The 122,281-nt window shown below is 45.0% G+C and overlaps 1 protein-coding gene across 1 annotated transcript; it reads right to left on the reverse strand.

Moving 5' to 3' along the window:
* Window positions 1-2,224: 2,224 nt before the first annotated feature.
* On the reverse strand, window positions 2,225-96,607 carry IGDCC3 (immunoglobulin superfamily DCC subclass member 3). Its single transcript, XM_063314238.1, is given in 14 exon segments — window positions 2,225-2,280; window positions 2,283-2,409; window positions 4,139-4,349; window positions 5,488-5,626; window positions 8,602-8,706; window positions 11,203-11,391; window positions 12,559-12,723; window positions 14,578-14,825; window positions 29,316-29,481; window positions 38,614-38,772; window positions 42,082-42,219; window positions 45,374-45,504; window positions 49,167-49,311; window positions 96,319-96,607. Coding segments are annotated over 13 exon segments (1,977 nt in total). The 5' UTR covers window positions 49,310-49,311; window positions 96,319-96,607.
* Window positions 96,608-122,281: the final 25,674 nt, after the last annotated feature.

Below are 122,281 nucleotides of genomic sequence, written 5' to 3' on the forward strand. Positions count from 1 at the left end.
CTGGGACTTCAACTCCCAGAATTCCCAATCATCATCATAGGTAGGAATTCTGGGAGTTGAAATCCTGGCACATCTGGAGGTCACCAGGTTGGGAAAGGCTGTGCTAAGGCTTCAAATATGTGGTCTATTACCAGCTGTGCTGCCACCAGTGACCTAGAGAGCAACTAACAGAGGGAACATGTCAACAGGAGGAACCCAACTGTGGAACATCACACCAGCAGCTTCAAGTGCTCTGAGGATCAGCAGGAGGCATCTTTTTCTCATAAACAGGCCTGACTTGTGTCTGGTTTGCATACATGCATGCTACAGAGACAGAGCATGGACCCAAAAAAGAAAAAAGGAAAATGGCAAAAGACCAAGGTTAGTATGACCTTTGTACCCAAACATGATATGCAAATTTCACAGCTTTCTATATTTTGTGTGGGAAATGTGAATGGCAGCATTGAATGCATGCCTAATGTTCCAAGATTGTTCCCTTTCACCTCCAGGGAAAAGAAGTTCAGGCTGGAGATTGAGGGAAGGTCTGGAGAGATTTCCTGCCACATAACACAAGCCAAACCGTGGTCTGATAAATGGAGAGGCCACCACTAACCTTAAACACACAGATCTGGAAGGAAGGATTTCTGAAAGGAGACCACTTGCTTCCCAACGAGCCATATCTCAACAATGGTTTCCTGAACAAGCTACTATTGGAGGGGTTCGCCCAATATGCCAAAGCCATTCACTATGGTTTGCCAACCATAACAAGCCAAAGCCAAGCCAAGCCAAGCATTTTGTTTGAACCCAGTCTCCCAGTTTAAGAGGACCATAGCAAGCTTTGTTGCAGAAAAGCCAGGGATTTCTGTGTGCAAAGCAAGAATGAAAGAAGCTCTCTTGGTGCAGCCCCTCCATTATAAAAACTGTCCCTCGATTCTGCAAGCGTCCCATGAACCTGCATGTTGCAAACCAGCTTTGAACAATAAACTGAATATTGAACAGTTCTTCAGTAGTAACCCGTTACAGGTGTAAGTTATCTTTAGGTGATCGGCAGCCTGCCTTTTGCTACAATCCTAACAATCATTAAAGTTTCTTTTTTTGGGGGGTGGGGGAGAAAGACATGATAGAAAACAACTCTTGACACAGTAAAACTCTACACAAGTTAACTAGCAACTTGCCTAAAAGTAAAGCTTATCACACTAAGGGGAACGGTCCTCAGTGATCACATCAGACATGAGTTCATGATGCTTTTCTGTCTCTTGGAATACTGGAAGTGAACAGAAACAGGAAGGGAGAGAGGAGGAGGGTGGCTGGAAGGACACCCAGCCCTTCTATTTAAAAAACGTCTTGAGGTAGAACATTGCTTTCAAGGTTTTGGAAGTGCTTTATGTTGGAAGAAGGATGACAATCAAGGGTTACTTTAAAGGGGGGAATATTAACCAATGACCAACATGGTGGACATGGAGTGTGACTTCTGAGGTAGTACCAAAACACGTACTGACCAAGTGCTACACTACTTGTGTTGAAGACAAAAGGAAGACACAAGATATATTTGCCTCTTCCCAAAAGACATTCAATTCCGGTTGAGGTAGGTTCTGAATTTACTTGGGGTGTTCATCCAAGTCTTTTCTTTCTTTCAATAGCCATCTTCCAGGCCTGTTTTCTTTTTCATTTTTTTTTGCCACGCTCACTTTGCCTTTGAAGCAGTTCATCAATAAAAAAAAACATCCTGAGAATTATGAATGGACACGACAAAAAACATCCGTGGCCATGGAGAGGCTCAGCCAATCAGAAGCCTCCATGTGGTGGATCCAAGTTGGGAGGTCCTTCATCGTGGGTTACTTCAACAAGATCACCAAAGTGGATCCAGAAATGAGCATTCTAAAGCTGCCAATAAAGGGACACATTGGTTAACTCCAAGACAGGCAAATGGTACTGGCCCTACGTGGTGTCATGGGTAATGGAGCGGTGTTCAAGGTTGTCTTGACAGAAGTCACCAGCCTGGCAGCTGTAGAATGAAGATCGAGATCCAGATGGGAAGGAATGCATTACAAGCCTGAGGCAGGTCAGAAAGATCAACTTCATAACAGATTCCACAAAGCTGCATACAGATTATATACAGACTGCAGAAATCAGAACTTTTAAATTGACCTGAGATTTATGTGTCATCTTAGAGACATCGCCAGGCACAAAAAATAGTGGCTGGTGTGTCCTGTAAGAAGTCCGAGTTATCTTGGCAATTTATCCTTCATTGGTCGGAGCTTGGTTCAAAGCTGGTTCTTCGTGGCGGATGGTGAGCAGAGGCTGGCCGTGGGGGGCAGAGGATAAGTTTTGAAACAAGGTGTTGGTCTGCTCCTCAAGGATGCTAAATTCCTCTGGCGGAAGTGTAGATATCTGGATTTCGTTAGGTGAAGTATTTGGAATGTGATCCGGCTGAGAAAGCAAGGGAAAAATTGCTATTGGAACCCACAGAGCACTGATACTTCCTCAATGGTATTTGTTACAAAATATAATTACATCAGAATGAAAACGCAAGCAGCATGATGAATTTGTTCAAATGACACAAATTACATCCTGGTGTTACTTTTCACTGATTGCATCATACCACTTGTGTTGTCACTTCCCACCCATGTGGGCACCTACAAATCTGCCATTTTACCAAAGCAAATGCTGTCTGTCCTTGAAGCAACCCTAACCCCAGCCTCAGCCCCAGCCCCAACTCTGGCAGCTGTGGCCAGGAAGACCTTTGCGCAGGTTCATCTGGTGTGCCAGTTGTGCCCTTTCCTAGATTGGGGGCCCTTCAGAGTCGTTCATGCCCTGGTCACCTAACAGCTTGACTACTGCAGTGCATTCTACACAGGGCTGCCCTAGAAGACCACTCAGAAGCTTCAACTGGTCCAGAATGCAGTGATGCAGGCAGTGATGGGCTTGCCTCAGTATGCCCATATGACGTCTGTTCTTTGCAAGCTGCACTGGTTATAAGTTTGCTTCTGGGTGTGATTCAAGGTGCTGGTCATTACCTATAAAGCCCTACATGGCACAGGACCTGGTTACTTGAGGGACCACCTGTCTCCCGTAACATCTGCCTGGCCAATTTGATCTGGCAGGGTTGGTGTGCTCTGGGTTCCTTCAGTTAAATAATGTCATCTATCAGGATCTCAGAAGCACACCTCCTCTGTAGCAGCACCTGCCCTCTGGAATGAGGTTCCCCCAAAGATTCGAACAGCCTTTGCCCTACTGGTATTTCGAAGGCCCTGAAGACGTGGCTTTCCACCCAGGCCTTCGGCTAGGAAGAGTGAAGCCCATTTGCTTCATTCCTGTCCAGTTTGTCATTCTTTCCATCTTTTATTTTTCACTTGTTATTAATTGTATTTCTCATTTCAGCGGTTGGGAGCTGCTCAGAGTTGTTGGGAGTCGGGCAACATACTCACTTGATAGATAAATAGATAAATAAAATTTTTAAAAAGAATTAAATCCTCACCCCAATAAACCCCATGGTTGATGTTCCCTTTGTTTCCTCCTCTCCCTCAAGGACTTGGACTAAAGCCTAACCTTCAGTGTGAACAAATGCACCCACACATTTCCCCTGCCTGTTTTCCATGGCCACCTCTTTCCTGCTTATATTTCTGGACTGTTACCGTTTAGATCATTCATTCTTTGGTCTTCTTAAGAATGCCTCCCTTTGGCTTTGCTGGCTCTGAAGGGCACTCCAGTGTGCTGCTATCACCTGATTCATATGTCCTAACAGCCCCTATTTGACCCATTCAGAGGTGAGGGGATAGGGAAGACCAGGACCAAGCAAAGCAGCTTTGGACTCTGCAAAGGAAGTAACTTAAGACCAGTCATCATGGACAACTACTGCTACGTTGAATAAACTGCTTATCACACTAGCCACATATATGGTGCTTGAGGGCAGGGGTTTTCAAACTTTTGCAGGCTATGGAACCTATTATTAAAAAAGAAAACCCTGATCAAGTGGCAAAGCTATAGTGATGGAAAACTGGCTGTGTTCACATGTGTCTTTAACAACAGGAGGAGGAATAGGGTCAAGGTGGCCAGAAAAGACCCTCTCTCTGGGACATACACCAACGTTTACACTGTACAACAACAACAACAACAAAAAAGCAGAGCAACATTGCAGTTCCACAATGCCTTTCCTTACCGCTATTCCCTTAGTGTGTGGACTCGGTGGGGTAAGCAAGGCTGGGAACAACCTTTCCAGTTCATTCATATCCAGTTGTTTCCCATTGACATCGGGATCTTCCCTGTCCCTCTTAGTAGATCCATTTAGAGCCTGGCCAGTGACAATTCTCGGTCCTCTTGAGATCTGTGGGGTTGACAGCTGCTCCTGCATGTTTTTACACATCAGCAGCCTGTGGAAATGAAGGGGAGAAAATCACGGCGGTGCCCTTTCACAAACAAGAAAGAAGTCACATTGTTGGAAGGGAAGGGGATCAGACAGGATTTACTTGCGAGAGGTCCTGGGTTCATTGAGAAAGAAACTCATCTGAAACTACGGAAAGCCATCACTAGTCAGTGTAAATCAGGGGAATAGGCTATCTCTTGGTGGCTAGAGGTGCTCTTAACCTTTCTGTAGGAGACCCAAGACTGCAAAGAGGCAAGTCATTTTCATGAGCAAAGTTGGGGTTTTGTCATTTCCCCCCCCCCACATTCTTGGAGGAAATGGTGGCTTTTTTCTTATCCCCCAGAACTTCTATCACAGAAAGCCAGGATGGTGTAATGGCTAATATGTAAGGCTAAGACCAGGCAGATCCGAATTTATGTCTGTCTTCAGCTCACTAAGTGGGGCACTCAGTTTTGTGGGAGAACAAAACTGGGGGAAAGGAGTGCTCTATATGCCATCTTAGTTTAGATATAAATCTAACCAATGATAAATATGTATTTTTTATCTTAATAAGATGCAGATCTTACTGCTGATTTTCTACTCTTATGCTGCAGAAATTTAGCATTAAGGATTCTAAGGTGTAAACAAACAAATAAATAAAGGTTGGGTCCAGATCTCCTGAAGCTCTCTGACCACACACTGGCCACCTCAATGTAGACAACACTGAGCTAGCTCAGTGTTTTTCAAACTTGGCAACTTTAAGATGTGTGGACTTCAACTCCTAGAATTCCCCAGCCAGCCATGGGGAATTCTGGAAGCTGAAGTCTGCACATCTTAAAGTTGCCAAGTTTGAAAAGCACTGAGCTAGATGGATCAAGAATCTGGCTTGGAAAAAGACAAGGCTCCCATGTTTGCTCGGACCAATCATGGCTCCATGGTACACTATGTGGAAGAATCCCTCAGTTCAGTCTTGGAGATTGTATGGTCAGGCTGAAAAGGAAGCTCTGTAGAAGCGCTATGGCCAAGGCAGACAACATGAAGTTAAGGAGATCTTATAGCCTGACTCAATACACCCAGCTGATGAATCTCTCATGTCTGTCTAAACTGCCCAGTGATGTTAGCATGGGATAGCTAAGAACAAATGTTGGGCAGAAAGGGAACTGTACCGTCCTCTGTAGCCAAACATGAGGAAAAGGACACAGAAGATGATGCAGGTGACTCCAATGTGGATTCCAATGATGATCCCAGTAGCTGATGTCTTGTTAGTTGACTCATCCTTCATGCAGTTACATGGTGGGTTCAGGCCTAAGGTGGGTGGGAAAGATAAAGGAAAGCCCCCTTACACTTTTGACAACTTCTGACACAAATTGTAAGGCAGGAAGACAGGTACCCTGTATTCTCTCCGATATCCACTCCTATAGGGTCAACACCTTCCAGCAGAAGACTCACGCAGCCATCATTACAATCCTAGAATTGGGAGGGCCAGGGAGTCCAACTCCTACTCCATGCAGGAACTGAAGCATTCCTGGTAGACACTGTCTGGCCCCTGCTTGAGGGCATCCAACATAGGGAAGCCCACCAGCTCCCTCACTATCAAACTGGCTTTTACTACTATTAAAGAGTAGCTTTTAATCAGATGCCCACTGGATGAAGTTTGGACCAGTTGCATTCTTGATAAGGAATCCTAGTTCCATAGACCATACACCTGGAATGGGCCATTGAGGCGATGGATGCCAACCTTTGGTTCCATGCAAGAGTCCAAGTCAAAGTATCCCTGATAGTTAGCTGTCCATCCTTGAACACATCCTTGAACACATTCAGTGAAGGAGAGCTCCCCACCTCCCTTGGTCACTGGTTCCACTATTAAACTTCTCTTACCATGTATACAACAGATTCTGCTTAACTCTAAAGTAAGACCTTGTTTCCATATCCTCCCTTCCCTTCCCTTCCCTTCCCTTCCCTTCCCTTCCCTTCCCTTCCCTTCCCTTCCCTTCCCTTCCCTTCCCTTCCCTTCCCCTCCCCTTCTGTAGGACACCCTTTCAGGTATCTGAACTATGCTATCATGTCTCCCCTTAATCTTCTTTTCTGAAGACTGAACATATCCAGTTCCTCAGAAGAAGAGAAGGAGGAAACCTTAACCTTGGCAGGACTAAGTTTTCAGCAGTGAACTGGATAGGTCAATACATTTATTCAATTGGCAGGACAAAAGCCTGGGTCAGAAACACAAGGTGGCAGTCTGGGCAACAGATGCAAAGAGATAAGTACAGTACATGGTGGGTCTAGCAGAATAAAGAGGTGGAACACAAGAAACAGGTTGAAGACAGGAATCTGTGAATATTGTACGAGGAGGCCCAGGACTGTCAAATGGGCTGGGATCCAGAGGAAAGGTCTGGTTGTCTGACATGGAGACACAAGGCAGAGAGCTTGGAACACTACCAGGGGGCTCTGGAAACTAATTGTTCTTCTACAGGAAGGGCAAAAGATAGAGTGGGCTTGCCCAAATTCTGTTCACCTCAACCTCTTAGCTCTGTGTGATTAACTAAGGAATGGGGCAGTTCTGCCCTCTGCTGGATCACTACTAACAGAAGGTTAGCCAAACCCACATCAATCTCACCCAAAGCACTTCACAAAACACTTATAGAGATAAGGAAAGCTGAAGAACTAGGGACAACACAAGAAGGTTTTTTCCTCTGAAAGCAGAAAGAGAAAAACACCCTTCCAGGCTCTGCAAAGGGATGTGCTGTTTGCAGGAAGCCACCAATATCTCTGTAGAAGCAACAGGGGTGCCTTCAGAAGCCGTGTTTTTCCTGATGTGAATGGACCCTGCCCCATCAAATCCTTGTCTGAATGCTAAACAGAAGAATCAAAGCCCACATTTTTGGTTTCTTCTGGCCCTGGCAAGAAATATGGTACATCTGTAGGTGCCAGGCTGAGGGAAGATGACCAAAGGAGAGCCTTGCATGGTCTGATAGAAACCACAATGATGTCATGCTTGTTACTATATCATCCGACAAATGCTGCAAATTATGGAATTTGCATCAGTCACGAGTGACATGAATTACAGTATTCATGACACATCCCTTGCCCATGCCTTGCCATTCCTGCAGATGCCCATGGCCATGCACCTTTTTGTGTGTGTGTGGGGGGGCTATATTTGGCTTTTGACTGACATGCCAGAGGCTGCAATCCCCAAAGGAGGAGTCAGGATCAAAAATCAATTTCTCTGGATTTACATTCACTTATTATTTGTCCCATAAATAGGATTACTTCTCAGGCATACCTATTAATAACTTTTTCCTTCTTTCACATTAACAGTTATGATCTGTAATTAATTCTTGAGGGAACATCCAAGCCTTTTGGGTGGATGGTGCCCTTACAAGTTAAAGCAATAAAGGGAAGATTAATATGAGAAAAAAAGCTAAGCTTTTCAGGAGACGCTTCGAACTGTGGAGTCCTTCGTGCTCTCTGAGCTTGGTTGTCTGCAGATGTTCCATTACTCAACTAGGTAATATCATCAGTGTCAGTAAGTGTGAGGTTTGTTGCCTGTTTATAAACCCCACACTCATTCACACTGATGATGTTACCTAGTTGGGTTATAAAACGTCTGCAAGCAAACAACCAAGCTCAGAGAGCACCAAGGACTCCACAGTTCAGCTCTGAGCTACAGATGTTCTCTTCTATTGGATGCCTTGAATATACAAGATACACACAGGAATAACAATGACTTGTAAAAAAAACTGGAAACCCTTTTTGGACTTTTTGCTGAAAATGGACAGAAATGAATTAATTGGTGATCTTGGTATTTGCTGATTAGAAAGGGCTGTTTATGGGAAGAACAGAACCAAGATACGCAATTTGGGAAGGTGGAAATGGTAATAATCATTCTTTGATTATTATAGTAACAATCAAAGCATGATTATTATGCTAATTATGATTATTATTCAAAGACTTTTATTCAGCCCTTGAATAAAAACCGTTGCAAAGAAGATCAGAAGTCGGTTCTTTGGGTATCTTTCCCCCCCTTTTTTTCTTTGTCTCTGTTTTTCTCTTTTTCTTTTCTCTTTTAATATATTTTTCTTTTCTTTTCTCTACTTTCTTCTTTAAGTTTCTGTAGTTTTTTCATTCTGCATAAAATCCTTTTTCAATAAAGAATTGATACACACACACACACACACACACCAGTCAATTTTCTCAGCTGCCTTTTGCACCCAGCTTTTCCCACCTCTCTTTCTTCAACCCAGCCATCTCCCAGGATCTTCAGGGCAAGTTGAGCCTCTCACCTGTTTTTTCAACGGTTTCTCGAAGGGACACAAAACGGATGGTGGCGTTCCCATCTCCATGCTGGTTGTAAGCAAGCAGCTTGACTTCATACACTACTGATGGATCTGGAAGGAAATGGGGATGGGAGGGAGATACAGTTAGGTCAATCACCTGCAGGGATGTGTTCAGCGCGCAAGGCAAACCTTTTGCTGCTTGCTCTCCACAACACTGCTCTCTTGCAACTACAACAGGGGTGGGCAGCTGTCAGCCTGAGTACCCCCTTTTAGGGGGTCTGTGGAACCCCCTCCCCAAGATTATGCTGTCTAAATTTGACCACAAGAACTGTAAACGGTTCAGGACAACTTTCCATGGTTCTTGGAGCAAAAAACAAACAGAATAAGTGCGTAAAATCACCATATGAATTAAAGAGTTTTTTTTTTAAAAAAAATGCACATCCTCCCAAACCACAATAGGAGAAAGGAGATTGGAAACTTCCCGCACCATCCAACTCCCATTCCCTCTCCTCACCAGCCTTGGAGGATCAAAACCATCAAGAATTGTGGCCTTCCTAGCTGGAAAAAGGCTACTATTGAAGGAACTATTAGCAAGCAAATCAATTAGGATTATGGGGAAGGTGCTGGACTGGAGGTGGGCAGACAGACTCTAGTACTCCCTTATGCCCAGAAGACGGCTGAGTGGCTTTGGGCCAGACCCTTGCTCTCAGCCCAAAAGCCAGGGTGGTTCGGTGAGGAAGGTCCTGACCCTCAGCCATGAACCTCACTGGAGGATTTCAGGCCAGATTTTCTCTGTTATTAATCAAAAATATCTGCCACCTTCTTCACGTAGATCAGACCAGGAAATCAACTCCACAGGAAGATTAAAGCTAGTTTTATTGAGAGTGGCTCTAATAACAGAACCTTGCAAGTCTGACTGCTGTAGTGCCTCCCCCTTCTTATACTTCTGTGACTTAGGGAGGTGTCCGTCTGAGCCTCTTCTGAATACAGGTAGTCCTTGACTTATGACCACATTTGGGACTGGAACTTCCATCGCTAAGCAATGTGGTTCTTAAGTGAGTCGCACACAATTTTACAACCTTTTTTTGCTGCAGTTGTTAAGCAAATCTGGCTTCCCCCATTGAGTTTGCTTGTCAGAAGCCCCCTGGGAAGGTTGCGAATGGTGATCATGTGACCCTGGGACACTGCAACCATCATAGATACATGCTGGTTGCCAAGCACCTGAATTTTGGTCACATTACCGCAGGGACATTGCGACGGTTACAAGTGCAAGGTCTGGTTTAAGTCACTTTTTTTTAGCGTCGTCGTAACTTTGAACTTTGGATTGTTGTAAGTTGAGAACTACTTGTCTATCTGTTGTGGACTTAAGGCATGTTTTAGCCCCTTTTGCCAATGTAATAGTTCCTGCATATTTCTATCAAGGTCACCTTCCTAATTCTTTACACCAGTGTTTCTCAACTTCAAGAATTTTAAGATGTGTGGACTTCACCTCCCAGAATTCCCCAGCATGCAGAGTTGAAGTCCACACATCTTAAAATTGTGGAGGTTGGGAAACACTTCTATATACTACCTGGTAGAGTTGTTGTGAGGATAAAATGAAGGGAAATCCAGGGGAAGATTCCCATGGAAATTATCATGTGGAAGATGAGATATAAATCTAACAAAGAAGCTGCCATGGCTGCATGGATGGAAGGAGTAGAGAAAGAACAGTGCTGGCAAGAGAGAGAGTGGTTTTGCTAGTCTAGAAGAGCCATTGATCCTTCCATCTTGACACTAGGCTCTGTGCTAAATGGAGGAACTGGTTCTCAGACTGATGAGTATTCAAGAGAGGGTTTTCTAAGCAGATCTCTGCAAGTTCATCCTTTTTTCAGTAGAAAGAGCCACTTCCTTGCCAGCCCAGAGAAACCATTTGGAGTAAAAGATTACAGGCTCCTCCTAACATCTTGGAGGCACATTACTTCTAAATAGCCCAGTTGCTGTCTCTTTCATTCAGTGTGATTTGTGGATGACTGTTGGCTTATAGGAATTCTCCAAGCCTGGTTTGTCATTTGCAGATGTTTCACTATCCACTTGTAGCTCTGCAGATGTGAACTACACAGGAAACCTCTGCCAATGAAAAGCCAAGAACTCCTTCAACCCAAAACTCCAACCCTGAGCTACATACATTCTCCATCATTGTAAAAGGATTACATTTGGTTTGAGGCATCTGCCCAAAGAAACAAATGAATCATCAAACCAATCAACCCAGAGTTCTCACTTGAGGCACAAATGACCAGGCTCAAATTATCCTACTTTGGACACATTATGCAAAGGCCCAGCTCTCTGGATAAGACTCTAATGATGGGAAAGGTGGAAGGAAAGAGAAGAAGAGGATGACCAGCAGCAAGGTGGAGGGACTCAGTTACTGAGGCAATGGGGGCACCACTGGAAGATCTGAAGGACCAGTTTGGGGACAGATAATTATGGAGGAAATCTATCTATGTGGTCACTAAGAGTTGACAATGACTTGGCACATAATCAACCATCAATCTGCCCAAGAGCATGACACTTGGGGGGTAGACCCTACTCCTCTCTTTTTCTCCACACATATTCCTCTTCTCTACTCACCAAGATGAGTAATGTTGCAAGACGTGATGTTGCTGGGCAGAAGCATAGGGCCTGTGAAGTGGGAAAGGTGGACCTTGCGATAGTAGAGTTTGAATCCCTCGTGCTGGCCCAGTTTGATGGAAGGTTCCCACATGGCTTGAATGGTGGTGCTGTTGAGAACTTTAATGAAAAGGGAAGGCATTGCTGGTACTGAAAGGAAGCAGAAAGGAAAGAAGGATTGGGTGTGGTCTTCTTTCTCCCTCCAAGCTTAAAGCCTATGTCAGTACATCTCAAAAATACTTTGGGCCAAAACACATGAAAATAATTCAATTTGTTTCACTGTGAGCCCTTGCCTTAAGCCAGTGGTTGCTTATGTGGAACTGGCAACCCTCAAACATCAGGAGCAGGCCCCAGATGCCACTTTGGATGCACCCTTGATCAGAAGGAAGCACAATGGAAGAATCACAAATCATAAATCAAGCTAGGATGGAGGTGCTGAGCTAATGATTAACTGTGCCTGCTCATCCATTACAGAATATAATGCCTAAACTCTGTTCCACCAGTGCAAAGTTGTTTTTTAAAAATGCCAGAGCTTGTGGCAGGGAGGAGAGGAAGGGATGGCTTGGAGCATCAGAGGCCGCCATAATTTATTAACCTGTTACCAGATCCACAGCAGTAGCATTTAATGAGTTGGAAAAATGTGGTACCAAGCTTCTGTATTTTTTTTTTTAAAAAGGACAAAAGGAGAAACCCCAGACTTTATGAGGCCGCAAGCTACTGTCCTGAACTCCAAGGCTTTGGGTCAATGGTTTGAAGGATTTTAAGCCTTGTCAAACCCTGCTGCATTTTTACTGGGGAACCAGAAACCTTGGGGGAAGGAAAGATTGGTCATCTGAAAGTGGTCCTTTATTTGCAGATGTTGCGGGAAGGGTCTGCCAAGTGTGCAATTGTGAGCTTGGGACCGGCAGATATTGTCACAATCCTCCTCTTCATTTTTAAACTGCAGTATGTAAGGAGGTAATGTCAATTGGAGAAAGTTGGCACTATCTAGCCAATAAAGGTTCTGCAATTTGTTTTTCCTCAGAGCAGAATTCTTACAAAAGTGAAGATAGACAGATAGATGATCTGAGATGGTTGGGCCAATAATGGGTGAGGGATGACCTTGGCTTATCCATTCAGTTGCTTCATAGCAAAGGTGACCATTGGCTCATCTTGTCAAGTTCTGCCTACTCTGACGAGATCCCCTTACACTTTGATCAAACAGTCCCCCACCCTACCCAGAACTGAAATTGTGACCTTCACAACACCAGATTGAGCTCTACCACTGCACAGTATTCCCTCTGCAGAACATCTAGACCTGAAGCTGATTCTTCTTACCTTCTCCCAGGGTGCTCACCACCACAACTTCGGAGGCCTTACTGGCACCGCGAGAGGTATAGGCTTTTATATAAAAACTGTAGCTTGTGGAAGGCTCTAAGTCTGTCACAAGCTGCTGGAAGGTGTTTTTACTGACGGCCTCTTGATATTCCATTTCCACTGGATCTGAAATACAAGAGGAATGGGTCAGGAAGGAAGGAAGGAAGGAAGGAAGGAAGGAAGGGAGGGAGGGAGGGAGGGAGGGAGGGAGGGAGGGAAGGAAGGAAGGAAGGAAGGAAGGAAGGAAGGAAGGAAGGAAGGAAGGAAGGAAGGAAGGAAGAATTCTAGGGAGCCACCAGTTGGGAGAAATGTGCTGCAAGTGCTCAGTTTGCACCAAGGAGCCCTATAAGTCTGTCTCGGATTCCTTACCTCCTCTGCCACCAGGAAAGGCATTTTGAGAGTTCAGACCACTGCTTTCCTTAGAATCAAGTGCCAACTGTTAATTTCTAAGGGCTGAACAATTTGTTGGGGATGGAATCTCTCCATTTGATCCCCAGACTGCCTGCCAGCTTCCTTCTTAATCGAGCCATGGCATCAAAATCCACGGGGTGTTGGATTTTGCCACTAGATGTCAGGCATGCCAAAAATTCTACACATTTCCTTCCTTCCTTCCTTGTTCTTGTTCTTTTCTTGTTCTCTCTCCCTCTTTCTCTCTTGTTCTTTCTTCCCTTTTTTCTTGTAACTCTTGTTCTTCCTTGTCTCTCCTCCCTCCCTCCCTCCCTATCACATGCACATCTCATTCATTTAGATTCTCAAAGCAGCTTACATGGTGGAGAAAGTGCTAAATTTAAGACTGAGGAGAGATGGTTCAAATTCCTAATCCTGTTCCTGAAGCAAAAGGGGATGTCTCTGAGACCACTTGTCATCATTATCCTCCATAAGGGAGGATAAAATCTGGGAGAAAGCATGCTCTTAAAGAAAGAATATAAGGATGCGAATAAACTGACTAGTTCTCTAGCTGTATATCTGTCTATGCATTTTACCAAAGTTTTTTTTAACCCATCATTACAAAACTAACAAGAAGCTAATATTGCACACAGCTAGCCAATTATTCTTTACCTGGAGGGAAGGCTGGTATGAGAGATCTAGACCCACTGAACTATTTGACACACCAGAGAGAGGCTACTGGGGGGCAAATGACGAAAACAATGTCGCACAAACATGTCATAAGCTCCACCCCTTTTATATGTGCATCATGACATTGCACACCCATGAAAAAAGGATGCGGTCTGTGGCCTGGTGGCATGATCCTTCTTTTATCATTTGGACAAAAGTGTGTCCAAACGATGAAAATCTTGTGGATGCCAAAATGTTGTGGACACCTCTGCCTTTAAGACTGTAAAAAGAGGAGCTGGGAGTAAGAATGGCATTTCAAACCAAGGGATTCCTGGACAACTTAGACCTAAATTACAGTTCCCAGGGTGGCTTGCAATCAATCAATCAATCTCCTGTTTTACCCAATAGGAGATCAACTGGCACACTGCTGAAATCTGCCCCTACAATTTCTTAAAATATGTTTCCGATTCTTTCTACCTTATTCTCAGGATACTGAGAATTGCTCTCTGCCTGAAAGTTCTCCAGGTAGGGTTTTTCTGCCAATTTTCTTGCTAAAAGTGATGGAAGCTGCTCTACTCCTTTCTATCTTTCTGCACCCCTCCTGGCTGTCCTCTCTTCCTGATCTGTAAAAGTTCCCTGAAGGCATTCTCCCCAATCTCTTGCCATTAAATGGAAATGCAGTGGGATGCTGACTGCTACAGATACAAGGGTCCAATGAAAAATCGGACATTTGCACCCCCCTTGACCACCTCATCATTCCATCAGTGACTCTCCACCCTTGAGCAGCATCTCCAGCATCTTCTCCTTGGAAAGAAAGAGTAACTGCTAACTCTCTGCTTGACAGCTGGTAGTCAGAGGTGCAAGAAAAGCATTTCTCTGCACAGCACTGATATTAGCAGTCTCGGATCTTCCCCACCATCCTACCTGCTGCTTTTCTAATGTGCAGGACGTAGCCGATGATCTCCTTCGTGTTTTGCAACGGCTCGCTCCACAGCAGTTGGACGGTGGTAGCCGAGACGGACGCTGCTTTCACTTCCTGAGGAGGGCCGGGAAGCCGGTCGGCCCACAGCACTGTCAAGCGGGCACTGGCTTGGGTGGACCCGGCACTGTTCTCAGCAATACACTGGTAGATGGCCTCATCCGCCTGGCCGATGTTGGAGATGGTCAGCGTGCTGGGTGGAAAACCATCAGACCGGGCAAGATTAGTACTTCCTAGCAAGCCCCCTAGGACTCAGCCTTCCCCGGTCCTCTGACCCCACTCACACAGCACCATTCAGATCTAGGTTAATCCTTCGGTGCCTGAAAAGGATGGAATGGAGGTCTAGATGGCTTAGGTGGGCCTTCCCTGCACCTTTGTCTTGCGCAGGGTGGGACAAAGCCCAGCGGACTCTTGCAGAGCATGAAAACTTGCATCCCAAAGAGCAAGTAGATTATGTTGATGGAAAGAGAAGAAATAAGCAGGAGAAGAAGGAGGTGGTGATGGAACTCACTGGCTCTTGTAACTGGAGGGCTCCCCTCTGTTTTAAATTTAAAAGGCTGAAGTGGCCAGCCATTAAAGGCAAAGGGGAAAAGAAATTCCTAGAGAGGGAGTTGGACAATAAAACATGGGCAATTTTGTTGTAAACTGCCCAGAGTCCTTCCTTGTGGGGTGAGATGGCGGTGATAAAAATTTTGATAAAATAAACAAACAAATAAATAAATAACAACTGGCTGCACCACTGTGACACCCTGGGGTGCTCTGCCCACTGCAGATGGACAGGAAAGAAAGGGGACCGAGGAGGATTTGTCCCCCCCACTGCCCCAAATAAAATTCTTCCCATTTCTTACAATAATAAGACCATTTTGTTTCATGTCCTTGTGGACATGGCATCTTAGGGGCTAAAGAATTGTGTCCTAAGTACCTGCTGGCATGGTTGGAAATGCAACATTATGTAGGTGAGTTGACATATGCCAGGGTGGCACAGTAGTGGAAGTGGGGAGAGCCATGATTTACTCTACTCTCAGCCACAGAAGGTCCCTGGGGGACTTTGGGACAGTCCCTTCCTCTCAGTCCAGGAGCTGATGGGGTAGTGGAGAAGGTCTTGGACTGAGAGTGGGGAGACCCAGGTTCTAATTCCCCTTCAGCCACCAAAGCCCTCTGGGTGACTTTGGGCCAGTCAATCCCTCCCAGCCCCAGAGCCAGCCTGGCGTAGTGGTGAAGGTGCTGGACTAGGAGTGAAGAGACCTAGGTTCAAGCCCCTCCTCAGCCACAGAAGCTCCCTGGTGGACTTTGGGCCAGTCACTGCCTACCTCACCAGGTTGTTGCTGCTGTTGGGAAAAGGAGGAGGGAGTGCTACTTACATTGCCTTAAACTCCTGGAGAAAAAGCAGGATGTAAATCTAAATAAATCAATAAATATCCTCCAAAGCACTTGTAGAGTAACAGGACATGAACCTAGGCCCACATTTATGGTGCAGCTACTTCAGAGGTGACACTGGTCAGATAGATGGAGGAGGCCCACATCGCAGCTGAGGCAAAAAAATGCCCCTTGCAAACTTGCAAATGCCACTGAGAAGAGGGGTTTCTCCATTTTCAGTGGAGAGAAAAATGCCACTCACGCTTTGCTCAATCTGACACCCGTGATAACTGATGGAACCCAGTGAAGGGAGTGTTATCTTTTGCCAGCCAACTTTTTTCTTTTTTCTTTAGCCAACTTTCAAGAACAGGAAAAGCAGAGCAAGGGAAATCTCTCTACTACAACAGCTTTTAAGCCATGCAGGGGTGTCTGCACAGGGTGCTCAAAAAAGTCAAGACGATGGCCACGATGGTGCAGCTGAAGCTCTGCCCGTTTTTTTATGGGTGTTGCACACAAAAATGGGCAGAGTTTTGACTGCTCTCTTGTGGCCGCCATCTTGACTTTTTTGACTGTACCCTGGAGACACCCCTGAAGCTCTGCAGCTTTAGTGTATCACGAAATGATCTCAGTGGCTACGAGCAAACATTTTGCCACAGATTGCCAGCAATTGTCCGATACATTATTTTACTCAAACCCTGTTTTTCCCCAGCTTCCAGACTGCAAGAGTTGGGAAATTGAGAAGTTAGAATTAAAATGTGCTGGGCTCACTCCAACTCCTATGCAGCTGTTCAGTGAAAAATGCATGATTTAATTTGCAAGCCTTACACCCTGCTACAGATAATCGTTACTGAGTGCTGGGAGGTGGTAGGGAGTGGCATAAATCTAAATATATAAAGACATAAAATAAAACAGGCTATAGCAGGCTATTAAAAATGATTGGAAAGAGGTATTTCAGTACAGTATCTCTTTAAAGCAGCCACATCTTTGGACTCCTATGAGAACTGGGGAGAAAAAAAGACACAGCTGCTTTAATAGTCAATTTATTAAAGTAGCTGTGCATTTACAGTGATATATTTTTACATGCTTAATAATGGCTGAACGCAATCCCTTTGTTAAGGGATGGCTGCGTGGAAGTTTGTGTGGAAGACTGAAAAAGAACAGGGGGGGGGGCAACTTTGCAGAAAGTTATAAAGTGCTGAATGGTATAGAGGAAATATGTAAAAACTTCCCCCCTTTCTTCTCTTCTTATAACACTCCCATTTACTCTCCCAATTATAAATGACTGGCCTTGGGTTCAGGACAAATGAAAAGAAATGCTTTTTCATGGAATACCTAATTAATATATTAAATATTATATGTAACATAATATGTACTGCCTCGTGTGGCGCAGAGTGGTAGGCGGCAGTATCACAACTGAAACTCTCCGCATGACCCAAATTCAATCCCAGCAGAAGCTGGATTCTCTCTTGGGTAGCTGGCTCAGGTCGACTCAGCCTTCCATCCTTCCAAGGTTGGTAAAATGCGCACCCAGCTTGCTTGCTGGGGAAGTTGACGTCTGGGGAAGGCAATGGCAAACCACCCTGCTCTATAGTCTGCCAAGAAAACATCGCGAAAGTGGCACCTCCGCGAAGGGTCAGACATGACTCAGTGCTTGCACAGGGGAGCTTTCACACAACATAATATGTATGGAACCATGAGTGATAATGACACCCATCACCATTAATGCTTTTGTTAAATAAGCAGAACAATACACAGAAGTCCCAACCAATGAGTTAACTTATTAGGTAAGGCAAGAGTCTCACGCTGTGGGTCACGAGTCCTTGAAGGGCTGTCAATTTGGGGCATCTTGCATTGGAAAAGCAGGGTTGCGGTTAGAACGAATTCTTGCTCTGCTTGGACAAGCTAGTAGCTGGCTCATCCAAGGAAAGCGGAGGGGAGAGCCTGGAGGACCGTCTGACAAGGCTCCAGCTTTGCACGCATAATGCTGGTGGTGGACAAATGCTAAGTTGGCTTGCTGTCACTTCTTGATCCTGCTCTCCCTGGACAAGCAGGGTTGCCCACGCAAAGCCTGAATTCCAACGGGCCCTAGTTTGGGTTACGTGAACCTCATAGCAGGTGCACCCGAAGCACAATCAGCATCTGAGCTTGCTCCCGCTCTGCCTGGACAAGCCCACAGCTAGCTTGAACAAGCAAAGACTGGAGCAAGTTCTGATGGGACTCCTGCTTTGAGGAGCAAGCGATGTGGCATGTGCATGCCAAGCTTGGAGCCTTGTCAACACTGGCTTCTGGTCTGTCTACACAAGTCGACAGCAGAGTCAGGGTTTTTCTACAGTTGCTGTAATGAGCCAAAACAAGTAAGAATTGAGAGCCGCTAACCCCAAAACACAACCCAGATTTCAGGAACAATGAAGGATCATCCTGCCCCTTAAGAAACATTGTTTAAAATTGGTTGTTTCATAGTTTATTTCCAATAAAAGGTTTTATTCTGGAATAATGCAAGATACTTTCATTGCTAGACTTGATATATAAATTAACCTTTGATTATTACAAGCGGTATAGTCAATTTTTTTTGTATGTTTGAATGCACAGGTGTGTGTATGCATAAGAATATTTTAAAAGGTCAGGGGATTTTTGCATAATTGATCCCAAACAATCTGGTACCATTAGGTCTTGGTTTGTGAAACATCAATGAACACCTCTTTGCCACTGCAGTGGGCAGAGCCGCTGCCAAGAAAATGGTCAGATAAAAGAAACCTGAGTCGGGGCCAGAACTGTAACCTAAGAAAGCGTCTCAGACAAGACCCTCCCTAGTTCTCATGAAGATAAAGGGAGGGAAGGGGGAAGCGCATTCAGACTTGCAAGATTCTGTTACAATAGCTCTATAAGAAAGTAGTATTAGCCTGCTTGACTTTGGTTTCCTACTCTTGTCCACCTTGAAGGGCTGATAACCACTTTGGTTGGATTCACACAACAAACAAGACTTGGCCAAATGGAGCCGAACAATTTGTAGTTCAGTGTGTTGTGTGAACCAGGCTTTTCTGGTTACTTGGTTTATTTGTTTGGATAGAGCATGCTAAGTGAACAAAGCATCCCTGTTTGGCTCACATAGGTTTAGGGTCAAGCAAGTTGTCTGAACTCGGCTTTTCCTCACTAGCAATTGCAGAACAAAAACCATCTAGTTAATATTTATTGTTTGATGGTCCGGTTGAAAGGCTAATCAATAAAGTAAATATAGTGAGGAATTCCCATTGCACACGTGAGGAGAATACAAATCACTGAGTAATATAGGCTATAAACAAACTGCCGGATCATCACAAATTCTTCCTAGAATCCCAGTTCCAGATATTCACATCTGCCTTGCTCAACATCATCCTCTCCCCATCTGCAAATGTCCAGAACCATAAAGGGTACTGAATGCATCCAGATGAAGTTTGGCTGATTTTAGTGAACCGGCCGAAAGTTCCTCCACGGTGTCCAAGATTCAGCTCCCTCCCTTCCAGAAGTCGGAAGCTGAGAGATGTTAGGGATGGGGGGCAGTTTCTTAATCCTGGCCAGTGCAACCCTGGAGACCACCAAGACAGATGGAGCCAAGGTGGCTTAGGCTATTCTCAGAAGCTGTTCTTCTTGTTCTGCGTGACCTACTGGGAACATGAAGGAAACTGGCAGGTCTGGAAGAGGAACACCCACTGGAGGGGGCAAGAACCAAGTCACAGCTGGGTCAGGATGCATCAGGTTTTCTGAGCATGACTAAAGCACGCCAGGAAGCGAAGGAGACAGCAGTCTTGACTTACTGCTGCTCAGGGGTTTGGAGAGTTGGAAGTCAAACATATCAGGAAGGCAATAGGTTTGGGGAAGGCGGTTATGCCCAGTGACCTGGAAGTAGGTTCCACTGAACACAATAAGCCTTTGTGTTCACCGCTGAAAGTCCTGCCTGATTCACTAATACAGGGAATAAATCCTGACTCTGGAGGCTGGGCATCCCAACACTGCATTTTCATCCCTGTAGTTTATACAAACTTTTGTAAAAGAGGGAGCAATGCAGAGAATCTCCCAGAAGGCTTCCCAATGCCATGGGGAAGCTCGGCAAGGCTCATGAAAGACACACAGGACAGAGGTGCACAGCGTGTGGCTTGCAAGCCGCCTGCCTCCCCCAAAGCGTGGAGTGCAGTGCTGAGATTTCCAAAAGTCCTTCTCCAACCCTTTTAGTGAGATGGAAAAAGGAAAAGTGTCAAGTATAGGATGGGAGAGGCCTTGCACTGTTTAGAGTTAATGCTAATTGTTTTAGTGTAAATGAAATAAAACCAGATTTACTTTTAGTCCTGGCCTCATCCATGTCTTTTTCAAAGAGCAAATGTAGCCTTTAGCATGGAAAAAACATACACATCCTAATGGGGGAGGGGGGAGTGTCAACTGTGTGCCCTCCCCCTCCCCAGCAGCAAACATTAATTTTCTCTCGTGGGTAGCAGCAAAACACCCCAGGGAAGAAAGAAAATTGCAGACCTGATGCCAAGCTTTTTGCAATCAGTCAGGATCTAATTTATGTGCAGGCTCCATCTGGCACATGTGTGAAACGGCTTCCATGGAAAGAGGCTCAGCCTTGGAGAGAAGGGTGGAGGTGGGGTGAAGGAAGGGTGGGGTAGGGGTGATAAAACATGACAGAGCCATGAAGCGACCCATGTGGCTGTGAAGGGAAGGGGGATGTCAGCTGTCACCTTCCCCAAAGGAAATCTGGCTGGTACTGAAAGGTATATGGCAAGAAAGCATCAGCAGAGAAGGGGAAATGTCACACGTTTCCCTACCCCATCCCAGTACGAACTCCAAGGGTCTGGTGAAGGTCCTTGAAAATGCTTCAAGCAGTTTTGGATAGGTACAGCAAGAAACACTGCAGGACATGCTTATGGATGGCTTCCTATGCAGAACCAAATGATGGAGCAGGAAATGGTAGATGGAGACAGGTACTGGCCAGCTCCAAGAAGCACATTGTGAATAGCCCCACTGCAGGTCGCGGGAGGCACATTATTCCACAACTAATGCTCTTAAATTAAAAATGCTTACAATACAGGGAGGGACAAATCATGCAAGTAAAATTATTTGGAGTAAACTAGAATACACACAGGTCTGAATATATTTCTCATAAGAATTCTGCCCCTAGTCAATTTCAGAACCAATAGGTATCCCATTGAGTTAATTCCATAATCTATTCTGCTCAGTTTCACCAAGTGAGTAGAAAACTCAGTGCTTAGTACTTCATTATTTGAATAACAAACATACTCCCAATGATTATTTTTTCTAGTCAGGTACAGTATGTGCCGTTGACCATTCAGGATGACCACTCATCATTCAGGATGACCATTCAAGATTAAATCTTCCATTTTCAGCTCCTGTTTCTGGAATCCCCCCTTCACTGAAGTGGAAGAAACCTTCCATTGGTGCTAATGGAATTTCTAAATGGGAAAAAATGCAGTGGAAAAGAATCTTGCTAGCTTAATGCCTGTTTTGAAATAGGTGCAGGACCTGACTGCCTGAGGGATGGTCTCTCCTTCTTGCTATGAATTTGCTTGAACATCTGGATCAGCAGGAGAGGCTGTTTTGAAGCTGTAGAAGGACTTCTTCTATGTGGCTTCCAAGCTATGAAATACACTTCCTGTAGAAGTATTGGTTCACACTGCCAGGATTTAGGAAACTGGCAAAAGCTCATCTCTTTCACTAAACTCTACTTTCTTAAATGATTTTTAATTTAACTGATGCTAATGAGAGTCTAGTGGTCAAGGTGCTGGACTAGGAGCAGGGAAACCTGAATTCTAGTCCTGCCTTGGGCACAAAACAGCTGGGAGACCTTGGGCAGGTCAATCCCCTTCAGTTCTAGGAAGAAGGAAAGATCAAACCACTTCCTAGAAAACTGCATAGCCTTGTCTGTGTAGTCACCAGGAGTCAAGGCAGATTCAAAGGTGTGCGTGCACACACACACACACACACACTTTTACAGAACATGTGCTAAGGAAGAAAAGAACAGAGGAGCTAAATCATGGTTTTCGATGAGAAGGGTAGTGGCTATCCATCTGGAAGATTCCCTGTGTCAGGAAACACTGCTTCCTTTTCACTTCCTAGATGCCTTGCAGATGCTTCTGGGCAAGACATCCTTAATGCTTCTACCAAAAGATGGAAAGGAAAAAAACAGAGGAGAAGAAGGAAAGCCAGATGTTACAGGATGTACAAAACTTGATTCACAAGAGGAAGATCGACGCTCTTTCTGCAGCAGCTGTCCAAGATGAATGAGAGGCTGGGACATCTGCTCTCTCACAACTTGGCTATCAAGGCCAGACTGGTTAAGGCCCTCACAGCAAGCAAATACAACACACGCTGGACTGTTTAATGTTTCTGCCCCTGTTGCTAAAGGCACAATCAGCAAGCTGGAGAAATCTTGCACTAGCTTGTGTGCAATAATGCTGGCAAACAGAACGAACAGGGGAAGGAGGTCCTTTTGAGGGTCACAGCGAGCTCTGCAAAGGGTGCAAACCAGGGTGGGGGAACAGGGCAGAGAGAGAAGCAGGGAAAGAAGATAGCCCCTTTCATGGAAAAGAAGCCGATTCACACACTGATGCTTCCTTCAACCAGGGACGAGCAAGCTTTGGATGAGCAAATGCTGCCTGTAATGTTTGGAAGGAACCAAAAGCCGTATCACAAGTGGGGACAGGGGTGAGTTTGGGAGGGGGTTGTTCTTTACCCAGACAGATGGCCAGCCTAGTCCCCATCCTGGCAGATTTTGAAAATCTAAGCAGCGCTTGAGTAATACTTGGATGGGAGACCACTAGGACATCCCAGGGCAGGCGGCTAGACTGGGAAGCTGAAAAAGGCTGTAAGAAAGCAATGGCTAATGACACCATTGTATAGTTGCCAAGAAAATTACGCCGCCATATCTTGAAGTCATTAGGAGATGGGCACAGTTCACAGGAGACTTTATTATAGCAATATTAAGGCTTGCATTGCAACCTTCCTTGTTCTCACCTGGAATAGTGAGAAATTCTGCTGTCAGTTTTCAGCAATGATGGTTCTTCCTGCAAGGGCCGCAAGAGTAAAACTAGGGGGGCAAGATTACACCCTCAGCGTGCAGGTAATGGAGGCAATGGAGGTACTCAGAGGCTTGGCCCAAAAGCCCCAAGTCAGCAGAGGAAGAGGAAAAGGCAGCCTATAAGAGCCCAGAATACCTCCCCCAAAGGCTGGTCTTTATCAGGACAGAGAAATGAAAAGTCTTCTTTGACAGTAAAACAAGAGAATGGCATTTGTATCAGAGGATGCTTCTGCACAGCGCATCAGTCCAGCTGCCTTGGGCAGGTGAGCCAAGTTAGACGTCGGAGGGTTGGATAAAGGGGGTCACACAAGTCTGGATGGATGCAGAGAGTAAGTGGGCTGTTTTCAAACCCTATGCTGCACTTGGTCAATTAAAAGATTTAGTGGCTGGTGGCTGCATTCAAACAACATGCTGGCCTTAGTGTTATTTTGAGGCTTAGCTCCAAAAGCTTAGCAAACAGAGCCAGTTTGATTAGTTTATGGTTTCAGTGTATTGTGCAAACCGAGAAAATGGGTTATTCCAACCACCAGGTTACATATGTTGTGTGAACCCACCCAAGAGTGGCTCATAGCTAAAACTCTTTTCCCCACCCTCTAGATCAGTGTTTCTCAACCTTGGCATGTTTATGGCTGACTGGGGAATTCTGGGAGTTGAAATCCACACATCTTAAACTTGCCAAGGTTGAGAAACACCGATCTAGATGTACTGGAACTGCAACACCCCAAATTTCCAAGCAACAGGACAAAGTCGTATCTGGGAAGCTGTGATTGTTCTTGTATGAATCTGCATTCCAGTGTCAATTGTCTAGCAGAGTTGCTGCTGTTTCTGCCTGTATGAATTCTCAGTAAGACATTAGTTTGCACAACTGCATCTAGTGTGCCAGCTATGCCTGTTCCTGAGCCAGTTGAAACGGGCAACATGTCTTAGTTACATTATGGCTAGACCATTGCAAAGCATTCCAAATGGAGCCATCCCTGAAGGGTTTCTGGAAGCTTTACCTGGTGCAAAATGAGGACGTGGGGTTATTACTAAATGCATGACATCAGGAGCATATTATACCCATGCTCAAAGGTGCACATTGGTTATCAGTTGGTTTCTGGGCATGATTTAGACCGATAAGGAACAAAACGATCTCAGAAGTACATTGGAAGCTGGAACATTGTTTCTGGTGCAACATATTCTTAACCCAGTTCATTCAAGGAGAAATCACTTCCCCCCAATTAAAAAAAAAAAAAAAGGATTTAGGATTTGTGAGTCTCCAAGGAGCGAAGGGGGAGGGGCTCATAAGATGCAAATTTATGGAGCAAAGCAAATGACACCTGAGCCCTCCACCAAGGCTCAGAATTGCTTTTTGGCAGGATTAATGAATGAAACCCACTTAATTACCATTTTGTAAGTACAATCTCCCAGCAAGGAATGAAAAATCGATATTAAGAGCCTGCCTTTGCGCTTACATGCTTGGCTTTTGCTACCTGCTGTTGCGATAAATGCATTCCAGTAACACGGACCCTTTAACGCAATTTATTCTGAGCTTGCACATTGCGTCCCCCAAAATACGCACATTCATGTGCACACACACACGCACACTCAAGAGCTCCGGATGCACACAACAGAGCCCAGAGGCAGAGGAACAAGGAGCCTTCATTGGGACTGTTTCCTTGCTACGTTTTCTTGACCCTCCTGCTCTGAGTGTGTTACATTAGCAGCCAACCCCCCTGGGCAGGACATTGCAAGATCACAAGCAGCCTTCCCACCCTCAGACCTCCCTGCCTCCCCCCAACAACCAAAATGTGCTGTTCAATTGTGATTTTTTAATGTGACAGAAGGGAAAAAGGTTCAAATATTTGGGAGCAATCACACTAACTCTATTTCATTAAACAGCTTCCATCCTGATTATGCAATTAATTGTAAATGTAATTGAAATCAAAATTAGCTTTCTCCTGGCTCTGTCTCCTCTTTTGTTCTGTTAACTCCCCCCACCCCCACACACCCCCACACACCCCATCCTCCATTTGTTGGCGTGCTGCTCCTGGCAGGCCACTCAAAAGCTAAACTGAGAACAGGCTGGCAGGAGAGAAAAAGCTGAGAGGGTGAAAAGGCTGGGGGTGTTAATCTTCCAGCATCTGTAAGTCTGGGTAGCTGAGATGATTGCAATGTTTCGTTTGGGACCTATCGTTGCGAGGAAGGGATTGCACAAACAATTTACAACCAGCTTTGGGTGTGATCCCTGAGCCCCTCCAGAAGCTGATGCCAGATTTGCACACTTTTAATGTAACCAAAGTGAGAAATTTATGTTTATATTTCAGTAATAGATTTTTGTCCCACCTTCACCTACTTTTTGTCCTGGCCACACCCACTCTGGCCTCAGCCCCACCCACTTTTGACAGGGTGTTCCTACCACACCTCTTGAAAGCTAAATTTCAAGGACCCCATGCTTCATAATGTGGTGTATCCCTGCCATAAATTATACTAAGATTACTAGTCTCATGTTGAAAGTGGTGGGGTGGGAGTCAAGGGAGATGGAGAGGAGACACTCTCCCACCAGATGTTTTCCAGACAGGACTGCAGCTCCCAACATCCCCAGCCAGCATGGCACCTGGCTAAGAATCAAGATGGTGGGGAAATGTTGGCATTGTGGCGCCAACCCATCTGGGGGGCATCAGGTTGGGGAAGACTTTAGTGGTAAGATTCAAACCAGGAATTTCTCATGTTCAGCCCCTGAACTGCAAAATTTGAAGAAATGCAGATTTCAAGCGATAACTATTCTAACAATAACCCAAAATGGGAAAACAGATCCAAAGTACACCCATTTCTCCCCATTCCTCTTCTCTTGCCACCATACCCTGCAAAGTTCCTGCAGCTGCAGAGCTGTGAAAACCAATGGATTAGCAGAGTCCACAGATCTTCTGCATGACATGTGGCAGAGGCATGTCCTGGGGAAGTGTCAAAAAAGTCAAAATGGCTGCAATGGAAGACCGGCCCTGCTTTTTACACCACTCATAAAAAATGGGGCAGGGCTTTGATTGCACAGATTCAACTGCTATTGTGACTTTTTTGATACACATACACACACACCCTGCAGACATCCCTGTAATTACAGATAAAGTAAAAAAGGCAGCATACGAATCAGTCTGGGACTGCATTGGAAGCGAGGAGAGTGCAAGACGGAGAAATATGGAGAGGCACAGTGAACAGGGTTGATGTAAAACAGATTTAGTCAATTTCCCTTTCTTTATAATTTTCTCCTGCCTCCCCTTTCTTTTGCTGACAGCTTCTACCCTTTGCATAACATTGCTGACCCTGAAAAGGAATGCCCCGCTAGGTTTGTCTGTAATAATTATGAGGAAATCTCCGGCGGGGACTTTGGCAAACCCCGTGGCCAGCTGGGGGAACCCGTTAGCCCTGATCTTGTCCTTTTCTGGAAGGGATCTGTTTCCAGAAAAATGGTCCCTGAGATAATACTGCAATCCATTAGCAGACAGTTAAGCCTGGGGCGGTGGGGGCTAATAGTATTTTTTGTCCCCATTAACAAAAATAAAACCCTTTAAGGACATAGGGAATACTTGGTGGGTTTCTTATCACGGAAACCACTTCGGTTGTATCCATAAGAGAGAAGACCTGCAGCACAGGCATCCAACAGAAGCCACAGTGATGTCACATGCATCATGATGTCCTTATGCAAATGACACAAATTGTGTCATTTGCATCATTTCTGGAGTGACATCAGGTCAAGCATGGCATCACTTGCCCTGGTGCGCATGAGCATGGACAGGGGAGCAAGAGGGAAGAATGACATCATGTGCACCATGATATCATCATGTGTAATGGTATGTGGGAAAGACCTTGGGAGACAGGGTGAAGAGATACTGCCAAGGGAACGGTCAGATAAGAGACAACAGAGCCCATAGCTGGATAGGGGGCAGGGCAAGAGGCTCAGAAGGGACCCTCCCTAGTTTCTCCGGCGGTAAAGGAGATGGGGGGGGGGGAGAATTGTGAGCAGCGGTTGCAAGTCGTTTTTTTCAACACTATCATAAGTCTGAACCATCACTAAATGAATGGTGATTAAGTGAGAACTACCTGTACTTGGAAAATCAGTCTGTTATTAGTATCAGTCTGTTATTATAACTTCCTGCATCATTAATTATGCTATAGGTTGATTAATGTTTTTGGAAGAAAGGGAGTTTTGCAGCTTTAAGTTAATGGTATCCATTATTTCTGGACTAAAAGTCCAGATTCCTCCAAAGGTTGCAGGACTGTAAAGGTCCTGGCTCTGGACCCCTGAATCCCATAACCCCTGGTGGATGAAGGAAAGGCACTAGCAAATGCTCAGAGGCACTGTAATTAAGGGGCATGTGGCCACATACCCCGCAGAGGGCAAATTTTTCAGTGGCATCTTCTCTAGTCATCTGTCTCCAGGGGGTCGTCCAGAAAGTCAAGATGGTGGTTGCAGTTGACACTCTACACCTTAAAACAACAACAACAACAACAACAGTGTGGCTTCAGTCACATCTTTGCAGCCACCATCTTGACTTTTTGGACCATACTTTGCAGACATCCCAGTCTGCCTCCGAGAAATTTCCATAGGCAGGGAATTCTGAATCATTCTCACTCATTTTTACTTTTTGCTCATGCTCACAGACCTCTGTTCATATACTTAAGCCTGTTACCTTTCATGAGGGGATTCCATAACCTAGAGATTTATAGCTTGGCCTCTGCTATTTCCCCTGCATTGTTCTGTATTATTTCCATAGAAACCAAGCCCCCTGAGTGGTAATTTTCGCACTAGGCTCAATCTACCCTGCTATTTCCATGATACAAACACTGCATTCTTCTAGCACAGGAAAACTAGGCCTGTTTAGGCTCTGCTGAAAAACAAGGGTGCCCCTCCCTGGTGAGGTAAGAGGGCTGTGTTCAGAGACAACCAGCCACAAGACCACAATGATCTCCATCAGCACGGAGTGCAGATCCATCTGGACAACATTGGTAGGAAAGACAAGTGCAAGTTAAAGCATGAGCTTATCCTGGAAGAGCACAGTCCCCCCGTTCTGTCTCTGGAGGACTTAATAAAGGGCTGCTGAAGAACCGGGCACAGGGAATTCTGGAGTGGTATTGCCCCATTTCCAGAGAGGGTCAGTTTGGAGAAGTCTGCTTCAAGCTTTGGCCACGGTTAACTGGAGCAGCAGTTCTCAGATACCTGGGCATCCTGATGTTCAAACTTTCCACCTTTGGGAAGTCTTTACCCTCAACCTCTGAAATGAGGAAGTCTTGGACATATTCCAGAGAACTCTTGAATATCATTAGGGAGTCTTTCTAGTACTCAGTATGATACATTTGTTAGAGAGTCAGACCAGAAGACTTGGGTTCATATCCACTTAGAACCTTGAAAACAATGGAGGGATTTCAGGCCAACCATTCTCCCTCAATCTAACCTACCTCACAGGGTGAAGGAGGTTTTTTGGGGCGGGGAGGGGTTGTGGTTTTTTTTTTTTTTTTGGGTCTACTGCCTTTAGCTCCTGTGGGCAAGCAGGATCTAACTTAAGGTGGAGAAGGAGGCCCTGCTCACATACCCAGTCACATTTGCAACCCAGACTTATCAATACATGAGCAACGTAAGCCAAGATTCCTCTTATTTCATCCTTCTGCCAACTAGCACAAGACCCAGTGTGGTGCAGTGATGAAGTTGTTGGACTAGGAGAGGGGAGACCCAGGCACTAGTCCTCCATCAGGCCCAAAAGCTCCAGCATTCTCTTTGGACCAGTCATTTTCAGCCCAATCTACCTCACAAGGTTGTTCCTGGGGGGAAACTGGGAGGAGGGAACACTAGAGCCCCTGAACAAAGAGGTGGGTTTTAACTCTAACAAATAAATTGTAATAATATGTACTTTCTTCTTCTTTATGATCATCACTGTTGACTAGTAGGAACCAAAGAAGAGCCCTGAGTTTGAATGAAGTCAAGCCACGTGGTATGTCCAGAAACATGGACATGAGGACAAGTCCAGAAGCACAAAAGGTATGACTTGGAGGGGCCCTTTCCCATTACCTGGGGGCCAGACTGGGTAGTCAAAAGTCCATTCTGGAAAAAGGCAATGGCAAGCCACTTCCATGTTGCTGCCAAGGAAACTGCCTAGATGTGTCCCAGAAGTTTGCAGGAACTGACCCTGACTTTACCTTGACTTCTGGTAGATCCAGGTCTGACCACCTAAGCCCACTTCTCCCAGTCCCTCGGTTGGACTTCCTGCTCCCTGAAGAGAGTTTTACCTGTTGTTGTTCTTCAGCTTAATGTGCTCAGTCGGCTCCAAAATCTGCCCATTCTTCAACCACGTGATCTGCGGAGAAGGCTCTCCTTGGGCTAAGCAGGTAAAGATGGCGCTGGTCCCCACCGGCCTGGCAATCGATTGCGGATGCTGCACAAATTCTGCAGGAGCTGAAAAAGGAAACAAAATGCAAGGGGAAACAATGTTACATGCACCTTCCTTGACTTCGGCAGAGCAACTGAAACAAATGTAATCCAGGAGAATGGTTTTCCTTCACAGTGAAATGAACAGGAGCTTCCAGCCCAGGAACACTAAAATAAATACTGTATTCAAAGAGATGCTTTCCTCTGGTCCCAACTGGGGTGGAGGAACAATTAACAGAGACAAGACAAGAGTCTTCTCCAGACCCTCCCTAAATGTAGAACCCTCTGCCACAAGAAGAACAGCATTGGTACCTTCTCTGGAGATACTTTGCTAACTGCTTAAGCTTCCTAAGTTATACGTATGTTCCACAGTTATATGTCCCACAGCCTGAGTAAATTTTACATGATGTAATAGGTTATCTACAGTATCTTCCTGCCTTTATTATTTAACATCTCTCTCTGTTGCATATTTTCTGTCTTTTGCACTTGTTTTTGTTGTTGCTGAAATGATTTGAATTCTGTATTGGTTTTAACCCCTCCAAATCCTGCAGCAAGATTGACTATGGAATACATCACAAACAGCTCTTGTGCAAGCTGAAATTCAAGCTAAAGCAAAGAAACAAAGCCAACTATTCTCCACAATAAGATCAGTTTCAAGGAGAACATCAGGAATCACTTTGAAGTCCTGGACCTCATTGATAGGGTACCAAAGGAACCGTACAATATTGTTACTGGTGAATGTGGAAAGAATGATACCTGTCTATCAAAAGGGCAAGTTATCCATCCGTCCACCCATCCACCCACCCATCCATCCATCCAATGTATACCTTACACAAATGCCAGACTGTCTGGTTATAAATGTGTAACAAAATAAATACATGAATTTAAAAGGGCATTGACTGCAATTCCCATCAACTTCAAACAGCCTGACATAGATGGAAGATGAAGACCAATGCTCTTAGAATATGGTAGTTGTCAACCCAAGCAGGATTTTGAAAAAGCAGGGCCCATCAGGATAAAGAAAGAAGGAAAAGGAAAAGAAGTGCACAGATTTTTCTCCTCTCCAGTTGGTGATGATGCATTGCAGCTTCATGTTGCTTCTAGAGGAAAGATTGCCTCCAGCATCAGAGATCAGAAAGGAGGGAACCAGAAGGTGTTTCTGAGCACCCAGAGTTGTGCTGCTTTAGGGGAAACCCTTAGTAGCACATTCCGTCACAAGAAGAAACATAACCCTTGCTCTGCATTGTTACAAAGGCAAATGGATGAGAGGAATCAGGCCCTACTTGTAGTTACAACGTAAAGTCACATCCACAAGCCACAGGGCAAAGTTTTGCCTCATCAGAGAAGTCAATCTGGGGAAAATGTTTATTGCTCCTGGAGCCAAGTAATTTCTTCCCTGAAAGGATGCTTGGCTTCAATTCAGTCACTCAGTTGATATCACGGCATGGCCATGAATTCAAGACTTGTGCTCTAGAGCTGAATGCAAAAAATTTCAAGCTTTGCAGTGCCTGCACAAAACTAATGATTTCACGGGGTTAGGGTTGGCCAAGAAATAAATCTTTTCACTTAGTTTTAATATATTACACATCTCAGAACTTCTCAAATGTTGCAGTATCACAGCTGGCCGTAGTGGGCTTGTGCAGGCAAAATGGGGAAGAAAGAAGCCCTCTATCAGAAGTTCAGAACTTTGGTGGCTGTTCGTTCCCTCTGGAACTGCAGGCTGCCCACCTGAAGGGCCAGCTGTTGGGGAGTGGAGTGGAAGAGGTCCATCATCACCCACTGTCCTCGCTTAGCAGTTTCTTGAATACAAGCACTCGTCATTCTATAACCTGAAATGCTTTGTCCAGTTTTGGTCACCACAATACAAAAAAGGATGTTGAGGAACTGGAAAGAATGCAGGGAAGAGCAGTGAAGATGGTGAGGGAGGCTAAATTTTATGGAGAACTGTTGAAGGACCTGGGGATGTTCAGTCTCAAGAAGAGAGGACTAAGGGGAGACATGATAGCAATCTTCCTGGACCTAAAGGGCTGACACAGGGGAAAGAGTATGGATTTCTTCTCTGTAATATCTGAGGCCAGGACAGGAACCAACAGATGGAAGTCTTACAGAGGGAGATACAAACTTGAAATAAGGAGGAATTTCCTGATGTGAGAGCTCTTCAGCAGTGGAACGACCTATCTCCTGGTTTTCAAGCAAAGATTTCAAGCAAAGGTTGGACTAGGAGACCTCCACAGTCTCTTCCAACCCTATGATTCTATTCTGTGTGATACAGAATGCTCTTGGCCTAATTCAACAAGGTGCCTTCACATGTTCTTAAAGAAACAGCTTATACCTTGGTTAGGTTCACCTAACATGCTTAGCCTGGTTAGTGAATTTTTGCACAATACATTGAGCCCTAAACAAACCAAGTAGCCTGGATTCACACAACATGCTAAGCCACAAAACCAACCAAGATGAACCCTAACCAGGCTTAGCACATGTGCATGCAGCCACTGGATCCATTACAAATTGATGGTGTGAATACAGTGACTGAGTTCTTTCCTGCCCTGCCAATCATATTCCATCTTCAAGAAAGCATCTTTTTCTAAACGAATTCTTACATTGCAGTTAACCATTATAGTATGCTTACCGTGGTCACTGAATCAGCTTGCTTCCTAGATTCACTGTTTGCAATGTATGTATGTATGTATGTATGTATGTATGTATGTATGTATGTATATTCTATTCAATTGTGTCTGATCCTTGGAGACTACCTGGACAAGCCCCTGTGGTTTTCTTGGCAAGATTTTTCAGAAGTGATTTGCCATTGCCTTCTTCCTAGGGCTGAGAGAAAGTGACTGGCCCAAGGTCACCCAGTTGGCTTTGTGCCTAAGGCAGGACTAGAACTCATGGTCTCCTGGTTTCCAGCCTGATATTGCATAATATACTGAACCATAAACTAGCCAAAGAGACTCAGTTTGCATAACTGCCAAACCCACAAAAATCTAACCATGGTTAACACTTACCAAGCTTAGCAAATTGTGCACTTTCAGTGGTTTGTGTTTTCACTGCTCCCATTACTTTTGTTGTGTGAATGAGGCCACCCTGATGCATTCCATAGACATCTCCCACCACAGTGCAAGAAAACCATGGCAGGGCACTCCATATGGATAAGCAAAGAGGGGTGAATGATGGAAGGAAGGTAAATAGAAGGCCTTTCAGAATTGAGCAGCTCCTTGGCAACTCTGGGACAGCTGAGGAGCTCCTGATGCTTGCTGGGGCACTGAAGTCTTTTATTCTGAAGGGGACGGTGGAGACATGGAATGCAAACAGCAGCTATTGAACACTGAAAGGCATGAGTACCTCTTCAGGGACATTTGAAATCAATGCATCAATCATGTTTCTGAAACACCAAACAGTACTCTGTCAGCCGGTGGGGGGAAGAGGAGGAGGCCAATGGATGCCTTGCATTGGACTCCTGGATCTGGTTTGCAAAACTCCAGATGACCACTAAAGGGCACCCAATTCTGAAACTAGTGTTTCAAAAACAAGAAAAACTCAAATCTCACCCACTCTCCAAATCCAGAGAAGCTCATGCAACTTGATGGTGCCTGATGACTGTAACTAAGATCTTGATTTGACACGATGTGGTCTCAAGTCACTTTGTATGTCCCCAGTTCACTGTCCATTGCTCCCCGGGCCCCAAACACCCCCACCACAAAAAAGTTATCCATAGTCTAGCTGTTTTCTGGAAGACAGTGAAGATGCAACTCTTCCAGATAGTGCACCATCCTGTACCAGATGTCATATTGACAATTGTGTATTGTAACTGCCATTTTGGGCTCTTTTAAAGAAATTGCATTGTCCTATATTAATCTTGTGGTGAGGGACATTTTTATCAAACTGTGGATATTTTTTTGTTTTTCTATATTGTTCGAGCTGCTGCCCGCCTAGAAGATCCCGCAACATACAAACTTAAATCAGGTGGAGGAGGCATGTTTGACTGTATTTAAAAGAGGAAAAGGAAGAACATGGTGAGTCAGAGAATGGATGGCACCACTAGGTTTTTCCCCCTTGCTTATTTTCCAACAAGCCCATTCCAATCACTTCCTGCTAGATCCCTTCCAGCCGCCTCTTTCCGACATGACACAGTAAGCAATGCTTCACCCAACACCTTTCCAAGATGCCATCTGCAGCCACCTGACAGCATGCAAGCTGAGAAAAGCCATCTTTTAACGCTGTGCTGATGGCTCCACATCAGCACACAGCTACAGGGATAACTTACTATGAATGTTTGGGGAAGAAGAATGGAGGAGGACATCTGAATGTAGGGACCACACGCTGGATTATGATAAGAATGTAGGAAGAGCTGTGCTGGATGAGGCTCATCTGGGCCTCAGGGGCTGATCAGCAGGGCATAACAGCAATAGCAGTCTTCCTTATTCAGTTCCCCAGTATACTGCCTCCAATACTGGAGCAATATATAGCTATCATGAGCACTGGACATCTTCTCCACCTCCTTCTTAAAGTCATTTAAGTTGGGTCTCACTCTGTTCACACCACCTCAGGTTAGGGAAAGGCCCAGTTGCTCATTCCCATCCCATGCTGCTTAGGGCTAATGTTACTTTGCTTGTTTGTAGCACAGCATTTTGCATCAACCCAGTTTATGTGTTTAACCTATGGCTCAAGGGATTGTGCTGATTCACCCAGAAAAGAGGCAAATTCAGTATGAAGCCGTAGTGCATCACCAATGTTTACAAACCATTTAAAAAGCACACCACACATTTAAAGAACTGTAATACACTTTTCTAGTGCTACAATCCTTTTTTGGGTACAGCATCTGGAAAGTTTGCCATATTCCAGATTTTGTTGCAGCACAGATGGGGGTGGGGGGGGAGGATTAGGATGCTGATGATTTTTTTTATTCCTCTCCCAATGATCAACCATATTACATTTGTCTCTGTTCTAGGAGAAGCAGCCCTTTCAAGTCATAGCGCAAGGAGATGAGAATGGAAACAGGGCTGTCCGTGGGGAGTAGGGGGAGGCGGTGTCAAAAAAAGTCAAGATGGCTGCTATTTTTACACGCATCGCAGGGGGCGGTGCTTTGATTGCACAGTTGAAGCCGTCATTTTACTTTTTTTGACTCCTCCTGCAGATGATTCTGGTAGCGCTGAACTGGATTGGCCATTCTAAAGAGATCCCCCTAGTTTCAAAAGGTATTTTCAGATCCTCTTTTCGGTTCCTTTTTTACATCCACACTACATGATTTCAGGGTGTCTGTAAAATTGTTCCCTTATTCCTCTTCAAGTTTTTAGTCCAGACAGTTTTTGTGCACATTAAAAAAATCAGTCCCAATGCAGATCCTTTGAGAAAAAGACTGTTTAGATGGCGTTCTTCCCTTTTGTTACAAGTACAAAGTTGAATTTGGTGAGGGTTTTTTTTTTGGTACAAAGAAATCAATGCAGATAAATGTACTTAAAGAACGTAATTCATTGTCCTGCTCTTCTAGCAAAAAACTGTAGGTTCAAAGGAATGTATATTTTGGAACACAGACCTTCACTTGTGCTCACGTTGTACTTAATGCATTAGAACACTTTCTCACAGCCATTCCCTATGTATTTTGTAACAGCACCCAAAATACTTTATTTAAACATACTTTCAGGCTCAGAAAGATGGGGGCCCCTAGTTTGTTCTGACTGAGACCTGCCATCCATGTTTCAGAAAAGCATCCAAAAGCATCTCTAAAAAAATCTTCTGAGTGCCTTCCCTAAGACAAAGAATTCAGTGCATACCATCACTTTTGAGTCAATCTCAACTCTTGATGACATCATGGACACATCCATGTAGGGTTTTTTTACAACATTAATGCTACGCTTCCCTCCCTCCCTCCCTCCCTCCCTCCCTCCCTCCCTCCCTCCTTCCTTCCTTCCTTCCTTCCTTCCTTCCTTCCTTCCTTCCTTCCTTCCTTCCTTCCTTCCTTCCCCCCCTCCTCTCAATTTAGTCTACCACTGTGGGATTTCCTGGTGTCCTCACATCTAAGTCTTAACCAGGCTTGGAAAACCCTGCTTAACTTCCGAGTCCAGACAAGGTTGTCAAGCAGAGCATGAGAAAGCTTCAGACCTGTTTCTTTGTGACACACTTTGGGAGAGTGTGAGGAAGTGGAGGAACTCCAGACATAAACTGATGGGAGAGAAGTTTGTCAGTATCTAATCTCATAAATGGCAACTCAGTCCAGGTTGCAGAAAGATCTAGCAAAAGGAGCTTCAAAACTTTCCGAAATACTCCACCTTAATGAACTCACTAATAAAGGAGGGTTGGCGGTTCTATCACGGTTTCCAAGATTTCTGAACATCGTAGGAGGAGCGGCGTGTTAGTCTAGGGTGGCAAAAAAAATCAGGCACCTGGTAGCACCTGTTCAGACCAACCCATGTTATTCCAAAGCAGAAGCTTTCTTCAGCTGCATCTCACTTCACCAGATTCTTTAATTCTTGCATTAACGCTCCCAACTGAAGCCCATGTGATCTGTTGTGCTTGGCCATCAGCTGGAAACAAACGGACAGCCACTTTGGGGAACACATCTGTGAATCTTCAGCAGACACAGAAACACATCTTGGCATCCGAGGAAAAGTCTTGCAGCTTCTGAGAAGGGGAACCATTTTGAGTCCACACGTCAGCAAGATACAACTTCCAGGCCCAGGGCAACGGCAGGGGAGTGTGCCGACACAAGTGAACGCTTCGCATTTTTCCACTCCTGTGAAAATGTCCAATTAGGGAGCTTGGGTGGGAAAAAATATAATTTTAGATTCTGAAGCTCATCAAGCCAAACGGTTAACAAGCAAAGCTGATGAGAAAAGGGAAGGCTCGAAGCCGGCTACTTCAAAGACAAAATGAGAGCTCGTAATCAGGAAAGGATTAACGCACCATTCAACACCGGGCTACCAGCTGGGTTGCTTTATCTACCCCCCCCCTTTTTTTTATGTAGAAAGGCGATCTGTGCAAAAACTTCACCATGGAGACTGAAGACTCAGCAAACATTCAAGAAACCCCTTTCTGGCCACGGTCATTAAAAGTGGCTTTTCTGAATCGTCTTTAGGAGTTGGCAGTGTGGGGGGCACGTTTCACACATTTTCTCTTGTGCACAAAAACACACACATACTTTCAAAGAACTTCCACCGACTCCCAGATCAGGGATAGAATCCCAGTCCTGCAGTGAAAGCAGGGGGTGGGCAGTGCAGGAATTCATCTGGCCAGCTCCCTTCTTAGGTTCTCCATTTTCTTTCTTTTTTTCAAAACAGAACCAGAAAATAAACAATCAAACAAACACACTTTTCTTTAGTCCTTTTACTAGCGGTGAAGAATTAAGCATGCATAAGCAGTATTCCGCCCAATCGCTCAGCAAAATTCAAAAAATTCTGGGGACAAATTTTATTTCAAAGGCATCAGCTTTGGTGGGCTGTGGCTCACTTCATCCAGATGCATCGAGTCTATGTTGCATGCTCAAGAAAACTGATGCATTGAATCAAACGTGTCAGCCGAGAAAGTGTTACCAGCCTCCCTCGATTCTTGCTACCGTAGATTAACGTGGCTCTTCTCCTTCAATGTCTTATTCCATGGAATGAAACTTGGGTCTATTTAAACCAAGAAGTAACTATATAAATAGCAAGGAAAGAACTTACATTTGTCTGGGTTTACCTTTTATTATGATATAGGAAGATCAGAGCTCATAGAGAGTAACCATTGTGCTGGTAGGAATGCCCGAGGACTGGAAAAAATTCTCCTTGCCTGGAACTTGGGGTGATACAACCAGTTAGTGCCTACATTTCTGGGCTATGTGATCCATTTTGGGAATATGAAGGCATGGCTCTACTTGGGGAGATTGGGGGCAAGCGATGTGAAGTGTGCTGTGACATGATCTCACAAATGACATGATGACATACGTGCATCATTGTGACTTGTAATAGATGTCTGGAATAAGGAATGGCGGGAGGCTGAGTCAGAGCATTGGTTCACCCTGTCACTGTTGGTATATTGTTTTCTGCTACAGAAATTAAGGTTACTATGGTAACAAATCATTCTGGCCGGGTGAAGAGGTCAAATTTAATTGTCCTCAGTTTAGGTGTTAATAGTTGCATTGCCTGAGGGGAAGGCAGCTTGCAGGACAGTTTTCTTTTAGCCTTGCAACCAGTAAGCAGCTCTCTGAGAGAGCTCTCTCCTCTCAACTCTGACCGTGTGTGAATGCACAAGCCTGTAAATATGTTTTTGTGCTTTCTGTAAATAAATTTATTTTTATAGAAATTCCTGGTGTGTGATTTTTCTGACCTCTCTGGGCCAAATGCTTTCCAGCACTCTGCAAGAGTCACTACTGACCAGCGACAGCTCTCCAAGGTTTTCCAGCAAAACAAAAACTTTCCCACCCTGGTCTGGAAACACAGGGGCTGCTCACATAGGTGCCTACTGCAAGCCACAATATCACACCCAACATGAACTACAACATGTGTCGTTTGTGTAATGGTATCACAATGCACATGTGATATGCCTCTTTGACAACATTTTCAGTGTCCTCGTAGGCATCCTGGGGCCCCTGGATCTCTTTTTTAGTGGTCCTCCTGGGATCCCTGAATATTAGTAGGGCAATTCCTTCCTTAAACTTTTGGAGAGGGCTAGCGCAGCTAAAATAACACAAAGAAAGAATAGAAGGCAAAAAAGAAACAAGAATGTTGTAGTAAAATGAGAAGGAGAAGGAGGGGGAAGGAGGAAGGAGGAAGAGGAAGAAGAAAAGAAGGAGAAAGAGGAGGAGGAGGGAAAGGGGGAGTGGGGAAGAAGGAAAAGGAGAAGGTGGAATGGGGGAGGAGGAGGAGGAGCAGAAAGGGAAGGGGAAGGGGGGAGGAGGAGGAGGAGGAAGAGGAGGAACAGTAGCAACAACCAACAGGAAATATTTTGTCCTGCCCACTTGCAAATCAGTTAACTCCAACTGAAGCACAGCCATTTTCTCATGTACTACCAGGAACACTTGCGACTGACCCTTGAAGCTTGTTAACGTTTTAAATTGATGGGACAATGCTGCTCTTTGGTTCAACTGATGGATGGAGGAAATGCAAGGAAACCCATTTTAAGGTGCCTGTGTGCCAACAAGCATTTCGTCATTTAGGAAGCCAGGGTCCTGATCCAGAGAGCTCTTACCTTGCACCACCAGTCTCCCTTGGGCTGTCCTCCTCACCCTTGTGCCAGGCTTATTGGCCGCACACACATAGATGCCCGAATGCTGCACCGTGAGGTCTGAAATCATCAGATTACCCGTCCCAAGAACCTGAATTCCTTCCACACCAATTGGGCGCCCGTCTGCAATGGAAAGGATGAAATAAGATTATTCCCTCTGTCCTGCTTATGTGGTGACCAAGCCAGTTGGGACTTACTGTCCTTTAAAGTAGGACTGTGCAATCTGAAGCACACATCTCACATGCAACCCTGCTGCCAGGGGTTTCTGCAGCGTATGGCCAGAAAGTTCAAGATGGTGGCCGCAATGGTGCAATTCAAGTTTTGATTGCACTGTATTGCCAACCATCCTTATTTTTTTGACCACATGCTGGGGACCCACCCTCTTTTGCTCCAGCAAATAGGAGTTCCTGCTCAGTATGGTTAGGAAACAAATGGAAGTAGGTGCATAAGGAACATTATAAAAGGAAAGCCTTCTTCCAATTTCTCACAATGGGAGGGGTAATAACCTGAAATGACACCCCTGTCCCTCTAAAGTTGGGGCAAACTTAAAACCATTTTGTTAGTTCATAGTGTCCTGGGCAATTTCAGAAAACACATTAATTCAGGAATTAAACATCTGTCTCTCAGTTTAACAGTGGGGCAGTCCCCAACCTATCTCCCTCCCCAAACCATTTCCATTTCAAAGCTACTTTTTGGGTTGGATGTTCAGCCAAATCAGGGAAGGCCCCTTAAGTTTTCCAGCTGGTGGGGGGGGAATGCATTGTCCAAGTGTTTCTGCCATTAAACAGCTGGCTGACTGCACCCAGTTGTAAAAGGAAAACGTAAAGCAAAATCTGCCCTGGCGTTTAACAAGCTGAATTAGTTTGCTGGAGCGCCTGACACAAAGGTCTGCCTTAAAATTCAGATTCAGCTCAATTACACCTTTCAACGGAAAACCCTGAACAAATTATTTACACTCAGCACCCAACTCTCATCTCTCTCTGTCCTGAGGAGGGAAAGAGCTGATTGAAAGGGTTGAAATGCTAGGGGAAAGGGAAGCTGAAACGGATGCTATTGTTTCTAAAATATTCAAGGCAACTGAGAGGGCTGTCAGCCAGAAGGGGAAAAAAATGGCAGAGTCCTGTGCCAATATATTATCCAATTAATTGGGTTCTACTGCTGTCATATGGGGGGGGGAGGAAGGGGGGGTTGTGGCTCAAAACCACTTGCATAGTTATTTACTTCTCACTATATCCCCTACCCTGACAGTATTCCAATAATCTTGGTCCCTTTTCTTTTCGCTCGCATTTCCAATTCTCTAAACGACAGACTTGTTAAGACTGTGATCCTTTTATGGATGTCAAACCGCAAGCCTGTGAGAGGAACCTTTATCTGCAAGATTTTCAAGGAAACAAATACAAATAATTGCCGTGAATTCTGAAATAGGCACCTTGGTGTGTGTATCTGTTGAAGGGAGGTGGGTGTTAGGAGATGAATATGCAATTTCAACATGAGCAAAGCAGAGTTTTCTCTTTTTCGGGGGAAAACTGAACTCACAATTGTGTACAGTTCCTCTCTGAAAAAATCTTCCCCTTGTATTTGTAAGGTTACTTTCTTTTCCTAGGTAAATCGTAAACAGAGACTTTGCTCAGTTCAAAGGTATAAATCAGAAGAATCTGGTAGCGCCTCTTTTGACTAACCAATTTTATGAAAAGACATAAGCTTTCATGAGCAGCTCATATCTTTTAGTAAGATTTGTTAGTTGGAAAAGGTTTATCTGATCCTTCTGATTTTTTTACCTTGATAGATTAACTTGGCTCTCTTCCTACAATATCTCTGAAAGTATTAACTAAACATAGCAACCAAACCCTCAAGTGGATTCCTATTCTGCTGAATCTCTTATATAAACTGAATCCATTTTCCTTTGAAATTCATCTAGGACTGGATACTTCAACCTTTGGGAACCGGGGATCACATTTAGCATTTTGAGAACATTGTACGGGCACTTTCACAAAATGGCTGCCATGGTAGGTGTGGCTAGCTGCAAGATGTTTGCATACCAATAGGAAAAACAAACTCTCAGCTGTAGGCCTTCTTCCATTTCACTTTCTAAGGATGCTTCTATGGGGTCTCTATGGACCTTGAGGGCTTTGCACAATGCTAGGCTCTTCTTCACATTTCAAATTAATTCTAAACTAGTATTTGGCGTCTTCTAGGTATGTGTATGGACTTCAACTCCCAGAATTCTCATCAACAGCCATGCTGGCTGCGGAATTCTGGGATTTGAAGTCCACACATCTGGAAATTATCATGGTCGGGAAATTAATCTAAACAATAACATGAGCTACAGCCAGGATCTTAGTGGGGTGATCATTGATCTTCTAGGACAGTTTCCCCCACCCTAACCCAGATCTGATGTACCATATTCCCACCACTCCCATTCAGTATGGCCAGACATCTGGAGGGCACAAGTTGGAGAAGTCAGTTCTGGGTACCACATACATCATCCCTACAAGGTACACTCTATGCTGATCATTCCCATATGACATACTGTAGAAGGGAATGGAGACCACTTTGGAAAAACATGATGCTGGAGAAGTAGTCTAGAAGCTGATGCAAGAGCTTCATTATTTGCAGACCAGCCCCTTAAAACACTTTCAGGCAAGTTCAGTACAAAGAAAATAAAGCAAATCTAACATAAATACGGAGAATAAGTTTGGTGTAGCAGTTAAGGCGCGGGACTTAAATCCAGGAGACTGAGAGTTCTGGTCCTCCTTCAGGTATGAAAGCTGGCTTGGTGACTTTGGACCAGTCCCTCTCTCTCAGCCCACCTCACAGTGTTGTTGTGGTGGGAAAAATAGGAGGAGGAAGCATTATAAAAGTGGGATATAATCCCAATAATAAATAAATAAATAAATACATACATAGTAAAGGTAAAGGTTTCCCTTGACGTAAATTCCAGTCGAATCCGACTCTAGGGGGCGGTGCTCATCTCCGTTTCTAAGCCTTAGAGCCGGCGTTGTCCGGAGACACTTCCGGGTCATGTGGCCAGCATGACGACTCGGAACGCCGTTACCTTCCCGCCGAAGCAGTACCTATTGATCTACTCACATTTGCATGTTTTCGAACTGCTAGGTGAGCAGGAGCTGGGACTAGCAACGGGAGCTCACCCCGCCGCGCGGTTTCGAACCGCCGACCTTCCGATCGACAGCTCAGCGGTTTAACCCGCAGCGCCACCGCGTCCCTTTTAAATACATACATACATATATACATAAATCCTCTATGCATCCTAAATCCAGATGTTTACATGCAGCTGCTTCCAACATTGCAAGGATGAACAGGCAAACTCTTTGCCTAACCAAAGAATAAGATGCCAGATGATGCTCTACCCAAACCGAAGTAATATCCAAGCTCTTCTGTGAAGAGGACAGGCTACAAGTTTCAGATACCTACCAAGTCGACTCCAGGAGACGATAGGCCTGGGATTCCCAGTTGCAATGCATTCCAGGATGGCTGTCTGGTGCACTGTCAGAGTCAAGTTCTCAGGTCCCACAAGGATCATAGGGTCTTTGTAAACAGAAGAATGGGAGCCTGTGCAGAAAAGACCAAACACAAGTTGTAGAGCAACTGAGAAGGCCTGAGAGGTATTCTTCATTCCACCTGGGAAGTAGGTGCTCTCAACATTGTACTGCCAGATTGTGATCTCCATGTCTGGAACTAGGTCAAGGGGAAGGACTCTTAATCCAGGTCCCTGAAATACTAATATTACTCGTATTAATATTACACTATGGCATGAGCCATCCTGCACAAAACACATCTAAAGATTGCAAGGCAAGAATATATTTTGAAATGTGTAAGTAGGCAACAATCATTCTCAAAACCTTTTATATTTCCTGTTTGCAAATATTTTATATTAGAAATGTGCAGGGGCCAAAGTTCTATGGAAAGGAATTTCAAAGCGTAGGGGGACTTCTGGTTGGAAACATGGCAGACTAGCACGTCCCCACACACTGGGGATAACGCCGAGGTGAAGACTGGCAGCTGGCAGTGCTCCTGAGCTAACAGCTTCTTCGGACAAGGAGAAAGCCACAAGATTGCCCACTTGAGTTCCGGAGGGCTGCTCCTTGCAAGGAAGCCGGCATTATTGTATTTTATATCGATTTTACTGAATATTATGTAGCTCATATCTTTTGCCTTTAATTACTATCTGAAGCCATGTACTGAAGCTTTGACCTGATCTGTGATTGTAACAAAGCTGACTGAATGACTGACTGATTGAATGATTGATTGGGAACATTCTGCTATGTTGACCATAGAAGAACAGAATGGCCAAGATCTAGGTTTTTGTACCAAGACCACCCAATCACACAGCTTTACCCTGTCAGCCAGAGAGACTTTCAGTAGAGTGTTTCTGCTGAAGATTGGGCATTCTCCCATGAAGGAGACCAAACTCTAAATTATAAGCCACCTGGGAAGCTGGTGACACCAGTCAGCAGCTATAAACTGTCATCGGTTAAGCAGGTACCAAAGGAAAACAGTAGCACCTGACAGACGAAGCACCTTTCAAGGGATACAAGAACAGTGATGCTCAGACCATCTTCCCCAACCTGGTGTCCTCCAGCTATTTTGAATCTTGGACCTTCTACAGATAAAACATCTGTCCTATCACAGAGCTACAATCGCTTCCCAGGTGAAGGCTGCAGAATTCCATAAACCAAGCCAAGAGCTTATGGAATTTTGCCCATAAACCCTAGCCCCTGGCAAAACAGCCTGATACACCTGCGCTCAAAAAACCCCCATGCTGCTGTCACAATAGTTGTCAGTCTTTGATCAATTGATGAAAGCAGTAAGCACACAGAAGGGAGGGAGGTTTAAAGGGACCTAACAGAAAGAAGCTGTAACCAATTCACTTTAAAACTCTGGAAAAGTTGCAGCATTTAAATCTTCTGGAGTTCTGTGATGGGAGCTGTATATTTTTCCATATTGCCTTCCAATACTCAGTCAGTGTCTGAATGAGAGCAAGCTGCTTGGTCTTTATTATATGATATATTTTATATTTTATTTTATTAATATTGGTCTTCTTCTTGAAAGAGCCCCGAACAGCCTTCCCTTGGAAATGCACAGGAACATTCCAATTTAGGACCTATCTCCTACAAACTCAGACCAGATGCATAAATATTGTGCAAAAAAGATACACAAAATTAATTGAAACAGGCTCAGTCTTAAATCTGGGTTCGGAGAACATGCTGCCTCCAAACACAGCCATCTCTGGGTTAAACATAATGGCCCAATTCACACAACATGGTAAAGACAATGGCTGGGTTTCTGCAACATGCTGACCCAAGCTAGCCCACCTCATTTTAGTCAAGTCAAGCATATTGTAGGAACCCAACCACAATTGTTTTTTCCTGCAGCTAAGCCAAAAACGTCCTACCCCACCCAAGACATTCTGATAGGAAGTTGGCCTCACTGAAAACCGTTGGGAAGATGGAGAAAACTGGCTGTTTGAAGGGGAAAACACTTTCTCTCTCCCACACACATAAACATATCCATTCCAGGTATATAAGTTGGCCATGCTAGTAGCTGAAACTTTCCTCCGTACTGTCTGCTTCCACTGAATTTGATACAATAGGTGGCCTTCTCCAACCTTCCAGAGATGTGGTCTTCAACCCTTGAATTCTCAGCCCTGTATTGTGCACCCTCCCTATTGTTTGCATCCTTTTCTTATTTTTCTTTTTTCTTTAGAATTTTTCTTTTCTTTAGAATTTCTATTTCCTTCTATTTATCTGGGGTAATGTGAGTCAGTGGAATGTGGAGAAGATACAGATAATCCTTGACTTGCAACCACAATTGGGACCGGAACTTCCATCCCTAAGCGATGTGTTTGTTAAGTGAGTTGTGCCTGATTTTATGACCTCCTTTGCCATGGTTGTTAAGTGAATCATGTGGCTCTCCACTGATTTTGCTTGGCAGGAGCCAGCTGGGAAGGTCGCAAATGGTGATCATGTGGCCCCGGGACACTGCAACTGTTGTAAAAACATCCTGGTTGCCAAGTGCCAAAATTTGATCACGTGACCGCGGGGACGGCCGTAAGTGCAAGGACTGATCGTAAGTCACTTGTTCCAGCGCCGTTGTAACTTTGAACAGTTGTTCAATGAATGGTTGTAAGTTGAGGACTACCTGTATAGAATAGCATGGTCACTTCATTGAGGTTTAAACAAGGAACTGAATTAACTGTGGTTAAATAATTTAAAATGGTTCCTTGAATACCACAGTACACATGCAGGTTGTCAATCCTTATCTTCCCTGGCATCAAATATATACCCTTTTCCAAGGCTAGGGCTCCTGAGTTTCCATCAGACCCTTCTTCCCCTCACCCTTTGCAAATCCCTCCATCTTCAATTCTCTTTGGCAAATAAACTGGAAAGAAGTGCCCTGCATTATCTTGCTTTGAGCGACAGTTCTAATAGCCAACTATCACACCTCACTGGATAAGACATTCTAGGATTTGAAAGCTGTGTATCTGTGGGGAGAGTATCCAAGTTGGGGAAAGCTGCAAAAGGCCATCTAAACATGTTCAGGGCAGGTACCTGGTACAGGTTCAGCAAGGGCCTCTAACATGACATGGCTATTCCTTGTTTCTGAACATCTGCTGCCCAAGACACCTATTTCCTGATCACTAACAGTAGAGCCGATCCTGATGAAAAGCAGTCATCCCCCCCCACCCCCCCACATCCCAACCAACCTGATACAGTGAGCCTGGCTCCTCTGCTAAATTTCACATTTGCAATGTTGCTGGCAACACAGTGGAAGATCCCAGCATCTTCGGCTTGGAGTCCTGTGATCTGCAAGACCCCCTTGGGAAGCAGGGTATACCTGAAGGATCCAGAAAATGCACTTAATTTTGGATAGACACTTGGGACTACAGCATCTGAAGAAATACCTTTTCACATATATTTCAATCCAGCATCATTTGTGTGACTCCTATGGTAAGTTGCAACAAGCAGACTACCTTCCCTCTAAGCATGTTTGACACCTACTTTATTATCCCTGCAATACCAAAAATTATTACAATTTCCCCAGATTGTTTAATATCTTAATACTGAAATTTGCAGGTTGCAGTGGAGCTTTTCAAAACAATTAATATCTTTATAGTTAATCTATTGTGTATTTTAGATTATCTTTTCACTTTAAATTATAATTTGGGTTTCCATACAGACCTTGGGAAAGCTGTTTTGAAAGGGAGGTCAGATTTTGAAAACAATTAATTAGGAAAATAATAAATATAGTGATATGCTTGACATCACCTGCAGAACAAGAAAAAAATAGTTCTAGAAGAAATTGGCAGAATGTATTGCACCATCCAACAGTTCTATTAGCTAGCCCATATTTTACCATTTTATCTATGAGGATATCATGAGAGACCTTGTTGAATGCTTTGATGAGGTCAAGATAGACTACATCCATGGCATTCCCCTGATCTATTACACTAGCAAACTCTGTCTCCCATGACTCTTTTGTGACAAACCCATGCTGGCTCTTGTTAAGCATTGCATTCCAATCCAAGTGCTCACAGACATGCTGTTTGATAATATCTTGCCCAGTATAGATCAAGTTGGATTTGAGAGTTCTCCTTTGTCTCTCTTTTGATGACAGGGACAACATTTGTTCTCTTCCAGTCTTTTGGGACCTCAGCAGTTCTCTAGGAGTTCTCAAATTAGAGTTTACAAATTTGCAATCAGTGATCTTTCCTCTCCTTATCTATCCTGAGCTGCAATTCCTGATGGTACAACAATGCTCTGCTAGGGCTTTGTTTTTTCCTCTGAAAGAAGACAGACCTAAAAAAAACAAGTTAAGATATTCTACCTCCTTGCCATCATCTATTACTAATTCACACTTATCTTCCCACAACAGACCAACCAACCCCTTTGTCTTTCCTTTTGTTCCTGATGTACACCTCCCTCTGCCCCCCCCCCAAAACACACCTCTGAGTGCATTCTGTGCTTTAGCTTTTGTGACACAGTTCCTACCATTTCTTGTGACTTCCTTGCATCCTTCTTTGGTTATACACCCCTCCTTCCATTTCCTATACAAGTCACTTTTTCTTTTCAGCATTTTAGAAAGCTCTGATTATACCCACACCGTGGTCTTTAGATGTCTCCTGTATGTCCATCTAGTAGAAATTGTCTGCATCTTCAGTTTCCCATTTTGCCCAGAAGCTTTTTCTCTCTCAGGATTCCACATCATTGGATCTAACATACCTTCTGTCTGCATTCATCAAAACCCACTCTTCTGAAATCCTGTGTACTCATCCCTCTTCCTTCTCTCCTTGATACCATGAACTCAGGGAGAACTTTCTCCCAACATTCTAGTCATCCTCACTTCTTCAGTCAGTTCCTCTCTATTGGTAAGGTTGAGGTTTGGAATAGCATATTCCTTTGTTCCTTCTTTCACCATCTAACAAATGAAGTTGTTAACAAGAGAGGACAAGAGTTTGACTCTTGGCAGAGTGTAATTTGCAGCAGATGTCAGAATAGTCGAAATCTCCCATTGTCACTCTTGCCTTCCACTCTGGAAGTCTTATCATCTGATCATAGAAACATCTTCCCTTTATCTTTCACTTATCTAGGTTGCCTATAATAATCTCCTACAACTATATCACTTTGTTTCTCTCTCTTTTTAATCTTACTTATACAATCTCAGAGGGAATGATATTAAAGGCAAAACTGAAATACTTTGGCCACATCATGAGAAGACAGGACACCCTGGAGAAGATGCTGATGCTAGGGAGAGTGGAAGGCAAAAGGAAGAGGGGCCGACCAAGGGCAAGATGGATGGATGATATTCTAGAGGTGACGGACTCGTCCCTGGGGGAGCTGGGGGTGTTGACGACCGACAGGGAGCTCTGGCGTGGGCTGGTCCATGAAGTCACGGGGAGTCGGAAGCGACTGAACAAATAAACAACAACAACATACAATCTCAACAGAATGTTCGTGCTCTGATTTGAAGAGTTCTGGATTAACATCTTTTTCAGGGATGCCTATGACATTGTAGTCAACCTCCTGCAGTAGGTTTTCAAGTTCTTCCCATTTGTTTCCCATAGTCTGTGCATTGGTGTGGTTGAGTAGAACCCCTACTGGCTTTGCTGTTGTAGTTTCCTGTCGATTTTCTAAACTCCTCCCCCTCCCCTATTCTACACACTTGGTCTCCTGCACTGTTCACACCAGTCAGTTTTGATCTTTTGCTAACCTTCCTCTCTTGATCTAGCTTAATACACCCCTGATGAGGTACCTACCAAACATGTCCTTCTCTGTCTCTTGCCAAGGGTCCTTCATACTTATAGTGCAGTCCATGTTCAAGGAAGCAAAACCCTTCTGTTGGCACCTTCTTGAAAGCAAATTGTTCACTTTAGGGTCCTGTTCTGCCTTCTTACACTGTGACCCTCAAATGGAAGGACTGATGAAAACATAACTTCAGCTCAGAGTCAGAGCTTGAAGACATATTCAATGTCTCTTCTAAGAATGTTATTTATTCCCACGTGACTCCTTCAGAAGGGATAGTTATCAGTGGGTTTGAAGAATTTCAGCAGTCTGTCAATATAATCCTAGATCCTGGCACTTGAAACACCTCCTGTGATGTCGTATCAGGTCAGAATGTAGCATAGAATCTTTTCAGCATAGAATCACCCACCACCATGATGTGCGCCTGCTTCCCCAAAGTGACACTTGGTTTCCTTTGACACATGGGGGTCCAAGTCTTCTGCTTTGTTCTGTGAAACCAGGTTTGGAAAGGCTTGCTCAAAGGACTGTGGTTTGTCTTCTAGAGCAAGAGCTTGATACCAGCTGCTGAGCTCCACTGGCACTGAGGGCCTCCTGATCTTCTTGCTTCTCTGAGTCATGTACTTCCACTTATCTTCCTCTTTAGGCTCTCTAACATTCACTTTTCTTCTCTGATCTCCTGAGGAGCTTCCCTTGTCCTGCTCAGGAACTTCTCATCTTTCTTGGTGTGTTCCTCAAGCCCTTTTATCTTCTCTAATAACAATACAAGCTTGCACTTCCAGCAGATATAGGTGGGCTTCTCTTTAGGCAGGAAGATAAACTCTGCATGTGCCACACATCAAAAACAGGAGGGGTTTTGATCATGTGGTCATGGCCATCATCTTCACTTGCTTGACCTCTACCCCTCTGCAGATACCTTGCACCTAAAGAGAATCCTGCTGGAAGTGGTACCTGAGGAAAGGTTCTAGCCAACAGCCAGGTTTGGGGAATAAACAGATGCTGAGCAGGAAGGATGTTGGCTTACCCACTTCAGTCAGGCTGGAATGTGGCCACTGAGCAGCCTTGCACAACTTGACTGTCCCTCTGTGACATCAGGTTGCAAGACCAATTCTATGCAGGGGATGACATTTCTGAGATTTTAAAGGATAAAATGAGTGGCATGTGTTTAGTCCACTCTAAAACGTAAACTTGGATCAGCAGATTTCTGAGAAGGGAACTCATCCTACTCTCCCACCCAGGTTTTATTTCAGGCATGATTACCTGTCATTATCTGTGCTGATAGGGAGATGGTTCTTCTGCCACATTATCATGGGCTCTGGCAAGCCATGGATCTGGCACTGAAAGCGGGCAACGCCTCCTTCTTCTACCACTGCACTCTGGGGGTGTACGTGGAAGTCAGACATAGCTAAAAGAGAAGACACAAGACATGTTGTTTGAAAAGTGATCACCTGATATGGAGGAACCCTTGTTTTTATTCACTGTTAGTGGCTCAGAGTCATGTATTTGAGATGGGCAGCCATATAAATTGTATAAATAAATAATAAACAAACCCTGCTTCCTGGAAATACTAGGTAGGTTCACGCAACATACTAGAGTATGATGAAATGGGGGTTGATTGCTTGTGCTCCAGTGCCTTGTCAGAACCCAGTCATTGTCTTAGGGAGCAGTGAAGCAGATTATTGCTTTTTTTGAAAGTAAACTAACATACATAGGATGCTGGAATTAAAAACATAAAAAGCATAGAAAAATTCTGATAATACATTTTTGAAACCAGCCAAATATTTTTACTTGTTAGAGATTGTGCTGTGAGAGAGAGAAAGAAAAGAAAAGAAAAGAAAAGAAAAGAAAAGGGAAGGGACGGGAAGGGAAGGGAAGGGAGAAGAGAAAAGAAAAGAAAAGAAAAGAAAAGGGAAGGAAAGGGAAGGAAGAAAAGAAAAGAAGAGAAGAGAAGAGAGAAGAGAAGAGAAGAGAAGAGAAGAGAAGAGAAGAGAAGAGAAGAGAAGAGAAGGGAAGGGAAGGGAAAGGAGAAGAGAAGAGAAGAGGGAAGGGAAGAGAAGGGAGAAGAGAAAAGAAAATAAAACAAAAGGGAAGGGAAGGGAAGGGAAGGGAGAAAAGAAAAGAAAAGAAAAAGGGGAAGGGAAGGGAGAAAAGAAAAGAAAACAAAAGAAAAGGGAAGGGAAGGGAAGGGAAGGGAAGGGAAGGGAGAAGAGAAAAGAAAACAAAAGAAAAGGGAAGGGAAGGGAAGGGAAGGGAGAAAAGAAAAGAAAAGAAAAGAAAAGAAAGGGGAAGGGAAGGGAAGGGAGAAGAGAAAAGAAAACAAAACAAAAGGGAAGGGAAGGGAAGGGAAGGGAAGGGAGAAAAGAAAAGAAAAAGGGGAAGGGAAGGGAAGGGAAAGGAGAAGAGAAGAGAAAAGGGAAGGGAAGGGAAGGGAAGGGAAGGGAGAAAAGAAAAGAAAAAGGGGAAGGGAAGGGAGAAAAGAAAAGAAAACAAAAGAAAAGGGAAGGGAAGGGAAGGGAAGGGAGAAAAGAAAAGAAAAGAAAAGAAAGGGGAAGGGAAGGGAAGGGAGAAGAGAAAAGAAAACAAAACAAAAGGGAAGGGAAGGGAAGGGAAGGGAAGGGAGAAAAGAAAAGAAAAAGGGGAAGGGAAGGGAGAAAAGAAAAGAAAACAAAAGAAAAGGGAAGGGAAGGGAAGGGAAGGGAGAAGAGAAAAGAAAACAAAAGAAAAGGGAAGGGAAGGGAAGGGAGAAAAGAAAAGAAAAAGGGGAAGGGAAGGGAAGGGAAAGGAGAAGAGAAGAGAAAAGGGAAGGGAAGGGAAGGGAGAAAAGAAAAGAAAAAGGGGAAGGGAAGGGAGAAAAGAAAAGAAAACAAAAGAAAAGGGAAGGGAAGGGAAGGGAAGGGAGAAGAGAAAAGAAAACAAAAGAAAAGGGAAGGGAAGGGAAGGGAGAAAAGAAAAGAAAAAGGGGAAGGGAAGGGAAGGGAAAGGAGAAGAGAAGAGAAAAGGGAAGGGAAGGGAAGGGAGAAAAGAAAAGAAAAGAAAAGAAAAGAAAAGAAAAGAAATGGGAAGGGAAGGGAAGGGAAGGGAGAAGAGAAAAGAAAAGAAAAGAAAAGAAACGGGAAGGAAGGGAAGGGAAGGGAAGGGAGAAAAAAGAAAAGAAAAACGGGAAGGGAAGGGAAGGGAAGGGAAGGGAAAGGAGAAGAGAAGAGAAGAGAAAAGAAAAGAAAGAAAAGAAAAGAAGAGTTTCTCTACACACAATCAATCAGCAGATGGGAAAGTCTATTATGGGCTTATCAAATAAATGGGCTCTTAGTCTATCATGCAAATATTCTGGGAAAAAGATTCAAAACCTTCAAAGAGATCCCACCTTAATAACTCAGTAATAAAGGAGGGCTGGAGGGTTCCTATCTCAGTTCTCAAAATTCTGACCCGAAGCCCTATTTCTTTGCATTAAAGTTCATTTAAGAAAAAGTACTTATGTACTGTATCATGCTTCCTTCATCATGCTCTGATATTAGAGAGTTTGGCATTATCTATCTAAGATAAATTAAATAGTAAGGGGGGGAGGTGTCTGTGCGAGACTATATACAATTCCATGGAGAATGAAAGGGAACACGAGGACAAGCATACTAGCCATGGAAATGAAATTTGAATAAATAGGAATATATGAAATAGGAATGAATACATGGCAAAAAGTCAGATTTGGCATAAAATAGCAAAAATGGGCTTAGTACTGTCTCTCATTGAATATAAAAAGTTGAGGCTTCTCTCTCCTCTGCCCAACACACCAAATTTCCCTAAAATGGAGTTGGCTAGTTTGTGGCCCAGTGTGTTCTGGGAATCCTTGTCTTGGCTTATTATTATATTCTTCCCATTGGTTTCCCGTAGGAAAGAGTTGCCTTTTCGGGAGAGATGGGCAGTGATAGAAATTTGAGAAGTAAATAAATAAATTGGTGTTGTTGAGTAGAAAACCTACTGGCTTTGCTGTTTTAGTTTCCTGTCAATTTTCTAAGCTCTTCCCCCTTCCCTCTTGTACTCACTTGATAAGCCAAGCCATCACCTTAAGCCACACAATGGTTTATTTCTTGGGCATTCCATGTCGTGTAAAACCAGCCCTGCAAACCTGCAGCAGCTGCTGCTTCTACCCAGCACTGAATTCCCCACTCAACAGCCTTGAGATGCTTCATTTTTAGCCTCCAGGTCAGTCCTTCTTTCCAGAGGAGCTCAGAAGAAGCTGCTGATGCATTGAAACAGTCACCAAACCTCAGCAGCTGGGACAGCCTGAAGCCTGCACCTGAGAAGGTTCTTTTGTCTGATTTCAAAAGGGAAGAGGACCACAGTCCTCTAGCAGGTGACACGGCTGGCTTTGGCAACTGAGCTCCGGAAGGCACATGGCTGTGGGGAAGTACCATTTGCATCTTGATACAATTTCCCGCAGCTCTACAACACTAACTCAAGGTCACAAGAGTGCACTGAATCCTGCTCCTCCAATTAGGTAAAAGAATGCAAAGCTGGCCTTGGGAAAGCAATGAGAGAGCTGTTAAGGGAAGAAGGAATGAGTGGCCGTTAAGGGGGTTTTGGAGAAGAGATTCTGCAGTCTTGAGATGGAGGCGTGAGAGAGAAATTCAAAATAACCCCACCTTGATTATGTTTAGGATAAGATGGGTGAGAGGCAAACTTGGGTAGACTTTCAAGGTTCTGTTATTCTACCTTACTACAAAACAAGGCATTTCTGGTAGCCCTGCCATGTCTGTTTCTTGACCTGGCCTACCTCAAAGGGCTGACACCATCTAGGACTGTGGAATCTCTCCTCCAAGTCCCCTCTTAACATCTTCCTTCCTTCCTCCCTCCCTCCCTCGGCTTTTTCATACTTTTCTCAAGGTCACCTCTAAATTCCTTTACAAATTAAACGCAGTGGATGGCCTTGAAGGAAGGTGGGCTTCTTCTCACCCAACTCTTCCCCAAGTTCCTGGCTAATTCCCAACCAACCCAACATTGGAAAGTTCACTCAGGCTGCCGGCACACCCACAACAAAAGGACGTCTTTTGGTCCTGCTCTCCCTCTGCTGTCCCCCCCACCCTGCGAGATGCCTTCTGGCAACAGAGTGACACATGTGCACAAGCACGCCTCCATCTTCTTCCTGCAACGTACATCAAAGGGAACACAAGTGCCTCTCTTTAAGGGAAAGAACCAAGATGTCAGACAAGATTCATCACTCATCTTCAGAGTCCCATTGGGCTCCAACAGATGGGAGGCTTCTCCTGCCCGTTCATACATTAAAGATGGGCTGCCTTGCCCCCACCTCCTCTGCTCTAAGTGCCAGATTGCTGGGGGGCGGTGGGAGAAGCCCCTGCATGCTGATTCAGCTTTAGAAACCCACCGCTTCTCTCTTGCCTCCTTCTCATCCCAAAGGGAAACCTAACCTAAACTGGACTTTAATGCAATTTGGGAACATTCTATTACATTAGAGAAGCCCTTTGAACACTAATGGCATTTTATTGTGTTAAGGAAAGGGCTCTCTGAGCATCAGCCAACTGGTGTGGAAGCACAATAGAATTACTGTTGTGAGGTTCAACATACACATTCTGAGATTGTAGTAATGCTTGACTGTAACAGTTAACATGTTGGACTGGGGGGAGCCAGATCCCACTTGACCATGAAGCTGACCTGGGTGACTTTGGGCAAGTTGCTGTGTGAAGGTAAAATGAGGGGAGATCCCCATTCACACCAATCTGAATTATCTGGAAAAGGAGGGAAACAACAACCGCAGCTATTCATGTTGTTATTAAGTCTGTGATTCTGTTAAGTCTGTAAATCTGGTTCTGTAATGGTTTGTACGTCGATTGCTAACTGCTTATCTTCATTTTCTTCTGCTTTTATTATTATGGAAGCTTCTTGGGGTTACTTTCTATTGCGATTTTTATTTGTATTTATTAGACCGTAGACATTTCATTGTATTGTTTATATGTACTAAGACCTGCTGCTTCAGCAAAGGATTGTTACCTTGTCGTGGTGCTGGAGCTTGAGCACCTCAATGATGCCATGAGCTAAACCGTGAAGGGCCACCCAAGACGGGAAGGTCATGACAGAGAGGTCAGACTAAATGCGATCCCTGGGGAAGGTAATGGCAACCCACCTCAGTATTCTTGCCGTGAAAACTAAATGGATCAGTACAACCAGAGATATGTCGGTATACCATCGGAAGATGAGACCCCCAGGTCGGAAGATGGTCAAAATGCTACTGGGGAGGAACAGAGGATGAGCTCAACTAGCCCCAGACGTGATGACGCAGCTAGCTCAAAGCCGAAAGGACGGCTAGCGGCCGACGGTGCTGGTGGTGAACGGCGAATCCAATGTTCTAAGGATCAACACACCATCGGAACCTGGAATGTAAGATCTATGAGCCAGGGCAAATTGGATGTGGTTATTGGTGAGATGTCAAGATTAAAGATAGACATTCTGGGCGTCAGTGAACTGAAATGGACTGGAATGGGCCACTTCACATCAAATGACCACCAGATCTACTACTGCGGACAAGAGGACCACAGAAGAAATGGAGTAGCCTTCATAATTAATAGTAAAGTGGCTAAAGCAGTGCTTGGATACAACCCAAAAAACGACAGAATGATCTCAATTCGAATTCAGGGCAAGCCATCTAACATCACAGTGATCCAAATATACGCCCCAACCACAAATGCTGAAGAAGCTGAAGTAGAGCAGTTCTATGAGGATCTGCAGCACCTACTGGACAACACGCCTAAAAGAGATGTTATTTTCATCACAGGAGACTGGAATGCTAAGGTGGGCAGTCAAATGACACCTCGAATTACAGGTAAGTATGGCCTGGGAGAACAAAACGAAGCAGGACACAGGCTGATAGAATTTTGCCAAGACAATTCACTCTGCATAACAAACACTCTCTTCCAACAACCTAAGAGACGGCTTTATACATGGACTTCACCAGATGGACAACACCGAAATCAGATTGATTACATCCTTTGCAGCCAAAGGTGGCGGACATCTGTACAGTCGGTAAAAACAAGGCCTGGAGCTGACTGTAGTTCAGATCACGAACTTCTTCTTGCACAATTTAGGATCAGACTAAAGAGATTAGGGAAGACCCATAGATCAACTAGATATGAGCTCACTAATATTCCTAAGGAATATGCAGTGGAGGTGAAGAATAGATTTAAGGGACTGGACTTAGTAGATAGGGTCCCGGAAGAACTCTGGACAGAAGTTGGCAGCATTGTTCAGGAGGCGGCAACAAAATACATCCCAAAGAAAGAGAAAACCAAGAAGGCAAAATGGCTGTCTGCTGAGACACTAGAAGTAGCCCAAGAAAGAAGGAAAGCAAAAGGCAACAGTGATAGGGGGAGATATGCCCAATTAAATGCAAAATTCCAGAGGTTAGCCAGAAGAGATAAGGAATTATTTTTAAACAAGCAATGCGCGGAAGTGGAAGAAGACAATAGAATAGGAAGGACAAGAGACCTCTTCCAGAAAATTAGAAACATTGGAGGTAAATTCCAGGCAAAAATGGGTATGATCAAAAACAAAGATGGCAAGGACCTAACAGAAGAAGAAGAGATCAAGAAAAGGTGGCAGGAATATACAGAAAACCTGTATAGGAAGGATAACAATATCGGGGATAGCTTTGACGGTGTGGTCGGTGAGCTAGAGCCAGACATCCTGAAGAGTGAGGTTGAGTGGGCCTTAAGAAGCATTGCTAATAACAAGGCAACAGGAGACGACGGCATCCCAGCTGAACTGTTCAAAATCTTGCAAGATGATGCTGTCAAGGTAATGCATGCTATATGCCAGCAAATTTGGAAAACACAAGAATGGCCATCAGACTGGAAAAAATCAACTTATATCCCCATACCAAAAAAGGGAAACACTAAAGAATGTTCAAACTATCGAACAGTGGCACTCATTTCACATGCCAGTAAGGTAATGCTCAAGATCCTGCAAGGTAGACTTCAGCAATTCATGGAGCGAGAATTGCCAGATGTACAAGCTGGGTTTAGAAAAGGCAGAGGAACTAGAGACCAAATTGCCAATATCCGCTGGATAATGGAAAAAGCCAGGGAGTTTCAGAAAAACATCTATTTCTGTTTTATTGACTATTCTAAAGCCTTTGACTGTGTGGACCATAACAAATTGTGGCAAGTTCTTAGTGGTATGGGGATACCAAGTCATCTTGTATGCCTCCTGAGGAATCTGTATAACGACCAAGTAGCAACAGTAAGAACAGACCACGGAACAACAGACTGGTTTAAGATTGGGAAAGGAGTACGGCAGGGCTGTATACTCTCACCCTACCTATTCAACTTGTATGCAGAACACATCATGCGACAAGCTGGCCTTGAGGAATCCAAGGCTGGAGTTAAAATCTCTGGAAGAAACATTAACAATCTCAGATATGCAGATGATACCACTTTGATGGCTGAAAATGAAGAGGAACTGAGGAGCCTTATGATGAAGGTGAAAGAAGAAAGTGCAAAAGCTGGTTTGCAGCTAAACCTCAAAAAAACCAAGATTATGGCAACCAGCTTGATTGATAACTGGCAAATAGAGGGAGAAAATGTAGAAGCAGTGAAAGACTTTGTATTCCTAGGTGCAAAGATTACTGCAGATGCTGACTGCAGTCAGGAAATCAGAAGACGCTTAATCCTTGGAAGAAGAGCAATGACAAATCTCGATAAAATAGTTAAGAGCAGAGACATCACACTGACAACAAAGGCCCGCATAGTTAAAGCAATGGTGTTCCCTGTAGTAACATATGGCTGCGAGAGCTGGACCATAAGGAAGGCTGAGCGAAGGAAGATCGATGCTTTTGAACTGTGGTGTTGGAGGAAAATTCTGAGAGTGCCTTGGACTGCAAGAAGATCCAACCAGTCCATCCTCCAGGAAATAAAGCCACACTGCTCACTTGAGGGAATGATATTAAAGGCAAAACTGAAATACTTTGGCCACATAATGAGAAGACAGGACAGCCTGGAGAAGATGCTGATGCTAGGGAGAGTGGAAGGCAAAAGGAAGAGGGGCCGACCAAGGGCAAGGTGGATGGATGATATTCTAGAGGTGACGGACTCGTCCCTGGGGGAGCTGGGGGTGTTGACGACCGACAGGAAGCTCTGGCGTGGGCTGGTCCATGAAGTCACGAAGAGTCGGAAGCGACTAAACGAATAAACAACAAAACAAGACCTGCTGAGAGTTCCCTTCACTACAGACGGCATAAATCAAAGTATATAGAGATGGAAGCTTTCTTCCAGAATCTAATGTTATTTCATAGTTTAATTGCCTTGTGCCACCTTGGAGCATATGTTCAGCTTTGCCCTTTAAATGATTCTGTGGGTGACCCTTCCAATCCCTGTCCCTCTTCAATATGCAACATTAGGATTAGATGTAGAACAATGCCACCTCCCAAATCCAAGATCTCATCTGGAGGGCTTCCTCTGGGGGTCTCTCATGTTGAAATGGGGCAAGTAGCTCCCCTTATGAAGGGCAGATCCTCAACACTGGCACACCCTTCCCAGCAAAGTCTGCCCAGTGCCATCTTTCTTGCCTTTCTAGAAGCAGGAAAACACATCTTTTTATGCTCCCAAGACTTTTAGTAATGCTTTTGGTCCTGTTGTGGTATGCTTAGCCCCCTCCCTGCTGCTTTTACTTTGTTATTGTCTTGCTGTTTCTTATTACAGTATTTTATTTTGTATATTTTATACAGTGCTTTCATTTACCTTGTTCTCAGTTGTGTCACCATACTGTTTTACTGGTTTAAACTCTATAGCAAACTGCTTTGAGATATTTGAAATGGGAAACAGAATCCAAATATTGTAAATAAATAAGTACATAACCAAGGCTTGTGCTCTATCTCCGTCTTCAACAAAGTAAGGTCACAATGAAGCTCCAAGCGATCCATTAAATATGCATCCTAGAAAAGGCTGGACAATTCTTTGCAACTCACAAGGGTTCCATGATCATTAAGGGCCAATATGTAGGAAGTCTGTCTGGACTTGAGCATAAGAAGTAAAAAAAGGAAAACAGGGAGAGATTTTTCTTTGAATGAATGAATGGATGGATGAATGAATGAATATTTATCATCTATCTATCTATCTATCTATCTATCTACAGGTAGTCCTCGACCACAGTTGGGACTGGAACTTCCATTGCTAAGCGAGGTGATTGTTAAGTCAGTTACACCTGATCTGACAACCTTTTTTGCTGTGGTTGTTAAGCAAATCACCATGGTCATTAAGTGAATCCCACCTTCCCCATTGAATTTGCTTGTCAGAGGCTGGCTGGGAAGGTTGCAAATGGTGATCACGTGACCCCTGGAATGCTGCAACCATCATACATGCGAGCCAGTTGCCAAGCACCTGCATTTTGATCATGTGACTGCAGGGACGCTGTGATGGTTGTAAGTGTGAGGACTGGTCATAAGTCACTTTTCCCAGCTCCATTGTAACTTTGAACAGTCACTAAACGAATGGTCATAAGTCAAGGACTACTTCTATCTATCTATCTATCTATCTATCTATCTATCTATCTATCTATCTATCTATCTCTCTATCATCTATCTTGCAGATAGAAGGCACTAGGGTAGAAATGCCTCCCAGATGTGTTGGAGATCAGCTTCCTCAGTTTCCTATCCTGTAACATGGTCAGAAAATATTTAGTACACACTGAAAACTGCATCTTCTGCTCTCTTTTGTCTTGAGTGTTTTAGATTCATTTTAGTTGAAGTTCACAATGCCAGTTGAGAATTTAAGCGCTGCCAAATCCCCAGACAATATTTGTGCAGGCTTCTGAATTCATTGAATAGGAAGCTAACCAATAAAGCAGAAATGAAGAGAAATGGTCCAAAATCTGTTAGATTCTAGCAAATTTGCTAGAAAAGATTGCAGAAAGCACATAACTGCATTCCCTGGGGACCCCTGGGGCGGAGCCTCCCTTGGGCAAAGACCAGCTTGCCAGCAACAACAGCCCCAAGTAACAAGCAACGTGCCTGTCGCCTCATTTCAATAATCTCATTCTTCCAGGTAAAAATGCTGCAAGAACCGCACCTCTTAAAGACACTGGTATTAATATTTATCGTGAATAAAACAAGGCAAAGCATAAATAATTCAGTGATGAGAATGTTAAGTAAAATATGCCTCTCTGCACTCCTCTGATGTGGCTTTCATGAACAGTGCCTGGGCAACACCACCACCTTCAGCAAAGCAGCTTGCATTAAACATTCATGTCCTGTGTTATAAAATACTGCTTTTTTAAAAAAAAAATTTTAAAGACGCACGGGCTGCATAAATTTTATTTACAGTTGCAGTGCCAGCAGTTCCAAGTGATTCTGGTGTAAACAAGCCCGGTGGTCAAGCGGCAAATGTTTACCTGGGGAGAGAGTCTCTCAAAGTTGTACAATGGTTTGACAGCCACAACCCTGAGGAGACGAGCAGTTCGCAGGGCCAAAGGTCAACTGAAAAAAGCAAGAAGATCAGCCTGACCAATATTCAGGGTAGTCCTACCACACAGCATGGGGAAAGGACAGGTGAACCTGCTCTGTCACCATTGGGCGCGGCTCTTTCAGGGAAGTTTGCAGATTACGGTGTTGTATGGACCCCAAACAGCTGCCCTCTTGAATGTCCAGTACCTTAACTTTCTTGACATCCAAGACAGTGCCCAGCTGCAGAACATGGTCAAGTGCAAAACTGAAGAATTGCACACAATACAGAAGGTGTTAACATGGCCATGCACCCATGCTCCTTAGCTGCACTTTACAGGCAGTCCTCTCTTAACGGCCTCAGTTGGGACCAGAATTTTGGTTGCTAAGTAAAGCAGTCATTAAGTGAATCCAACCCAATTTATGACCTTTTTTGCAGGGGTAGTTAAGTGAATCAACACAGGCATTAAGTGAGCCACGTGGTCGTTAAGCAAATCACGTGGTTCCCCATTGATTTTGCTTGCCAGAAGCCATCCGGGAAGGTCCAACATGGCAATCACATGACTACGGGACGCTGTGATGGTCATAAATGCAAACCAGTTGCCAAGTGCCCAAATTGTGATCATGCGACTGTGGGGGTGCTGCAATGGTTTTAACTGTGAGGACTGGCCGTAAGTTGTTTTTTTTCCAGCACTGTCGTAAGTCCGAACCATCACTAATGAATGGTTGCTAAGCAAGGACTACCTGTACAGTTTGTGCAAAGCCAAGTTACGCCAATTTACTTCCAGTTTCTTCCCACCAGCACCAGCGTCAGACACAGCCTCCTCAAAATTACTATTCTGACAGTGTTACCTGCTTTAGCACTAGGAACATTCACATGACCGTTACATCTTGCATCTGCACTGAAATCCATCCTGGGCCACTGCTTGGCTCTGGTGTCCATTAGTACCGAAGCATTATTATGATCGGGGCAGACAAATAAAGCAATAAACCTCTTTACTCCCATTAAAGAGGCAAAGCACAACCTCATCCATAGTCATGAGGAGCTTATTCCGGCAAACAGCTTGGCCAGCCCCCGCTTAATCGAGCAGCAAGCTGGCTCACTCATCGGACAGTGACAGTAGCAAATCTGATATCATAAAAATGAAAGCTGGTATTCTTTTTTTTAAAACCCTATCTACCCCATGGAAAACTAAATGGAAACTATTCGCTGGCAATCTGTTTTTATTCAGTAGGCTATTAGCAATCAGGAAACACTGCCCTGGATTTTGCAAGGGGAGGAGAGGAACATTAAGTCAATATCTCACAGCAAATCCAAGGCCAGTTAGGATCATTAGAGGATCAGAATTAGGACCAAGTGGGACAATGGCAGGCAGGGAGGGAAGGAGAGGGATGGAGATGCAAAGGATGTGACAGATGAAGCAGGTATCTGAGTATGGGAAGTACTACTGAAGACTCCAGGGCTTCACGTGTGTCCTGTAGCCGTATGTAAGTCCCCAGTAAATCTGGGGTGCAGATCACCTCCCCTCCCCACCAGCAAGGGAGTCTCCAAACATCTCCTCTCTGGCACACCATTCATAATTTAGAGAAGGTTCACCAGGAGAAGGTTGTTTTCTGTTATTGCTCTTAGTATGGACAGCAGCTCAGAAAAAGCCTTCCTTCCCAATGTCTCCCCTTGGGACTGAATGCAAATGAGGGAAGCCAGGGAGGCTGAAGATGGATGGAAAGAGGATGGTTTATTACCCATCACTCTATCAATCTGCAGCCTCCCTGGTGCCTCCATTTCTCTATCTGGGGGAAAAAAAACACCTGGGAGGCATTTCTTCAAAGGTCTTCCCTTGGGACTGAATGGAAGTGGGGGAAGCCAGGGAAGTTGCAGATAGCTGGAGACAAAACAGCCTGTTATCCACCTCTCTATCCCTCTGTAGCCTCCCTGGCTGCCCCTAACTGAAAAAGCCCCAGGGAGAAGTTCCTCCTGAGGTTTTCTATGGAATTGAATGAAAGCAGAAGCAGCCAGAGAGGTTGCAAGTTGCTGGAGACAGAACGGCCTGTTATCCACCTCTCTATCCCTCTGCAGCCTCCCTGGCTGCCTACACAGCTTAACTGAAAAAGCTCCCTGGGAGGCATTCCTGCCAGGGCCTTCCCTTGGGACTGAATGGAAGTGGGGGGATCCAGAGAAACTGCAGATAGCTGGAGACAGAACAGCCTGTTATCCACCTCTCTATCCCTCTGCAGCCTCCCTGGCTGCCCCCACTTCCCCAACTGAAGAAGTTCCTCCTGATCTCTTCCCATGGATTGAATGGATGCAGGAGAAGCCAGAGAGGCTGCAGACAGGTGGAGAGAGGATGGTACAAGGCAAGGCAGACCACACATACTTTTTGGTCCCCTCATCACTAACTAAGGAGTGGAACACCCTACCACACCCAATGTAATTTCTCTTCTCCTTTGAAAGAAACTCCCTAGACATTCCTTTTGCTCTGAAACTAAACCAGAGCTGGTAGGGGAAATATGCGGAATGTATCCATCTTCTACCAGTAGCACAAGGTGTTTCAATGTCTGTGTGAAGCTGGCCAGTGAGGATGAGTTTACTCATTTCAAAAGACGGCGAGTGAGCCCAGCTGCATTGGAGAGACCCCCCTGCCCCCTTTCCAAATCGCTCCACTCTGTCAGTCTTTACATCACTGCTACCAACCAACTCATCTGCTTTATCTGCTAAAGAAGATTTCTCACTGGAGGAAGGAGGGCAGGGACTCTGCACTCTTTGGGGCTCAAGGGTAGGAAAAGAGGTGAGATTAAATGGCAGAAAGGAAGTTCAAGAGACCGACGCGAGGGTCTGCAAATCCCCCTAGGCGTTCTCCTTTCCTTTCTCGTCCCTTGCTGCTTTGACTATCCTAAGGGTTTTGCAAGGCTTTTGAGACATTCAGAAAAAAGACACTGTATCTTCCTTTTAATGAGGCCTTTCTTCCCTCCCCCAGAAAAAGGGTCCCTCTCAGAAGAAGGGACCACTGGCTATTCAGGCCACCTCACCATAAACTGGAGCTTCGGCCTCCGTGTCTAATGATACTATTGTCCAAAGCTGCCACTGACAGGCCCTGGAGGCCCGCTTGGAATGCAGGCTTCTTTGTGAGTAGCCAAGTGTGAACAACAGCCCTGCCCTCTGATTCTCCAGGAGCATTGGGAATAGGATGGGGGAGGAAGGGAAGACACAGCCCTCATGGATCATGCTGGGGTGAGGAAGAAAAAGTGGACTGAAAATAATAAAAGTGTAGGAAAAGATGAAAGAGTCTGAAGGTCCTCTTTCTCCCTTTTGCCTGCCATGCAGGGAACAACTGTCATGTCCAAGTGATGGGTTGGGAAGCCAACTTTTCTGTCCTTCTTCCTCAAAGCCCAGATCGGAACAAAAGATGGTCCAAGTCTCTCAGAGGAACATCTGTCTCCATCCATGCCACTGTTTCTTGGCTTTGGCTGTTTAAAGAAAAAAATGATGTCTGACATCTCATCATCCAGCCCTGTGAAGGCTTGGGGACAGTGGCCAAACTAGACTGAAAGATCTAGACTGCTTTCAAAACTGAGCAGGAACTTTTGAGATAATACAAGAACCATCTGACCTTCATCTTTACTGTCTGCTACCATCAGCAAAGCTTCATGGAGAGGAAGGAGGAGAAAAGAAAAGGTCTTGATCATTCCTTTGGGCCAAGGGATGGAGAAGTAAAGAGGAAGGAAAGCTAAATTCTTCTCACTCATTTCAGAGATGTATCGAGGCCCTGCTATGGCTATCAAATGTGGCAATCCAGGGGCGTCCATGTGATGGGATCAAAATTTGCACATAATGGCAGGCATGGTGTCACGTTCAAAGGCCCAATGCTTTTGTACATGCATGCGCATGCACTTACTCCAAGGGCAGGGCTTTGAGCACAATGCCATGCTCACCATCTTGTGCACATTTTGACTGCTCCCTGTAAATGACCCGGTTTCAATGGCTTTACAGAAATATTCTGTAAGGAAAGAAGATCAAAGAACTGAAGTTTCACCCGACATAAGGTCCACTGGAAATGTACAAGTGTGAGACAGCAAGGATGACAAGGCATGAGAACGATTTATTACACAGCGTTTATATAGCAAGTATCATTTATTTGTTTGTCTATTAGCAGGGCTTATAGGTTGCTCCAATTACAGCTACCTCTGACTAGATTACGGCTGCCCCTGCATCACTCAGGTTAAAACGAAAGCAAAATACAACCAATAAAACAGAACCGCAAAATCACAATGTAAGACCCCAGGAAGAGTCACAATCCACACAAACACACAGAATACAACCATTTATTGCAGCCACTGAACAGTGTTGAAAATTGAAATAAAGTGAAATAGAGAATTAAATAACAAATACAGCAATTATTACACATCACTATATAAGTGGGGGTAGTAAGATAATCTGTCAACCATGTCACCCTGTGCAGGCTTCAGTTCCAAAGGCTTCAACATGAGACAGATTGCCAGTTTTGTACCATCAGAAGAACAATCTTAATTTCACCAATGCTGGCTTGTTAAAACCAGCAGCTCCTCCCTGATTCTCAATCAATTTAAAATGAAAACCATGTTTGTTTGTTTTTTAAAAAAGATCTGTTTACAGCCATCTATACCTCTCATAAAACCTTATTTCCAAAAGACGCAGCCAAAGCTTTGGAATGTGCGTTCGTCGGCATTCTCCCAATTAAAGCTGCTGAATGTCTTGTGAGTCAGCTTTGTTGTTTTTCCAGTGTTACTTCACACACGGAGACGTGCACCACTCTCAGAGAACAGCCTGCTCTGGGCTACAAGAAAGTCACCCTTTGTCTGAGCAGGTGGTGGGATTATCCACCTAAGCAGAAGATGACACGGAGATGAATGACGGGGCAGTCTATCAGTGCACACTCTGCATTTAATGTCTTTATAGCGGTTCATTAATTACTGCGGAAAGCTCCTTTCCAATGGAAAGCTGTGATTTATAGAATGCCTGGCCAAGGTGTCGTTTTCATTAGAGCAGCAGCCAATGGCGCCACTAGAGATAATTACCTCCTTCTTTTGTGACAATCAAAAACACCATCTTTGCTCTGTTCAGCCTCCGGTAAGGCCCAGGCTTAGTTTGGCTATATATCCCAGGAGATGCACGCTCTCCTTTATTGGAAGGCCATGTGACTGACCCCGCTCCAGGGTCAGAGACTCTGAACAAGAGAGGAAAGATCTGGAATTCTCCAGGGCTGGGCCTTTTGCACAGAACTGATCAGACCAAGTGGGGAGTGGGGGATCATTCCAGGTAAGTCTATGCCCCCAATAATGCTCTTGCATTTTTCTTGTACCCTTCCCGTTAATTCTAGGAAACAGAAGTTGGTTTCAAAACTTCTTTCGAAGGAGAGAGGACTGTACTCTAAAGCAGCAGGGTATTTACACAACTGCAAGCACACGCTTTCACACGCCAACCCCCCGGGCCATCTTGTCACTAAATCAGTGCAAGGACACCCCAAATCCTCCGATTACCCCAGAGCATTTTTTTCCCAAAATCTTCTCTTTTGAAAGAATTTGGAAAGCAAATTCTCTTCCATCAAACGGAATGACCCCTTTTTCTGCCTCAAATGACTCTACAGATTCCACAGGGGGAGGTCCAAGAGACCCTGCTGACAAATTTCAGCGGCCAGCCTTTGAGGAATGGGGTGACATTTCTTCCCCTTTCTCTGCAGAAAAAAGAAAGGCGAAACGCCCTTCAATCCTTGTCTTAGGCTCATATGCACACATGCACTAAAAGAACAAATCTCCAATCGCTCTGAAAAACTGACTCCATCCCAACTCCACCCAATTTGGCAAGGCCAGTGTCAGTCTCCTGTCCTGTTGTCTTCAGCTGCTGCTGCCGTAAAATAAGTTTCTAAAGAAGGTACACGCATGGTCACCTCCTGCCCTTCCCCAGTTTAATTTTAAAAGGTGCCCAAGGGTTGCCCTGCTGTCCTGTGACTCCATTTAGCCTAAACCTCCCAGCAGTCATTTACTGAGATTTAGATAAGCTTGTTTGCAGAGCATCAATCTACTATGCAAAGTCAGAGAATGGCTTAATTCCACAATGAGCAAGCTGTGCTGGATCCCTCGAAGTGGATCCTCAGAATGATGCCTTTGGCAGCCCCCAGGGCCACCTCAGCATGTGTGAAGACCTACTCATAATAATGCCTAATAACGTGCTTCTCCTGCCGGATCGGATGACGTGTGATCAGGAAGAGGAGTCCTCCAAACAATCTGGCAAATAAATCATACAAGAATTATGATTTATTCATTAGGTTTATGTCCTGCCTTTCATTCAGGAGCTCAAGGCAGTGTGCATCACACTCCCGTCTCCTATTTTCCCTGCAGCAACAACCCTGTGAAGTAGGTTGGGCAGAGGAAGAGTCATAGAGTCATGAGCTTGGAAGGGACATTCCAAGAGATCTTATAGCCCAACCCCCTGCCCAGGGTGGGAATCCCAGTGAGCAACCGAGTCATCCAGGGTAGGTCAGCCAACTTGTCAGAAGATGACCGCACCACTGCTGTCAAAGAATAGGAGGGCATGGAGGAAGCCCCCTTAGGTGGCAGATCTTCTTGGCTGGACCCCACAGGGACCCTCCTCCCACAATGATACCCCCAGCCCACTCTGTTAAATAACTTCAAGGGGATGGAAGCAAAACGTGCCTAGCATACTATCTATAGTTCGGGATGCAGCCTCCCCTGTTCTTGCTAATCCGACAGCAAGGTTCAAGGCTCCCTCTTTCCCATACACAGAACAGCAATGTCTTCCCAACAGCTCAGCTGCCCCTTTGGCACCCGAAACAGTTTCTGTGTTTTGCTGGCAAAGCTTTGGAGAGGGGGAGCATGTTGAGTCAGCTCGCTCTTGGAATATATGGCAAATCTCTGGCAATGCGTCACGTGATCACACACATGGGAGTCCCCCACGTTCTATTTATGCGCTGGGAAAGCCCTGTTGGCTGAAAATAGCTTCTGCCTCCTTCACCACAGCCTTATGCTTCTGTTGGCAGCCGGCCAAGCCCGGGGCTGCCAGGATGAGCGAGTTCATAGCTCAGTCATGCTCGGCTGTTTCAGCCTCCCATTTGGAGGTTTCTGCTACTCTCATGGCCCCTGCTCCTGTAAAATATGCCTTTTGAACTCAACCATTATGATCTTCTGCTGGAGCTGCAAAGCTTTCAGTGAAAAAATACAGTATGTATAAGATTAGAAGCACCAGCCTACAATGACAGCTGTTAGGATGCACCTTTTGCAATGTACTTTTTGTCAAAAGACTAGCAAAAGGCAAGTTAAACCATGCAGGGTAACGGAAGGGCTGGGACTCAGGAGACGCAGGTCTACTTTTAGCCACGGATGACCTTATTGGCTGAATTTGGGCCACTTATTCTTTTTCAGCTCAGTCTGCCCTACAGAGTTGATGCTGCGGGGATAAAAATGAGAGATCTTCCTGTAGCAAATCCTGCACTGAAGAAGGTGGTTGGATTACATGTCCCTGAGGCCCCTTCCAACTCTGGGATTCTAAGTGAGTGCCTTGAACTCCTGAAGAAAATGCTAGATATAGATCTAGCAAATAAATATGAAGCCATGCTGCACATATTTTATGCCCACAATCCAACCCCAGCACTCTCCGGAAACAGCCAAAGGGAAACTGTCCTTGCGCATTTCGGATTCCAAAGCAAGGCAGGTTTCAGAAATGAGGCAGGAGATTCATCTTCATTTGAACTTTACTCAAATCCCAAAGCCTCTGAGACTTCCCCCCAGCTTTCTTTTCGTATTCTGCAGAAAACTGCCAAACCTTTATCCTTGCCTCAAAAAACACCATGCTTCAGGAAATGGCTACTTCATCCAAGCCTTACACGTTTGTAACACAGGAGTCTTCGATCTCTGTTATCTTGGACTTCACCTCCCGTAATCACCCACCCAGCACTGGGAGGTGCCAGGTTGGAGAAAGTGTAGAAGGTTGTTTATGCAACAAAACAGACTGCAGACAGATGGAGGTTACTTAAAAGAAGTCTGCAGGTAGCTGCGAGCAAAGCATATCAGCTTCCATTCTAGAAGTACATGGAGAACAACATAGATAGCATAGTTGACATCCCATAATGACGAGAGTACTCTGAGAAAGAAAAGGAAGCTAAGAGGAAGGGCTGGGGATGGGGTGGGGGACAAAGGGACCCTTCCCTTTTGGAGCCCTCCCAAATGTTTGCAATCCACCATCTGACTGGCACCACTAATGCATTCTCCAGCTATCCAGCTGAGTAAGGAAGCCACGGGGGAAATCAAGTCCAGCCAAGACCTACGTAAGTCTGGGCAATCTATCAATTAATACTAGAGTATTACATGCAGATGGGATTTGGGCTGGTGGGGGGGCAGTTTTGGTGCCCTGCTTGACCAGGGGTGTCTGAGCAAGAGAGCGCTTTAAGATGCTCATAGATGGCTACGAAGAAATGGCGTTGGCACAACATGCTTATTCTGGGCTTAGGGAACCTGACCGCATTGGCCCGTCCTCCAAATTTGGTTAGGGTTAATGTTGATTAGTTTCTCTGTGGCTGAGCCTGTGGTGCAAACCCACCCCTCTTGGCTAGTTTATGATTATGTACAGTTCAACCCACCCATCAACCCCACAATATGTTAATTCAGGTTTAAGCAGTTATCTGAATGCAGCAAGGGGGGGGGGGAGGAGGAGGAGGAGATGCTCAGTCCCACAAACTTTGCATTTTATTTTCTATTCCTTCCAGCTCAGTGGAATAGTGGAACAAAATTAGGAAAGGGGATTGGAATTCTGTCAGAGAGACTCTCAAAACAGAACAGAATGGGACCAAATCTGGCACGTGGTGGAGATGCTGGCCAAAGACAGGTCAAGCTCAAAATAGGCTAGATCCTACTGGGGGTTGTGGAGAAGAATAAAAATCCAGGGGAAACCCCCCCCCCCCCAGTGTATTCCTAAGGGAGAGGCAGGTGGGCAGGGCCGCAAAATGCTGGTGAGTCCTTCCTCCTAAGCACCACTCCCCCCTCCCACCTGGTCACCTGACCCTAAGTGGCACATATGTAAGAAGTGTTTTTATGCCCCTCGCCCAAGCTTTCAAAATTGGCAAGATCTTACTGAAACTCAGAGTAAACCCATAGCAACTTTGACAATCTGAGTGATAATCTGGGACTGCAACTCCCAGAATTCCCTGTCAGCTGGCTGATGGCTATGCTGAATAGGAATTCTGGGAATTGTAATCCCAACAGATCTGGGGAGGAGCAGATTTAGGGAGGCTGACTCCCCAGTTTGTCTTCTTATATGATCTGTGCAGGTGTCTGTGGGAACCAAATAAAACCATTCCCCTATGCTAAAAAAAAATTGCAATTAAGAATCCCATCTTCAAACTTCTGGTGAAAATTTCTGAGAAAGATTCCATAACCATGCCTTTATTTAATCTTGGTTTAGTTGCTCTGAATGCCTATGCTTGAAAGAAAGCTTCTTTTTGAATCAGAAACCCCCATCTGTATTTTAAACAATGGTGAATCCAAGAACCAGTTTGGGTCCTGGGGCCATGCTTGTTATAAATCGTTTGCTGTTCATTTTCCATACATCCTAATAGCAGAAACTGCAGAGTTGCATCCTTCTAAGTTTCAGTGAACCTTTTCTATACTCACAACCACACATAATGTTTCCATCTCTCCCACCCCCAATTCATATTCCTTAAAGCTGACACTACTCTTCCTTGTTAACTGCAATCAGTCTGCAAGTAAAGGAAGAAAGCGATCTGGACACAGGAAGCTATGTCTGCTCAAAGCATGCCAAAAGCAAAAACAACAACAACAAAAATTAAATTAAATTAAAAATTAAAAATTAAATTAAATTAAATTACAGGAGAGACCTGCAAGTCAAACTCAAGAGGCAGGGGTTAGGTGGGGGTGGATTTGATGCCTGAGGAAAGTGAGCCTTGAATTTAAGATATGTCCTTTTTCTTTCTATGCAAGAAAAGGAAGAAGTTGGGGGTTTTTTTGCATCTCCCCCCCCAACTCCATTTTTTTTTCACCAGGATGCTTTTAAATGTTAGGCATGGCTTTAATTAGCAGAGCTGGAAGGGAAATGGTGGCCATTTTCACAGGCTGGTGGGATACCAAAGCAAGTCCTGAGCTTGGTGCAATTGAAGATGCTGGTTGTTACCTTTAATGCCCTATATGGCTCAGGACCTGGGTATCTGCAGGTAAGAAGATTAGGCAAAGTGGGCTGCCCATCCAAGAATATTAGGTGAAGTGGGCTGCCCATCCAAGAAGATTAGGAAAAGTGGGCTCCTTTGGTATCCCTTCTTTCAGAGACCACAGAGGCATCCTTCTCAATCACTGTCTCCCTTCTGTGGAACAACATCCCCCCAGAGATCCAGATAGCTCCAACCCCATTGAGATTCAGAAAAGCCATCTAAACCTGGCCATTCCGTCAGGTCCAAGAGTTGCTAAGCAGTCCTTCTCGCAATGGGGTATTTGTGTAAAGCAGTCTGATGTATAAGTGGTAGTTGTACCTTGTTTGCCATGATTTAGGGGTACTGGATATGTAAGCCACTCAGAGTTGGTGTGAAGGTGGCATGTGGCAGCTGTGGGCTGTATTGGCCAACAGAGGTGCAGGCTGGTGGCCAGTGCTGTTACAGCTGACTCTCTAAGCCAACAGGCCACTGCAAGTCCAATCAAGTTCTTGCAGTCAAGCCAATCTATCCAACCAGGCAGAGATTTCCTGCTCTTTTGCACCTTGTCCGTCAGTGGCCTCAAATGATGATCCCTCTTTTTTTACTGCCTCGGAATTCAAGCTTCTGTTTGTGTCTGGTGCTCTGATCCCATCTGCTGACTTCCAGCCTGCCCATGACCACAGCTATTGCCCTTTTGACACTTGTCTACCTACCCCTCAGTTGGCCTCCTGCAGCATCCTGCAGTGAAGCCAGGCTAAAGTCAACAGAGCTGAAATGCAACTTCCAGGCTTTGAGAGGCACTGAAATAGTTGGGTTATTCCTCACATGTTAGGACTCTAAATCCTCACAGTTCTCTAGCTGTAAGGGGGGGTGGGGTTAGAAAACACCTATTTTCTCCCTCTTCCTCAATTAGAAAACAAAATGCAGACATTCAAAGCACCCAAGGCTTCTCAGTTAACCTGTGTTCTGCATTCAGACAATATAGTGATCCGTAAGGTAACACAAGCAGCTGGGTTCACACAACACGCTGGTAACAGTTGGTTCTCAAACTGGTAAGTTTCAGGAGGTGAAAGGTGAAAGGTCCCCTGTGCAAGCACCGAGTCATGTCTGACCCTTTGGGGGGACGCCGCTTTCACTATGCTTTCTTGGCAGACAGTTGTCACCTTCCCCAGCAAGCTGGGTCCTCATTTGACCGACCTCGGAAGGATGGAAGGCTGAGTTGACCTGAGCCGGCTACCCAAGAATCCAGCTTCTGCTGGGATCGAACTCGGGTCGTGGGGAGAATTTTGGTTGCAATACTGCCGCCTCCCACTCTGCGCCACACAAGGCGTTAAATTTCAGACCATTATATAAACAACCAGCCTGAAGCTGGATCATAGAGAAATTCTTAGAAAGAGAATCAGAAAGTGTATGCTGTAATGGACATGGGGATAAATTGGTTCAAAATGGAAGAGACCAGTTGCTGGAATTCTTGTAAGCCTATTCTGTTTGTTTATCCTCAAAACATTTATTTGTTTATTTACTTTTCCTGTTTATTTACAGTATCTTCAATAAAACTTGCTAAAAAGAATGTTGCAAGATCATGCTTGGAAAAGAATAACAAAGAACAATAGCAGAGCAAAGCAAAGCTTAATATAGTGTTTAATATATGATATATTATATTACTATATTAATATTAATAAACATTAATATAATGACCAGTTTCTAGATAAAGATCTAAGTATTAAGTATATTGTGTAAGCCAACTAGAGAGATGTTTTACTCAGTTTTCAGAGGGTGCGTGGGTATAAATATGTGGTGCAGTGTAACAGGAAATATGCCAGCCTGTTGGTTTCTTTTGCAGATTTTTTTAAAAGATTCATTAAAAATCCACACTTATAATTGTGAGTTTTCCTTCTGCATCCAACTTTCAGTAATGCATACAGCTGTCAACATAATTTCCTTCATTATACTTTTTTAATGCTGATTTTCTCGATGCTACTCTTCGTTAAGTATGTATTTTAATGCAAGTTTTTAAACAACTTTTTTTCTGACAGATGCTCTATTTTTTTTTAAAAAAAACAAACAAACTGCTTTTTGCATGCAACATTTAAAAACACATGTTCTTTTTCAGGCACATCTGTCAACCAAATTTCTTTTGATTCAGATGTTTGAACAGAGAAAGCGACACCGTCAAATTCAATGAAAGTAAGTCAACTGTACCATTTGGTGAATCTTGTAAATCCGCACTCCCAAAATACCACTCAAACACTTGTGTCCAAAGCAATTCTTGACCTCAATCACATCTAGAACAATTAACATCCTAATTAGCCCACAAATTACTGTTTCACCAACACAGACATTCTGTTGTTTGGGAAACGATTCGCTGTTCCAGGGCAATTTCATGCTTTGCTGATGATGGCTAAAAAAAGGCTAAATGGGGCCCGTTCACATCTCAACTGCTGGCATCTTCAGCAAATAGAACCAAAGCTGAGATCTGAAGTTATTCCAAGAAGCTGGAAAATCTGAGCCAGGGATAATCCATATAAGATGTCCATCATACTGCCAAGCTATGTCACCTGCAGCTCCCTGACATGCAGCATCCTAATTTGGAAGGTGCCATTAAGATCATAAAATCTAATCACTTTCTCTATGGAGGATCCCAATTAAAGCATCCCAGGCATTGCACACTTCCAGTGAAAGGAAGCCTGTCAACCTTCTGGATCGCTGGTTCCCATGTCCTGAACCCTGGAATGATGAGGGTACAGTAAGTCTTACTTGGGGAATGCCTTTATGCCTGCCACTCTTAATCTTCTCAAGGCCAAACGAACTGAGTTCTCCATCTTTCCTCCAAGAGAAGAGAATGAGATATATAGCACTCCCTCCTCAATTTTTTATCCCCCCCCAAAAAAAATCCTCTGCAAAGTAGATTAAACTGAGAGAGAGTGGCTGACCCAAGATCTCCAGTGACCTTCTATGCCAAGGATGAATCTGAACTGGAATCAAGGATGAATCTGAACTGGACTACTGCAATGCGCTCTACATGGGGCTACCCTTGAAGAGTATCCGGAAGCTTTAGCTGGTCCAGAATGCAGCCGCGCGGGCCATTTTTGGTGCTCCTGGGTCGGCACATATAACACCATTGCTGTGCAAGCTGCACTGGGTGCCAGTTTGCTTCCGGGTCCAATTCAAGATGTTGGTTGTCACCTTTAAAGCCCTACATGACATGGGGCCAGGTTACCTGAGGGACCGTCTCATCCCCATTACATTGGCCTGCCCCACCTGATCATCCAGAGAGGGCATGTTGCAGACCCCGTCCGTAAGAGAATTTCATCTGGTGAGGTCCAGGAAATGGGGCTTCTCTGCAGTGGCTCCCGCCCTTTGGAACATCTTGCCCCCAGAGGTGAGGCAAGATGTTCACCCTTCACTCCTGACTTTCCGGAAGGCCCTGAAGACATGGTTCTGCCATCTCGCCTGGGGCGGGAAAGTGGGTAACCATTCTTGGGGGTGGCTCGCACCCTAGAGTCCCTCCCACCAGCCTGGATTTTACATCTTTCTTGGTTTTTATATTTATTATTGTATTTTATAATAAGTGTAATGTGTCTGGATTTATGAGATTTTAATGTTTATGCTCGGAGTTTGATTTTATTGTAAACCGCCCAGAGTCCCTCTCTTGGGGGAGATGGGCGGTAATTAAATTTGAATAATAAATAAATAAATAATAAATCTCCCTAGAACTGATTCAGCATCCTAGCCAAACCACTGTACTGATTTTAATTACTTGGTCCCAGATCACAAGGTTATGGCAGAACTATGACATAGGAACAACCTAATCCAATCAAATCTGTGTTAGGACCTCCCCTGTTCCCTCTTAAACCTATCCCAAGCTACATCTGAGGCTTTTCATGTTGGGCAACGATAGTTCATTCTGCATCTTTTGATCCTTTTCCACTCTTAGTGTCCAATTGTAATAACTGTTCGGATAAATATTCTCTTATCAGGACTGTTGATTTAGCCAAGGGGTAGGCCACCTGTCACACTCCAGGCGCCAAAGGAACTACAGTATCCAGCATCCCTGTCTATTGCCCAGGATTCCTAGGGATCTGAAGAGTTGAAGTTCAGCAGAATCTAGGGTGTGCAAAACCAGTCAGATCAGGGAAGGAACATTTTGGGGAACTCCAGAATGTTCCAGATCAAAAAACAATTGTGAGAAGCAATTGAATTTTTCTCGAGTGTCAGCTATCTGGTTCTTTAAGCTATGAAAAGTGTATTGGAGTATTGGGACGGGAGCAGCCCCAACTATCTTACTTGGGGGAGGTCACTATGAAGCTAAAATGAGGGTGTGCCATCTTGTACGGCTTAACTAAATAATCAGTAAAAGGTGGGCCTCGCTGCACTACAGTGCAACACAAGAGGAGACCGCTGGTGTGAGAGGAGGAGGACGGTTTCAAATGCATAGGGACTCATCATATTCATCTAAACAAAAATGTAAATTCAATGTAATCTGATGTTCCTCTTTCTGCCCCCTTCCTTGTCCTGCCCCTTGATATGTCACTCCAAAGGCCAATGCGCTGGGGGAAAAAAAGGATGCCCCCAGCTTATGATGTGAATTTCAGACACCTTCCTGGTTCTCCTTTGAACTGTACCGACTCCAGCCCTTTAAAGCGAGAACAGTCATCAACCATCCCCTTGATCCCCAGGCCTAACAACTGCATGTTGCGATCCTGCGCCTTTTAACAGCAGGACCGCCCTCTCTCTGCCAAGCCAACCCCTTCAAAACCCTCAGATACATGTGCTCCTCACGTGAAGAAATCGAACCACGCTGCTGTCAAGCACCCTTTGTCCCATAAAAATCTCTGAAAAGCTTGTAAAGTCCTTGTGAATTAGCCCAGATTTATTATATGTATTTGAAGCAACGCTCAGAGGTATTGTTAAGCTCTTACTGGCAAAGGTGGGGTTCTCCCCCCACCCCTTTGCCTTTTAAAATGCATTTTATTTTCACCCATCCCAAAAGGGGTGGCAGCAGAGATGGCTAAGCAGAGCGGGAACTATAAATGGCTCACAGCTCTCCAGCCAAGAGGGAAAGCTGTTGGTCAGTGATTTTATTTATTTATTTATTTATTATTTAAATTTATATCACTCGCCTGCTGTCCTCCAAATGTGTTGGGACCACCATGCCCCTAATTCCTCACTGAGAATTGCAGGACCAATATATCTAGATCAGTGTTTCTCAACCTTGGTAACTTTAGGATGTGTGGACTTCAACTCCCAGAATTTCCCAGCCAGCAAGGGAATTCTGGGAGTTGAAGTCCCACACTCCTGGAAATGGCTAAGACTGGGAAATGCTGTGTTAGAGCATCCTAATGAAGCCATATAAACAAATGATTAAGCGTTGTTATTTTCTCAACAGGAATGCTGATTTTGAAGGTCTTGGGGAATACGCTGAGGGGGTCCTATGTGGCAAAGCAAGGAGGAAAGTCAATAGAGGTATCAAAGCAGAAAGGGTGTGTTCAGGATGTTGCTTTTAAAAAATTGTCCCCAAGTTGATTTCTTCTCCTTCTTCTCTCCCCTCCACTACTGACTATATGACTGTAAACCACCAGCAGTTGTATGAATTGGGTGGGATATAAATGTAAGAAATAAATACATTTAACTCACCACAATTAGAGGCAGCTGAGAGGAAGCCTGGGGGCTGAATTAAAAAGCCTTGGGGGATACAGGTTGGCCACCCGTGGATTATTATCTCACCCCACTTTCTTGCCAGATGTGTGAGATTCCCCCCGTTTTCATTCCTCCACCATTTCTCCCCAACCAACTACCATGCAAAAGCCTTTCCCCACCATCTCTAGCCAACATCTTCAGCAGCACATGAAACAACTGCTTTCTGGTGGCCAGTTCAGACCCTCTGTGACCCTGCTTTGGGGTGAAGGATTTAGACCTCCCCAGGTTTAGCATGGAGCACCCTAATCCAACTCACTTTTTTTTTGCATATGCACTTGAAACTTACTTATCTTTCAGCTTCGACTAGAAATCAATAAAGTAAGTACATCTGATCCACAGCAGAATCTCCTCTAATTGTAAGAAATTACGTTTTTTGTAATTATATGCAATTCCCTTCCCCCTACAGTATGTTCCTCTTTTCTACAGCAATATGAATCTGTTCTTTCTCTTAGAAGTCTAAAGTGTTGCTGAATTTCAGGACCAGGGCAATGACTGCTTCAAACACATCAGTGACGACACAAGGAATGTCGTGTCTGGATTAACTCAACCAAAGGGGGCTTGGAGAGAAAATGTATATTTCCCCTTTTGTGCCCCCTCTTCATTGTAGCTTCCTCTCCCCCCCCCCAGCAGCTGTGTACCAGGTGAAAGAAATCAGTGGGTCTCTACACCGGGGACCGGTTCTAATTGCTTCCCAGCCCTTCATCCTGGCCCCCCAGCCTAGCGCCTGTTCTCTTTGAAGCTGAGCTAATGACAAAATGACATCTTGTCCTCCCCTTCCCCTCCTTCTGTCTGCTAAAAATGGCACCCCCCAGCTCCCCGCTTAAGGAGCTGCTTCTTCTTAGCTCCATGTTTTGGCTCTCAACAGGCGATTGCACGCAGGGAACGAATCGTGCACTTGGGCTGGTTCTTGCATTCTCACCCAAAGGCGAGGGTTATCTTTGCTATATTAAACTAACACAATCAGATGACAGGTTTCTAAAAAGCACACCCCTAAAGGGAGAGATGGGGTGAGGTCCGGTGGAACTTAGTTACTGTGACCCGTAGCCTAACAAGAGTTGGTCAGTTGCAAGCCTAACAGCGGCATTTGCAAAATGCAGAGAGTTTACTTTTAACCTGCGTTCATTTCTTTTGGGGCTTAGCTCCCACATAGCTTATCTATATACTGGGACTAATTTAGATGACAGGTCAATTCACCAACCAGACTAAGTGTGATATGTGAATTTAGCCACTGACTCAAGGGACTTTCTCCCAGGTAGTTCTCCTGAGTACAGGTAGTCCTCATTTAGCAACCACGATTGGGACCGGCAACTTGGTCATTAAGAGAATTGGTCACTAAGTGAAACTGACGGTGCTTACCGTCTTACTTCAGCTTTCCTTTGCTTTACAGACCTGTGAAGGTTGTAAATGCGAGGATTGGTGGCAAAGTTACTTTTTCACCACCAACATAACTGCAAATGGTCACTAAACAAGGCAATCGCTAAATGAAGACTCTGTGTATATCATCCTTCTCCCAACCTGGCACTTGCCAAGGTTCTGGACTGGCAGCTTCCATAAATCCAAGTCAGGTGGGAATGGCTGTTTGGCTTGAAACATGCAGTAAAAGCTAGATTGTTTTGCCAGGACTTTCATCGACCTGATTGGATTTCAACATTATTTGGGTTTTGGTTCTGCCTTTATTTGATTGTGATGTTATTTACAGTTGTATTTTTCTACAGTAATCTGTGGCACATTGCTCTGAGGACATCAAATATTTATTTATTTATTCCTCACATTTCTTCACCACCCATCTTGCCAAAGCGACTCTAGGCAGGAAAGCACTGTATAAAGTACTTATAATAACATAATGTCCTCACTTAGAATATTATAGCCATCAAAGAGCATTCATGGGGTATCTAGAATGAAAATAGGGACAGTTAAAAGAGGTGATGTCTCCATAGGACAGTGTTGTGGAAAAGAATGTGCACGGGAGATCCCTGTGCAAATGCACCCAATATAGAGAATGCATCCATGGAGGATCTCACAAAAACATAAAATACATAATTAACAACATTTGCACAATGACATCATGATGCATGTGACATCACAATGGGGGGAGTGTAACTGGTGATATTATGCAAAACCAATCTGGTTAACTTCTGGCTTCCAAAGTCAGACAATGGGTTAATTCCATAACCAGGTTAAGGACCTGGTATGAACAAAGCAAAAATGTTCTTCTTCCCCCTGGCTAGAAACACAAGAAATTATGCAAATTTTAATAATTTATGGAAATCACAAAACTCTTTTCCAAAAGGTTGTATTCTTAAGCAAAATTCAACATTCAAGTGAATTCCGACTTGAAGCTCGGTATGTTTTTAATTTGACGATTTCACCATTTGCTCACTATGCAGTCTGCATCCAGGAAAGCAAAATACAGCACACGGAAGAAAACGTGGAGGTGAAAAAAACCCAGAAAAAAGGCATGACCTATCACTGAGAATTGCAGAAAGATTCATAAAGGGAGCCAGTCACCACAAATGCATATCATGAGCACATTTTGGACTTTTTTCTCTACTTTCTGGTCAGGGGAGATGGGAGAAGGGCTGGGAGGTGCAGGAAATGTTGGATTCAGAATGGTTAAACTATGATCAGATAATCCCAGTTGCAACCCAAGTTTCTTTTATTTTTCCTTAAACAGCTGCCTGGCATGCAGATCCTGCAGTGTCACAAAACAGAAGTATGTGTACGCAGTGGGGAACTTCACCCCCCTCTGATCTCCAATTTAACTGATTTCCCCCAAGAGGCCCACCATGAATTTTATAGGGCATAACTAATACCGATAAACAGACTTGATAAGGAGGCCTTATTAACCAACTGATGGGCCACTTCATTTGTAACTTCTGCCTTCCTCAAAAACAGGGAATTGAATAATTAAAGGTATCAGAGGAAGTATTTACATCAGTGCCTCTCTCTTCCAGCCAACTTGCAAGGAAGCACCAGGGTGGCTGTAAGATGGTGCATGCTTCTGAAAGCAAAATCCTATTAGAAGCCTTGACTTCACTGCTCAGGACTGGCAATGCAGAACCCCTGGGCATCGCCATGTCTGCAGATGCTTCCTTGACCCCCACTAAGCTCCATGCCCCTTTTAACTTGTCATTTTGCTTGTTTTGATTTATCAAGTTGGTGTTGACTCCTAGCGACCACACAGATATATTTTCTTTATGATGATCTGTCCCTAACCTAGTCTTTTAGGCCTTCCAATGGTGCACCCTTGCCACTGTAATGGAGTCCATCCAGCTTGCTGCTGACATCCTCTTCTCTTTCCTTCCACCTTTCCCAGCATTAGAGCCTTTTTCAGAGAGCTGCCAGGTCTTCGCATCATGTGTCCAAAGTAGGATCATTCTGCTGGCCATTTGTGTCTCAAGTGAAAACTCTGGGTTGCTGGAGTCTTCTCTAACACCAACGTTCAAAAGCGTCAGTACTCTTCCTATCCTGCTTCTTCAAAGTCCAATTTTTGCTCCCATAGTGTCACAGGGTACACCACGGCTTGCACAATTCTGATCTTTGTAGGTATAGACATGTCTCAGCATCGGAGTATCTTTTCCAAGGCCTTAACTGGCTGCTCTACCAAGTGCAAGTCGGTGAAGTATTTCTTAATTGCTTGCTTGTTTACTGTTAATGGCTGATCCTAAAAGGCAGAAGCCATCTACCACTTCAATATCCTTTTTATCAGTTCTAAGGCTGGTTGTCCTACCTATTGTCATTAATTTGGTCTTCTTTATGTTTAATTTTAGTCCCATTTTTTTCACTGTGCTCCTTGACTTCTATTACTAGGGCTTGCAGATCCTTTGCATTTTTGGCTACCAGGGTGGTGTCATCAGCCTAGTGCAGGTTATTGATGTTTCTTCCTCCAGTTTTAAAACCACACTCTTCTTCCAGTCCAGCTTCCCTCATTATATATTAGGCATGTACGCTGAATAAATAAGGGGAAAGTATTTTTGCACTCCTTTGCCAACCTGGGACCAGTCTGTTTTGCTGTGTTCTGTCCATAGTGCGCCTTTCTGACCTGTATATAAGTTTCTCATGAGGATAATGAGATGTTCTAGGATTCCCATTTTTCTAAGCACATTCCACTGTTTGACATGACCAACACAATCAAAGGCCTTTCTATCATCTTTGTTTGTTTTAGTTTCTTTTAATTAAAATGAAATGGGAAGCTGGCCATTTTGAGCAAACACCAACCTCCAACTTCAGCTCTCTTTGAAGGAATGCTTCTCAGCCTGAGTAGATCCTATCTTCATTTTTAGAAACAGTTGAGACGTGAAGCCCAGGTCTTGCTTGGAAGTTCACATCCATCTCTCCGTGGGAAAACGACAGAGACGGACAGGGAAACGCATCTCTGTGAGCCAGAGAGGAACAGCGGGAAATGCTTCTTGATGCTGTCTTGTCAGATGCATTCAACATTCCATAGATACCTACCGACTACAAAGGATATCCACTCCCACCATACGTTCTCAGATCCATGTTCCTTTAAATTTATTTTAGCAGTTACAAATATGGAACTGTGAATTATGTCAAGTTTAATTTCATTTATTTTTTCCCATTCTGAGCCTGTTTGGTCCCTTTGCCACATCTTTGCCATTTCGTTGAAACTGTTTGCATTAAAATTTGCATACATTTTAGCATGCATTTCTAAAATAGACAGATCTGGGGCCCAGGCTTCCACCAACACACTTCTGTATGCATTTTCCCCCCAGATTTGTGAACTACACATTGCAAAATACAATGGCATTCCTGCTCACTTACAGGTTCAGGAAGTACAAGCTGAGTACATTTTGCACATTAATGTGAACCAGATGACTACAGTATTTCTTCCATTCCTAGGCATACACAACTGGCTGAGGCAAGGCCTTCTTAGCAAGGTATTTCAAAGCACAAGCCATTCTGCAACCTGTGTTAGTAACAAAGGTCTACATGTACCTTCCTCCCAAAAGCTTATACACCAAAGAGTCCTGATGCTTCAAATTGTCTCAAATTTTAGGTAAGTCCCAGCAACCCCATCCTAGGATGAGCAAACATGGACTCTTTCTGTCCTTCTCTAACTATTCTTCCCACAAGGTGCCTAACCAGGTCAGTGAAAAACTTAGTGGCTCGGCTTGCAGGTCCAAAAAACGGCAACAAATGCAGAGCTTTTTACGGTTTGCAGATCATGCGAACCCCCTTGAGTTAGCTGATGGTCCAATGTAGCTTGTGAACCCCCAAAGTAGGTTAAGTTAGTAGCCAAGTAGATTGTGATTTGCAAAGGTAGACTTAGGGAGTCCCCGATCTATGAAAATCTACGCAAATCACTTACAGCTTTTTCAAAGGAGTAAGCAAACATCTGGCACACTTTCATGCCCATGGACCTGGCCTGGGCCTGCTGAGTTCCTGAGGGCACAAGCTTCAGTCCTGGGCCAAAAGTGTTTTCCAAGTTCCTGGTGCCCCCAAAGGTTCACCGTGACAAATTCCCACCCCCTCAACTTGAAACCAGCCGGAGCCAGCAGTGCCTTTCTTGCAACGGAGTGGGCGTGCCTTGCTGGCTCCTGCACATACCCGAGTCAAGTCTGTGGCACTTGAGCTCTCGGCAGAGGCAGAGGTCAGGGGCTGGTGCCCCCAGGGGCCCTGGGGGAAGGAGGAGTGGCCATCTGCTCGACTACTTACTCAGAGGTCACTGCTCCCGTCACACAGCCCATCAGCCTTTAGCTGCAAGGGCCTCTAAAGAGAGGGGGCGAGGGGGGGAGGGACGGGACAGTTACATGATGAAAGCCAAGCCCTGATGGGGAGCGGCAGGCCAGCCAGAGAGGGCTAAGTGGAAACAGTCATGTGTGGCACGCCCTGAAAGGCACAGGGCTGCCTTCTCTTTGGGCCGCTATTGTGTTCGTTTCATAGAATTCCGCTCCAACTGCTAGATTATCTTTCTTATTTTTTTTTTTTCCTTTTCCTTTTCCTTTGCAGAACAATTAGGTCAGCCAAAAGATGCAGTTAGCCTAACCCAGTGTTCCTCAACCTTGGAGACTCTAAGATGTGTAGACTTCAACACATCAGCATTCCCCTTGCTGGCTGGGGAATTCTGGGAGTTGAAGTCCACACATCTGAGTCTCCAAGGTTGAGAAACACTGACCTAACCTGTATCCAAATAGGCAACCCTATGCATACTTTCCCAGTCTAGAACTCTGTCCTACCGCAATAGGCCTGACTATACTCCCCATCATCCCATGCCCCCGTCCCCTGATTTGGGATGATGGGATTGTCATCTGATGTATCTGCAGGTTAGGAAAAGCTTCACCTGCCACCCATGTCATGTCTTTCCCACAAATCCATCTAGGCAAAAGCCTGAAACCACAGAACCAACAACACTTTTTTCTGTTGTTCCCTTGGGAGTAACGCAACGGGGCTAATTGCACAAAACCTGAAAACCACAAAACCCCACAAAGCAAGAGAAGAAAAGCCAGCTAGGACGGATCCTCTGGTCTGAAGCAGCGGATCCTCTGGTCTGTCCCTATCTTCTGATCTTTGGAGTTTTCATTTTGCTTTGAAAGGGAGCATTTTACCCCATATCCAGCCCTTGGTCCATGTAGCTCAGTATTACTTCTGCATTGATTAGGCACACCTCCAGGGCTTCCAACCTGGGAAGGGTGTGTGTGTGCCTTTCCCAAGCCAAACTGTGATGGGGGGGCATCAGCGAGGAGGGGTCAAAAAAGGCAAGATGAGCAGCAGACTGTGCAATCAAAGCCCCACCCCTTTCAAGGGATGTGGTGTGTTTGCAGCTACCATTAATAACATGCATGCCCTGCTGGGGTGCCGGGGGCTGAACTGGGAGTTTTTTACCTGCCTGATCCAGGAAATGGGCTTATATCAAGTGAAGCCATGGTCAATTAACTCAGCACTGATTATACCAGGGTGGGATAACCACGTTTCTAATGAGGGCTACATTCCTTTGGAGGACATCTGCTACGAGTTACCTGAAGCTCTGGGCTAAAGCAGCTGTGGGCTGGACCAGAGCCTAAACACAGTAGAGATGCCACTTATCTGTCTCTCTCTGATTCTCATTTTCCCCCTGACAGCCTCTTCTTTCTCTCCCAAGCAGCCAGGAGGGAGCAGAGGGCTGTTGCCAAAAGTCAAAACTGATCCATTGCAGAAGTTCTGAAATCCGATAAGAGAGCTCCTGACTCTTGCTCCCTGCTCCACAGGTAGTCCTTGAATTACAACCATAACTGGGACTGGAACTTATGTTGCTAAGCGAGGCAGTTGTTAAGAGAGTCACATCCAATTTTATGACCTTTTTGCGATGGTCATTAAGTGAATCACTGTGGTCGTTAAGAGAATCTGGCTTCCCCCATTGACTTTGCTTGTCAGAAGCTGGCTGGGAAGGTCGCAAATAGTGATCATGTGATCCCAGAATGCTGCACCTGTCATAAGTGTGAGCTGGTTGCTAAGCGTCTGAATTTTGATCACGTGACTGCAAGGACACTGTGATGGTCCTAAGTGCGAGGATCCGTTGTAGGTCACTTTTGTCATCACCATCGTAACTTCAAACGGTCACCAACCAAATGGTTGTAAGTTGAGGACTACTTGAACTTAGCAGCGGTTTCTCCAGGATTCCGAAGGGGAATCTTTCCTAGCCTCTCGCCAGGCTTTATGACATCACTTTAAACTGAACATAACTCTTCTCTAAAAGTGATTCTTGCAGAGTTTTCTTTAACGAGATTTATGGATAAGAAAGGGATAGGGTTACAAGCATTCTGGCCACTGAACTCTTTCTCATATAAAATCAACATACTCTAAAGTATATGTGGTAGAGACGACTTCATCTTCTTTCTAGCTTTCTGTAAACTGGGGAAGTGGTGGGTTCTTTACTGGCATTGGAGAAGATTACTGCTGATGGTTTATGCAACCATCTCCTGAATACTGATCTGCTGAGAATGAACCATTTCATCTCACCTGGGATTTCCAGGTAAGTACCCAAGCTCTCTCTAGTCAATAGAAGCTCAGTCCCTGTTTACGACGGTCACAGCACCCTCATTTTGTGTCTTGTGATTGGTCCTTCCAACATTTTTCATCGTATGCAAATATAATCAATTTTAGAAAAAATCCATTTTACCTTGAAGATCTTTTCTTCTGCCCCAGCTGTTGTCAGAATGGACCTCATAAAGCTGAAAAGGTAAGACTGGACTGGTCCAAACCAGGTTTATGGTTGTGTCTTTCAGACAGAATGGCCAGATTTGCACAAGAGGTTTAACAGGGTCACCTCAGTTCCAGAGCCAGTGATGGCAAAAACACCAAGATGGCAGCCATGATTGTGCAATGAAAACCCCACCCTTATGTTTGTGAAAACAGGCTGAGTCACAGCCACCATCTCCCTCGAAGACTCCTGAGACCTAGCATTTTCTGTGATCACAAAACCCTGTTGGCAGGAGAGGCGGTTTCAACCTGAAACAGCATCAGTGCAACTGAAGACAAACTACTTTCACCACCCACCTAAAAAGACAACTAGTTCAACAGGTTAGTTTTAGTTCCAAATGGCTGTCGATCGGAAGGTCGGCGGTTCGAAACCGCGCGGCGGGGTGAGCTCCCGTTGCTTGTCCCAGCTCCTGCTCACCTAGCAGTTCGAAAACATGCAAATGTGAGTAGATCAATAGGTACCGCTTCAGTGGGAAGGTAGCGGTGTTCTGTGAGTCATGCTGGCCACATGACCCGGAAGTGTCCTATGGACAATGCCGGCTCTAAAGGCTTAGAAACGGAGATGAGCACCGCCCCCTAGAGTTGGACATGACTGGACTTTACGTCAAGGGAAACCTTTACCTTTACCTTTAACCGAACCCTGGTTGACTGCCTCCCTATCAGTGATCTACTAATAGTCTTAAGTGCCCCTTCCAAAGTTGTTGATCAGTGTGAACATTTAAGGAGCTTCTGCAAACACAGGACTTTTCCAGCTTCTGTTGTCATTCCAGGTTTAATCTACCCCATGGCAGCATGAGAAATGACTAATGTTTAATGCATTACTAATCTATTTATCCCAATGAAGATCGCAATCTAATCAATTGGATGTTGATTCCAATGACTGGGGTCCTAGTCAGGGACCTAAGAATCATGGAGGAACCACGTAACAGATATGCAATTCCCTGTAGGGTAGGCTTTTGCAAAATTAGTGGTGTCAGGTCCTTAAGTTTAAAGTCTCAAAATACTTGGTAAATCTTCTTGGGCTTGCCCGAGAAGCTCCAATTGCAATCGAGATGGCCACCAATTTTTTTCCGCCTTCATCTTTTGATCCCAATATGCAAATTACAATATTTATTGTTTTCTCTGATTGTATTTCATTATTTTAACTGTCTCCAGGGATTGCCAGATCAATGAAGCGCATCTTGCTTTTTGCAATATCAGTAATGTCTGCCATATAGTGCCTGTCAGTTTGAAATCCCACAAAATTTTGATCTCTCCATTTTGCAAAACCTTTTCAGACACGTCCTGGTGGTGATGGTATTATCTTCTTCTTCTTCTTCTTCTTCTTCTTCTTCTTCTTCTTCTTCTTCTTCTTCTTCTTCTTCTTCATCATCATCATCATCATCATTATCATCATCATCTCATTTAGACTGCGAACGTTTCAGGTTTTAGCCAAGACCTGAAGAATCACAAGGCATTATTGCAGCATCTAGGAAATTCCAAGCATGATGGGTTTTTTGCAAAGTAATGTTTTCAAGATAAATTTAAAACTTCCAAATAGTGGCTGAATCTCTTTGGTATGACTCCAAGTGTTCCATTTACTCTTGGTATTATAGTTGACTTTTTCTTTCAAAGTTTTTCAACTTCAGTTTGCAAATCTTGGTGTTTGTTTGTTTGCTTTGTGGTGCTGGGAAATATTTAAAAATAGGAAAATGTCCTTTTCCAGCCAAAGCATAGTTAAGCATTCCCAAACACACAAAAGACTTATTTGGACCAGCTGCTACCAAAGTATGGCATCCACTGGCACCACCACAAAATGTGCTGAGGATCAGAGGCACTGAAAAAGTTGGACAGAGACAGGGCACCCCCTGAATGGCAGTGATTGGGGAGCAGAGAGAAAGAGGTGCTGCTTGTCAGCTTTTCAGGATGATCTGGTTGGCCCAGGGAGAAACAATTAATGCATTCACGCAGCACACTAACTAGGTTAAAACAGGCACTGTGCTCCAACCAGTCGCTGGAACCCAGCTGTTGATTTAACCTGTTGTAGGAACCAGGCTGTCACACTGATAATATGATTTGCTTGTTTGGGTCCTGGGTGGGGCTGAATACAGTGGTGAGTTGTTAGCCTGGGCTAACAAACTCTAATTCTTGGTCAAGAGCTAGCACACATCCCTTGGTTTCCCTTCTCTGTTGCATTATGAGAGGCAGCAGCTGTTGATTTCCCGGTTCCTTAATCCGGCCAGTCCCTGCGCTGCACGTAAAGGGCCTTCTCCACTTTGAGCTGGTCGTCTCCCACTCTGTGCAGCAGGCAGGCAATTCTCATGCCATCTTGTTCCATCCTCACAGCCTGAGCTTCAGCAGAGATCCTCACTCGGCGCCTCGCTGCCGACAGGCATTGTTCAAGCCCCAATACGGAGCTGGGCTTTGCCTCCTTGGGTCTCAAGGGAAATGAGGCAAGACGAAAATCGCAAGCCGTCTGTCGGCCCAGAAATGTCAGAGAAGGAAAGGGAGCCAGGGCTGGAGGGTTCGATGGCTTGTGTCTGTCCAAATGCTGCCCTGAGATTAACTTGGGTTTTTAGGACAAAGGGAAACGGATTTTCTCCTGCTCTGTACTTGACAACATACGGGCTGCCTCTTTTCCATCAGAGGGATACAAGCGGAGCCCCCAAAACTCTTTGGGCTGTCTAAAATGTCTAGTGCTTTCGGATGCTCAATGGGCCTGATGGGTTATTAAACACGTCTATGTATGTGTATACAGACAGACAGACAGACACACATTCAATCGTGTCCGATTCTTGGAGAATGCCTGGACAAGTCCCTTCAGTTTTCTTGGCAAGGTTTTTTGGAAGTGGTTTGCCATTGCCTCCTTCCCAGAGCTGAGAGAAAGTGACTGGCCCAAGGTCACCCAGCTGGCTTCGTGCCTAAGGCAGGACTAGACTAGAACTCACGAACTCCCGGTTTCTAGCCTGGTGCCTTCACCACTACCAAAGTGGTGTAGTGGGTAAATACATACCCGGATAATAATCTTTTTAGCTATATTTAACTTTAGTGAAGCTTGAAATGAACTGAAAGGGAGCTTTCATCTTCTGCTGCTTTTTGGAGGGTTAGGGTTAACCACAATTGGGACCAGAATTTCAGCCGCTAAGCGATGCAGTTGTTAAGTGAATCAGACCTGATTTTGTAACTATTTTTGCAGCAGTCATTAAGCAAATCACATGCTCATTAAGTGACCCACATGGTTGTTAAGCTAATCATGCAGTTCCCCATTGATTTTGCTTGCCGAAAGCTGGCTGGGAAGGTCAAAAATGGTAATCATGTGACCATGGGGTGCTGAGACAGTCGTAAATGTGAACCAGTTGCCAAGTGCCCAAATCATGATCATGTGACCACGGGGATGCTGTGACATCATAAGTGCAAGGCCTGGCTGTAAGTGGGGTTTTAGTGCCGTCGTAAGTCTGAACCATCACTAAATGAATGTAAATGACCCATTGATCTACCTTTGAACTTTGGCATATACCCTCAGGGCCATCTCCCAACGCTGGGTGTGACCAAGAAAATGAGGTGGGTGTGGCCATAACAAAACAAAGTTGATTTGGTTGAACTTAAATAAAATAAATACAAATGAACACTCCCTGAATGAACCATCTCCCCTAACATTAAAAATTACAATTCAGCTGCAATTTCTAGAGAGCTTCTGGGGGCCATGCCCAAGTTTGGGGGAAAGGGGCTACACATGTGCAACTCTCTTCACCATCCAGAATTTCTCAGGAGTCTGAACAGCCAGACCCAGTCTTTCTGTGACATTATATTTCCAGTATCTACCATTGCCTAGATTGGAGGAAAATTCTGAGAGTGCCTCGGACTGCAAGAAGATCAAACCAGTCCATCCTCCAGGAAATAAAGCCAGACTGCTCACTTGAGGGAATGATATTAAAGGCAAAACTGAAATACTTTGGCCACATCATGAGAAGACAGGACACCCTGGAGAAGATGCTGGTGGTAGGGAGAGTGGAGGGCAAAAGGAAGAGGGGCCGACCAAGGGCAAGGTGGATGGATGATATTCTAGAGGTGACGGACTCGTCCCTGGGGGAGCTGGGGGTGTTGATGACCGACAGGAAGCTCTGGCGTGGGCTGGTCCATGAAGTCACGAAGAGTCGGAAGCGACTAAACGAATAAACAACAACCATTGCCTAGAGCGGACTTCAAACATGCAGAACCAGATCCATGAAAGCCTGAGTGGCTGTTTTCACACAACATGCTAAGCTTGGTTTGTGTTAACCTTAGTTAGGTTTTTGCCCTTACCCTCTTGTGCCACTTCAAACCATTTGATCTGCTGATAATGGGGCAACACCGAAAATAGGCCAAGTTCATAAGCAAGCATGCACCCAAGGTACTCAAGTGCCCACAGTTAATTTAAACCATGGTTTACCAAATTTATCCAATTCACAGGTCAAGTTCTGTTGCCCTTGGGTCCCCTCTCCCAGACTGCCCAACTTGTCCTCACCTTTAACACCCCCATAAGTTGGGCTGGCTAGTTTCAGGCTTACAAGGTGTCCGTTGGCTTCCCCAGCCCCTTCTCAGGCCAGGAGACCCCTTCTTCAAGCCGCCATTTTCTTTCTCGTCCTCCTCCTAAGACAATGACTTCACAAGCTGCTTGGCTGATCTCTGGCTATTTCTTCTCTCGACTTGCGTGGGGTGTGTGTGAGGGTGCCGTTCCCAAGCTGCCCTTCTACAAATAAACCTTTTATGCATGGCTCTAAAAGGGGAGAGAGACTTAGTGCTTTCAGATTTATTCTCCGGTGCTCTCTGCTGACCTTGCTTGACCCCATTACTCAGACACTCTCTAGAGGAATCCTTAAAAGGCAGCTTTGTAATTATGGACCTTCCAGCTCATTTATTTGCACAGGGCAGGGTGGTCTGAAACATCCGGACCCCCCCTGCCCCTCCCAAAGCAGCTCATTTGCGAGGAAAGGACTCTTTCCCCCCTTCCCTCATTCCTAAAATTATGGTGATCATCAGGAGCCTTCCCAGTTTAAAATTGCAAATCCCCCTCTTGTCCAAAGCTCTCCAAAGCTTTGTGAATTTGCTGCCTTCCTTTCCCAGCCCTGGATTTTAAGGGGAAAAAATGGGGCTCATCTACATTATAAAACTGAAGCAGTCCTCCTCTTGAGAAGGTTTCCAGGGGTACGAGATTTTGGGGAGGAGGAAGGGGGATGTTCTTTTTGGAGGTGGCTGGCTGGAGTTGATGAGATCCTGGCAAAGGAAGAGGAGAGACGTTTAAAGAAAAGGCATTGTATGAAGTCGTATGTGGAGGTGGTTGAAACAAGGATGGTTGGCAAGAAGGATACATAGACACACTGCCTGGGTTCACACAACACACTTCTCAGTTACTGAATCAGCTCCTTTTCTGGGGTCACCTACCATCCATTGAACCATAAACCAACCCGAGGGCTTTGTTCACACGCTTTGGCCACCCAAAAAATGAGCTGAAAACTAATCAAAGCTGAAAGGTTTGAGAATACAGCTGTTGGATCTTTTGAGAGTCACCATCTGGCATGTTGCATGAACCCAGATACTGCTGCATTGTGAATGGGTCTCCCTCCATTATTCTTCACCCTAACTGGAGTATGAACTCTCCAAGGTGTCTGCTATGGCCAATTTGGATGGGGCGAGCCTATCCTGAGAGCAACATCAGTCTACTGCTGTGCAGTGCTGGAGGCTGGATGGGGAAAAGGTGCTTTGGAGCATGTAAGGATGCTTCTTCTGCATATGTTACTAACTCCTTACAGAAGTAGTAGGAGCCATCCACAGCAGTGTTTCCCAATCTCAGCAACTTTAAGATGCGTGGACTTCAACTACCAGAATTCTCAGAATGGGTAGACTTCAAGTCTCAGAATTCCCTGAAGTCCTGCTGCCTGGGGAATTCTGGGAGTAGAAGTCCAAACATCTTAAAGTTGCTGAGGTTGAGAAACACCGATCCACAGCTACAGGGCAATCCCAGGAAGACACATGCTTGGTTTAAGAAGTTGCAGGCAAGGACTACATTCATTCATTCATATCCCACCTTTATTATTTTTATAAATAACTCAAGGCGGCGAACATGCCAAATACTCCTCCCTCCTCCTATTTTCCCCACAACAGCAACCTTGTGAGGTGAGTTGGGCTGAGAGAGAGGGACTGGCCCAAGGTCCCCCAGCTGGCTTTCGTGCCTAAAGCGGGACTAGAACTCTCCTACCACGCCTGATTGGCTCTTGGGCTGATAGAGAGTGACTGGCCCAAGGTCCCCCAGCTGGCTTTCGTGCCTAAGGCGGGACTAGAACTCTCAGTCTCCTGGTTTCTAGCCCAGCACCTTAACCACTAGACCAAACTGGCTCTCTACATATCTGCTTACATGCATTATGATGCAACTTTTCCTTTCAGATCCAAAGCTACCCTATCCAAAATCAGTCTGGGAGAACCATGATCTGAGCTGACCACTGGCTGCAGCTCTTCCATCTTCCTGCCCAGGGTATCACTGTGGTCTTCCTCAACTTCTGCTCTCCATAGGAGTTGAGATGACCACACTCTGCTGCCACTTTTACAACTGGGTATCCTTCCATCAGATTTAAACTTCAATAAATAAGTTATTTGGATAAAAGAGGATGAAGAGATTATTTTCTGAAGGACCCAAAATGCAAACAAACTGAGTTTTGCAAAATGCAAATAAAATGGAATTTTGCAAAATGCAAATAATAATAATAACAACAGCAGCAGCAGCAGCCACTATGAGTAATAAATTCTCACTGCATTCCCTGCAACGGTTTTATTTTGAAAGGCAGTGTAATTTTCAGGCCCAAACAAAGGAGGCACTTCAAATGACTTTTTTTTTTTAAAATTAAGCTTTAGGATTAACAAGGGATTTCATCAGCTACCTTTTAGACACAACAGTAAGAAAACTGCTGCTTTTAAATGGAGCATTCAGTGTTCCCAGATGTAGAAAGGAGGGTAAGCCCTGGGAATCGGGAGGCTGAGAATTACTTCATGACTTGCCCACCCCCCAAAATAGCTGTGAAGTTTGGGGTAAGTCCTGTTTTAAAAGTCACCATTAAATGCTCCTCTATTTAGGGCCTATTGAAAGTGGTACCGTTTGTCTAAATTGGATTCAAATGAAGGATTTTACATTTGCAGGAAAGTACCTGCCATCAGCTGTCAAAACGTCACTCAGGTTTTTCTGTAAAGAAACGCATGCAACTTAGCTGCCCCCTCCTCCACAATTATTGAGGGGGGGGTTGACTTTGGCAAGTGGGGTGGCATTTGTAAGAGAAAAGGGCTGCAATAAAAGAGCCTCTGGTAATTATGCCACAGAGCTTCAGAAAGTGTGCTTTGTCTGTTATTCCAACGCTAAGGGATTTATTGTCGCTGGCAGAAGGCCAGATTGTGTAGAAATTATGTGCCAGAGAAGGTTGACATTGCTCTACCAGATTTGCCCAGTACCTTTAGTGTCTAAAAGCAAAGCACAATAAAATATTTTCCCTAACATGTTTTTGGGTCCAGCAGAACAGGTAATAAAGCTTCAAGTTCAGGTTGCAGGTCCATGAAAGGTTTTTCATCAGCCTTCACGGCTGAGTCTCACAAATCTGGTGCCCTCCAGATGTTTCAAACAATTACCGCAGCCCCCATCAGGCATATTACTAAGAATCTATTTTGTCTTAAATATCCTGTAATATTAAGCTCTATACACAGAGAAGCCCAAATTTTGGATGTGGTACAAATCCATGAATTAAGTTGTCGTTTACGAATGGTTTCCGGTTTAAACTGAATTCTAGGTCAGATGTACTTTTACTTTAAAAGTAAAAGAAACTGGAACCCCTAAGAACTCTCAGCTAGCATGTCCTTCCTCCCCTTCCCTTCCTCCCTTCATCCATCTCTCTAGCTTTCTCTCTCCCTTTCTCCTACACCAACTCAGTTTTCTTCCCTCCTTCCCTCCTTCCTTCCTTCCTTTTCTTCTTCCCTTCCTTTCCCTTCCCTTCCCCTTCCTTTATCCATCTCTCTTTCTCTCTCCCTTTCTCCTACGCCATCTCTTAATTTCCTTCCTTCCTTCCTTCCTTCCTTCCTTCCTTCCTTCCTTCCTTCCTTCCTTCCTTCCTTCCTTCCTTCCTTCCTTCCCCAACCACAGCTGGGTACACCAGCATCAACAGAGAAAGTAGGTGTTACAAAAGGAGTGGTGCTCACATCACAATGCACCATCCACCATCTTGCTGATTTTGACATATACGCATTGTGGAAGTTGCTGGCCAGGGGCATCTTTAGGTGTGGTCAGAAAGAGTCAGGAAGGCAGCCATAACCATGCAATTGAAGCCCGAATCTGTTTTTTTAAACACGTGTCATTCATGTGACATGCGTAAAAAAGGGGCAGGGCTTTAACTGCACAGTTATAGCTGCCGTATGGACTTTTTAAATTTCTCCTCCGGATGCCACTGTGACTGCCACCACTGTGCAAAACTTCTTTGGCATCCTGGAGAATCTCCACTATGGCATGATTTCTCTCACTTTGGCTAAGAGATGGCTTATCTCAGGAAGGACTTCCCATCTCTGGGAAGCTTCCTGAACTTGAAAGGGAGAAGCTTAGAATGGGGATTTATTCAGATCTGCTATGAAGAATTGATCTGTCACATCCACAGCTAGAAACTGAGATGGAGCGATCAAGAGGAGTTGTCCGTTTTCCTTCCTTTTTAAAAAAAAATCCATTCAATCGTGTCCGATTCTCAGAGACTGCCTGGCAAGTCCCTGCAGATTTCTTGGCAAGGTTCTTCAGAAGTGGTTTGCCATTGCTTCCTTTCCAGGGCTGAGAGAGAGTGACTGGCCCAGGGTCACCCAGCTGGCTTCGTGCCTAAGGCAGGACTAGAACTCCCGGTCTCCCCGTTTCTAGCCTGCTGCCTTCACTACTATACCACACTGGCTCCTTCCATGTACTCAGCTTAAATGCAGAAAATAATTCACAGAATCATATCGTCTAGCCCAACCCCCTGCCCAGTGCAGAAATCCACAATGACCGCATCCCCAATAGAGGGCCTTCCCATCTCAGTTTCAACACTTTCAACATAGGAGAGTCGACCACCTCTTGTCAGTTCTCATCTGATAATTTTGTGGAGTGTAACTATTACCAAAGCACAGGAAGCAGCACTCACATGCTGAAAGAAAGACGCTTGAACCAAAGGTGGCATGCAGGTGCTCGTCTTGATCCTGCAATGTGGGATGCAAAACCCACAGCTCCAGGAATACGTGCAGCCCCCAAGTCCCCTTTTTGTAGCCCTCTGGCCTTCATTCTTAAAAACTGACAGAAACAGCTGGGGTCTTTTTCTCCATATTTCAGAGTAGGCAACAGACGAAAATTACAGTATAAATTATCAGATTAACAAAACCAGATTAGCACAGTAAAAAGGCATCCAAAATCAATGTGGCCCACAGGTTTTGGGGGGCTCCTCCTATTTTGCAGCCTCCTCCTTATGTTCAGCTCATATTTTGACTACTGAGGTTCCCCCTTCCTGGGAATGTCCCACAAATCACAAGTGCCCTGGCACTGGAACAGAAAGATGACGATATAAGATCAGGTCAAGTCAGAGATGAGACTTTTTCTGGACTTTGCTTAACCGGAAACATTTCCCACCTCTCTAAATCAGTGAAGAGCAGGGGTGGTTTTGACTTACATTTAGCAAAACAAACTTTTTTAAAAGGAAAAAGTTCACATTAATATGGCACATTGGGTGAAATATCAGGGGGAAAAAAATCCAGTAGCTAAAAAAAAGGAACTGTAATATTCCTGGGAGAAGAAGCCTATTATGGTCTAAGCAGGTAGAAGCATCTAGTTAACCTTGGCTAAACTCATATTAGAAATTTAAGCAGGAGTTGGACCCGGTTACTACTTGGACCGGAGGCCACTAGAAAACCACAGGGCAGAAACCTAACTGGTTTCTTTCTTAGCATTTGTCCTGCTTGGTGGCAGGGTCTCCGCATTGGCCCTGCATTTGTTTTGTTCTCATGGCAAAGTCACCATCAATGCATGATGCAACAAGGGGTTTGTTCTTCTGCCAGCTTGTCACAGAACCTGATGCTGTTTGGGGGCTGAGAGAGGAGACTGGCCCAAGGTCACCCAGCTGGCTCCCATGCCTAAGAGCACTTTACTACCACCGCCCCTTACTGGCTCTCTGACAGATACTAGGCTAATACCTGAATACGCTTACCATCCACCTGTGGATGAAATCACCAGGAGCTGAGCTCCACTTGAAGAAGTCTTTACCTTTCCTATTAAACTTCTTCACAATTTAATTCAGTGTACAGTTCATGCAAAGGTTTTGTCCTGGCTCCACCTATTTCTTTGTCCTAATCACATCTATACCTAGGAATCCCACCCCTGACCCTGGGCATGCTGTCCTAAGGCCAAGTCCACCCCTTAGCTCACACATCCCATAGCAAAGGTCTCCCCCACTCCACCGAACCTCCCTACCTAGCAGCCTGCACAGATGCTGCAATGTGGCACCCAGGTTGGGAATTTTGGGAGGGGGTTACTGGCTAGAAACCCCCCCATCTCTTCACAGGGTTTTGTTTTGGTTTGGTTTTGGACTCCCTAGGAAACTGTTCAAGCATTACATTCAGCGGAAGAAACTCTTTAAAAATCCCCTCTAGTGCCTGAGGCTCATTTGGAGCATGCAAGAGAACCCTTTTTCTCCTCATTGCTCCCAAGTTATGGAATGCCTGTGACATTTACCTCTCTTTTTCCACAGCCACGACCTGGACTGAGATCTTCCTTTTCAGCAAGTCTTTTGAACTGAATAGACCATGTTCCTAAATGTATGTTTCCCCCCATACCCCGTCCTTTTCTATACAGTTTTTTATCATTGGGCAGAACGATGGGGACTAGCCTGAAATAATAAACAAATAAATCTACGGTTCCGCCTTCCAGTGATGGGAGAAGCAGAGGGACATGAGAGAACTATCTACATCTGGTTTACATTGCAACCTTCCTGCCCCCACCATTTAGCCACAGAAGCAATCCATGCCATGGGAAAGAGCAAATGAAGAGACCATCCAAGCTTGTACACCTTTTCTAATCAGGAAAATGAAAAAAAGGGGGGGGGGACGACAATGGCGCATTGAATGAAAAGACGGTGCTAGTTTTGTGTGTGTGTGTGTGTGTGTGTGTGTGTGTGTTCTGGAGGAATTTTCTCTCTCCTCTTAAGGATGGGAGCCCTGTGGAGCAACGAGGCCTCTTTCTCAATCCCTCTTGAGTGTCCGCATCCTTTGGTGCCTCATCTCCCAGGCAGAATCTGCTTTTCCTCTGGCAGGGCTCTATTCAGCTCTGAAGAATGGGGAACAAAGGAACAGGGGAAACCGTGCCGTCTCCGAGCTGCATTCAAGAGGCCATCTGCTCCTGCCAAGACGGGGACCAAAGGGAAGATCCCAGGTTCAGGCTTAATCAGGGCCATTTAGCAAGGGACACTGACCCCTCCCTCCCCCCCTACCCCCCCAGGCAACAGCCACCCAACTGTTAAAAAATTAAGTTTCAAGCAGTTGCCTCTCTTTAAAAAACAGGCTGCAGATAGGAAGAGAACCTATCCTCAGCCTGCTACGGGCATCTAAGTGCCCTGCCAAAATGTTATCTGGCATTTTTCCTGACCCATTTTCATTCGCCTGGGTGAAAGAGAATTTGCCTTGGAAACTGGTTTCAAAAAAGAAGCGATGTTGATAAAGCTCTCAAGAGTGGGATGCGGTGATTGGCAGTGTTCACGGGACACCTTTACCTGTGGTTAACGGAGCGACTGTTTCTCCAATTTTACCCTCGTTTTCTGAGATCGCATGACAGATTCAACCCCAGGCTCTAGGTCCACGCAACACACTAGGCCAGTGTTCTCAACTTGGCCCCTTTAAGATGTGTGGACTTCAACTTCCATGCATGGCTGGCTGGGGAATTCTGGAAGTTGAAGTTCACACAACTTAAAGTGGCCAAGGTTGAGAAACACTGCACTAGGCTAACATGCAGCTGATCTGTTTGGAATTCAGTTTTGGCACAAAAGAACATGTTTTAGTGGCAGAGGTGTTTCTTACACTGCACATCCCCATTCTGACTGGCTGCAATCTCCCTAGCTTCCCGCAGTTTTAGCAGCCAGCTGAGTTACAGCTGCTTGATTTGCCTTTGGATGAACCATGATGCTATTCTGGACTTCAATCAACTCCAGTCAGCATGGCCAAGGGGGTGGCAGTTGTTGTCCTAAACATCTGGAGGTCCCCAGATCACTTGGTCTAAGATAGGCGACGGACAAGTTCTTGCTTTCTGCAACTGAAAATCTGACTTTCCCCCAAGGAGAAACGGAATCAAGGGGAACAGGTCAAAGATAGGCTGTTTATCAGAGCAGATTTGGGAATCTAACACTAAAGGAGCAGAGGTCTTTTCAAAGCTGGCCAGAAGTGGCTGTGCTATGCGGAGACAAACATTCATATCTAGGCTTTGAAGAGTTAATCTTTCCAGCTGCCCGGGAGGGGCTCAGCAAAAATTGCTAGCTGGATTGCAGCTATTCACTTACCAGCCCACAGCTTGTTATCGAGTTCATGATCAGGCAGGTGATTTGAGGCTAGAAGGCATAGGGAAGACATGATGGGGAAGCAATTGCACAGGACTCACCATGACCCTGGCTAATCATGTTCAAATAACCAAAATGCAATATGGAGAGGGATACATCAGTGAAACGCCAAGGACCTTTCCAAGCAGAATTCCAGCCTAAAGGGAGCAACCCCTCGAAAAGGTGAACATCTAAAGGTCTCAAGCTGGCGGGGGAATTCTGGGAGCTGAAGTCCGCCTATCTTAAAGTTGCCAAGGTTGAGAAATGCTGGTCTCTGATAACTGTCCCTTGGGCTGGCCACTGCAGAAGGAAGGACCACTTACTTGCTGCCTGAATCCTGGCTTTCCGGCTCACCAGCAGGCCGAAGCGGTTCCGAGCCACACAGCCATATTCCCCTTCGTCGGAAGTGCCGTCACCCTTCAGCTTCTGAAAGTGGGGGAAGTAGAGGGAGCCATTGGCCAGTGCCAAGGGGTCCTCACCCTCTGCCACCAGCAGCCCGTTCTTCCGCCAGGTGATGCTGATGGGTCGGATCCCTTCCACTTGGCAATCCAATACCAGGGGCTGCTCCTGCACAGCGATCTGGTCGCTGGGCTCGAGGGTGAATGCCAGCTCGGTGGAGGAGCTGAAACCTGGAATAAGAGAAGAGGGGAAGTCATCCCAAGGCCTTAGGAGACGAGAAACAGTGCAGGCAGCTGCATGGTTTGCGCTGGGGAAAACTGCTTGCAAAGGGAAGTCAGAATGCAAATCCAGCTTGGAAGGTGCAAGATCAAACAAACATTCAGGGAGCTTCCTAAGGATCTTAAGTCTTAAGCTGTCAGGCCCTAAAAAGAAAATGTTTCTAGCCCTCAGTGTTGCCAGGAAAATTCAAATAATTTTGCAAAATGGTTATAAACCTAAGTGCAACTGGCTGGAAAAGAAAAACAGCTGGTTCTTACTTTATAGCAGGGATTGGAATTTGTTTCAATAGGGCAGAGGCCTTATTTTTATACATTTATTTAATTGGCCTTCAAGGGGTATAAAAGGTGATATCAGTGATATAATGATGTTACTGGAGGAGCAGAGTCATTTTTTTGTCTTCTTTTAAAGGTGGATGGATTTTTGTTTTAGGATCAATAGGTGTATTAAGGTACGCAAGGGCTTAATATGTCTATTTTCTGAGAGAGGGATGGGACTGGAAATAAAGATGAAAAACCACGTCATCAATATTGGCATTTGCTGCCAAATTTACCGATGCAATCTAGCAGAGAAACTGGGATGGGGGAAAGGTTGCATGTGACCTGAGAGCTCCCCAGGCTGGAATAATTCAATGTGCTTAGATTACAATCTGCCTCATTTTGTCTTAGCATGTTGCATGAACCACCCATGGTGATTTGTGCAGTTAACCATAATTAAGCAAACTCTAGCTTCACATAATGTGTAAATCCAGTCACCGTAATCTGAAGTTTCTTAGGAACGGGGTCGGGCAGAGACAGCAAGATGCAAAGTCAGCCGAAGTTGTATTTCAGCACTGTCTCATAAGTAAAAGCCATAATGATGTCATGCAAGTCGTAAAGCTGTTATTTACATGTGCTTGATGCATATGACGTAATTCTTGTCTTTTGCACAATGACTTCATGTTATGCATGACATAATTACGGCTTTTACTTTTGAGATGAATGCCCACAGATTGCCCCTGCCTATAGCAGTTTCCCAAACTGACATTTGGGGATGCAAGAGATAAAGTGGTCTGGATGAATTCAGCATAGTAGCTCCCTTTGCAATGGAATAATCTGAAACTTCAAAATACAGTTCTTTAACTCTTTAAAAAAGAGAGGCAAGGAGCTTTGCCATGGCTGGGGAAAGCTGACGTTTTAAAATGCTTAATGGAGTAATAAAAGCAGCAGACGCAAAGGTGTGTTTATTCTCAGCTCTACTGCTAAAGCTAAATTGAGTCTCTGAGTTTGGAGAAGTCTTGCCTTACTTTTGACCCAGCACTCAACATGCCTGCCTTCTCCCTCGGTTCTCCATCTGCCTTATCTCAGGTTACACTCCAAGCTGATCCCCTTCTACTCCAACTTCAGTTGACCTCTAAAGCAAGAGGGGGAATCTGGAAAACACCAGGATTTGCCCAGTGCACTAATCCATGGCCCAAAAGATAAGGGCCTCCCATTGTCCCCCCTTCTCTCCCTCCAAGGGTTCCTTGTTAAAAGGCGATGGAAGAATGTGAGGTCTTGCATTCTGGCCCTCAGGTTCATATAGGATGTCTGGGAGCATTAGTGCCATCTCTGGCTGGGTTGCACTGAGCACAACTCACTCCTGAGCCTCAGTAGCAGCCTAAGGGTGGGATGGGTTTGACGAACCCAACGTAGCGACTTCTGGTCCACTGTCTGCACTTGATCACTAGAATTAGCATTTGCGGGGATCCTCGATGCACCTTTTCCTTGGTGTCCCCCAAGAGCCAGGGGCCCAGGTCAGTGTACTGTGGCCCCCTGTTCAGCCACAGAACTGAGCCAGTGGCCCCAAACTCCAAACACACAGTAATGAAACTGGAAAATTTAGACTCCAGATCGAGTTTCTTTCAGAAGACATCTCTGCAGGATTTCAATTCTCCTTTTCTCAACCCACCTTTTATGACCATACCTAGGCTTCTGGTGCATTAGAGGAAAAAAACCTGTTTTTTTTAGAAGGACTGTTTTGCATGTTAAACTCTCAAATTGGAGCATAATGAGGTCTAGTAAGTTAAGCTGCTCTCATGTTAAGCACTTGCAATGAACAGAAGGGTTCCTATAGTACCTTTCCCTGCTACCAAATTTTATTGAAAGGCAGAAGCTTCTGTGGGGAAACGTGCTACTTGACTCATGGTATTTGATTACAGTGCCTTAGATTAACACCATTCTCCTCCTACAATATTTGTAATGAAGAGGAAGAAAAGGATCATCAATATAGAAATAAAGTAACTGTATTTATATGGCAGATTAGGAACTCTAATTCCAGATTGTTCTCAGAGAAAGGACCCCAAATCAAATGCATCAGCATTGAATGGCCCCAGTAAATGGGAGTCTGCAGAGTCCTGGACTTTTACTTTCTTTCTTCATCTCCTTTTGGATTGTAAGCCTGAAGTCAAGATTTGCCGATCCACATATTGCAGAGTCAAAAGCTGCTCATCCTGGTTGCTGAAGAAATGGCAATTGGATGGGTTCACTCAACACTCAAGCAAAATCAAATGAACCCTGTGATGTCTCAGAGTAATGTATGAACCCAGCATCATTCTCACATAAGAAGGAGATGAGTGAGGCCTTCTCTGCTGGAGACCCAGAAGGTTGAACATGCTCTAGAACCTATGCATGCAACTTACATTGACGAGAGGTAGATGGTGGGGTGGTGTTGGTGTTGGTGTTGGACTAAGACTAATCCAGGTTCAAGTCCACCAGAACACAGTTCACTGGGTGACTTGGAGGCAGTCACTATCTCTCAGTCCAGCCTACCTCACAGGCTTTGCTTGGGGAAGTGGGGAACTGGAAGAAGGCATGCTAAGGGCATCCCTCTGAACTCCTGGTGGAAGGATAGGCCAGAAATTCAACAAGTCAGTCAAGCAAACAATTAAGCAGAAAGTCAAAAGAAGGGATTTATCAACCCATCAAGAGAATGCTGTCGGCTCAATTATTTTGCCTTATCAGGTTCCAGATCTTAACAATTCAGGTGCTCTGTTTGACACACAAAATTATAGGAAAAGGAATGTTAGAGACAGCATTCCCGGGCCTGCAACCCTGTAGCCCTTTGACCTTTCTCCTTGCCCCCAGTGGGGTGGGAAAGCCACTTTTGAAAGAATGTTTGCATTAGAGACCAGCTCAGACCCAGCAGAATATGGCTGAATCACGAAAAAGATGCAAGTCTGAGTGAGAAACAGAGGTTCTTTTCCTGTCGTTGTTGTTGTTGTTTTCTGGAATTCTCCTCAAAGAACTGAAATGCAGCTCCAGATCAAGGTAAACCACCGCTACCATCAGCTACCACAAAAAGAAATGAAATTGAGGTGGATCCACTTCGTTTTCTAGCAAATGGAAACAATTAAATGGAATGATTAATTGAAAGTGGCCTGCTCATCTCCTAATACATCACTTATTGGCTGTACATCACTTAAGCCAATGCCTGGAGGGAAAAAAATCTCAGATTGGCAAAGATCACACCCTTCAAATCAAAACGGGGCACTGCACACATTGCAACACTGAAAGGATGGCATGTCGTGCCTACACGCATTTACTCGGAAGCAAGTTCAATGTCCAGTGGAGCTTAATATCTGGGCTTGCAGCCCCAGCATTTCTTAAATATTGGGGCAATTCTTCAGCCAATCAGTTAACTGCAAGCTCTCTCAGCTGGGGCTTTGTTAAGGGAATTGTTTGTAATCACTTTTCCTTTTATTAGTAGCAGCAGGAATAGGGCAGGAGAAAAATATAACTGGCATGGGTAAGAAGGAAAATTTCAATAATAATAATAATAATAATAGCAGCTTTTCTTCCACTCTCTGAACAGGAAACATTTCCTACCTTTCTTAACAATATGATGCATGACAACGCATGTGGTTATTTAAGCAAAAAATAACACAAACAGTTGATCATAGGGCAAACAATTACTGCTGGAAAAGGTGAGCTTCAAGCTTCTGTTTTGTAGGTAAAGTGGGGAGAGAGAGAAAGAGAGAAATGTCCTGGTGGAAGGGTAGGCCAGAAATTCAACATCAGTCAAGCAAACGATTAAGCAGAAAGTCAAAAGAAGGGATTTATCAACCCATCAAGAGGCTGCACGGCTTTCAAGGCATTTGAAATTGAATAATTGCTTTTCCCTACCTACCCCCTCCCCATCCCAAAAGCCGGATGGCGGGATCTTTTAATGGAACGACTTTTAACAAACTGCACAGCGGCCCTCCCTGAAAGAAAACAATTTGGTCCTGACATCCCCAAGCCCTGTCTTTCGGCAGGGAGAGAAAATCTCCCCGGCTGAGTCAAATCCAAATTGTGGACGTTAAATTGGGGAGGGAAATATTTCCAGCTCAAGAGGCACATCTGGAATGTTGAAAGCATCTCATGGGCATTTTACAACACAGTGGCCATGATGACCGGGGCTGAACATCCATTTATACAAAGACATTGTAGGAGGGGAGTTGTAGTCTTTGGTAGCTGAAAATCAGGAGATTAGTAGCATCTTTTCAGAGTAACTAATTTAATTAAAAGGCATAAACAAATGAATCCAACTGGTTAGTCTGAAAAGGGGTCAACGGTCTTTCGTTTACCAGGAGCAAACCCTGGCATAGCTCCATTCCTAGCAGGGCCAAGGGGAAACAAGTGCCATCACAGGCTTCATCATGGCTTCTCCTGGACATCCTTGTTTCCATCCCAGCTCACCTTGGTCCATTACAGGTAGTCCTTGCTTAACAACCATTCATTTAGTGACAGTTTGGACTTACGACGGTGCTGGAAAAATTGACTTATGGTCCTCACACTTATGGCTGTTGCAGTGTCCCTGCGGTCACGTGATCATGATTTGGGCACTTGGCAACTGGTTCGCATTTATGATCGTCTCAGCGTCCCATGGCCATGTGATCGCCATTTTCGACCTTCCCGGACAACTTCTGGCAAGCCAAATCAATGGGGAACTGTATGATTCACTTAACGACCATGTGGTTTGCTTAACGCCTGCCACAAAAGGTCGTAAAATCGGGTCAGATTCACTTAATGACCACTTCACTTAGCAACCAAAATTCCACTCCCAATTGTGGTAGTTAAGTGAGGACTACCCGTATTCTGGGCAGCAGTTACCCTGCCAAACGAAATCCTAGAATACAGCCCTTGCTGTTTCCCCTTTCTAAGAATGCCTCCAGGCCTGGGCAGCATTAGAGGCTGGCGCTCTGATCTGCAGGATGCCGGCTTCCCATGAATAGTTTGTCATGAAAAGACTTTCAAGAACATTCAGAAGGCAGGAAGCTCAGCAGATGCCAAAAAAGGGTTTGACGGTATGATGGCTCCTGTGCTAGGTGCAGAATAAGATGAGGGCCCTCTGCCCTCAGTTCCAGTCTTTTGCTGGGATTGTTTAATCAATCCGTGAAGATTAAAAAGGCAATTCAATGGAATTCTCCCTGCTAGATTCTGGTGACATCATTTATTCAGAGCTGTCCAAGATGCATTTGGTGCTCTCAAATATTTTAGGCTCCATCTCCCACCGTCCCCAGCGAACCTGCGCGCTGGTCATAGATTGTGGGAGCATTAATCCAGTGCATTGGCTGCAGGGCCCCAGATGCTGCATTGGTTCCCACAAGCTCCCTTCCTGCATTTGGTGCTACGTGAACAAGTCTTTGCTCAAAATTTTCTCTTCCTTCCCTCTGATCTTCCTTCTCACTATCCATTTACTACCCAACCCTCATTTGCCACACATACAAATTGGGCAACCTGTGGCTCGAGCACAACCTGTCCAAATATCAGGGTTGCAAACCCTTCTCAAAACTATTGCTCACAATCCCTTTTTGCAGAAGGACCACGGCTTGCCTGCACAGGGGTCCAGTGGAAGCCACAATGTGTGCGGTGACATCCCCATGCAAGAGATCTGACTGACACAATGACCTCATTCACATCATCTGGTGGGCCAGATGTCATTCTGTTCATCTCAGGCACCCACATTTTGCCAGATTCATCTAGAAAATCAACCCATGGCTTCAGCAACAAAGGGAACAGTAGATCCCATTGCAATTTGATTTGTCTTGGCATCACCAAGCCCAACTAGAAATGGTTAGCCATCACTTTCTTCCAGGATGTTTTTCAGATTCCCAGTCTAGCCCTTGGATTCCCTGGTGGTCTCCTTTCTAACCAGATCCAGTCCTCCTTAGGTCAACCAGGGCTGGCAAAAACGCACAGAGAGACACTTAACAATCAAGGTACTTTGGAGGAGCACATGCAGATTGGAAAGCACTACGTATCCATTCATAGGCATAAATAAAATGATAAATAAAATGGGAACCTGGAGCATCTGTCAGCTCTTTAAGGCAGGTCAAGTCATGAAACAGGAGCAGCATGGGTTCTTTAGAGTATAATAGGATTTTGAAAGCCTGTCAAGAGTTTCTCTCTACTTCATCTTTTTCCACACGAAATCAAGCAGAGTTATTTTGAGTTTCTTTCATATTCTTTCTTCTTTCCCAGGGCTGAGCCATCTTTTCTGAACCCCCCTCTTCCCTTAACAGTTCGTTCATCCCTTCCCAGTGCCAAGGCCAGGTTTACACTCCATCGCAGCGTCCAAGCACAAGCCTGGGGCTATATCAGAACTAACCCAGAATCCAGAAATTCTTCAAATGTCAGAGTCCTGGAAAGAAATGGGCAATAAGATTGCTTCCTAATATTTATGTCCAGTTTATGTGGCTACCAAGAGACATCAGGGAGCCTCCAGAAATCGTGATCATAACCGGATGGGATCTTTCCTTGCACAGGATCCCTAATGAGTTGCTGGGCTGAGGAGCACTGAGATGAAATACACCAGCAGAAGGGATATTCCTTTTTTGTTCATTAGTCATTAGATCGGTGTTTCTCAGCCTTGGCAACTTTAAGATGTGTGGACTTCTACTCCTAGCTGGCTGGGGAATTCACACATCTTTAAGTTGCAAGGTTGAGAAACACCACAATAGATTAACATCCTTCCAGAATCAGGATTGCTGATTGCTCTCTCCTCCAATTTTAGACTCACAACAGCAACCTTGAGAGGTGGGATGGGTTGAGAGACAGTGACAGGTTCAAAGTCACCCAGGGAGTAAAGACTTGAACGAAACACTCTCTAGTCCTAGCCCAACACTTTAACCACTGCACCACACATTCACTGGGTTCTTAACACACTTAACCAGATCAAGGAAAGACCCACAAAGTTGCATTCATACAATATGCTATGCTTGAATTAGCCTTGCTGAGGCTTGCATGTTAATACACTGTGCAAACCTAACCTATTCCATTGCTTTATGATTCAGCCTATTGTGTGAACCAAGAAAGCAGGTTAGTAGATAAATTCAATAACCAAGTTAACTATCTTATACGAATGCAGTCCCTGACTCTTTTTCACTGTGTTCATAAACTGATTTTAATGCATGTTCTTAAGGGAAATGTGAACAACAAATTTTCACCAATTAAAAAAAACAAGTTAAAAATAAAAAACCAACATTAAAGCACCATTAAAACAAAACCAGTTTCAGACACACATTTAGTTATAGTTTTTTTTTAAATTGTTTCTTTATGGTACTTGTATATCACTGAATTTGCCAGGCACTTCTGGCAGTTCACAAAAAAAATCCAGAAGCAACTGAAATATCCACAGTAATTCAGCATTTTAAAGGACTAAACTCAGCAACTAAGCACACATCTAAAGCAGCAATTTTCAAGCTTCTTTTGACTGTGGACCACTAAATAAATGTTTGGGAAGTGCAGGGGTCATCCAATTAAACAAACACACATACCTCTAAATTTTTTCTTTAAGAGCATGGGAATTCACATTTTTGGGCAAACAAAATAATGATTATAATTCCATTTGTGTATGCCTCCCCATCCGCTGCATCTTTAAAAAAAAGCCTTTTAAATTAAATTTGGAACAAAAGAAATGTAATCCAAAATTAAGGATTGATATACCACTTGAGCCAGGGGCTGAGATGATGAGCAGGCTTTTCTGGATGAACCTGGGAAGGCCACAAAGGACCACCTGGTGGACCACAGCTCTAAAGGGATTTGCAGAAAAGAACTCTTGCTGCCCAACTCCTAAAAGATTCAAGATGAGGCTTTCCAAAAGGGACACCCAAAATCCTGGAGCTATCAACAAAAATACGTTTGGTGTCGAACAGTGGCCCCCACCCTCTAGAATATCATCCACCCCAAAGATAAGGATGGCACCCTCTTTTCTAGGGTTCCAGAAAGCTCTGAGAACCTAGCTTTGGCCTCAGGCCTGGGGTTGATGTTTATTATTTATTTAAGGCCCCTGTTTTGTTTTGTTGTTTATTACATCATTTTAGTCTGGGCTGTCTGTCTGATTTAAAGTTTTTAGCTGTTTTTATGTTTTTTCTAGTTTTGTACGCTGCTCAAAGTCCACTGGAGTTGGGTGGCCGATAAATCTACCTACCTACCTACCTACCTACCTACCTACCTACCTACCTACTGTTCTGGAATTAATCCAGGGTCAAAGGAATAGCTCTGAAATAGACTGAGAACTCATCTGGAATTGATCCAGGTCAAAGCAATGGCCAGAGCTGGATCAGCCAGTGGGATCAATCACTGGTGGGACCCCAGCTTCAAAGCAGTAATATCCCTCTTCTTCAAGCATTACATCCCATCAAGCCAACAACTGCTTTACTTACAGTATTCATGGCCCACACTCTCAGCTGTTGCCATTACATTATTTTCCCTCAAAAGTTTGAGTACAGAATACAGGGGGGTTTGAAGTTCCAGTGTTACCAGTGCCAGTCAGTGAGACATCATCTCCCTGGTGTTTGATCCAAAGAAGCAGTTTATATGTGTAGGAGTCTGTTCCTATTTGTGTTTCTTAGACACTCAGATGATTTGCCAGGCTCATGCAAATATGAAAATTAACCATGGGAGGCATGAAGTCCGCCACAGTTCCAAGCCAACCAAGACATATTCTTAGGGCACCCATCCAACCATTAAATTGTTGCCTATTTCTTACCTACAAATATACAGGTGGCAATCCTGTGGATAGGACTACCTGGGGAAAGGCTTCATGAAATGCCACGAAGTTACTTCTGAACAAGTCTGAAACCAATGGCATAGGATCATGCTGCGAATACATTACCAGCTCTAGAATCTTATATCCCTGGGGATGGTGGAGAATCTGCTTCAGGATGTGACAGTGAAGGAAAGGCAAAGTCTCAACTGCATTTCCACAAAAACACCCCTCTTAATATTTCTCAGATGCTCCAAACCTAAACCAAAGCCTTCTCAGGTGTCAGCCCTCCAAATACAATAGCTACAAGGAAAGAGGAAGGAAATGTTTTCTTTTGGAAAAAGAAAAGGAAAACAATGTCCAAGGAGATTTTTTTTTCCAGCTCTGACCTTTCCATTTGCAAAACGACAGGAGGCTTGACCCGAGGTTCCACAAATGGCACAGAAAGAGGTTTTATCATAAGAAAACTATTCACTGCTACTGTAAAGATGCTCTGATTCCCATTATCTGACCTATCTATAGTATGTTTTGGAATCCCAGCAGAGCTGAATTTGTGTTTTCAGGCCTTGGCTCAACCTTCCTCATCTTGGGACCATCTGGGTGCGATAGGGCAGTGCTCCCTATCACTGCTAGCCAAGGTCACGATAAGAAGCCAAACTTGATGACTTCTTATGAGAATTAGCCAACAGGCTGGGTTGCCCAGGGACAATATTGGCCCTTGGAGACACTGCACTTTTCAGCCAGGACTGGGGACCTGCTCACAAATGTCTAGGTCATTGATAAATCACCTTGCTTTCTGACTTACAACAGTTTAACAATGGGGTGGGGTAGAGGGGAAGGATGACTCTTCTCCAAATTTATTCTGCTAACTGAAGGAACTTTCATGAGGGAGTATGGTGGTATGGTGGTTTTTTGGTTTTCCTTTAAATTATTTAGAAGGATTTTTGTGCTGGAGGATATTTGAAGCCTGTAAAGTATGCCCAGGATGCTTCCATGTTACATACAGGTCTTTTTTTTTCAAGCCCTTGGATCCTGGGGGTGCCACAACAAGAAGAGCAACAACATAAAAATAATAAAGTATTTCAGCTACTGCATTAAAAGAACAATGTCCACTTGCTTTGCTGTGGCTCTTATGGGCTTACTGAACCCCTGCAAAATCAGAACTTCTACATCTTTTTGGATCTGCCGGAAAAGCGTAACCCTTTTTTCACTAGCTCTGTTACATAATTTTTTCATTAAAAAAAACAACACTGTAAAATAGAAAGGGTCCCAGTAAAGTGGAGAGAAGTTAAGGAGACTGAAGTATTTCTGAATTCCTTTTTCGGCATCTAAACCCACCAATGAGTTAGATGCAATAGTTCACCAAGAATCTCTCCAGATTAATTTACTGATATAATAATAAAATAAGTGAAATAGAGAATGAAGAGGAAATAGTGATCGGGCTTGAATTTTCCCCAGGGCTTCCAAATTAAATGAGACAACACGGAAAAAGATTTGATGCAGATTTAGCCTAAGCAACCCGAATACCCCCTGCTTCTTCAATTGCTATCCCATAACTTTGGAGTCAGAGACATCCAGCTTATGGCTGCATGGACCTCAAAGGTCCATTTTAACACACACACACACACCCATGCTCATGGGAAAACTATGGTTTCCATCAGCTTTTTTCAAGAATCAAATGCAAATTCTTGAGCAGGTACATGGGGGGGGGGGTAAAAAAAGTCAAGATGGCAACTGTGACCACATGGTCAGAGCCCCACCACTTTTTTGCACATGTCATTCATGTGCATTAAAAAGGGGGGCTCCGACCACATGTGGCCACTAGCTTGACTTTTTTGACACACAGCTGCCCCTCACAGGTGCCCCTGCTCTTGAATGAGGGGGGGAAAAAACTAAGTTTCACAAGAACCCCTGCAAGACCAAACATGCTAACCTCCGCCATTCCCATGATTTCATCTACTTGTGGCCCTCAGAGACTATGCTGCTGTTGTTATTTTAAAAATCAAGGTTCCCTATCAATGCAAAATTGCCAAACTCATCTCACATGGGGCCACAGTCTTAATGCATGCCAAACACTGCTCTAGAGCAGGGGGCTCAAATGTTTCCAGTCCATGGGAACAGTTAATCCCCCAAAAAGAATAAATAACATTTCCTAGAACCCATGATCAAGATAGAGAGCCAGTTTGATCTAGTGGTTAAGGCACCAGGCTAGAATCCAGGAGACCGTGAGTTCTAGTCCTGGCTTGGGCTCAAAGCCAGCTGGGTGACCTTGGGCCAGTCCCTCTCTCTCAGTCCTAGGAAGGTGGCAATGGCAATCCACTTCTGAAAAACCTTGCCAAGAAAACTGCAGGGTCTTGTCCAGATAATCTCCAAGAACTGGACATGAATGAACGGATTAAAAAAAATGATCAAGAGGCAACGTTCTAGTGACCCAAAATTGGCTGCGTTGAAGTGAACTTTTTTTCCTTGTGGAATCCCATTAACTTCCTGCACAACCATAAAGTTCCATGGGACACCACTTGAAAAACCCTGCTCTAGAGTAGGTCAAGAAGAAGGCTGTGTGCCGTTGGCAGCAGCCATGCCTTCTCCACACCGGGTACCCTCCCCCCTCCCCCCAAGGAAATCCAGGCATGTGGCTCTGTTTTGACAAGCCGCTTCTCGAGCACACCAACAGCCCAATGGAGCTCTGATGGCGCAGAGGAGAAACGGAGCAGTGGATGCCATGGGAACAGGAGGAAGGGCTCCCAAACAGTAGATGATGCACCATGGCGACCAGGCTGGTCTTCCCAGATCCCTCCAAGCCGCACAAAGGAGCCGGCAGCGTGGGAGAGCCAAGGGGGAAGGTCCATGCCTGGCTGGGATAAAAAGCAGACATTGGATGGAGAATTGTTTTTTGCAAAGCAGCCGCAAAGCATGGCTGAGCTGGTGGGACAAGGGACAGGCGAGGAGCAAAGGAGAGAACAGAAGCAGCAGGGAAAGAGGGGATGGAAAACTCTCCCAGCAGAGGTGATACAGACTAAGTTTAAAATGTGGAACTACTGCCACTCATTCACAGGTTTGATTGGTTCAGTTGGTTAGACTCGGCAAACATGGAGATACAAGGTTTGAGGGTCAACACGTGGCAGAAAACCAATACACCATAATATTGGGCATAGCTTGTTATACAAACACAGCCACCGTATTTTGTTAACCCAGGATTTTTTTTTTTTAATCCATTTAATCATGTCCGATTCTCAGAGACTGCCTGGACACATCCCTGCAGTCTTCTTGGCAAGGTTTTTCAGAAGTGGTTTGCCATTGCCTCCTTCCTAGGGCTGAGGGAAAGTGACTGGCCCAAGGTCACCCAGCTGGTTTTGTGCCTAAGGCGGGACTAGAACTCACAGTCTCCTGGTTTCTTGCCTGGTGCCTTAACCACGACACCAGACTAGCTCTCTAACCCAGGATTAGGGTTTAACATACGGTGTGAATTCAGCTCATATACATAACAATGGCTTGTTTCCCACCTTGAGCAGAGCTTGCTTGAGGAGGAAGGGTGATATGAAACAAAGATTTGTATTTTTCCAGAAAGCAAAACCATCACTGCTTCATTTTCCCATCTAGGGATAAGCCTGTGGCATATGGGGTTTTAGTGGCCTGTCATGGCTGCTCTTTGAGTGAATAAAAGTATTAAAAGCAGCTTCTCCTTTGTGCAGCTCCTGGAAACAGGTTTCCCCGTCTCTGTTCCGAGTAAAGAAGACAACATCTTCATGGATCTACGCTCAGCTTCATAGTATAACCTGGGTTCTCTGGTGACCTTCCTTCCAGTTCCGAAGCAGGCCTAACCACTTTCAGTTTTCAAACTCATCCAAGATCAGCTGGAAGCCGCCACTTAGCTGAAACTATTTTAAATAGTCAAAGGGAAGGCAACCCAGCCATACTGATTCTATATTCTGTTGTTCCTCCATGCAGTTGCTATGTATTGGTTTACTTAGCTCCACTAGCCATAATCCCTTTTGCAAAGATCAAGAAGATAGGCTCTAGCTTCAAGAAACTTAATGCTCCACAGAGCAACAGCTCAGGAAGGCATCCATGTTTTCCTCCAGCCATGCCCTCAATCATCTGAAGAGGCAGGTCCTGGTGATAAACAGTGAAGCCCCCCAAAGGGGCAACTTGAACCTGGTTCTCTCTTTTCCAAGCAGACTAGCTAAAGATGATGGGAACTTACGTATTATATGTTTAATATATTTATATGAGAGCCAGTTTGGTGTAGCAGTTAAGGCATCAGGCTAGAAACCAGGAGACTGTGAGTTCTAGTCCTGCCTTGGGCATGAAGCCAGCTGGGTGACCTTGGGCCAGTCCCTCTCTCTCAGCCCTGGGAAGGAGGCAACAGTAAACAACTTCCAAAAACTTGCTAAGAAAAACTGCAGGGACTTGTCCAGGCAGTCTCCAAGAATCGGACACAATTGAACAGATTAAGATCTGTTAACAGTTCCAGGGAAAAGTGATCCTCAAAGCAGCATGCAGCCCAAGGAAATGCAAAGCAACTGAGGGTCCAACACATTTCAAAACGATGACAGTACCATTTAAAATAAAAATTTATCAAGCACACGGAGTGCATTGAAATGGGTCTCTGGAGCTAATGAGCAGAGGCCAGCCAGAATCAATGTGGTGGGCAGAACGGAGAGAAGACTAGCCCAGCTTCTCTTGGCAGTTTGGGGGCATTCTCACCCATGATGATGGAATCAAGAACAAACCCTATTACACCAGTCCAATCTCTTTGAAGGGCACCAGGTTGCAGAAGCCTGCTGTAGGGACTATAGACTGGGTGGGCTGGTGGATCTGCAAAGGCTGCCAGTGCCTGAAAGTGTAAATAATTGGTCGGAGTCCTGGGGAACTGGCTGAACTCTTGACACCTTCACATCAGCATTCATTCAAGAGCTGGTTGCACACTAGTGAACCAATCTCCTTTTTGCTTGGTTGTTTAGATTAGAAATAAGAGCAGATCCAATCTCGGCCCTTTTAAACCCTGCGCCAAAGGCCAGGTTGAATTTCATATATCATGTCAACATATTTTTTTTATCGGTGAAACGATAGCCAGCCTGTATTTAAGCAGGAGAAAGAGGAACAGAGCAGGATAAAATGGCTTATTACATCAGGTTGAAGGAAAGCAATCCCATTCAGCATCAAAAACAAAACTCAGCCTATATAGACAGAGGAATTAATGAAAGCTTAAACCTTTGAATAATTTAAAAAGTGAAACCCTAGTTAAATATAAATGACACAATTTAATTCCAGAGCTGGAACTGAGAAGGGCTGGGCCCCCCAGCTCCTACCTGAAACCCAGTGTTGGAACAGCAGACAAAACCCAACACAGAGAGAAAGTCTTGTCTTAAAAAACGTATGTATGTATGTATGTATGCATGCATGCATGCATGCATGTATGTAAGGTTTGTGGAGAAAACCTATCTGGGACTGAGACAGCAAGCTTGCAATATGACTAAATTTTGGGCAGAAGTGGGCTATCTGTGCCCCTATGAAACCCTCCCTTTGGGGTACTGAGTCTCCCCAGTTGCCCCTCTGAATTTCAGGGGCCTGATTGGCAACCACCTCCTCAATTTATGACTACCATTCTGTGGCATGAAGTGCACAAAAACTGCACTAACAACCTATAAACTGTGCAGCCCATTAGAAAGCTGCAAATTTATCACTGCAGACGCATTTGCAAATCTTGGACAACAAGTCTGAAATTTTTAGGTGTCTAAGGTGACTTTAGCCTCTTTGTGAGTTTGGCTGCAAAACATGAGTGCAGATGGTATCCTTCCAAACTCTCCCATTAAGTCCTGAAACCCTAAAATAGATTCTGCACAATTTTAAGAATGATTTCCCCCCACTTTAAACAGCACCATCCCGAACACAAAAACCTTCAAAAATTCTAACCACACCAATGGATATAATACTGCTGCACCCATTTGGGATCACTGCCCATGGGCCTTCCTGCGCCCTCAAATATTAAATGGTTATCCTCGGCCATCAAACATTTGCTCCCTTAATTTAGTATCCCCAGTAATCATCCAATCCAAAGGAAAGAATGCAGCCAGAGAATGTTTGTGTCCAACTCTGGAAAACCAGAGGCATCAATGCCAAATAATTCTTCAATGTGAACATGAACTAGCCCATCAAAATGTAAGCTCAGTTACCCAAACGGATGTTCCAAAAACCTGCAAGGTAAATAGTGACTCTATCCTAGGCTTGGTGCCAAGTTAAAAAGTGAAGTGGCTTGAGGGGCAAAATAAGTGCCTTAAATCCTGCCAAGCTGTAAAGTACCCATTTCACCCCTTAAAATCCCATCACCCCTTAAAAATCCCCAGATCCCCCAAAATCCCATTTCAACCCCCAAAATCCCCAAATCACCCCTTAAAAATCCCCAAATTACTTCTCCAAGTTTGCTGGAAGAGGGGGTTAAGGCACAATGTGGCTGTAATATTTTAAGACTCAAAAATGTAAATTGATTGATTATGAGCCATCAAGTTGTTTTTGACTCCTAGCAACCACATAGATAGATTTTCTCCATGATGATCCGTCCCTAACCTTTCACGTCTCCCAATGGTGCACCCATCGCCACTGTAACTGAGTCCCTCTGGCTTGCTGCTGGTCGTCCTCTTCTTCTCTTTTCTTCCACCTTTCCCAACATTAGAGCCTTCTCCAGAGAGCTGCTAGGTGTTTGCATGAAGGAAGATAATTTGAGCCTAGGCATTTGTGCCTCAGGTGAGAATTCTGGGTTGATTTGTTCAATGATCCATCAGTTTGTTTTCTTGGCTGTCCACAGTATTCTCAGGAGTCTTCTACAACACCATAGTTCAAAAGCATCGATACTCTTCCTATCCTGCTTTTTCAAAGTCCAGCTTTGGCTTCCATAGGGTGTTACAGGGAATACCATGGCTTGCACAATTTTGTAGGACACATCACGGCATCTTAATACCTTTTCCAAGGCCTTCATGGCTGCTCTACCAAGTGCTTGTCTGCAGCGTAGTTCTTGGCTGCTTGTTCCTTTGCTTTTGATGGCTGATCCTAAAAGGCAGAAGCTCTCCACCACTTTGATATCGTCACTGTCAATTCTAAGGCTGGTTGTTCAAAAATGTAAAACCAAGCCCCAAATTTTGACCCAACAATTCCAATGATATCACAACATCCCTTGCCCAGAAAAATTAAGAGTGCAATCTCTAATTCAGAAAAATTGTGATCAGCTCACTTTGATCACAACAGCTTCTGCACCAATGGGTATCACCTTTGCCAGGATTTTTAGCAGGAATCATTCCCAGCAACATTTGGGAATAGGAAAGATTAAACCTTTCCCTGGAAAACATATCTGACTTGCCCATGATGTTAGTGCAATTCAGAACGTTAGTGTCATAGAAATTCTAAGCCTGCAGGAGATGCAAACCAAACCTGGATAAAGAAAGGACTCAGGTATAGGACTCAGGTAGAGCATCCCTACATTGCTAAAAGAGATATGTGCTAGTAGAGAGCTACAGCCCCAACACTACAAATACTATGGAGAAAAGAACCAGATTTAGGCGTGCAACTTCCAGGTTCCTAGAGCAGAACTACATTCTCTTGATAGGCAATGCGGAGGAATTCTGTCAGCTTCAGCTTTCCTCCTGTAAAATGGGAACCCTGAAGATCTGCATTCACGTGGGTCTTGCAGGGAAAGTGCACCCGCCATTTTCAATTCCACAGAAGTTTATATTTCATCCAAAGGACAATAGTCCTGCCACCTTCCAAAACCCAAACTGTTGATTATTTCTTTTAATTACTATTCTTTCTGATACCAGCCTAGCTGTCTGGTGCTTTGCATTTATGAAGGGTTCGGCTTTCAAGAGATTGTCAGAGGGAGTGAGAAAGAGAGAGAGAGAAAAAAATCAGCATTATTTCAATCATCTTAATTGCATGCTATTATCTCCCCTGACATCATGACAGGCCGGTGCTAACAATCAAAGCTGCCTAATTATTATCAGTGCTTTATACCTCACCAGGACCCAGGATGTATGCTCCCTCCACCTTTGTTGGCTAAAGGTACAAGCCTCAGGAATTTTATTTAGCTGAAATCAGCTACCTAGCCCCTTTAATTATTTATTTCCCGGGAGGCATCTGATCTCCAATTAATAAGGTCACTGTATTCCTTTTCTGCCTCTTTGAAGCAATTTGTGCATCCTTTCTCCCCTCCACCCCCGTTGTTTTCTCTGTCCTCTTCTTGCACTGTTGCTGTGATTGCAAATAGATTGCGGGGACTTCTGTTTGTTTGTTTATTTGTTTTTCCCAAAACTTCTGTGGTGAAAAATACCATTAAGGAAACTGTTTCACATTGTAACAGAAGGTTGGGCAGTTTAACCCTGTCGTGTCCATTCTGGCTGGCAAATATGGTTCCCGATCCTCTTAGTCGGAGATAAGGGGACCGAACTGGGCCCCGTGCCTATAAAATTCAGCTTGGCATACTGGATATACTGCTGTGATGCTGCTGTCTGAATAATGAACGAGAACTGTGGAATGTGTTACTTTATGGCCAAGGGTGTCCCATTGTTACCTTGAACACCTCTTTCTGTCCACCCTCACCCACCCCCTTTATTTGCTACATATTTAGGACCTGGACCAACCAACCAACAGCTGTAAACCAACCCAGGTTTCTGCTCAGCGGTTCCCGGGGAAAACCCTTTCATGCTTTGCTGTTCCACTGCACTCCGGTGGGTGGAGTTGGAAAAGGAACTCTTACATTTGTCAGAAAAAATTCCCAGCCTTGCAATAAAGCACATTGCTTCCCAGGTTCAGGGGGGAAGCATCATAATCTCCTGCAGTTTTTCATTCCACTTTCCCCAGGAGAGTTGAAGCCATCATTTCGTCCCATTGTGTTAGTGTAGCTACATAGAATTTTACCATTTTCATGTTCAGTGGCTTAACAGCTAGTTTATCCCACAGTCCTACTGAATTTGGTGGTTTATTTTCAGTTGAAGGGAGCACAATTTTCAACTTCTGTCTTCTCATCCCTGCTACCTCATGTTCACTTGGTATGCTTTTTTATCCATGGTCAACATTCAAAGTCTATTGAATAAAACCAACTGCGTGGATTCAGAGGACTGAATCACAGACTAACCATGCTGGTTGTGATCATACAGCCCCCACCCCCAAAAAAGACAGCACCATTTTAGCTACTGTGTGGACTCATCCATAAAGTACCCATGCAGAAAAAGAGTGCTTCTGAGCACACTGGAGTGTGCAGTTCGCATGATTAACCTCTGGTACAAATGATTAACAATCCACTATTTGACTAATGTTCTGCTGCCCACATAGATATATATAAAATGTAAAACTAAACGTCTACCAATACATCAAAAAAGTCCTTAGAAAACAGGGTTTTTTTAAAAAAATAAAGTCTGTTAGATTAGGGTTTTTTTCCCCTAAAATGTAGTCTCTCCACCAATATTCTTTCCAAACTCTGTTCAGTTCAAACCACAAAAGTCTCCTGCAAAATCAAGACTCAAGCCCGTGCACTCCACCATCCGGTTTTCAACAGAAGTCAGCCAGATGCCTCCATAAAGTGCCTAGTAGGGATGGGGGGGGGGGGACAGTGGCCCTCCCCCCTTTGGCTATAACAACCAATAGCAGTTTCCTTACACGCATGCGTGCATACACATCATGTCCTTTTATTCTGGATTAATTAATTCACCATTACCCAGAGGACAGAGAGGGATGCCATTAATCACTGTTTTTCCTATCTAAAGCATGAATTGGAAAATCTAATTCATGAGCCTTAGGAGGGGAGCTGATTCCACCCTTATCCAAAAGAAGCCAGTTCTACAACCTACCCATTGAGTTTTGCCCCATTGGATCAGTTTCCCTGATCTGTTTAAAAAGGCTGCTATTAAGAACACAGAGTCGGATCTCCTGGATTTAGTTGAATATATCCAGGTTTTTATGCTCAAGCATAAACTTCAAGCAAGAGGAGCATGAGAAAGAAGGTGGGGCACCAAGTTGTCTGCTCCACTTTATAACATGCCTTATCACTGAGTTCAGGGTGAATCCCACAATTCCGCTGAATTCAGGGGAGCCCACAGAGCATGGCCTGCCACACCTAAAAAACCCGGTGGAGCTCGTTCACACTGCTGGGGCAGACATCTTGACCTTTTTGACCATGCCCTGCAGACACCCCTGGAGAAGTTAAAAAGGGGGGGGGTCATAAAGGAGTTGCCAGTGATGATTGCAAAGTTGTGCCTCACTTTCAATAAACTGAAGCAGCCTGGGCAACTGTTCAGGGCTACTGGCCGTCCAAGGAAATCCAGCTGGGGTGGAAAGATGGCTGGGAGGGATTGGCCAACACAAAGGAGCAGCAGCAATGCCACTGTTACAGGCCAGTTGATAATACAAGGAGCAGCAGCACAGAGTCGTGGAGTAGCTGAGCTGACCTTCTTTGTCCAAAGGCAGGATATCTCTGCCCCTCCTGCTGGGGCCAAACGACTTGGTGCCTCTGCTTGCCAGCTGCCTCACTGGAAGTATCTGGATCAGCCCGGCCACTGCCCTGCCCGATTCTGATTTGCCTGGTGAGCCATCCCAGGGCTGCCCAACACATTTCACTGCAAGTCTGGCAGCTGCATTCACACAACTGGCGAACCTTCCTTCATGTTAACCTTGGCTGGTTTTGCAGCTTAGCCAAAGTTGAAGAGCCAGCCCATCCCCTGTGGTTAATTTCACGTTTCCCGCGTTATGCAAAGCAAGGCAATAGGCTAATTCAGTAACTAGCTTAAGCGGATTGTGCGAACCCGCCCGGGTGAAAGAAGCAGGAGCAAAGGCAGGCGAGGGAAAGGGGCGAGCCGCGAAGCGCCCGCTTCAACGCGCTCCCAGCCTCCCGGCAGCGCCCAGACGGAGCGCGAGAGCGGACGCGGTTTATTTACTGCTCCTTGGCACTTTTCCCTCCTTGGAAGAGGCCTTGTTGACAGAACCATGTGCTTTCTAGCGAGGGGAGGGGAGGGGAGGGGAGGGGAGGGGGGAGGCCAAACACGGCAGCCACCAGCGAGGAGGAGCGGGAAAGGCGCGGAGCAAGGCAGGGCAGCGGCCGGGCAGGGTGCGGAGGGGGTGTGTGGGTGCGTGCCCCAGTCTGGAGGAAAGGGAAGGGATAGGAAAGGAGATGGATGGATGGATGGATGGATGGATGGATGGATGGATGGATGGAAGGGAGGAAAGGAGGAAGGAAGGAGAGAAAGACATAAGAAAGGAGTTGGAGGGAGGGAGGGAAGGAAGGAAGGAGGGAAGATGAGCGAGAAAGAGGAAGGAAGGAAGGAAGGAGGGAGGGAGGGATTCTTCCCTGGTGCAAGTCCAGAAGTTGAAAGAAAGGCTCTGGCCGACGGGAGGGGGCACGGCTCCACCGTCTTCTCCGGGCACCGATCCCCGCTCCCTTCCTACTCGCGCCTCGCCCTCCCCACCCTCCGCGATCCCGCTTACCTGCTCCCAGCGCCAGCAGCAAGAAGGCGAGCCAGCAAGCCGGCGCCAGCGGAGAAGCCATTGGCTTCGGGCGGGGGATCGGCGAGCTCACCCCGCGGCACCTCCCGGGGCCCCGACCGGCGAGCGGAGGCCGAAGGAGTGGCGGCGCTCCCCCGCTGCGGCTCCGGTGGGGGGGCGCGTTTCTCGGCGGGGCGAGGCGAGGGCGGCGGACAAAGCGCCCGGGCGCCCGTCTGGGCGGCCGAGGCTGCGAGCGGAGGGAGAGGGGAAGCCGGCAGGGCGTCCGAGGCTTCGCTGCGAGCCGACGAGCTAGCGCCCCATCCTCCCGCCGGGGCCGGGGCCGCGGCCGCCTTGCGCCATCTTGCCGGGCGGCAGCATCCTCGCGTGGTGCGCTCTGGGCTCCTGCGCCCAGCCTGGCCTCTCGCTCCCGCCCGCGTCCGCGCTGCCCCCCGGCTCAGGCCCCTCCCTCGGGAGGCCCGCGAAGGGGCAGAACAAAGGCGAGCCACGGCCGGCGGGGCAAGTGGACGGCACGGCACGGCGCGGCACCGGCGGCGGCGGCGGGCGGGCGCCCCCTTCCCACCGCGCGCTGCGCCTGGCGGCCGAGGGGCGCCTGGACCAGCCAAATGGCGCCCGCGGTCCCGGGCACCGAGGGAGGTGGGCGAAAGGCGGCGCAAAGAAAAGCGACCCCCCACCGCGCGCGCACGCAGCCGGGCATGGGGTGCGCCTGCTTCTTTGCTCCCCGGACCCCTTCCTTGTGCAGGGTCGGTTGAGGTGGGTGGGTGGGGTTAAATTCGTAGGTTTGCCAAGTTTGGGGGTGATGGGGGATGCCAGGCTGGCGGCAGAGAGGAGGCAGAGCCCGCAGCAAGATCGCGGACCCATCTCCCCTCCCTCAGGAGCCAGAGGCCAAGCTGGAGCCTGAACCCCCCCCCCAAACATCTGGTGTGGCTTTCCCAATCTCTTGGCCAGGCCTCCAGTTCCCATGTGCCTGTGCTGGGTAGGGATTATGGGAGCTGGAAGCCCACGCATCTGGTGGTTAGGCCAGGTTGGTGCCCAGGTGAGACCCCCAGAGTTGGGGGGGGGCGATATATCTTCTTCTCAGGGAGGGCTGCAGGGCACAGTGGCTGGCCTGCTTTCTCACCTCTCAGCAGCAGGGACTCCTAGATGGGGACACCAGTTTTCACAGAAATTCAGAGGCTGCTTTCAGGAATCCCACAATAAAGCCTTCAGACAACACCCTTCACCTTGTTAGTTGTTTTTTTTAAAAGCAATTGAAAAGAAAATAAACCAAGGGCAGAAGCAATAGGCAGAAATAGAAGGGCACTTGGGAACATCCAGATGAAGAATACAAGGATGTGATCCAAAAACTCAAGGTGCAATGTAAGCACTGCTTCTTGTGCGCACTGTGCTTCGATTCCACCAGCATGGCTGCCATCTTGCCTTTTTTGACCACATGCTGCGGACACCCCTGATAAACAGAACTCTCCGGATTGAGGATTTCTGCCCCGAGGGACATTAGCAGAGGAATCTGTTATGAGAAACGCAGCTGGCAATTGCCCACGCTTTTCAAGGCTATTGAGGTGTGTTTGGGGACTTCCTGCTTGATCTTTCTGCCCCCACTTCCAAGGCATGCAGCACTTGTCATCCACTTTCAGCCCACTCAGTTGCAGTCCGGGAATGCATCTCAACCCGACCCCTGGAGCCTGATGCAGCAGCTGCAGCGAGGGCATGCAAGGCTGAACCAGACAAGGATATCCAAGGATCCAGGTAGAACAAGTCCATAAAAGTCTGAATTTTCTTTCCCAACCTCTGCCCAGAGCTGATTCCTTATTTTGCTTTTCCTTTCCTGGATACATCATTAACAGTTCCTTCCTGATACCTCCTTGAATTGCTAAGTTCCTTTCAGGATCCCCCCCACTTCAAAACCTGAGATCCACCAAGAAAAGCTTAGGGTTAATTTGTGTAAAAGCCTAAGGGGCAAAGTTGGCAGTTGGCATGCAAGGGAGAAACATTTTCTTCTTCTCTTTAATAAATTGACTTTTTTATTGCAGCTTCTGAGGACATTCTAAATGACAAAATATACCTTCCCAGCCCAGGGGTTACCTTAAGATCTTCCAATCCATAAAGCGTTTGTTTGGACCAATCCTGTGCGTTTTTCTTCAGAAATAAATCTCATTTTGTTCAGTGGGACCTACTTCCAGGTGAGTGAGCATCAGAGGGCAGCCTTAATCTGCGGTTTGTCTAAAGTAGTGTTTCTCGACCTTGGCAACTTGAAGATGTGTGGACTTCAACTCCCAGAATTCACCAGGCAGCATGGCTGGTTGGGAATTTTGGGATTGAGGTCCACACATCTTCAAGTTGCCACGGTTGAGAAACACTGGTCTAAACAGTCTAAGAATCAGCTGCATTTGAATGCACTTAACCCATCCAATAGCACAGCTTGCTCGTGTTTTGCACAAAGGATTTTTCTCCTGCGTGTCCCTACACTTAACTGCTGTTTGCTGACCTCTGATTGCCTGACCTCTGTTCTAGAGTTTCCAGATACGGCCACATTTCTTTCAATCCACTATTTTCATGTATTCATACTTAAAACGACACATTTATGTGCTGTTCTCTTTGGTCATCTATTTTCAGCCTCGGTTCTAGTCACAAAGGTGCCAAAGCCATGAGGAGACATACGATACCATTTCTTCCTAGCTGGACGACAGATCACCACACACTGAAATCATATTTGTTTCCTTGCCGGGGAGAGCCGAGCAAAACCGTTCGCTTCCTGGAACAGCTACTGAATTCCACGCTCCTGTCACTAGCAGATTAGACCCAGGCTGGTAATAACCATTCCAGCTGCATTAGAGCACTGGCATTTTGACAGATAATTGGTTGAAAAGCAAGAGGAGAGGGAATAAAATGCAGAAAATGCAACAGTTGCTGCTTCAGAGGGGGGAAAAAGTGCATGTATGAGGCTACAATTACATTGCACCAAAATTTTATAGGCCACTTTTTGATACAATGTGTTTAGGGACGTGTTTAATGAAGGTGGACAAGAACACCCAGTTGTGAGTTCTTGCATCACAGTAAGCCATTGTTTTGCTAATAGTGGATTACTAAACAAATCACAACTAGCTAGGTCGAGATGACATTGTAAGCCCTAAACCATGCTTTACAAATCACAACAGATGGGTTTGTATAACATGCTCACCCAAACCAAACAAACCACATTATGGCTCGGCATAATGTAGAAAACTGCCCACCAGCACTCCTTAAATCAGATAATGTCTCCAGATGTGTTAAGTTTTAGCTTTTTTAACCCCAGCCCAAGATGGCACACATCTACATTTTACAAAAAGACTGGCTGGAAACTGTGTTACCTCTACAGGTAGTCCTCGTTTAGCAACTGCCTCATTTAGTGAACATTCACAGTTAGGACGGTGATGAAAAAGTAACTTTGCGACCAGTCCTCACATTTACAACCATCACAGGTCTGTAAAGCAAAGGAAAGGTGAAGTAAGATTGCAAACACAGTTGTGGTTTCACTTAGTGACTGCTTCGCTTAACAACCAAGTTGCTGGTCCCAATTGTGGTTGTTAAATGAGGACTACCTGTACAGATGCTAGCCAAGCCTGCACGGACTCTACCTGATTTTTTTTCCCCCAAATTCCAAAGTCTTGACTTGGTTGGAACTCTTGATGGAATACAGTGGATTTTCTATGGTCTCTGTTCCTACAAAGATGCTTTGACAGGAAAACTTGTATTCACAAGACAGAAGACCCAGAAATATGATAGATTCTGAGAGCTTATCAGATGAGATCAGTGTCCTTTCTATGTGGGACAAGGGGGTGAAGGGGGTACCTTAAGTATCTAGTCCTAGCAAATCTCAAAAAAGGGGCATGTTTTTAGCTCCACCAACTTGGGGGAATGAGGGGACCCAAAAAGAAATACTAGTGGGCTACATCTTTAGCATCTGGACCACAAAGCATGATCAGCAGCCATAACAGTTGTGTTCACACAGCACACATAGCCAAAATGAGTCGCATACTGGCTTAGTGAGTTGTGTGAACTACACTTACGGGTTCACACATTGTGATGATTCATACTTTGTTTAATCATGAATGGCTACCCCATCATTTGCTGTGTTCAGTCATTACACTAAGCTTGGGACCATGGCTTACACACACATAAAAAGCCCAGGCCAAAGATGATATGAAGTTGCTTAGTATGAGCTATACATTTCATCAATTTCCTTTTAAAGGAATAATTCAATAATAGAAACATTAGCTGGGTTCAATTTGTTTGTGGTTTATGGGTCTTTGTGGTATAGTGTAATCCCAGGCACTGTGGTTTAGTATGAGTTAGCAAATCAAACTGTGGCTAAAAGAATTACAACAATGCAAACACCGCCAATTATCTCAGTAAAGTGATTTTAAACCCCTATTTAATGCCCCCAGGGAACTAGTTTCGTCTAGTGGTGAAGGCACCAGGTTAGAAACTGGGAGACCCTGAGTTCTTGTCCCACCTTGGGCACAAAGGCAGCCGGGTAACCTTGGGCCAGTCCGTCTCTCTCAGCCCTAGGAAGGAAGCAAGGGCTATTTCCAAAAATACTACCAAGAAAATTGTCCAGGCAGTTGCCAGGAGTCAAGGCTGACTCCAAGGCATGAAAAAAATGTCATCAGAGGGCTCCATCAAGGCAGAGGATGGGCTTCATCACCTTACGGCCACCAGCTCTCCTTTGTTGATGTTCCTCTCAAGACTTCCCCATCTAGTGAAGCCCAACATCTGGTTTGCTCTGTGCAAAGCAGATGTTTTCTTCTTGATGGTTGCATCAACATGTACTGTAAATCTACTACGTATGTGTGTATATAATTTTTATTTAAAAAATTAAGGTAAAATTTGTACATGCACATGTAACACGTTTGCTGTGTGAGCTGCACTGGGTTCCAGTCTGCTTCCAGGTCCAATTCAAGGTGTTGGTTAAGACCTTTAAAGCCCTACATGGCATGGTACCAGGATACCTAGGGGACTGTCTCATCCACATCACATTGACCCGTCCCACCCGGGCATCCAGAGAGGGCATGCTACGGACCCCTTCTGTTGAAGAGTTCCATCTGACAGGGTCATGGAAGCATGCCTTCTCCGCAGTAGCCCCTGCCCTTTGGAACACTCTCC

The sequence above is a fragment of the Candoia aspera genome, chromosome 13, assembly GCF_035149785.1.
Source record: "Candoia aspera isolate rCanAsp1 chromosome 13, rCanAsp1.hap2, whole genome shotgun sequence".
Lineage (NCBI taxonomy): Eukaryota > Metazoa > Chordata > Lepidosauria > Squamata > Boidae > Candoia > Candoia aspera.